Source organism: Bos mutus, chromosome 2 (assembly GCF_027580195.1).
Source record: "Bos mutus isolate GX-2022 chromosome 2, NWIPB_WYAK_1.1, whole genome shotgun sequence".
NCBI lineage: Eukaryota > Metazoa > Chordata > Mammalia > Artiodactyla > Bovidae > Bos > Bos mutus.
Window position 1 is genome coordinate 113102649 of NC_091618.1, and position 144179 is coordinate 113246827.

Genomic DNA, 144179 nt, shown 5'->3' on the forward strand with positions numbered 1-144179 from the left:
GGTTGGTCATAACTTTCCTTTCAAGAAGTAGGCGTCTTTTCATTTCATGGCTGCAATCACCATCTGCAGTGATTTTGGAGCCCAGAAAAATAAAGTCAGCCACTGTTTCCACTGTTTCCCCATCTATTTGCCATAAAGGATGCCATGATCTTCGTTTTCTGAATGTTGAGCTTTAAGCCAACTTTTTCACTCTCCTCTTCCACTTTCATCAAGAGGCTCTTTAGTTCCTTTTCACTTTCTGCCATAAGGGTGGTATCATCTGCATATCTGAGGTTATTGATATTTCTCCTGGCAATCTTGATTCCAGTTGTGCTTCTTCCAGCCCAGCATTTCTCATGAGGTACTCTGCTGCTGCTGCTGCTAAGTCGCTTCAGTCGTGTCCGACTCTGTGCGACCCCATAGATGGCAGCCTACCAGGCTCCCCCATCCCTGGGATTCTCCAGGCAAGAACACTGGAGTGGGTTGCCATTTCCTTCTCCAATGCATGAAAGTGAAAAGTGAAAGTGAAGTCAGTCATATCTGACTCTTAGCGACCCCATGCACTGCAGCCCACCAGGCTCCTCCATTCATGGGACTTGCCAGGCAAGATGTACTCTGCATAGAAGTTAAATAAGCAGGGTGACAGTATACAGCCTTGACGTACTCCTTTTCCTATTTGGAACCAGTCTGTTGTTCCATGTCCAGTTCTAACTGTTGCTTCTTGACCTGCATACAGATTTCTCAAGAGGCAGGTCAGATGGTCTGGTATTCCCATCTCCTTCAGAATTTTCCACAGTTTATTGTGATCCACACAGTCAAAGCAGAAATAGATGTTTTTCTGGAACTCTCTTGCTTTTTCCATGATCCAGCGGATGTTAGCAATTTGATCTCTGGTTCCTCCACCTTTTCTAAAATCAGCTTGAACATCTGGAATTTCACGGTTCACGTATTGGTGAAGCCTGGCTTGGAGAATTTTGAGCATTACTTTACTAGCGTGTGAGATGAATGCAATTGTGTGGTAGTTTGAGCATTCTTTGGCATTGCCTTTCTTTGGGATTGGAATGAAAACTGACCTTTTCCAGTCCTGTGGCTACTGATGAGTTTTCCAAATTTGCTGGCATATTGAGTGCAGCACTTTCACAGCACCATCTTTCAGGATTTGAAATAGCTCAACTGAAATTCCATCACCTCCACTAGCTTTGTCTGTAGTGATGCTTCCTAAGGCCCACTTGACTTCACATTCCAGGATGTCTGGCTCTAGGTGAGTGTGAGTGACCACACCATCGTGATTATCTGGGTTGTAAAAATCTTTTTTGTACAGTTCTTCTGTGTATTCTTGCCACCTCTTCTTAATATCTTCTGCTTCTGTTAGGTCCATACCATTTCTGTCCTTTATCGAGCCCATCTTTGCATGAAATGTTTCCTTGGTATCTCCAATTTTCCTGAAGAGCTCTCTAGTCTTTCCCATTCTATTGTTTTCTTCTATACTGAAAATTATGTTATAGAAGTCAACCTGAGGCATCTTGTAATTAAGGAGGTTAGATATATACCATCCATCCATGTACTTCTATCAAATCCCCTAGGCCTGCATTTGTACCATGTCCAGCTGGAGGTGGGATTGAAATCTTACAATGCCATCACCTAGTCTGTAAGAAAATTACCCATAAATTGGCCTCATTAATAATCTCCATTGGTACCCACTGATTATTCTACTTCTCAGTTAATTCGTTGAAGGAACATATATATATATATATATAGGTACATATATGTCAATAGGAAATTAAATATCTAAATATTGAGATTAAAGAACACAATTCTAGGAAGTAAATAAATATGTATGAATATGCATAAACACACATGCTGTAATCATCTGACCATATAGATCAATATTAGTTTATTTTCCAAATAATTATTGCTTTTCAAAAGCAAGTCTTGATTATCATTTTTGTGACCTTTCTTTTTAATATGTGAATATAATAATGGAACTTAACATTTCTTAATATTTAGAGTTGACCTTAGAATGAAAGTTAATATTCTGTCCTGTAAAACAGTGGTACTGTATTACAGGTTCCTGTCCACGTACATAAACCTTTCTCTTTCTTGGGTTATACTGAAAGGCTTAATCTCAGGGGAGAAGGTGTCTGTTTTATTTACTTCTTTGCTGTTGAGGATTTCTCTTTCCTCAACCGAGAGAACGAGAGATAATCATTACTTCTCTCTGCTGTCACGAATCTGCCTCTGTGCTCTTCTTTCCTCCTCGATCTCACTCCCTACAACACCACTGGATTTTAGACACTAAATGCTTGTTGGAACTCTTCATTCACTCATTTCTTCATCCTGCTAGTTCTGAATGAGCCTCTCCTATGTGCCAGGCACCATCCTGGAGACAGAGTAGATCCCATTCTCATGGAACCCAGAGCCAACGGGTGCAGACAGAGATTAGCCAGAGAACCGCACAAATAAATGCAACAGCCTTTCTGAGGAATGAGAGACTCGGGTGCAGCAGGGAACCCAGAACTAATCAGGGAGACCAGAGGAGGCTTCTTGGAGCAAGTGGTGTTTGAGCTGAAATCTGGAAGCATTAACTGGTGAAGAAGAGCATGGAGAACATTCCCAGCAGCAGGAAACACGTGTGCAAAACCCCTATGGTCTAAGAGGACCAAGAGAGCCCAGGACACAGAAGCCCCGAGGCTGAGACCCAGGCCTTTCAGTCTCTAGTCTAAGAGCAATGGGGCGGCTGAGGTATACGTGTGTGAGAGCCAGGTGACAACAAATTTTGCATTTGGAAACACCGCCTTAGCCACAGAGTGCAGGATGGCTTGGATGCATATGTATGTCTAATAGGAGAGCATGGAAGAACACCCGGTGGCTTAGACTAAGGCCAGAGTTCTCAGTCTGAGCTCCACAGAATCTGTGAACTTAGATGGGAAAATGAGCACTTCTTTATTTTCACCAACTTCTGACTGAACTTTTATCTCCTTCCATGAGGACTGTGTAATAGATAATAATCCACAGTCATATCAGCACCACCTGTGACCTTGTAACCAAGACGAGTCACAGGTGTGTTCAGGTCACATTACAGTTGCTGCGGATACATCAAGATATCATTTACACTCAATATTGCTTGAAAATTACTACAGCTGTCAGGTCTGCCACTATATCATGTTATTATACAATCCATTAATAAAGAAGCACGTATTTTATTATAATTCCATTTTTAATATTTTGATATCTGCATTTTAACATAATTGGCTTCCTTTGTAATCCTATGCGCTTTATTTCATGAATTTAAGTCTTGTTCTGAAAAGAGGCCCATGGGCTTCACCAGGCTGCCAAAGGTCTCTGTTGCACAAAATAAATGAACTCCTATGGGTGACAGGGAGAAGACCATTTGAGAGCTACTTAGAAGGTCAGTGCAACATGGCCTGGATAGGTGTGCTAGGATGAAGGCAAGAGCCTTGGGATAATTATTAGAGGTCTGGATCATGCAAGTGGAGAGACAGAGGTGCACTAGTGTTCTACTCAAGTGAGAACACACTAGAAGAAAATCACAAGCACATCTACAGATGAAGTGCAAGGGCTTTAGTTAATGGACTCAGGGGCATCTAGTTCAATCAATTTTATCTCACTTCTGGGATCATGGCAAAGTCTCAGATAACTGAATATTAGTAAGTAAGGTGTCACCATGAAAAGACACACATATATAATAGGAAACCTCATCAAGAAAAGTACAAGCTTCTATTCACCATGTCCAGTTAGAGTGTTTTTAATTTTCACAGTGAATCAGTTATCACAAACTCTGCCACTTTCTCTCCAAGACTACTTTCCAGGGGATTGGATTTCTTTCCCTGGAGGAATCCAGTTTTCATTGAAGTTAAGGAGTAGATATCATCACTCAACATCTTCTTTCCTGGGAGCGGGGCGGGGGGGAGGAGGGTCTAAATCTCCATTCTGGACGTTAAAGATCAAAAAATCCTACTGCGGCTCCTTCAGCAAAATCAGCAACAGCATCAACCTAAATATCCTCATTACTTCTATTTCCACCCATGAACAACATATTGACCGTGTCAAAACAATTAAACAGACTTAAACCATGAGCCACAAGCCAAATAGTTCCCTTGGTGACTTCACCCAAGCCTCCTGCCAGCTAGCCCATCAGGCATCTGCTGAATTCCAGGCAAGGGAAGGGCTGCAAACAGTTTTTTGCAGTTTAACTTCAGTGTATGTCTCCATTCCCGTCTACCTTCAAATTTGCATAAACCTTCTAAATACTTCTGCATTCAGAATAAAGTTTTAAACGCGAGAGTCAGGGAATGCAAATACTGGTTTGGCCATTAGCTCTGCAGAACTCGAGAGAAATTTCCACATTTTCTGCTGGTTTTTCCTTTTGCATGTGGAAAGAACACTTCGGGCAAGAATAAGTTCAAAAACTGGTAGATGGTATTTGAGAAAAAGTGGTCTCACTTACCCTTACCATGCCCAGGTGTCCATTCACATTGTGCCAGAATAAGAACTCTTGCAATAATTTTTTTTCTGTTGATCTTTTGTCCACTCACCAGGCCCCTACTCTTTCCTGCAGAAAAATCTCAAAGAAACCAAAGCCAGGTAGATTTTCTTTTTCTTTAAGTCTCCTCCCCTAACAAGAACTCTGTGATTGACACTGTGCTGTGCAGAATCCATTTCAGTTGTCCTGCGTCCAAAGTTCCAGAACTTAATACAAAAGGTAACATTTTATTTCATTAGTGTACCTATTCAGTGTTCTCTTATTACTTTTGATCCTGTGCTCAAGATAAAAACACTTTTTTTTCCCCTAGAGGTGTTAACTGTTATGAACAGGCTGCTTTCTGAGACAGCCAGTTCTTCTTTGACCTATAACACATTTCAACAAAAACGTTTGAATCAAACTGATTAGTTTTAAAAGAAAATTTCCAGATTAATGTCTGTCTGGCAGACTCGACTGCTTGGCAGTTGCATGAGCTTAGCCAGGTGGCTAGACACATTTCTCAAGCTTTATTTTTCTGATTTCTTATTACCTAAATGATACAGAAGAAATGTCGAAGTAGGAGAGAACTTAGAGGGGGGGAAAATGTAGTGTGCTTGTACATATCTGCAGACTGTCATCTACATTCGAGGGTAAAGAAGGCATATTTGCTTAACTTGTTTATCTAACAAAGCAAAACAAAATCTGCATGTTGGAATTGTTTGGTTCTAACAAAGCGTTGGTTGGCTGCAAAGCTTCAAAACACAAACTTAAAAGAAAGAAATAGATCCCACTAGCTGATAAAAGACCACAGAAAGAGGGGTGCCTCCTGAGCAAGAGAACCAGACTCCCACACTCTACCCGCTTCTCCTCCTCTCTGTACCTCTCTGCTACCTGCCTTCACTCCTGCTGATCACCCTTACCTGTTGGCTAAGACCAGAGGCACCTACAATTCACCCAGTTTCATCTTCCCAGCATCTAGGCAAGAGAGTAAAGAATCACTTTCTCTCTCCTGCTGCTGCTAAGTCGCTTCAGTCGTGTCCGACTCTGTGCGACCCCATAGACGGCAGCCCACCAGGCTTCCCGTCCCTGGGATTCTCCAGGCAAGAACACTGGAGTGGGTTGCCATTTCCTTCTCCAATGCATGAAAGTGAAAAGTGAAAGTGAAGTCGCTCAGTCGTGTCTGACTCTAGCGACCCCATGGACTGCAGCCTACCAGGCTCCTCCGTCCATGGGATTTTCTAGGCAAAAGTACTGGAGCGGGGCGCCACTGCCTTCTCTGTTCTCTCTCCTACGTGCTTCTGTTTCCGTAGAAGCCAAGGAAAGACGCTGATTGGTCTAGCTGAGGACGCATGCACATTCTCGGGCCAATCATTGTTGCCAGGGAATAAGGTGCTGTGATTGGCCCAACTCGGCACCAATTTCTTGCCTAGTGGCAAACACAGTGCCAGAGAGTTGAGGTCAAATTTTAAAAGTGCAACTCTAGCTTCCTGAAATACAGTCTCAGAAGGAAGGGGGAGTACTAAGCAAACAAAATAACAAATGCTCACCCCATTTTTGTGGCTATCGTGACACTACAGTCTTTGTCAAGTAAGATTTTGCCCTGGTTTGACATTTAAGATGCCAGAGATTAAATTATTATAAACTATTTCGTATCAGAGGCCTTGTTTCCCCAAAATACAATTATAATTGAGTGAATCATTAATAATGATGTAACATGAAAAAAAGAGTAATTCTCTAGGGCAGAGAAATGAGGGGTCAAACTGCACAAAGTTTCAATTACGTAGTTTCAATTATGCATAGGTGCTGGAGATATAATGTGCAGCATGATGACTAATAATACTGTTCTTGAAATGTGCTGAGAGATTAGATCTTAAATGCTCTCATCACACACACACAGATGGTAACTATGTGAGGTGATGGATATGTTCATTAGCTTGATTGTAGTAATCATTTCACAATGTGTATATATGTATAAAAACATCATGTTGTATATCTTAAATATATACAGTTTTTATTTGTAAGTTATACTTAAATCTGAAGAAAGAAATTGATATAGTTCATTTTTAGCATTTCTTCAATTAAAGGAATAATTCTATAATGACATGAGCTGGACTTTTTTTTTTTTTTTCCATTTCCAGCATTCTCTTGAGGATCTTTTACTCAAGTAGGTCTTTCTGGAAATAAAACACTGAGGCATTGTCTCATTTACACTAGGCTACATTAATGTTTTTAGAGTACCATTAATAATCTTTCCACATTAAAATAAATGCTCTAGAATTGTTCTAATTCAGCTATGTCAGCAGTGCCCAAGACACTAAATGAAAACACTATGAACATCTTTTATTAGTGGAAAGGGCTGTGTCCGCCAGCACACAGACATAAGCAGGCAATACTAGGAGCCAATATAAAGGTGTCTTTTCTGCATAGTGTTGGGACACCATAACCGCTGACATGCAGGACTCTGAACCAGAGAGCTGGGGGTCATTACTGCAGGCAGGGGCCCTCTTTGGCTTTTAGAATGACAGCCTCAGGGTAGAGAAACCCTAAGGTGCTTTCCAGTTCTAAAATATAATTCTAACGGAAAATAACGCAGCGTAACTGGAACACATGAAAGAGCCAGTTACTTTAGCATTGAGAGGAAAGCTAGTCATCAGCCTCTCACCGCTGCCCTCTGGGCTGGGCGTCTGGGACACAGAATGAGTACAGGGCAGTGTCTGTCCTCAGGGAGCACACAGGTTGGGGCTGCGGAGGGGAGACAGGTGTGTAAACAGATCATTAACAGGCCACGTGGCAAGGGTGCTGGGAGGAGAGCAGATGGGCAGAGGGGAGGAAGTGAATAACTCACCCTGCGAGACGCCGAACAGAGGAGGTGCTGTCTACAATGAGCCTGAAAAGGCAAGTTCAGTAGGCCATCTATGCAGAAGGCCAAGTTTGAGGGGAAAAAACATCTGGCTGGACAGGGCAGAAAGCACATGCCAAAGGAGCCCAGGATGTTCCAAGAAAGGAAGTCTTGGTAAGAGTGGGGCAGATACGAGGACTTTCTCCTGTTGGCAGGAAGAGCCGCTAAAGGGCTGCACACAGGAGTTAGGCACGCTGGGACCTGCCTTATAGGAAGCTTCCTGGCAGCAGTGTGGAGTGTGGATCGAGGGAGATGGGGCTGAGCACAGGGACACTGACCCTGTGGGAAGCTCCTGCATTAATAGCTGAATGAGCTGGTGAGGGTCTGGGTTAAGACAGAGGCAAAGGAGAGAGAAGACAGGTGCTACTGAAGAAAAAGAAGTTTTTCCCAGGGCCCAGAACTGAATTACATTTATCATGTTGAGGAGGAAAACCTTTTCTTGTACTCTCTTAGGTTCATGAACTAGGGGCCTGTGAATTAAACTGAAACAAGACAGATTAACAAGAGAAAGAGCACAGAACTTTTGTTAATGCCGACATGCATAGGAGTCCACAGAAAAGAAGTGAAACTCAAAAAAAGCAATCAGACTCAAAGGTTTATATACCATTTTAACACGGGAAAGGGGGTTGAACTTCAAGGGAGGATTAATCATGGGGGAGTGACTAGGATATATAGGGAAACTAATGGAAGATAAGTTATTTTATTTTAGTTTAGTTTTATTTCTGCAAGTTTATCTGGGTGTCAGCTCCCCATCTTGCTTTTCCCCTCCTGGTGGTGGGGCAGGTACCTTCACAAAGGAAAATCTATGCCCTCCTTTAAGGCAGATAAAAGAAGGGCAGGAACTCTTCCTGTATCTTTTGATTCCGATTGCCTTCAGCTCAAGAGTGTCCTTATGCCAAACTGGTATACTCAGAGGTGGCATATTCTGTTGCTCTGCATGTGTGGTTTTGAGTTTAAAATCACTGAGCCTCACCTCCAAAATGAAGATAAAACTTTTCAGATTGCACTTAAAATGGTACAATCCACTTAAACCACTCAAGACAATAGTAAGCATTCAACAAATATATCAACATCATTTCTATTATCACGAACTCCTATCCAATCTTCCCTAAGGAGACAGAGCCAAGAGAAGATGACCATTCCGCTTGACGTTGGCATAAGGTCAGTGTAGACCAGGACTCAGTGGGCGAGGGAACCCAGAATGACTAGGAGTCAAAGAGCCAGAAAACCAGGGAATAAGTGTTGTTTGGGTATCCCTGGGTCAAAGCTTGAAAAGCCAAACTGTAACAACAAGGTTACGGGGCTAGCATGGAGGCCAAAGTGTAAAACAAGGGCAAGAAGGTCGGGCAGATGCAGGGACGGAGGAATAAGCCTAGAGCAAGGTTTGTAAAGAAAAAAGATGGTTCAGAACAACTGCTATGTGGACAGGGCTGAAGAGCCCAGGATAAGGATGGCCCTGTGGGTCAACTTGGATTAAAAGACAGGATGGGCTGGCTCAGACACCATGGACCAACACCTACCGGTGACCCTGAGGACACCTCCCAAGAAAAGACCCAAGAGCCTCTCGTTGTAAAGAATCTCACCCGTTTCAAGGTAACAGCGGCAGCATTCAGTCATTCTCATTGTTTTTCCCCTCTAAGACTGGAGACATGTGGGAAGAGATGGTTGCACAAAGTGAGAGCTGATCTGCCAGACCTTGTTCTAGATGGGTTCCTGTATTAACCCTTTCATCTCCACAACTCCATCAAGTAGACACCGTCCTCATCCCCATTTTACAGGTGAGTCAGGTGAGGCTTAGAGCTACTGAGTAACCTGGATGAGGTCATCTAGCCTGTACAATATCCCAGCTGTCTGAGGCCAGGACCACGCCCCCCCCGCCTCCCCGTCTGCTCTACTGCCTCGTGCTGGGGTGAGACTTGGGTAGAGGGCCAGAAGGCAGAGATGGAAGCCCAGCCTGGACAATGGATGCCTCTTCCCTTGAGGTGGAAGAGAAAGTGGGGATGGTTGAATAATTTGGAGTTTGGGGGACAGGAAGGAAGCTGCTGTTGGTGACACTTAACAGCCTATATTTTCTCTGAAATGCCTAGTTTGGTTTGTGTGAAAGAGTTGGCAGAGGGTGATGATAGGGAAACATGTTCTAAGGATTTCCTGAAAGGGGCCCAAGGCCCTGCAAGGCTGGGAGAAGGGCTGCCTCTGGGTTCTAACCCAAGCAAGAGTGGGCTTTCCCAGTTCAAGTGCAGCTTCCAAAGTCAGGAAGCCCTGGGGGTCTTTAAGAAGACCCAGCCCCAGAGCACTGGCCTTTTAAAATGCTGATCCAGAAGTCCAACACAGACAATACTTGTGGGGGCCCATCCTCTGACGTAAGCCCCCATGCCCATGGAGAGAATGGTCTAGACCTCGCTGTTTTGTGTTAAGCTTTTTATTTTGTATTGGGGTATAGCCCAATTAACAGTGTTGTGGGAGTTTCAGGTGAACAGCGAAGGGACTTTGCCATACATATACATGTATCCATTCTCCCCCAGATTCCCCTCCCATCCAGGCTGCCATATAACATTAAGCAGAGTTCCATGTGCTATACAGTAGGTCCTTGTTGGTTATCCATTTTAAATATAGCCGTGTACATGTCCATCCCAAACTTCCTAACTATCCTTTCCCCCCATCCTTCTACCAGGCAACCATAAATCCATTCTCTAAGTCTATGAGTTTCTTTCTGTTTTGTAAGAAGTTCATTTGTATCATTTCTTTTTAGATTCCACAGAAAGGAATGTCATACGATACTTCTGGGCTTCCCCGGAGGCTCAGTGGTAAAGCATTCACCTGCAGTGCAGGAGATGCAAGTTCCATCCCTGGGTTGGGAAGATCCCCTGGAGGAGGGCATGGCAGTCCACTCCAGTATTCTTGCCTGGAGAATCCCCATGGATAGAGGAGCCTCGTGGGCTACAGTTCATGGGGTCTCAGAGAGTCAGACATGACTGAAGCAACTGAGCATGCACGATATTTCTCCTTCTCTGTCTGACTTCACTCAGCATGACGATTTCTAGGTCCGTCCATGTTGCTGCAAATGACATTATTTCACTCTTTTTAATGGCTGAGTAATATTCCATTGCATATATGTACCACATCTTCTTTATCCATTCCTCTATGGATGGACATTTAAAAAACTAGCTGTTTTTGATGCTGCCCCAATTCAGCAGCAGCACTGGAAGTTTGTTAGAAAGGTGGACTCTGGCCTCCATTCAAACATACTGAATCAGAATCTGCATTTTTAACAAGTTGCCCAGCTTGATTCGTGTGTGCATTAGCAGGTGAAAAGCACTGCTTCTCCAGCCCCAAAGCAGCTGTTCAAGCCTCAAAGTCACTTGGGGTCAACAGTCTCATTATCGTGTTTCTCAAGACAAACCTCTAGAGAACCAGCAGTGCACAAGCCTACATCAGTGATGCTATACAAAGTAGAGATGTCAATGTTCAGATGAAAGAGAACACGGATGACTTCATAAATGTTCTTTGCAAGGAGAAAGAAAAAATCTGGTCTGAAGGAGCAGCCTTGGGCAGAAGATCATTCCTGTCTCCTATCCAGTGGCTTTGGGCAGTGTTCCCAGCATCACGCAGTCATAACTGAGCACCTCCAAGTGTCGGGCACTCTCCTAGCTGCTGGGGAAACCACAACAAACAAAACAGGCAAAAATGCCTGCCTCCAAGAAGCTTCCATTCTCATGCGGAAAGAAAATAAAGCAAATAAGTAAAAATACAGTTTGCTACACAGTGTCAGTACAGAAACGTAAAGTGGGAAGGGGTACAGACAATGTCAGTGGGTGGTTGCAGTTTTAGATAGCGTAAGCCAGGTGCACCTCCCTGAGAAGATGACAGTTAAGTCAAGCCCCAAAGAAGGTGAGGGAGCAAGCTAGACAGTTATGGTGGGAACAGCCTTGCCGACACGATAAGCAGCCAGTGCCAGGGCCCTGGGGCAGGCGTGTGGCTGGCTCACTTAGGGAACAAGGAGCCTTATATGGCTGGAGAGGATGAACAAGAGCAGAGGAGAGTTGGCTAGAGACTCAGCACAGAGCTAGTCCTGTTGGGCCTCCTAGAGCACAGTTAGACTTTTCGCTTTTACCAGGAGTGAGATGGCAGGTCAAAGGGCTTGAGCAGAGACGTGATGAGGTCTTTCCTGGCTTGTAACAGGATCACTCTGGCTGCTGTGTGAAGGTGAAACAGAAGCAGGGAGGATGGTTGAGAGATTCCTGAAAGGGTGCAGACAAGAGATGCTGGGGACTTGGAACTGGGTGGTGGTGGTGGTGGTGGTGGTGGTAAGAGGCTAGATTCTGGATATTGAGTGAATGTGGAGCCAGAAGGATTCCCTGGCCAGTTGGATGTGAGATGACTCCAGGGCTTTTGGCCTGAATAACTGGAAGATAAAGTTGGCATCTCTGAAATAGGGATGATTGCAGGCAGAGCAAGCGAGCCAAACTAAAGAATCTGGAGTCGCAGAGCATGGTGTGAGTGCTCAAGGGAAAACATGGCATGCTTTCATTTCAGACGTTCAGGGAGCAAGTGGTTTTTAGTTTTAGTTGGAAAAGGTAGTTAGGTGTTTCCCACTCCCCCACTTAAAAGGATGAACTAAACTATGAGATTACTAAGTCCTCGCCAAACGTCAGCAATTGGCTGGCACCAAATGATGTGAGCTAATACATCGCTCTGAGCACAAACAGTGAAGATCCAGCACATTGAGATAGACATGGAGGGCTGGATTGATCGGGAAACCAGGTTAGCACCAGGGCATACTGCCTGGCACCGCCTGGGGCCCAGCCTCATTCTCTCAGAATGAACCTTTAGTTAATGGTGCTTGGTATTTGACCTTTTCAGTCACAGCTGAAAAGAGCCTTCCTCTGCCTCAAGGGCCACCAGTGGGGCCAGGAGAGGACCTGTGCAGGCGACAATGTGGCCAGGCTTGATGGGCAGCTGGAGACCTCTTTTCTACCCCCACTTGATTGAGAAATAATTGATGTATCATGTTGTGTAAGTTTAAGGTGGGCTTCCCTCATAGCTCAGTTGGTAAAGAATCTGCCTGCAATGTAGGAGAAACTTGTTCGATTCCTGGGTCTGGAAGATCCACTGAAGAAGGGATAGGCTACCCACTCCAGTATTCCTGGGCTTCCCTTATGGCTCAGCCGGTAAAGAATCCACCTGTAATGCAGGAGCCCTGGATTCAATCTTAAATACAATGTGATGATTTGATAGGTGTATATAGTGTGAAGTGCTTACCGCAAGAAGGGTAGTTAATACACCCTTCACCTCATCTAATCACCATCTTGCTTTTGTTGTTATGGTGAGAACCTTAAACCACTACTCTCACAGCAACTTTCAAATGTACAGTATAGTATTAGCGTGGGGCTTCTGCATTGGTATAGAATCCCCCTACCAAAGGAGGAGACACTGAAGTCTCGGGTTCTATCCCAGGGTCAGGAAGATCCCCTGGAGAAGGAAATGGCAACACACTCCAGTATTCTTGCCTGGGAAATCCTATGGACCGAGGAGCCTGGAGGGCTACAGTCCATGGGGTAGTAAAGAGTGGGACACGACTGAGTGACAATCACTTTCAGTTTATATGTATACGTACATTCTGAGAGTTTGCTCATTGACAGACATGAGGAAGGTGTATCGGACAGACACAGTCAGCCTTCAAGGAGTTAGAGTCCACATCTCAGCAGATGGCCCACTCCAGAGTCAGCAGACTCTGGTCTATGGGGAAGTCCACATGGCAAACAGGAAGGGAAGAAGGAATTGTGTGCACATAACACACTCCACCACAATAGTTGGTTCATTTCAAGTAGATCTGTGAAGGTTGTTCTTGCTGAGAACATCTCTTTATAAACCAGAATGTTTTAGCTGCCATCCACAATGACAGCCTCATTGTCAGACCCTCTTATCACTTTCATTAACATAGAATCTCTATTAATGATGCCTCTTTTTAGATAGTAGTCTAATGATTGTCACTTAGATTCTTCAAGATCCCAGTTGCTTCCTGAATTCTTTACAAGAAATTAAACAGTAACCGTAATTAGTTTTTGTTTTGTTTTTTTAATGTGGTATATGTATATATATCGGAGAAGGCAATGGCACCCCACTTCAGTAGTCTTGCCTGGAAAATCCCCTTGATGGAGGAGCCTGGTGGGCTGTGGTCCATGGGGTCGCTAAGAGTTGGACACAACTGAGCGACTTCCCTTTCACTTTTCACTTTCATGCATTGGAGAAGGAAATGGCAACCCACTCCAGTGTTCTTGCCTGGAGAATCCCAGGGACGGGGAAGCCTGGTGGGCTGCATCTATGGGGTCGCACAGAGTCGGACACGACTGAAGCGACTTAGCAGCAGCAGCAGCATGTATATATACATATATATATCACATTTTGTTTATCCTTTCATCTGTCAGTGGAAACTTTTCTTGTCTTCATGTCTTGGGTATTGTAGAAAGTGCTGCAAAGAACACAGGAGTGCAGATATCTCTTCAAGATAGTGATTTCATCTCCTTCAGATAAATACCCAGAAGTAAAACTGCTGGATCATAGGGTAATTCAATTTTTAATTTTTTGAGGAAACTCCCTACTGGTTTTCATAGTGGCTGCACCAGTTTACATTCCAGCCAACAGTCTCTCAGGGTTCTTTTCTCCACATTGTTGCCAAGATTCGTTATTTGTAGACTTTTGATGATAGCCATCATGACAGGTGTGAGGTGATAGTGTGTTTTTGATTTGCATTTCCCCAATGATTAGTGATATTGAGCACATTTTAATGTACTTGTTAGCCATTTGTATGTCTTATTTAGAAAAATATATTTATTTATTTTTTTAAATTTTATTTTATTTTTTAAAACTTTACATAATTGTATTAGTTTTGCCAAATATCAAAATGAATCTGCCACAGGTATACATGTGTTCCCCATCCTGAACCCTTTAAATATATTTAAAATGTCTGTTCAAGTCTTTGCCCATCGGATTGTTTGTGTGTTGTTGGGTTCTGTTTGTTTTGCTATTCAGTTGTATGAGTTTCTTATATATTTTGGATATTAAGCCCTTGTCAGATATATCAGCTCAATTCAGTTGCTCAGTTGTGTCTGACTCTTTGTGACCCCATGGACTGCAGCATGCCTGGCTTCCCTGTCATTCACCAACACCCTGAGCTTGCTCAAACTCATGTCCATCAAGTCGGTGATGCCATTAAGCCATCTCATCCTCTGTGGTCCCCTTCTCCTCCTGCCTTCAATCTTTCCCACCATCAGGGTCTTTTCCAATGAGTCAGTTCTTCGCATCAAGTGGCCAGAGTATTAGAGCTTCAGTTTCAGCATCAGTCCTTTTCTCCCATTCCATAGGTTGCCTTTTCAGCTATTAGATGGTTTCTTTCCCTGTGCAGAAGCTTTTTAGTTTGATGTAGTCCCATTTGTTGATTTGTGCTTTTGTTGCTTGTGTTTTTGGGAATCATATCCAAAAACCTCCTTGCCAAGACTGATGTCAGGGAGCTTTTCCTTTACATTTTCTTCTAGGAGTTTTACAATTTCAGTTCTTACATCTAAATCCTTAGTCCATTTTGGAGTTAATTTTTGTGAGTGGTGTAATCTGGGGTCCAATTTCATTCTTCTCCAAGTGACTGTCCAGTTTTTCCAACACCGTTAGGAAAGCTGATGACACTGTCCCTTCTCTGGTGAGTATTCTTGGCAGTGGGAAACCTCTTGATTGAACCTTTATGAAAATCAACAAGGAACATGCCAAGGCCACTTGACATGTCAAGTCTATTGTCCCCGTTTAAAAATTCACATTTATATACAGCCCTATGGAGAACATTTAGCTAATATCGTGCAGTTTCAGCACTAGGATCCTGTAAAATCATCAACCTGATAATTTCACAGATGATGCAAAACAGTTTATAACCAAAGTTACACAGCTAGTTAGAGGCAGAGCTGAAACAAAGATTCCACCATCCTGACCCCCATCACAGCACAGCCTTCAGAGCCTGTCCACCAGCTCTTAGAACACTTTGAACCTATTTTCTTATTTATACAGTTGAGACTATAACTGAACAGGGTTTCTATACCCCTCCCCCTGGAAACATCCTAAATTCCTAATTATCATTTTTCCCTGTGAGACTTCAGGGTAGTGTCTCCTCCAGAGCATTGTTCAGTACGGCCACATTTCACAGCACCCCCCACCTGCCCCCTGCCATTGTGTGGCTCAAACACCATGGGTTTTGCCATGATGTGAGAAGGGTCGAGAACTTTTCTGTTTTTTTATATTTTATTTTTTAATACTAACCTTAATATATACCAACGTTGGTGGCCCCTCCTTTCCAGACCATCAACTCCTTGACAGTCTTTCTTCTTAGAAAGCTGGGCTGAGAGTCATCTCAGACCAGTCTCTACTCAAGGGCAGAGCAAAGATGCTCAGTATGGCCAACAATGGGAGGAAAGAGGACGTAACTCTCAGACGTCAGTCACAGCGGTGGGACCATGTCAGGAAACACTTGGGTGCCATAAGAAGGGTGGCAACTGAACCTCCTTTAGACTGGAATTGGTTTCCTTGTGGTAAAAGTTGTTCTGAAGCTCTGAAATACTTGCATTTTTCTTGAAGTCTTTCCTTCTTCATTCTAAGTTCATTTTTTAAAGTCTTCTAGATCCTTTTTTTTTAATCTTAGACATAAGCTGTGTGTAAGGCTGGCATGAAGGATCTGCTCAACAAATGTGTGTTGAAAGCAAATTGTAGTTAAAATATAAAGTCATATGAAAAATAAGTGATCATGCTCATTATCAGCTTTAACTGAGTATTCCAGAGGACTTTTCTAAGTTGTAAAAGAAATAAATAGTAAATGGGTTCATTCAGTAAAATAAAATGGCAAATACTTGCTAAAAGGTTAACTTTTTAGAAAAAATTGAGTCTAAATTCAGCAGGTGTTATCAGTGCATTATCACCAGAATGGTGTGATGTGATATATAGAATATTAGCTTTATAACCTGCAAAAAAACAAACAAACAAACAAATAACCAAATGGTAGAATGTCTCAATCACCACTTTATTTTTTATCCGAGGATAACGTAAGCTACATTGAAATTACTGTAATATTTGAAATACTGGCCAAGTCTTCTAGCTAGACATACACAACTGGAAATGAGACGAGCTCACATACTTTGTTCCACTGTGCACACTCACACGATCTCAACTGCACACAGAACACTTGCTTTCTTTGGAGAGTTATTTAGTTGAAGCTTTCATCTCTGTTCTTATATTTAAAGTCCTCCTTTGCTGCTGCTGCTTCTTTTTTTTTTTTTTTTTGGTTGCACTGCACAGCATGTGGGATCTTAGTTGCCCAACCAGGGATTGAACCAGAGCCTCCTACATTGGAAGAGCAGAGTCTTAACCACTGAACTAGCAGGAAAGTCCCCTTTGCTTCTTTTTTGGGGAAGGAGGGAACCAGAAGTCCACAGCATGTCATGTCATATGGATATACAATCAACGTGAGTAGTGAAGTGTCCAGCTCAGTCGTGTCCAAGTCTATCCAATGCCATGGACTGTAGCTTCTGTCCATGGGATTCTCCAGGCAAGAATACTGGAGTGGGCAGCCATTCCCTTCTCCAGGGCATCTTCCCAAACCAGGGATGGAACCCGGGTCTCTGCATTGCAGGCAGATTCTTTACCATCTGAGCCACCAGGGAAGCCTCATATAATTAATATTAACCCCAAATAATTAAAATATGTTCTTCATAAAACTAAGTCTTTGTTACTCTTCGTATTCTGAATAAGCATTCATACATACACACAAAGAAGCACTCTATATTATAAATCAACATATTTCAACAAATATACATATAGTAATATATATGTCAAAAAAGAAAAAAACACTTATCTCCTCAAATTAACTATGTGAGTTTCCAGTATTCACCAAAACAGTACCATAGGAATTATTCCAGCCCAAATTCCTGCCCCTTTACCACACAAACACAACCAATTTATCACACCTGCCAAATGACCAGTGTGACGTCCGTCAGAGAACTTCTGAAATACTGTATTGTATTTGTAAGTACACATTCTAATCCTTACCCATCTTCTATCTCTCTGTAGTGCCAAGAATCATGCTAAACCATCCTTTAATCCATCACCATTCGAAACACCCAGTGATCAGTGTTTCCTCCCTGTGGAGCCTCACCGTTCCTTTACTGGAGCGCACGGATGACTTCCCAAGGCGCACCCCTCACAGCGGGGCATGGCCTTGTGATTATACCTGAGCACTGGGCTGAAGCCTTTCTGAGAGAAAGCACAGAAAACCCCATGAGATCCTCTAGGGTGACAAGGGACGGCTTACTCCAAAAGTGCGGCTCAGTTCAGTTCAGTTCAGTCGCTCAGTCGTGTCCGACTCTTTGCGACCCCATGAATTGCAGCATGCCAGGCCTCCCTGTCCATCACCAACTCCCGGAGTTCACTCAGACTCACGTCCATCGAGTCAGTGATGCCATCCAGCCATCTCATCCTCTGTCGTCCCCTTCTCTTCCTGCCCCCAATCCCTCCCAGCATCAGAGTCTTTTCCAATGAGTCAACTCTTCGCATGAGCTGGCCAAAGTACTGGAGTTTCAGCTTTAGCATCATTCCTTCCAAAGAAATCCCAGGGCTGATCTCCTTCAGAATGGACTGGCTGGATCTCCTTGTAGTCCAAGGGACTCTCAAGAGTCTTCTCCAATACCACAGTTCAAAAGCATCAATTCTTCGGCACTCAGCCTTCTTCACAGTCCAACTCTCACATCCATACATGACCACAGGAAAAACCATAGCCTTGAGTAGATGGACCTTTGTTGGCAAAATAATGTCTCTGCTTTTGAATATGCTATCTAGGTTGGCCATAACTTTCCTTCTAAGGAGTAAGCGTCTTTTCATTTCATGGCTGCAATCACCATCTGCGGTGATTTTGGAGCCCAAAAAAATAAAGTCTGACACTGTTTCCACTGTTTCCCCATCTATTTCCCATGAAGTGATGGGACCGGATGCCATGATCTTCGTTTTCTGAATGTTGAGCTTTAAGCCAACTTTTTCACTCTCCACTTTCACTTTCATCAAGAGGCTTTTACATATTAATTAAATTAATACAAGATGGCGGCAGCTCCATTCCCACGAGCTTCTAAGCAGCTGTGTCCGCAGTGCCTCCTGCCGATGGAGCGGAACATGCAACAGGTTGCAGTGTTAGACTGCTAAGCTTCAGCGTTGTTCGTTTCTACAGCATCCTGATGAATCCAATGACTTTAGCTGGCGCTGATTCTCAGCCACCTGCCCCAGGTATTGCCCCGATAAGCATTCTGCACCTTCTCCAGGAAGCTCTAGTTCCCCACCCTGGGGAAAGACATACATTTAGTTGCACGGACACCTCCAGGAGGTAACTTCTACCTGGAGAAACACCACCTTCCTCCAGTCCGCCTCAGCACACCTCTGCTGCTCTTCACAAATATTTTGTATTAAACACATTTATGGAGAGCCTGGAAAGATAGTTGCTGGGAATCCCTATGCAACTAGAAGTCCCTGGCAGGACCCTCCTCCTGGGTAGCTCATGCCCAGACACCATCTCCCTGGGGGAGACGATCCAGTGCTCAGCTGGCCTCCGAGCTCCTTACTGAATTCAATTCACAGCCCACTTCTCTACAAAGCAGACGAAGACTTGCCTCGTGTACAGAGGAGAGAGGCTAGTTCTCCTTCAGTTCAGAAGCGAGCATCTGTAATTCTGCACTCTGCTGCTACTGCTAAGTCACTTCAGTCGTGTCCAACTCTGTGCGATCCCATAGATGGCAGCCCATCAGGCTCCCCTGTCCCTGGGATTCTCCAGGCAAGAACACTGGAGTGGGTTGCCATTTCCTTCTCCAATGCATGAAAGTGAAAAGTGAAAAGTGAAAGTGAAGTCGCTCAGTCGTGTGCGACTCTTAGCGACCCCATGGACTGTAGCCCACCAGGCTCCTCTGTCCCTGGGATTTTCCAGGCAAGAGTACTGGAGTGGGGTGCCATTGCCTTCTCCGTCTGCATTCCTCTATCCTCTTCCAAAGAAGGAATCAGCTGCTCTTCACTAGAGAGGTCACAGGGATGACCTCACTTACCGTATCATCTGTTCCAACACAGGCAATTCCCGGCACTCGGTACCAGCTCAAACTCCTCCACACGCCACTTCTGATTTTCCAGAGTTTCCTTGTCTGCCAGTTTAAGCCTGCCCCCTCCTGTTATTTTTAGATTTGATTTTTACTCCTTATAAAGGGCCAGGGGTGGGGATGGGGAGAACTTTTTTTTTTTCTTTTTAATTAGAAGCAGATGACAAAGAAAAATCAGTCACAGAAAATAATAGGAGTCACACTGTCTCTGGCTCCCATGCCTGCATTTCCTCCATCAGCCACCACTGAGCAGAAAAGCAGCAATGCCGACCCAGTCTCCTCTGTCTTTTCTAGAAGATACACATTGTCTAAGCTGATGTCTACTGAGATTCCATTAGGAAGCAGCCTGTGCTGTTCTTCCCCCTTCCTGCCCGCTGAATGACTGCACCTCAGAGCTGCTGGCAGCCCACTCCAGTATTCTTGCCTGGAGAATCCCATGGACAGAGAAGCCTGGCAGGTTATAGTCCATGGGGTCACAGAGTCAGACACGACTGAAGTGACTTAGCACAGCACAGCACAGTACAGAGCTATCAGGGAGCATCTGTGACTATCTTCACGTTACCAGGGAGGAGCCCAGAGCCAAGGGTGGTCAAGGGCAGTGACCGAGAACGTCCAGCCTTTTGAGGTTTCTCCAGTCTCACCGTCCAAACATTGAGCCTGTTTGTTGAATGCATGTGTCTCTGCTGCTAAAAATCAAAATAGAGCAAGAGTTCCTTCCAGAGAGGAACCCCTGACTTGCATGCTGTGTTTCTCAGGCTTTAGAACCCTGGCCAGGCAGGCAACGGTTCAGGGCAGAGCACTGGGCTGGCTCCTTCTCCCTTTCGTCCTTGTTATTCCCCTCCTTTCCAATGATGGTATTTTCTTTCTCTGTCAACTAAATGTAGCCTTGTGCATACACTGTGAGCCTGGATATTTGTTTGCTTGCCTGTTTGTTAACTCAAAGGTAGTTTAATTCCAGATTTTCTTACAAGACTTTCTTTAGATTCAGTTTCAAAGTCACGTTATTAAATGTGCTTACAGTTAAGATGTGCTGTTATCGGAAATGGGCTTCCTAGGTGGCTCTAGTGGTAAAGAACCCACCTGCCAATGCAGGAGACCTAAGAGATGTGGGTTTGATCCCTTGGTTGGGAAGATCCCCTGGAGGAGGGCATGGCAACCCACTCCAGTTTTCTTGTCTGGAGAAGCCCCGATGGACAGAGGAGCCTGGTGGGCTATGGTCCATAGGGTCACGAACAGTCTGACATGACTGAAGTAGGCACATACACATTATCAGATACAATAATTCAAAAGTCCTGGTCTGTAATAGAGACACAAACATAGAAAACAAAGGTATGGGTACCAAGGGGGAAAGGAGAGGGTGTGATGGATTGGGAGCTTGGGATTGACATATATACAGTACTATGTATAAAATAGATAACTAATGAGAATCTACCATGTAGCGCAGGGAACTCAATGCTCTGTAGTAACCTGAATGGGAAAGAAATTGAAGGAAGTGGGGATATATGTATACACAAGGCTGATTCACTTTGCAGTACAGCAGAAACTAACACAACATTAGGAAGTAATGATCCTCCCATAAAAAAAAGCAGGGCTTCCCTGGTGGTTCAGTGGTAAAGAATCCTCTTGCCAATGCAGGAGACATGGGTTCAATCCCTGATCCGGGAACTATGCCTTGGAGCAACTAAGCCCCTATAACTACTGAGCCTGTGCTCTAGAATCCAAGAGCCACAAGTACTGAGCCCACGTGTCGCAACTCCTGAAACCCCTGAGCCCTAGAGCTGGTGCTTCTCAACAAGAGAAGTCACTGAAGGAGAAGCCCATGCACCATAACTAGAGTGTATTCTGTACAGCAATGAAGGCAGCACAGCCAAAAATAGCTAAATAATTTTTTTTTTAATTTAAACAAATAAAAGGCCTGATCTGTGCACTCAGGTAACTCACATGGAATAAGCACAGTACTTGCTGTGGTCATAGTATGGAGTGCAGGTTGCTATCATCAGACTTCTACTTTTCTTCCTTGTTTCCCCAAATGTAAAAAGAAGACCTTGAGGTGAGTGTGACCAGATGACGTCACTTACAGGGTATTGGTGAGACTGAGCCAGGGAAGGCCTGGGGAGGACCACCTTCATTCCTCTCCTACAGCCGATGGAAAAGGCATGTGTTCTGGAATCCCTGTGCTGCTCACCAGGAAAATTAGGACACTTGATTGAAAAAGATAGAAACCCAAACTAGCTTGAGCTAAAAAGGCAAACTTATGCTAAAGCTGAAGCCCTAATACTTTGGCCACCTGATGCGAAGAGCCAACTCATTGGAAAAGACCCTGATTCTGGGAAAGACTGAAGGCAGGAGGAGAAGGGGACCACAGAAGATGAGATGGTTGGATGGCATCACGGACTCAATGGACATGAGTTTGAGCAAGCTCCGGGAGATAGTGAAGGACAGGGAAGCCTGTTGTGCTGCAGTCCATGGAGCTGCAAAGAGTTGGACATGAATAAGCAACTGAACAACAGTTGGAAGGCTGGGAGGGGCAGGGAGGCCAATGGGTGTCGGACGGGGCGGGACCCAGGGCCTCAAAGCCCCCAGTGCTCTCCTCTCCCTCCCACGATGAGTCAGCATTATTTCTCCCAGGCTGGCTCTGTTCTTAGAGTGGAACCATGAGCTCTTCCTCATCCCCAGTAGAACCACCGGGGAAGAGATTAGCTCCCTGTCCCCAGTTCCAGCTGCAAAACCCCCCAAGGAATGAATCCTCCACGCCTGGGTATTGAGGGTTTTTCTCAGAGGAGGTAAAACCGTGGAGCACCCTGAAGTCACCCAGACTCACTCCTCCACCACCACGTACCGTATGGGGCAGCGAGCAATTTCCTTAGTTTCCCTGAGGCTTGCTTTCTTCATTGAAAAATAAAAAATGAGTTTGGGGTGGGGGGTCAAAAATAATCTCTTCTTCAAAGAGCTGTTAAACATTTTACATAGATAACCAATGTCAAGGGCTGGTGCAGAGTCTGGTATATATGAAGCATCAATAAATGTTCATTTTCTTCCAAGGTGAGTCTTAAAGTCGAGGAAGAAATCAGTACATGAAGATGGAGAGGAGAATTATTTGGAGCACAGGGAACCAAATGGGAAATGCCAGACAATTCAGAGTAACAGGCACTACAGGAGTTGTTAAAAAGAGGGTAATTGAGCCTTAAATCACTCCTACCCATAAATCACACACCAGATCCGCATTTTAGAAAAAAGCGGGGCCAACATTAGCTTTTGGGAAGCAGGAATGTCAAGTGGATCAATCAATCTGTAGTTTGTGAGACATTCTCTGCTATCCAGGGGAAGATTATTCTAGTAAAGTAACATTTTAGGGCCAACATAAAAGGAATTGTAAAAGATTTGGATTTTGATGAACTCTGAGGAGCAGAAGCTGCCTTTGCTCACATTCCCTTTATAACTTTTTGGAGTCCGGCCAATGAACAGACCCAGCTGTGGGATAACTTGAATTTACTACTAGTTCTACAAAAATATTCCCTGTGTTGTCTTCCCTCATCCATTTCATCCTCTAGTTTTATGAGAGGAAAAATAGCCTTCATATTACACATTTCTTAGGTAAGATTACTATACCAATGAAGTGCTGAAATCAATAGATTGTAAAAACCTCCAGTTTTCCCAAAGCTTAGAGAGTTTATTACACCTAAGAATCGGTGAGTTTTGCATTTGAACCAATTTAACTCACACCAACCCCTGGAGTACGAAATGGCAACCCACTGTAGCATTCTTGCCTGGAAAATCCCCTGGACAAAAGAGCCTGGTGGGCTACAGTCCACGGGGTCACAAAGTGTCAGACATGACTGAGCATGCACACAACTCACACCAACATCTGCTCTGGATAAAATAATTTGAAATTTAATGTCTTCCTGGGGGCACAGATTCAAATTCTACCCCATCTCCCGGCTTTTCATCCCCTTTTCCATAGTCCCCATGTCATCTCCTCCTGCAATCTGTAAATGACCATGATGTCTGACAACTCACTAGAATTTACCAGCCCCAGGACACACTCATGGTGTGTGGCATCCTGCACACTTTAACCTCAACACCTCTCAGGTTCATCCCACCCCCTTGAGCTTTGACTCGGCGCAGAGCCTGGCCCTAAGACCCAGCTCCTCAGCAAAGCATTCCTTACTGTTCCAGCACACAGGCAGGTTCTCCTCCAAACTCTCACCTACAGCATCAGTACTTTGATCTTAATCAAATGCTGCAGGGTTATTGCACTTCCATCTTTGCGTGCTGTGTCTGGGTCCTTGCTGTGTTTTTGTTTCCTGGCACCCAGCACAAGGCCAATACAGGGTAGAGACTCCATAAATGCAAGCGTGCATGAGTGAGTGAGTGAACAGAATGCTGTTCTACACCGCTTGGCATTTAAGCCTTTGGGAATTGGGGTGTATGTCAGATTTAGATCTAAAGACAGCAGGTTTTGGCTCAATGCTGTCAATTTCTCTTAAAACAAATTGTCTCATGGATCTGGAAGAGCCAAGGTCAGCATATGGAGATGGGATGAAACAGCAGGCTATGAGGGATGAGCTATAGCCAGGCACAGATGTGAGGATGGGGATGCAGGGTGCGCAAATGTCCCAGATTCGGGTCCAGGAACCACGTGACCTGTGCTCTGCCCCTGGTCAATCACTGAAAAGCAGGTTCTGTGATCTACGGCAAGACACTGAATCTTCCAAAGCCCAAGAAAATTCATTGTTTTTGTTTTTCTTTAGTAACCAAGTTGTATCTGACTGTTTTGTGACCCCGTGGACTATAGCCCACCAGGCTCCTCTGTTCATGGGATTTTCCAGCCAAGAATACTGGAGTGGGTTGCCAATTCTTTCTCCAGGGAATCTTCCCGACCCAGGGATCAAACTCATGTCTCCTGCATTGCAGGCAGATTCTTTTTCACTGAGCCACTAGGGAAAGCCCAAGAAAATTCATAGACATCTACCAATGTGTATACAAATTCCCCCTCTCCATTAGTGGGAAAAATTCCAGCATCCATTTGAAAGCCTAATCTTGGACCCACTGTCAACCCAGCAAAAGACTTGCTCAGTTCAGTTCAGTTCAGTTTGGTTGCTCAGTCGTGTCTGACTCTTTGTGACCCCATGACCGCAGCATGCCAGGCCTCCCTGTCCATCACCAACTCCTGAAGTTTACTAAAACTCATGTCCGTTGAGTCGGTGATGCCATCCAGCCATCTCATCCCGTGTCATCCTCTTCTCCTCCTGCCCTCAATCTTTCCCAGCATCAGGGTCTTTTCAAATGAGTCAGCTCTTCACATCAGGTGGCCAAAGTATTGGAGTCTCAGCTTCAACATCAGTTCTTTCAATGAACATCCAGGACTGATCTCCTTTAGGATGGACAGGTTGGATCTCCTTGCAGTCCAAGGGACTCTCAAGAGTCTTCTCCAACACCACAGTTCAAAAGCATCAATTCTTCGGCGCTCAGCTTTCTTTATAGTCCAACTCTCACATCCATACATGACCACTGGAAAAGCCATAGCCTTGACTCGACGGACCTTTGTTACCCCAGGAGAAAATCACATGCAGGCCTGAGGGCTGCCAGGATTATCATGACAATGTGGGTGGGACATCAAAACCACCGACAGGTGATCCGCAGAATTAAGGACCAATCATTCCCTCTCTCTCTTGACACACCAGAGCCTGAGCATCCCCCTACAGAAACCAGATTGGCTACAGGAGGAAAAAGGGGGAGAAATGTCCAACTTTTGAGCATTTACCAGTAAGAACCTGAGTTAACTGTTGAAACCAGAAAATAGAGGTATCGAATTTGTTTTTAATTTAAGAACATTCCCCAGCCCCTAAATCATTTGTGGGATGGGGTTCAGAAATAAGACGAGGTAAATTGTGTTCTATAAAGGAAAACCCTATGATGCTGACCCATGTTCCCCTACAGAACTGCTGCTTTAGCTAAGTCATTCCACACCACCCATTAGGAGATCCAGTACTAAGGCCCAAGACTGAGATTGGGATGAAAAGAGGGGGAAGTCCTAAAACACTTTTAGCATTTCTTTATAAATATATTTCAACACTAAATATATAAATATATATATACACACACACACACACACACACACACACATCAGGACTTCCCTGGTGGTCCAACAGTTAGGGCTCTGCAATTCCACTGCAGGGCACACGAATTTGAACCCTGGTCAGAGAACTAGGATCCAGCATGCTATACAGGACAACCCAAAAAAAGTTATCAGACGACCACCAGCAACTCCAAAACTCCAACCTCAAATATTTATTTTTCTAACATAGGATAGTGGGTCTCCTTCTTCAATTCCTGTTGCTTTAAGGTCACATTTCCATATCTCCCCAAAGATAAGAACCATTAGATACGTGTAACAAAACTAAGCCCAGGCCCCTCCCTGGACAGTCAGGCTCGTCAAGTTGGTGTGGACCCAAGAATCTGTTCCTTAACAGGTGCCCAGGGAAGGAGGGGAGGCGCTGCTTTATGGCAGCGCTTCTCAAAGTGTGGTCGCTGGACCGGCAGCATCACTGTTACTTGGGAACTTGTGACAGATGCAAATTCTCCACCACTCTCGCCCACCCAACACCCTCCTCAATCCCCGAACCTGCTGATTCAGAAGCTGTGGGCATGGCGCCAGTGATGTGGATTTGACCAAGCTCTCCAGATGATTCTGATGCACATTAAAGTCTAAGAACAGCTGCCTTCAGGAAGGGACAAACAGGAAATGATGAAAGTTTATCACAACTAGATGTCACCCATGGATGCACACTCCACCTGCACTCAAGAACCTAACAACAACTCACCGTGTATCCCTGTGTCCAACGGGGCATGAGGTTGCTGTGATAACAGTTCCCAGACTTTGCAGTATGTTACAATCTCCTGGGAAGATTTGAGAGCTCCTGAAGAAGGAAATGGCAACCCACTCCAGTATTCTTGCCTGGAGAATCCCAGGGACGGGGGAGCCTGTTGGGCTACCGTCTATGGGGTCGCACAGAGCTGGACATGACTGAAGCGACTTAGTAGCAGCAGCAGCAGCTGCCCATGTGGCTCCCCATTTTGATTAAAACAGAACACTGGAGAGGGAGCCAAGCACCAGATTGGTTTCAGGTACGTGGATGATGCTAGTGTGCAGAGAAGTTTAAGAACCACTGGAGAAGCCTTGAACAAAGCCTCTGGGATCAGACTTTCCAGAAAGATAAAATGCAGACAAGAGGTTGGATAAAATAGGGCTTTTATTTTATCCCAGCAGGGAGACTATCCTTTATGGAATAGAATGACTAGAAGATGCTTCCCAGGAGTTACTGGATAATTGGGAACACACTCTCACCTTCTCGAATGTTCTTCCAGAGTCAGCAAGGAATGGGTAGATCAGAACAAGAAGGATGAAGCTCCCCACCCCTCCCCTTTGACCCTTTCGTGAACACACTTAAGTACTATGAGCATATATACCTATAACTGATTCATATTGATGTTTGACAGTAAACAACAAAATTCTATAAAGCAATTATCCTTCAGTTAAAAAATAAATTAATTTTTTAAAAAAATCTGACTCCTTAGCTGGGCTTGGTAAATAGCTACTGAGCAACTTGGGCCCTGGGTACAGAATAACGGTGATGATGAGGAAGAAGAGGAGGGGGAAGGAAGGAAAAAAGCAGGAGGAGTGCTAACATTCTTGAGAGGTTCCCATGTGTCAAGCCCTGGGCCCCAGTCATCTTCTTACCTCCCTTTTGCAGAGGGCAATGTGAAGCCAGGGCAGGGTAGGCAGTTGTCCCTGGGCACACCTGTGGGTGGCAGAAATACTCACGAGTCAAGTAGCAGAGGTGGTTGAAGGATCAAGGAAACCAAAGGACAGGAAAGAGACTCAGAAAGGGCAGACAAAGGATGCTTGAGGCTCGCTGGGGTCAGATCTGTGACATGGTGACACTTTATGAATTAACCTCACCATCTGGCTGTCTGGATGTCACATTCTGGATCATGGGGGAGTGAAGGGAGGCTTCCAACGGTGTCCGGAGCAGCCAGGGTGAGGGAGGGGGCATGGCACAAGGGCCTGGGACAGGGGCATCTACCAATGGGCACAGATTTCCACATTCGAGCAACCAGTACACACATGAGTGTGGACCAGCAAAGGATGAGTCCTGATTTAAGCCGGTGCAGACACAGAGCATAAGGATTTTTTGTGGTTTAAGAGATTTAAATTTTGTAAAAGCCCTCGGGCATCCTCCTTAACCTGTCTTTAATGAGGTCCCAGATGTCTCAGTTGGGCCACGAGCATGAGCACATCTGACTGCATCAAAGAGGACACAGCTCCCGTCCCTCCATGTGAGAGCCGTCCTGGGGGCTCTGATTGGAACCCGAGGCAACGTCATCACTCAGGATGACTTGGTGCGTCCAGTGTTAGGGAGAGAAGGGGAGAGATTCGTGACCCAAACTGATCTCAACTTTCACATTTGAGCTGGAGAAACACACCCAAAACATAACCAACAGGAGAAGCTCATTGCTTCAGTGTTGCAAGTTTCCTATTCTGTTAGGCAAGGTATCACAGCTTTGGCAACTTCTGTCCTCCAGCTGGGAGGGAGGGGTGGGGATGAGACCCATAGTGAGGATAGAGGATCTCAGGATTACAGTGAAAACAGATCACGAGTTTGCTGCTTCAAAGTTGTTAGCCAAATTATGGCACAGAGGTTCCTAAAGGAAAATGTGGACTGGAATGTATTGTTTCTGTAATGCTCTGGCAATCATTTTACACAGATTTAAGAATATAAGACCCTAGAAAAGGGAGCATCCAATTCCAGTGACCCTGGTTTGAATTTTAAGCCAGGTGTTAAACCATCTGTCAATGGTTACCGGGTGACGGCGAACATTGAACATTCTGGATGTAAAATTCACCTAAAAGTTAATGTCAGTGCTTCAAAGATCCCAATTATTGACACAGCACTTACAATCATAACAAAGAGCAGCCATGGAGAGCTTACCTCATGCAAGCACCTATCCTGACTATAGTCTAGACCAGGGGACCCCAGCCCCTGGGGTTTAATGCCTGACGATCTAAGACGGAGCTGATGTAATAATAATAAAGTGCTCAGTAAGTGTAATGTGCTTGAATCATCCTGAAACCACTGCCTAGAAGGTGTATGTTTATTCCTTTACTTACAAATTATATGCAGGTAGCTGAGCGTCCCTGGCGGCTCAGATGGTAAAGAGTCCACCTGCAATGCAGGAGACCCAAGTTCCGTCCCTGAGTCGGACAGATCCTCTGGAGAAGGAAATGGCGACCGACTCCAGAATTCTTGCCTGGAGAATTCCTTGGGCAGAGGAATTTGGCAGGCTACAGCCCATGGGGTCACAAAGAGTCAGACAGGACTTAGCGACTTTCAATACTTTCATCTGATTATATATTATTTCCTGATACTTTAAATCATAATATACACAGAAGCTAAAATTCATTGTTAATGAAAGAAGATATAAATCCATATTTCAAAGGGACTTCTAATAATTTCAGAATTGTTTTAGCCTCTTCTCTCAGCCCCGACTAGATTATATTTACTTCTAATGAGGCCGACAAAGGGTTTGCCAGGCAGCACAAGTACCTTCTCTGCCTGGAGATAATACTAGCAGGACAAAACCGGCAGTTTTTCTGCAGAAATATTTTTAAGCTACTCTCCTCCTTTTGTGAGGATCTACTTAAACACAGGTAATACAAACCAGAAAGCCACTTAACTGGACACACATGTACTGTAAGATGCCCCAGCCTGCAGCAAGCGTTGGGGGCTCCCTGGCTGTGGGGTGTCAGCCCTCTGCTCCTCGACATCTTCCAGAAGTGTCAGGGGCCCCTGAGGGAAGCGCGTGACAAACACGTGTTAAATGGCGCTAAATCTTCACGCCTCTCATTCTGGATTTAAAAAATGTCTCCAACTAAACATTCTACTGTGTTTTCTTCCCAAATCACAATTGTTCTCACGTAAGAACATGTCTCTGGAACCAACCTGGACCTGTCTGCTTTTACATTTTCCTGGTCCTGACCCCCTACGCATGCTTTTCCTCACCTTCCCTCTATTTTTATTTGCACTACTCGCTACTGTGGCCTGGGTTCTCCTTAAATCCTTTATGGAATGAGAGTGTGTGTACCTTCTGCCATGCTGTGAAGAGAACAGATATGAGAAACTGCATGAGAACACTTTCCCTCGATGTCCTTATTGCTATTTTAGCTGGTCATATATTTGGGGATCTGTAAAGTCTGGGCTTATTCCATACACCCATGTCTCCAAACATGTCAAGGCCAAGTTCAGAGGAATACATGTGATCTGGCGTTGATTATCAACTGAACCGGAAATGTTCAATAGTATCTACCTACTCAGCTTTAGGTTTGGTGACAGAAATCCTGAGAAAACAGTGACTTTAACCCACTAGGTTTTATTCTTCATGTAAAAGAAGTCCAGAGGAGGGTTCTCTAGGGTTAGTCTGGCAACCGCACAGAATCATGGGAGGTGGGGCCCAGCCACTTCCCATCCCCCACACAGCGTGGCCTCCATGCCTGAGATCTAAGCTGGTAGCTGGAGCTCCAGCCGCCTGGCCCGCTTTCCAGGCTGAAGGCACGAGGAGGAGGGGAAGGGCATGTGTCCCTGAGATGACACCGCAGGGGGCTTCACGCCGTGTCCCTCACGTCTTCTCAGCCACAACATAGTGAGATGGCAGGTGGGTGGGAAATGGAGGCACTAAAATCACGGAGAGCGGTTGGGGAGAACAGCAGTCTCGGCCACATCTGCTTGAAAACTTAAGCTTTTCATTAGCAAAGCACAGGATCCAATACTAGAATTGCATCCAGCAGAATTCTAATTCTAGGCCATCAACTTATAACTGATTGCAATCTTCATTTTTTTTTTTCTATTTGAAGACCCATTATCCATTGCCATCAGAGTAATTCAAAACAAGAATCATCCTAGGAGAGTGAAGCAAGTCAGAAAGTGAAAAACAAATACTATATATTCATGTATATATGTGGAATCTAGAAAAATGGTATAGATGAACTTATTTGCAAAGCAGAAATAGAAACACACATGTGGAGAACAAACATATGGACACCAAGGGGGAAAAAGCAGGTAGGACGAACCAAGAGATTGGGATTGCACGTATACACTGCTGTACGTAAAACAGATAACTAATGAGAACCAACCATATTGCACAGGGAGCTCTATTCAATGCTCTGTGGTGACGAAGAGGGGACATGTGTATACATATGGCTGAGTCACTTCACTGGACCACAGACACTAACAACATTGTAAAGCAACTACACTCCAATAAAAAATTAAAAAAAAAAAAAGAATTATCCCAGGAAAACATTGTAGAAGCCCTGAAATATGTCTCTGTGAATGCATGGTTGGTTGATACAAACATATCAAAAGACCAACTTTTTCTGTCTAATAGAAACCACAATGAGCACCTTCCAAAGATACTGTTTTGCATCAAGTTTTGCAAACCTGCTGCTGCTGCTGCTGCTGCTGCTAAGTCGCTTTAGTCGTGTCCGACTCTATGCGACCCCATAGACGGCAGCCCACCAGGCTCCCCCGTCCCTGGGATTCTCCAGGCAAGAACACTGGAGTGCATTGCCGTTTCCTTCTCCAATGCATGAAAGTGAAAAGTGAAAGTGAAGTCGTTCAGTTGTGTCCAACTCCTAGCGACCCCATGGACTGCAGCCTACCAGGCTCCTCCGTCCACGGGATTTTCCAGGCAAGAGTACTGGAGTGGGGTGCCACTGCCTTCTCCTTTGCAAACCTGACCCTCCTTCAAATGCATTAGGAATGTTAGCTACTTTGTGGCATCCACAGTGAATCTGAGGCAGGGATTTGGGGGTGGGAAAGACATCCATCTTATAATATGAATAATCACACTCTAATGCATCTGTATCAAAATTTGAAATGGTCACTTATCAGATTTTCCTAAATTAATGCCATCTCATGATCCTGTCAGCAAACTAAAAAGGAGCCTTTGAAACAAACCTCGAATGTGAATCTCATCAGGGGTCCTCGTTTCCCTTCCTAAGTCTCATCTCAGCCACTGCCAGGTGTTCTCCAGTAGAGACCCCACTGGGGAGATGCTTGGTGGGTTTCACTACTTCCGTGTCGACCTGTCAGCTCAGGAGATGTGGGAAGATGCTGAGTGGTGGTCTTGCTTCTTTTGCTGAACATGAGTTGGGAGAGGAGTCCTCATGAACCTCATACATCTCTCATCTCTCAGATGCCAAATGTTCCAAGTAGAAAAATACATTGACCAGTCACTGAATGGAATAAGATAGGTGGTGTTGCCTTCATGAGCTCACAGGTTATGGGTGACATCACACTCTAACCAGGAGGGCAGTTTCGCCTGGAGAACTCCAAACCTGGAGTGCTTGCCCGCTCAACTTTACAGGGAAAGTCCAGGAGTCTGGAGAATTCCACTGAACTGAAGACTAAATAAAACACGCTGGACAAGGGTTGAATTTAACTGGTTCCTTCTCAAAGTGAAAGTCGCTCAGCTGTGTTCAACTTTTTGTGACTCCATGGACTGTACAGTCCATGGAATTCTCTGGGCCAAAATACTGGAGTGGGTAGTCTATCCCTCCTCCAGGGGATCTTCCCAATCCAGGGATCGAACCAGGGTCTCCTGCATTGCAGGCAGAGTCTTTACCAACAGACTATCAGGGAAGCTTTCAGACCAGCCCATAACTGGTCTCTCACCAGTAATGAAAAGGCTATCACAAGAGGTGTGGCTTCCAAAAACCTGCCACTGTGACCCACCCGCTAACGTTACCTCCTACCCATAAGGGGGAGTGGGAGGAAATCTCCTCCTCTGCTTTGCATTTTTTTCCTCTCTGACTTTTAAGGGAAAGAGAAAAATTGTAAAATCAGAAGGCTGCCTATCCCCCGAGACATTTAAATTTCAGCTGGACCAAGCACTACCCCTGTATCACAGGCAACAATTTCACCCTGGCGGGGAAGTGGACTAAGTGACTTAATGGGTATTTTCCATCTCTAATTTCCATGATTAAAAGAAAGAGGTTGAGAGGGGTACATGTGGAGCCTATTGCGAGTTTGCCAATGAATCCTAATTTAGATCAAAGAGAGACTATGTGACACTGAACCATAAACACCCTAGTGTGCGTTACTTCAAGGAAGTTGTTAGTGTGTCCCCGATGGCTATTATGGGATATAGTTGCGCTCTATAGGCTGCACCCTTTAATTACTAATATAGAAGAAAATCCCATATAAGAGGGAGGAATGTAAATGAGACCTCTGCTCTTTTGAACATTTTATGCACTTGCCAAATTAAAATTTGCTGTGGACTTTGGTTTTTCCCTGATCGCTGTTGGTAGTGATCATTTGGCTCGTGGGATTAAACCCTCCTTTCCAAAAACTATTTCCGATCAGTGTGCAGATTTCCAACCTTTGTGCATGCTCTGCCTGAGACATGGATCATCAGAACCAGATTGGGAACGCTTTCTTTGAAGTTTTCAAAGGTAGGGAAAAAATTCTCTTTCATCCTCAGCTTTCTTTGTGCCGGTGCTGTTCAGGGCAGGTTGAGGGGCTGACAGAGAGAAGGGCCCCAGGGTCCAGAGACACAATGTCACCCGACACTCATGCAGTGCCCCCCAACGCATGCATGTGCTTCTGTGCTTTGGGGACATGGATCTGGCTCTATAAGCGCAGCCATGGTCACTGACGTGGGCCTTGCTCACATTGAGTTCTAATGCACAATTTCAGGGTAGGATGACCACAAATGTAAACTTGAACAACACAATTTTACTGATACTTCCATCTCTAGGATTCTTCTGCCCTCTGCCTTGTGTAGGGCAAAAGGACTGAGAAAAACTTTGCATTGAAATGAAGAGCTGAGGACAGAGCCAGACCCTGTGCAAAAGCTGAGATGCTTATTAGAATGACTGCTGCAGATATTAACCATTCAGGGAGATCTGCCACGCCCAGCACTACATCTTGTGCAGTAAAGCAAACTCCTTCCTTGCCATCTGTCTGATAGTACAAAGAGATAATAATAATAAAACCATTGCTTAATAAGTAAACTAAGTGGAAGATAATTCCCTACTAGATCCGTACTGTGCTCTTCTCCAAAGGATGTCATATTCTCAATGAGCCAGAGAACACGGGGGAGAGTGCATGCTCAGGCACAAACGAGGATGCCTAAAATCAAAAACCAGTGCAGCATATGTCAGTATTTAAAGCCCCATCAAAGAAACATCCAACTTTTCAGCTGTAACCCAAATATAAATTTTCCTTACCCTGTCAATTAGCAGATTACAAAACTTCTGTAGCAGGAAGACCATTCTGCCAACAAAGCTGTAGTGTCTGGAATGGGTCCAGGTCAGCCAGATGGTGTGGAAAAGGGGTGCAATGAGATGTTCCCTATCGGGAGAGGCAACCGTTCTGCTGTGCAACAAACATAACCTTCAAAGGGCGGAGCCCCAAGGTGAAGTGCATCTCCACTCACCTGGAGAAGCCCACCCACGTCTGGAATCACCAAAGTACTCAGTGACAAGAAAGATGGGCTGGCTTAAGTGAAGCGTTTACAGAGGGAAAATATGCAAAATATTAAGTAATTGGAAACCTTGGTTTGGGGGCACCTAAAATATGCCTCCCCCCAACCCTAAGCCAATGGGCATAAAAAGCAGAATCGCATCTCCTCCAAGTAGGAAATGATAGTTAAGTTGGATAATAGTTCTCTCTTTGGAACGCTGACTATACTATAAGCATTTGAATGATGTAACCATGAGGGGAAAACAAAGAATACGTGTTATACTATTATTAAGTGCCACCTGTACCCGTCACAGTCTATTTGCAAAACTGGCTCACTTACAAATAGCACCTACTCAGCTGCACAGAAAAGCTTGATTCAGAAGTTGATGATCAGTGAAGGTACCATGCATAGTGATAACAGCAATAGCTCACTGGATTTTAAAAGTGAATTAAAAATGTAAACATCAATTGATGACTTTTCAAAAAAAAAAAACCTTTTTTTTAAGAATCTAATCCCCATCACTAAGATCAAAGAAGCAAAGTTACTTCATTAACTGAAATACTTTCAGGTCAGTAAAAGTGCCTTTGTTGCTATTTCTTTAAATTATTAGTGACCAAGCCACCGGAGAAGGAAATGGCTACTCACTCCAGTATTCTTGCCTGGAGAATTCCACGGACAGAGGAGCCTGGCAGGCTACAGTCCACAGGGTTGCAAAAGAGTCAGACACAACTGAGAGATTAACACAAGCCACTTGTAAGCACCAACAATACATAACCTTTGACGCTTTACACGTGTCAACTTACTTAATCCACTAAACAATCCTAGAAAGTGAAATGATTCTCATCATTTCAGAGGTATTAAATTAAAGAGCCAAGAAAGGAGCCTGGCCACACCGACAGGAACTCAAAGCACTGCTATTCCAAACCCCAGGGTCCAGTTGAAGGCTGCTCTCTCTCCACACCACTGCCATGCCACCAAGGAGGGAGTGGCGACTTCTTGCAAGTTCTGAGTCCAACTTTTGTGTTCACAGAGAAGTACCACCTGTTGATGTGCAGATGAATTGACCCAATACAAAACAACCAGCTTCTTTATGTCCTTATTCCCATTTTAGCTTGCTCCAGGTCTTGGCTAGTGGGACATGATTTTGCACCACAGAGTGATTTGTACCCAAGCACAGGTTGAGGTCTTACCTTGAAGCAGCTCCTCCTGAAGGTGTTCCTGTAGCACTAGGAATCTGGCTCCACCCTGATGACCATCTTTGGCCAAATGAGAGCTATGCAGCACCCAAGGAGGGCCTGGCACTTCACTTACCATCTCTTCAGTGCTCTTCCTCCGGATTCTTTTCCTTCTGTTATTGGTGTCCACTCTCTCACAGAGGCTGGGGCGGTTGGGTGCTCTTGTTGACATAGGTTAGCGAGGAAGACACCAGGGCCATTACCCTGACTACACTGGCTAAATTCTTCCCAGCTGCTTTAAGGAAAGTGGACTGTGCTTTCACACAGAGGATGGGTTTTCTTCACCGTGATCTTGATCGAACAAAATAGCACCATGGTCTTGATCGAACAAAATAGCACATGTCATGCTCTGTCTACAATAGCCCCCTGATTAAAGAGACTATAGACCTGGCGATGCATTTGATAGCTGTAGAGGTTTCAGAACCAAAGCAAGTTTCACCTGCCAAGCCGAGAGTGAAATTTTATGACTAGTACCACTGTTTTCACTTCGCAATGACCTATAAGAATGATGATCCAGTGATTAAAACAACAATTAACTTGGTCATCAGTTTAAACTTTTCAACCCAGGCCCCTGCCCTATATCCACATCCTGAGAAGAGAAGAAAATAAGAAAGCACAAAAGCCTCATAGAAGTAACAATTGCCTACTTTAATGTTGGCAACATATAAGTGACAATTATGTTGTTAATTGATAGTTATTTCAGCAAATTGTCATCCATGTAGATTGTTCGGATTAGCAATGCTGTTTTTGCATTGTGGTTAAAACACTGAGTAGCTGCAGAAAAACTTGTATTCTGTGGTAGATACACTCCAGCAACTTAGAAAAGGGGACAAGAGATACTAGTAACTTTTAAAAGAGTCTGAGGGATACAAAGTCTTACTAAAATGTGATAGTTAGCAGCACAGTTACCAAGTATCTCAGGAAAAACATTACCCCTGCCTGGATAGGAGGCTAACAGAGACCCACATCTGTCCCCGGAAGTTTCTCTCTCTCAAACTGAGGACAGGGGCTGTTTTTTTTTTTTTAGGACTGAAAACTGGAGCAAGTAAAACCTCAAAAGAAGTCTGGCCTGAAGGAAAGATTTAGAATAAATTCACAGCCTTTGTGACCCCATGGACTATACAGTCCAAGGAATTCTCCAAGCCAGAATACTGGAGTAGATAGCCTTTCCCTTCTCCAGGGGTTCTCCCCAGCCCAGGGATCGAACCCAGGTCTCCCACGTTGTAGGCGGATTCTTTACCAGCTGAGCCACAAGGGAAGCCCCCCAAGACTAAACAGCAATGGTTAACTCTACATCCTGTAAAAGAAACTCCAAAACTCTATATCTTACTTAGTTTTCTGTGGCTTTCCAGTCTTACAAAAACAGATTGAATTTAAAATTTTTTTATTGTATAGAAGTTTAAAGCTATAGACATTTGATTAGTGACATAAAAAAATGATCTCGAAATCTGAGGGCAGCAACTCAAGAAGGCCTAGTGGCCTCTCCAACCCCATGGGGCAGTCCTGGCCACAAGTGGCAGCTGTCCAAATCTTGGGTAACTTGTTGGAAATAAACAGAGTCTAGAGGCCACTTCATAGAGTTTCTCCTCTTGGTGTGAGGCCTGGTAGGTCTCTATTAAAATGTAAATGCAATCTATAAATGTTCATCCAAGTTCTATCTAGAAGAGTGATATATTATTAACCATTAGCGACTTAGCACCAATTTATTTACCAGATTAATATCTGTCCCCTGGGAGGGGTCTTGGAGAAATGGGACAGAATGTAAGTATGGCTAGGAGGAAGGCAGGATTTTAAGTCTAAGGGGAGAGACCTGGATTGTGTACTGACTTCGGGGGTCCAGTTAACAAGTAGAGAGAGGAGCAAGGAACAGAGAGAAAAAGGAATAGAGAAAAAAGAATGCCACAGTGCCGAGAACAAGATTCCTGTGTGCAGCCACCATTTGCATTAATCACATCAGCCTTGTTTAAGAAGCAGATTGATTCAGGCCACCACACACGGCTGTGCAGGACAACACCTGCACAAGTGTGCAAGTAGGGACTGAAATCCAGACAAGTCCCCTGGCCAAGCCCTGAGCCCTGGAGGGACGGCATCTCCCAGGAGTCACAACCTTCGCTGCTGCTGCTGCTAAGTCACTTCAGTCGTGTCCGACTCTGTGCAGTCCCATAGACGGCAGCCCATCAGGCTCCCCTGTCCCTGGGATTCTCCAGGCAAGAACACTGGAGTGGGTTGCCATTTCCTTCTCCAATGCATGAAAGTGAAAGTGAAGTCGCTCAGTCGTGTCCGACTCTTAGCAACCCCATGGACTGTAGCCCACCAGGCTCCTCTGTCCATGGGATTTTCCAGGCAAGAGTACTGGAGTGGGGTGCCATTGCCTTCTCTGACAACCTTCTCTAGTTGGTGCAAATACTTTGCAGGGCCAGGCCTGCATCACTATCAGTATCACAATATCACATCATCATCAATAATTTTCAAGCTTTTCACCCATGGAGGGATGAGAGAGTGTTGATACTTCTGGCAGCACAATCTCCTCCCACCTGGGGAGTGTGACAAGGACCTCATGGCCTTCCATAGCAAGAGTGCACCCTGACCACCGTCCCCCAGTTGCTCTCCTGACACTCAGGCTTATCTGGGAGGTGGCAGAAGGCAGCGGACGGGAGGCTGTGGCCCAGGAAAGAACACCACAGCAGCTATCAATGACTGTCAATGACAGAGTTACTGGAGCCAAGTATGTACTGGAAACATCGTGGACACTGATCTATTGTCAGGGTGGTCAGAGAAGGACAGTGGAGGAAGCTTCCAGTTTTACTAGACGCCTACTCAGTGAAAAGTGAAACTGAAACATTTTTATCTGCTCTCTTTTCTGCTATATTATTTACTGCAACCTCCCCCCTCCCCTCCGCCCTCCAAATCCAGGATCAATGCTAGGGAGATCCCTGTTTCTCCTAGTGCTTTCAGGACATTAATTTGCAGGGTTGTTTCTATCATATTTTGACAAGGAAGAAGTAACCTATTAGCTCATTATTTCTTCAGAGGAGCACTAAGAGGCTCAAGAGAAAATCCTCCTGGCCTTAGAGTATCTTACCCATGAAGATAACCAGGAAATGCTCATTTGTGTTTTGCCCACACACTTTTCTGTAGCTGAGGCTCACTTTGGACCTGTGGTCATCTGGGGTCCCCCAGGATTGCTCTCACCTCCGCAGAGCTGTGGGCATCCTTGGTGAGCCCAGATGGGAGACCAATTCCAGTCATGAAAGAAGCTTAGGCGATTGCCATTGCATTTACTTCCTTGGTTTTTCTTTCAATACTCCAATTAATGACATAATGCAGATGCTGACTATAGAGGAAGCAGCCACCTAGGAGATTTAAATCAGAGGCACCAACGGCCCTTCTTTCCTCCCAACTGTCTGCACTGCCCAAAATGTTTGCACAGGGTTAAGGCGTCGTCTCTTTCATGCATTGGAGGAGGAAATGGCAACCCACTCCAGTGTTCTTGCCTGCAGAATCCCAGGGACGGGGGAGCCTGGTGGGCTGCCGTCTATGGGGTCGAACAGAGTCGGACACGACTGAAGCGACTTAGCAGCAGCAGCAGCAAGGCATCGTCTGTCTCAATGGTCCTGTTAAATGCAAGCTTGCCGCTTTGGAGGGACAGTACATTAACAGACCCTCGTTACAATCGTGTAGCAGGTATTTGCTGATGACCTGTTCTGCCCGATCGGGTCATACGCTAAGCCCTGGGGAGACAGTGCTGACCACATGGACCATGGAGTTGCCCACCTAATCTGCCAGTCTCGCCTATCCAGCTTTTTCATCTTCAGCTTTTGTTACTGCTCCAGGAAGCCTTCTGTGAGCCCCAACTCTGGTTTAAATGAGCCTCTGCTACTCTCCCGTATCAGTCTGCATATCTGCCTATGGCACCAGCATTAAAAGGGAACTCTCAGTTCCAAGGATTTCAAATGGGGGCAAAGGTGATCGTACATCTCAAAATCTCCTTTCATTTTCACTTCGGTTGTAAAGGACCAGATAAAACCACTCTAGAAGCATCATTCTTAAGTGCTACTCAAGGGAGGGAAAAATTGATATTCATTGCACAAAATATGGAAAAAATAAAATCTACATGGCTCAAAAAGGCAAAAGTGGTTGTGGGTCATGAATCTGATTTACATCACTAAAACCCATAAAAATAGTTACAGTGTGTTCATAAAACACCTCTTGTAAGACTTTCTGTAAGAAACTTTAGGAGGTAATGAAACTCCAGACAATGGGAAGTGCTAATCAACTCTGGCAAAGCCATGCAAAGCTCGGCTTTACTATCTTAATCAGATGCATCTGAACACTGCTCCATCAACACTGCCTCCAGCCTGGGTTCCGGTGTGTGTGTGTGTGCTAAGTTGACTCAGTCGTGTCCAACTCTTTCCAACCCTAGGCCTGTAGCCCGCCAGGCTCCTCTGTTCACGGGATTCTCCAGGCAAGAATACTGGAGTGGGTTGCCCCTTCTCCAGGGGATCTTCCCGACCCAGGGATTGAACCCGCATCTCTTAATGTCTCCTGCATTGGCAGGCGGGTTCTTTACAACTAGCGTTACCTGGGAAGCCCCCAGGTTCCAATACTGATGGGCAATGGGACTAGAGCTCTTCCTGCCACCAGGCTTGCAGCCCAGGTTTCATTTGTGAGTTTCACAATGTACCTTGTTTTGTGTTCCTCACATTTCTGGGTCACCAGGTAGAATGCTTTCAGTAAATGGATCCTGTTATGGAGAATTAAGACTGTTAAGGACCCAGATCCCATGTTCAAATATTGAAATTAAAAACCAGACCTATAAATCATAGTGAAAGATGTGAAACTAAAGTAGAAGGGAGAAAAATTATCAAACAAGATAAGAAAAGTTCTTTTATGTCTAGTTTCTCTCATGGAATATGGAGTCTTGGGAAAATCCACCGAGTTCTAGACTCAGGAAGCCCTTTTAACTCTTTCTCCTCTTTTGCATTTTTCTTTTAAATCCATAATAACCTTGGCCTGTGTCCTCAGATTTCCCAGACCCATTAGCCATTCTGTACGACCATGGTGTCTATTATCATCTTGAGCTCTTGATAAAAGAAGAGGCACTTTTCCATCATGGTGACACATTTGCTAAGTTCTGACAAATACTATTTGTACATATCCAAGAGGAGCCAATTTTGACTATTATAAAATAAGACTACAGAGTAATCTTAGTCACAATAATGTGACCCATTTGATTTCACAAAATAATTCAAAGGGAGGAAGGGCAATGCACTAATTAAAACGCACTAATTAATAACTGTCACAATATATTAAGAGGTATCATGGCAAGAGTAACGTTACTAGGCTAATCTACAGAAACTTTGATTTCTCTGGATTCACCCCTCCAACAATCTTCTGTTCAATATTTCTCTGTTGACAATATCTTATAATGCTTAAGAACTGCTTTAAGATTTTTGAAACAGGAAGATCATTAGCATATATTTGTACAAAAGGTGTACAGACAGCGATATTGTAATTACATATCATAATAAAAGATATAATTCAATGTCCTACAAGACAGCTTGCCTGAAAACATGGAGGAGATGATTTGGGCATGTGTTCAGGGACGGAGCAATTTGGTAGTTAGAAAATAATTTAGGTGCAAGCAATGTGGTCTGCTTTTCCAAACCACAGAGCAAATGTAATTAAAAGGGGGAATGGAAAATATTGTGGGTTTGACTTTTTAAAAGTGGGTAGGGACTTTTCCTGACTATAATCTTCTCTTGTTACAAATGTCAGCATAAGGAAGTATGGATGCAAAGAAGATGAAACGATGGCAGACCTGTGCAAACTCTCCCTCTTAACCACCTGGTATGCAGACAAATAGTGAGACAGACAGACATAACTCTAAATGGTAAGGCTGGTAAATTCAGATACTTCATCCCCTTGATAAAAACCCTGTACCAGCCTCCTTTCAGTCTTTTACTGAACTAACATGGAAGAGAAGAAAGAAGTCAAGAGAAGGAAAATAACGAAACTTGAGGTTAACATAAAAAGAAAAGACGTGTTTCGATAAAACATGGCTATCCCCTCCCTCTTCTGCTGTCAACAAGTCACTGTAAAAGAGCCAGAAGAGATATATGACACAGTGCTAGGGAAAGCACCATGATCTCTATTATACGTTATTCTACTTGGAATTTCTTTCTTCATAAAGTTCCAATTTTACTTGAGATTTTCCAATAAGCACAAGGTCTTGAAAAAATATTTAGGGCAGCATATCATGGTTGTATTTTATGGTCTAATGCCACCAGTGCCATCCTCAGAACTAGAGAGACTGGCCATGTTTCTCTTGTTGAGATCAGGTTCCTCAAGGTGCGACAGTGAAATAGGGTGAGAGCATGAGACCCAAGAGGAGCCTAGTACCAGCAGCTGGGGGGCTAGGGGACAGGCGCCAGCTGAGGGAGCCGGACGGTGAGCGATGACACAGATATGCAGAGATGCTCTTCGCTTTGAGCTCAGACTGACCATTGCCATCAACTCATATTTCGCCCTGGGATGGAAGCTGAGAATAAATCCACTCTCTGCCCTACTCAGTGGGCCCCATCTTCTCTACAAGGCATAGGAGATCTCCTCAATGACATTTCACAAGCCGGGGCTGCTCCTCTCCTGGTGCGATAAAGATGCAATAGAAGCATCTCAGACAGAAGGAATAGAATTCAGCATCCACTTCAGGTCAGGCACAGCAGGCGCAGGGCCTAGGCTCACAATATGTTTAGGGGTCCATCAAAATGTTTTCAATTTCTTTTAAAATCAGGAGAATAACAAATCTAGCAATTATGGCATATACCCACCCCCCAAATTGATATGGGCATTCAAATAAATACTTGCACACAAATGTTCATAGGAGCACTATTCGCAATAGTAGAAAGGTTAACAACTCAAATGCCCATCAGTGGATGAAAGGAAAAATAAAATCTGGTAAATTGTGGTGAAGGATCCACATGCCAGTGCAGGAGACATAAGAGACTCAGGGTTCCATCTTGGGGTTGAGAAGATCCCCTGGAGAAGGAAATCACAACCCCTTCCAGTATTCTTGCCTGGGAAATCTCATGGACAGAGTCGTCTAAGCAGGCTACAGTCCATGGGGTTGCAAAAAAGTCAGATACAACTTAGCGACTGAAGAACAACAATAAAAATCCATACAATGGAATATTATTCTGCTCTGAAAAAGAATCAATTACTGATATATGCTACAATACAGTTGAACCTCCCAGACAATATCCACGGAAAAGAAACCAGACACAAAAGGCCACATATGTATGATTCCACTTACATGAAATATCCAGAATAGGTACATCCATGGAGACAGGAAGCTGAAGAGCGGTTCTCAGAGACTAGGAGGAAAGTAACTGCTTAATGGGTACAGGGTCTCTCTTTGTGGCAATGTTTTGGAACTAGACAGAGGGAGTGGCTGCGAAACACGGTGACTATATTACATGCCACTGGATTGGACATTTTTAAATGGTTGTGTTATGTGATTTTCATCTTGATAGAAAGCAGAAAAAGAGAAAAATCCAACCTGGATTATATTCATCTTCGTATCAATGTCATCATCAAATACATGTTTTTGTTTTTTACTATTTATGAAGGAGCCTATAAAGGCAAAAGTGCCTAGAGCCCGCAAATGTCATAATGCATCCTGACAGAAGGCATGAGCCCAGAGGCAAGCTGGAAGGAAGGTAAGGTGTCTGAGGAAGTGAGAGAACGGTTGTGGCTAAAACACCCAGCGAGAGAGGGACAGACACTTCTGAGGAGGCCCAACCAGCCCAATGCAAAGACTCAGGCTGCCACTGAAGTGCCAATAAAGAGTTTTAAGGAGAGAGAAATATATATTTTTAAATCATTCTGGGCTGCTATGTGGAGAGTAGATTAGTAAGGGTTCATTCAGTTCAGTCGCTCAGTCGTGTCCGACTCTTTGCGACCCCCCTAGCACGCTAGGGCACTAGGCCTCCCTGTCTATCACCAACTCCCGGAGTTCACTCAGACTCACGTCCATCGAGTCGGTGATGCCACCCAGCCATCTCATCCTCTGTCATCCCCTTCTCCTCCTGCCCCCAATCCCTCCCAGCATCAGAGTCTTTTCCAGTGAGTCAACTCTTCGCATGAGCTGGCCAAAGTACTGGAGTTTCAGCTTTAGCATCATTCCTTCCAAAGAACACCCAGGACTGATCTCCTTTAGAATGGACTGGTTGGATCTCCTAGCAGTCCGAGGGACTCTCAAGAGTCTTTTCCAACACCACAGTTCAAAAGCATCAATTCTTCGGCACTCAGCTTTCTTCACAGTCCAACTCTCACATCCATACATGACCACTGGAAAAACCATAGCCTTGACTAGACAGACCTTTGTTGGCAAAGTAATGTCTCTGCTTTTCAATATGCTATCTAGGTTGATCATAACTTTCCTTCCAAGGAGTAAGCGTCTTTTAATTTCATGGCTGTAATCACCATCTGCAGTGATTTTGGAGCCCCAAAAATAAAAAGTCTGACACGGTTTCCACTGTTTCCCCATCTATTTCCCATGAAGTGATGGGACCAGATGCCATGATCTTCGTTTTCTGAATGTTGAGCTTTAAGCCAACTTGTTCACTCTCCTCTTTCACTTTCATCAAGAGGCTTTTTAGTTCCTCTTCACTTTCTGCCATAAGGGTGGTGTCATCTGCATATCTGAGGTTATTGATATTTCTCCCGGCAATCTTGATTCCAGCTTGTGCTTCTTCCAGCCCAGTGTTTCTCATGATGTATTCTGCTCTGCACAGCAATGAAGATCCAGCACAGCCAAAAATAAATAAACACATAAAAATTAAAAAAAAAAAAAAAGAACAAAGACTCCAGGGGAGAGTCCCAAAAGCCACCGTCAAGTACTGGTAAAAGTCTAGACCAGCATCAGGAAGTTGACTCCTGTGAAAATTCAGTTTCTGTGTAGATGGGTCGGAGCATGCCCAGCACCAAGGCCGAAGGCCAAGTCCCTTCCTACGATTCTCCTGCTGCTCACTTCCTTTCTTCAAGCCTCTCCTTTGTCCCAATCTTAAATTCTAGGACACAAACAGTATCTCAAAGCTGTCCCTTTATCTTTTGGCAGTTGAAGAAGAAAGCAGACCAGCCAAGAGGAGCCAGACATTACAAGCCCCCTGGCTTTGGGTGGCGTTGACACCTCCTGCCCCTTCCGCCTTGTGACATCCGAGTACTGATTTTACTGAGCAGGATTATTAATTTTTCCTTCTTCATTCACTGTGAAGAGAAAGTTGGTTGTGTGCATTTACTGCTGTCTTGTAGTCTCTAATTTCCACTTCCGGGGTGACTCACTGTCTCCAGTAGTGGAATAAATTTGAAAAGACTCTGGCCAGAAAGACCCCCATAAGCCACTCTTACTTTGCTTTTCCCCTACCCTGAATCTGGCCTATCAAGTAAGCCTTGAGCTTAACAGTAGAGCCTGAGTAAGTCAGCTGCTATGCTCTTTCTTTGAATGTCATAAAAGCTTTCCTAGGTGCCCTCATGTATATAGCCCTGTGCCAAGCAGACAAGAGGGCCCACATCAGGCTCTGGCATGCTTGGTGTGTGATGTTCCAGATGTCACATCTGTGGACAGTTAGCAGGGTTATGCTGTAGCTTTTAGAGAATTATGTGTTTAAAAAAAAAAATTCAATCTTCCCCTAACTTTGAAATAAAGGGACTGTATTGCTATACTGGAAAATGTACATGATAATAGAGAAACCAGATAGAATTTTTTTTAAGTCAGAAAGGTAATTATAGTCAGAATGTCATCAGCCTAACTATATCCTTCAGGACAGGAACTATGAATTGATCATTTTTTATCCCAAGTACCAAGCAGAGAACAGAAGAATCAATAGGGTTACGCGTGGAAAAGAAAAGTATTAGAACAGAAATGTATCTTACCACCAATTCTAGCTAGTATTAAGCTGCTAATGCAATAAGTTACTTAAAAAGAAGAAAGAAAAAAAAGAGGTATCAGAATTGGAATTGAAGAGACAAATCTTTTTTTATTTGAGGTCAATGTGACTGTCTCCATAAAAAACATCTTAGGGCATCTATAGGTAAACTATTAGAACTAGCAAAGGAATTATGTGGAATAATCAGACAAAATCAATTTATAAAGATCAGTAGCATTTGTATAGATCAACACTGATCAATTTAAACAATAACTTTGAAAAAGCCTATTCCCCAGGAAAAAAAAATTACATAGGAATAAATGTAAGAAAAGACGTGTTAAGACCTCTCAAAGAGAAAACAGTCACTTATAAAAAAGGACATTAAAGTAGACTTGAATAACTGGAGATAAAGAATGTCCATGGATAGGAACAGTCAGAACAACTTTGAAGGACACATAAGGGGTGGGCAGAGACAAGCCCTATAAGACATCAAGATGTGAAGGCCATGGTATTGATGGTATGGTCTCAGCACAGAACATGCAGAAAGAAATCAAGGAATAGACCCATACACAAATGAAAACTTGATAAATGAAGAGGTAACATTACAATTGTGCTGGGCAAAGCAAGCACAGCACAGCATTACGATTAGTGGGGAAATGCTGGGTCATTCAATAAACTGTGCTAAGACAACTGGTAACCCACATGGACAGTATGAGGAATTGCACACCAGAAACAAAAATAATTTCAAAGTGGACTAATGAGTCAAGTTGAAAGGCAAAAATATTAAAGTTTTTAGAGAAAAAATATTTTTATGACACCAGACAGAGAATTTATTGGGAAAGACAGAAAAGCTACAACTAGAGCTTCAATAAAACTTTGGTAGAACACTACCACACATAAAAGATACCATAAACAAAGTTAGAAGATAAGATGCAGACTGGGAAAAGGATTATTTTCCCATATATATCTAAAATAATATGTATCTGGAATATTATTAAGAATGCTTAAAAATCAATGCAAAATAAAAATCACCAAAAAAGCAAATGGGGAAAAAGTCAAATAATTTCCTTCAGAGGAAACATGGGTTAATAAAAAAAAATATGCTTGCTCAACCTCACCAGAATACAGAGAAATCAGAATCAAAGTCATGATTTATTTGTCATTCATATAGGGATGGAGATATACATATGGATATATTATACATTTAAGTGGCAACACTAGGGTCTCTGCAAAAAAGGATTACCCCAGTTTGAAGCGGGCTTCCGTAGCTGGTAGGCTGATCTAACTACTTGAATTTGAACAGGAGTGGCAAAGGAGGAGAAAGAATTGGAGAAAACAGGGCAAAGAGGCCGCAGTGCAGCTGACTACACTCCCAGCCTCCTTCTGGGTGAAGCAAACACCCAGCTGGGCCTGAGCCCTCTTTCCAATATTCAACCTGAGGGTTGTATACTGTGTGAAGAGATGCCTACAGTGAGAGGCCGTGGGGAGTGCCATACCAAGGCAGGGGTTGAATGAGAGCTAAAAGCTGGAACCAGTAAGAAAAACATGCATTGTTTCTGCTATAGTTTAATATTATGTTTAGTAATGCCTATCAGTACTGGTATCTTTATAAATACATGACTGTTTTCCTGATACCTTTTTAACTTCTTACACCTGCTTGTTTTACTCCCAGATGGATTTTAAAGCACTCTGTCAGACTGCAAAATAAAATTGCGTTTTTTTTTTCAATTGGAAAGAAATATCTACCGAGGCCAAGGATTTGGGAAGAGTGTGGGGAAATGTGAACTCCTAAGCACTGCCGCTAGGAATGGAATTTGGCACATACAGTGGAGATCAATTTGGCAGTACCTGGCAAATTTGAAGATAAGAATATCTTACTGGCCAGTGACTGAACTCGTAGATACGTATCTAAGAGAAACACTCACACACATGCACAAGGAAACATATCAAGTATTTCATTGCAGCATTGTTTATAATAGACAAATACTGGAAATAACTGAAATGTGCATCAACAAGAAAATGGATAAACTGTGATATACTCAATGAACTATATAGCATTAAAAATGAGTAATTTAGAGAAACATGTAACACAGATACATCTCAAAAACATGAGTGAAAAAAAACAAGTCCCCAAAGATTACGTACAGTAAGATACCATTTCATATAGTTTCAAAAACATAAAAACCACCCTATATATGCACACATACAGTAAGCATTTAAAATCATTCATGGTATCATTCTGGTGAACATCAAATTCAGAGCAGCAGTTACCCCTGTAGGTGAAAAGAGAGAGACGGAATGATATAGGACTATATAGATTTCACCTATAGCTACAATCGTTTCTTTAAAAGAAACAAGAAACTGTGTGTAAAATGATTAAGACTGTAAAAGCTGGATACTGGATACACAGGTTATTTGTTATATGCTTTTCTATATTTTTTTCTATATATTTGAACTGTTTCACCAAAAAGGCACAATACTAGCAATTTTGTTAATGTTTGCTGACAACTAAGTGGATCTAAGTGAATGAACAAATTAATATACAAGATGGGGATAATTATTTCCAAGTGTAGGAAGATTATTGATTTCTCTAAGGCTAACATTTACTAATACTTAACTATGTGCCAGGCACTGTGGGAAGTGGTTTTCATGCATTAACTTATTTAATGTCCTCCATTATCCTTATGAAGATGATGCTACTATTACCCCCACTTTACATTCTAAAAAACTGAGGCCAAGGGTGGAAAGGTAGAGTGCCTGGTCACACAGCTAGTAATCAGCAGAGCCAGGACATAAACCCACGTGTGCCTGAGTCCAAAATCTGCGCACTCTATTATTCTGTGGAAGTTTTCACCTTTACTAAATGATTCAAGATGAAAAAGCTACACAAAGTTATCAACAGTAAAAACGGGAAAGATGCAAATAACGAAGAATTTTTAAAGGATCTGCATGTGACGAAGCTAAGCGACTGAGTAAACACAATTAAAAGCCAATCAAACTTCCCCTGAGTCCAAAGACATGATGAAAATATAAAGACCACGTGGTGAGAGGTGCTAACCAGAGTGCTAACGTTGGCAAGAAGGCAGTGATTCTTAAGACCAAAAACAGACACAAATATACAGCCCTTTGGTAAGAGTCCTCAGACTGCAGATGGACTTCTAGGCCTTTTCATCTGTTCTCCTGGGCACATCTTATTAGCTCTTCAAGACTCACCCTGACTCTTTCAGGCTCTACAGTTCTTGTCTAAATCTGGTCTGGCACTAACCATGACTTTTTGTTGGTATTTTCTACAGCACTAACTCATCAACTATTTCAAGCAATGTATTTAAGTAGAAATTGTATCTCAAGATGTTTTAGTTGGCACTATTTGGAAACCAGCCTCTCAAATTTAAGAAATACCTAAGGTAAAAGTGGGTCTCTGGAAGGTTTTGAGATTACCTCATGAGAACCCAGGAGCAGGAAATGAACAGGCATAAAAAATTGGAATAAAAGCACAAAGTATCAGGAATCAAGGCAGCTGTTCTCTTCATCTTTTTCTTCTGGAATTGTACAGCCTCTCGTCTTATTCCTTCTGCTTCACATGTAGGTTCCAAATGCAACTTCCCAAGACATTCGTTTTCCATTTCAAATTCTTGGGAGAAAACATCTAGTTGGCTCAAATTTGACCAGATATCCACTCCGTGTCCAATCATCTAAACAGCTTGCCCCTGAAGGTGGCAAAGAGTAGTATTCAGAAAATGGGACCTAAGTTGGGCAGATATCCTAAAAGCTATACCCTATTTTTGGAGAAATAATTTGTGCTTCATTCTTACTCCTTTCTTTCTGATGAGGCAGTCACTTCAGACACATTGTACACTATCAATTTAGATTCTATAGCTCTCTTCAGATTTTGGCACTGAAACGTCCCCTCATTCTCAAGATGAGAAATCAGTGCATGAGCCATGTTTAAACGATGGATACTTCTTCACTACAGAAAAGTGAAGTCTTCAGAGTTAAAGAAGAGATGTATGGGGGATACAGGGAGGAGACATTTATTCTCTGCTTCCATTTTAACCCTCCCAACAATCCTATGAAGGATTACTATTGTTATCCCCTTTTTATGGGTGATGAAAATTAGGTGTTAAAGGCAAGAAACCTACCCAATATCACATCTAACATGCAGCTTAATATGGACTTAGGAGAGGCAATGTTGTTAAACAGCTGGGGGGTGGGGACAGGAAAGCCAAAAGAAATGGAGACCTCTTTTTCAGTATATCAACATATCTTAAATTTATAATAAAATGGTATAAATGTTACATATCAGCAAATCATGCAGTTTTTTCTAAATTTCAACTCCAATTTTGATATTTTTCAAAGGAAATAAGTTATCTCTGAGTAGCTCAGAGGCTAAATTCCTTTATAGTCTATTTTCTTAATATTTATCAGTATGTCACTTTATATATCAGGAACTTTTTCAAGTATTTTTTTAATTCTGACTGAGCCATACATCTGCCCATCTTTCTCCTCTTCACCACTAAACTTACGAACAGCCTATGCTTGCTGTCTCCATAGCCTCTTTTCCTGTGTCATCTTTGACCCAGTTACTCTAACACAGATCAGTTGACAACTCATTGCCGGGCCAAAATCTTTTGTCTTTTCTTCTGACTGAACCTCTGGCCTGCCTCTGTTTTCACCATCTTGACACTGAGTTTCTATGTCAGTCTCCTTGACAACTCCTCTTCCTCCACCAATTCCGTAAGTGTGGCCATTTTCTAAGAAGGCCTATGATCCCATAAACACTAGGAATCACTGGTAAAGATTAAACTATGAACTCCTTCTCAATGTGACAGCCCCTCCTCCAATATATTCCCACGCCATCCCTCACAATTCCCCGTCATCCAAAGCAAATCGAATTGAGCCATTTCCTCCGCCTAAATTTTTCAGACTTCTACATGCAGAATTCTCCCTCTAGTTTTGAGAGCACTTTGTATCTGCCACTAGCACATATTCACAAAGTATATGATTATATACAAATCTGCCTGAACAAGACAAGGGGCCAAGTATTATCTGTCTCCCAACACTAAATAAAAAAGATGATTTTACTAAATATCTTCCTTGGTGGCTCAGACGGTAAAGCGTCTGTCTACAATGTGGGAGAGACCTGGGTTCGATCCCTGGGTCAGGAAGATTCCCTGGAGAAGGAAATGGCACCCCACTCCAGTACTCTTGCCTAGAAAATCCCATGAATGGAGGAGCCTGGTGTCCATGGGGTCGCAAAGAGTCGGACATGACTGAGAGACTTCACTAAATATCAAGTTTTGTTTCCAAGGTATCAACCAATTTCGTTTTGTGCTGATTATCAGACTATAAAAGACTTACTTCTTATTCACTCATGGCAAAAAGTTTTAAAAATACTATTTAGTGAAACAAATTGTTCTTACATTGAAAACAATTCTTATCTACTTAACATAATTAAAACTGAAAACCAAATTGCCTACTAGTAGGGTAGCATGACCAACACATATATTTTAAAACAAAATGTTAGTAATAATCTCACATTTCAAACAATACTGAAATTTTTAATAAGACAGAAATTTTCAAGTAATATGATCCTAACTACAATTAAGATACAAGGGGACACTTTTTCTAGTTATGGTTTTAACTCAGGAGTGTTTATGAGAGCTACTTGCTGCTGCTGCTGCTGCGAGCTACTTGAGGAGTTGTTAAAAATACAGTTGACCCTAGAACACCGGGGTTAATCTACATATTACTTATAATTGGCCGTCTGACTGATTTGTAACGTTTGGATTCGACCAACCAGACTGTACTGTAATATTTACAACTGAAAAATAGCCATGTATAAGCAGACCCCTGCAGTTCAAACCACCACCTTTCAATGGTCATGTATATATACGCTCCATCTCCAGATATGTAGATTTAGGTCAGGGATGAAGTTAGGCCTGTGGATTGTTAAATACTCCCAGCATTTTCTAATGAATACTAAGACCTATTTGAAATATGTTTGACATGCCTTCACCTTAAATGTATTTTTACTACTTAGAATGTTTTCACTATTTTGAAATAATTTAAGCATCTTCACTATTTTGCCCAAAGTTACTTACAGGGCACCTTTTTGTAATTGAGGTACTTTTCTAAAGCTTTATGTTCTTTTTTAAGTTAAGTGAATTACTTCTCAAAGTCATTAAGTATCAATCTACAGAAAATAAAATTTTCTCAAGTGATACTTTCTTTAAATTGAGGTATAGTGTACAGACGCCTAGTCCACTAAATGAATATGTTCTGATAAACAGGAATTATTTGTATGTAAATATACTGAGTATGTACTAACTCTAGCCTTGACAAAAACAAAGCAATTGCTGAAAACACCTACTGAAGAGCAAATTTACACTAAAGCATTACACCCATACATAATACTAAGAGATTTTATTTAACTAGAAAAAAATTACTTTAGGGTAATTCTTCAAATATTAAATTTCCAGAATGTATTAAACATTTTTTCTATTAAAAAAACAGAAATATTTAAAGTCACCTTGGCTGAGGTTGAATACTAACTTTCATTTTTTTGTTAGGCAAACACCCAAAATTTACTGGTATATTCCAGGCAGGCTCTCCAAAAAAAATCTAAAAATTTATTTAAACAATTTTTAAGACTACTTACTTTCTTCATTGCATTCATGCTCTAAGAAGTGATAAAATTTGCTTGGAAACTCAGATTGAAAACTCTCTATAAACTTATTATAAATCTTCAGTATTAAACACAGCCCCAGAAACTAACACAACATTGTAAACTACCCTCCAATTAAAAACAACAGCAGCAGCTACGCCGTCACTCTAAAAAGGTTTTTTAATCTCCTGATTTAATGGGTAATTTCTCAAGTGAGCAACCTTCTCATGTAATCCTCTTCACATACTCAACATAATTTTTAAATTCTAAAAATTATTTAAAGGAGTTTAAAGATTCAAATTCTAGCCCTGTAACTTCAAAATAAATGTACATTCATTAATGTTCACTATTCCAAGTAATACTTCTTATTCTGCATCACAAGCTTAAATCTCACATTTAGAAAAACTTTGTTTTTATGTGTATCTAGTGTTGTCCTAAGCACTCAAAAATATTAGTATTACTGACAGTATCAGATTGGGCCCGGAAAACAGACAATGGAAATCTTTAACCCTACTCTATACATGTAGAGTAACTGGATATTTTAAAATATCTAAAATATTCACATTAATATCCTGTTTATTTTTCCTTCCCTCTTACCCTGCCTTTATGATTAAATACACATAAATTAAAAAACCACCTTTTCAAATAACTCTTGTCATGGTTACCAAAGCTGTTTTATGTTATCATTCTTAAGAATCTTCAAGTAAACTCAAATTTTTGATAAATCAAAATATTCTGCATTGCTTTAACAGGGGAAACAAAAAACAAGGTTTTGCAAAATGGACTGATAAAATTCCTACGAATCAACGTAGGCTGAGAGTTAAAAGATTTTTTTCAGAAGTTCTATTTCCTAAGCTCATTCTTAGATGAAAAAAAGTAATCTCCAGGAGCCTCTACTCTTCCCTTTAATATATATGTTTACAATAATTTCAGTGTCTGAAATCAAGAATCTGCAAATAAAATGCTAAGAAAAATAAACCATACCAATTTTCTCACCCCATACCACTGCAATTATTTTAAATGCACAGGAATACAACAAACTCAAAAGAAAAAAAATAGTGTTTTATTAACTACCACACTGTTATAATACACTTTAAACGTACAATAAGGTAGCCTTTAAATTTGAGGTGGTCTTAAGAATAACAAATGAACAGAATTCCAAATTTTTGAAATAGGTGAACTGCTGCAGTTATAGGTATACATTTAAGAAAATTGTATAGCTCTTACAAGACCAGCAATGAAACTTTATTTTGTACATTTTTAATAATTGAAAATATAAACAATAATTAAAAAATAAAAAGAAAATACAGCATAATAAAAAACATACATTTCTCAATTAAATGTACTGGATACATATAAATTTTAAGGGAAAAAGCAAAAAAAGGAAAATGGTTTATATTTAAGTGCAGACTGACTACCTAGACCAAAAAAAAAAAAAAGACTTAAAAAAATATCATAAAACCTCTAGTTCTCTATGACTAATATCCATATGGTTGGAGTATCGTCACTATGGAAGTGATTTTGTTATGTTTGCATATGTTATACTTTACTGGTAATTTACATGATGGCTTTTAAGGCCCTGGCAGACATGTGGTTTTTGGAAACAAGATTGGATTAAAAAAAAAAAAAAATCACTGCTAAGACGCAATAAACCTTATTTTTTTGGTCCTCCAATATTCAAGAAAAGGGATAATTCACTATAACATTTTCTTACCACCCAAATGCCTCAACCTATACATTTTAAACCTTTTTAAACATTGGTTATATTGCCCAACTTCGTTATTGAAAGGATATTAACAAGACATTATTTTGGCAAATTAAATCTTAAACATGGCTTTTCAACAGGATTTAAAAGGTGACTATCCCTAGAGTTCCATGTTAAAATGTATTTTTCAAAATCTTACAAGAGTAATGCTTAAAATATTGTACATAGTTAACCTAATTAAAATAATTAGCTTCAAAATGACAAATTGATAAGCTAAGTAAAGCCTACACTATGTAACATTTGCTTGGAAACTTGATTTGTCAGTTATGCATAATAAAAATTCCAGTCATCAAGAAAATTACAAAAATTTTTTTTATCATAACATGATTTCTTTCACCCACCAACTTTTTTATCTTACAATAGATAAATACCAACATGTTCTCATTTTTACACTAAACCACACAGGATTGGTGCATTTGGTTAGACTACCATTCGCATTGTTAAATTCAATTTTCTCTTTATATAACTTGGTAAAATTTCATTTCTTCTAGATTCCAAAAGTACCTACAAAACCCATGCAATTTTACCATTTTTAATATACTATGGAATATCATACAAAGTAAGGCATTTCAGTGTCATGTATAACCAAGTTACTGTCAATCCAAAAATTTTTGCACATCAATAAAAAGATATCTAAGAACTTAGGAACAATATTCTTCTCACTACTGTATAAAAATAACCACAATGAATAAGTATTTGTGTAATATTTACTCCATTGTCTCATTTCCAGAAACTGTGACAAGCTGTAAAGGTATTTCAGTGTTGGTAAGGATATCTTGATTGCTGGTGGTGGAAGTATTAACAGTTCCTATCCCTGAAACAGAACCTTGTTGAATATTTGCAAGGATAAGTGTTGTTCCTCCTGCAGTAATCAAAGTATCATCTCGTGCAGCTTCCACAGATGCCAGCACTGTACTGCTAGAGTGGATACCTTTTTTATTCTGATGTGTTTTAATATGTTTGGCAAGGTGATCACTTCTCATAAAGCGTTTTGAACATTCTGGACAAACAAATTTCTTCTCACCTGTTAAAGAAATTGAGTTACTTAGTTTTTAAATTCAACATTAATAGACTCGTTCTCTGAGAAAGAAAATAAGCTAAGACTGACAGTTTTAGGGACAGGGAGCAGAATGCAATTAGAATTGTATTTGATTCATGAGCTGTCCCTGCAATATTTTTTCTTCAAAACAAATTTATCATCTTTATTTTTGGGTGAAAAGCAATCTTCAAACTTATTAAACTATACACTGATATCAGATAAGAATCTAATACCTCAACTATGCTAACAGTTAGTTTTGAAACATGTTATAAGATACCAGCTTAAAAATGATGACCTGCAACATACTTCTTTAAAGAAAACTACAGTTTTAAGCTATACTTCAGATATTATTAATATGTCAGATCCTGATATTTAACCTTCCAACTCATAAATGCAAATTCAAGTAACTACACAAAGTACTTCAGAATTAAAGCCAAGACACAAGCTTGAAATCTAATAAAGACTGGGTAGTCCCAAGAACTGGAGATGGTTATCTGATTTCAGTTGGAATAATCAAAAGCAAGCTTAATACATCATGATGTTAAAGTTAACAAGACTCTGATGCCTAAATTTATTTTTCAACATGAACAAAAAAATTTTTTAAAGTACTTTAAAACAACATTTTTTACACACAAAGGATAGACAGAACTTCTATTATGCTGAAGACCCACTATGTGGGAGGATTACTAGAAGGTAAGGCAAAAGGCCAAACTAAAAGGAATACACAGAGAACTTATACAATAAACAAATCCAATACTTTCTTATTGTCTTCAGAATGTCTTATCTATCTCATTTCAGCAACTTTCCTCTCAGCAGGTCCTCATCAGACCTCATGCCTCAACTATTACAGCGACATGCTAGGCTTTCCCTCTCCAATCCAACAAATCAATGCCAGAAAAATCTTCCTTAAATACCAAATTTTATTAGAGTACAGAAATTTACCATTGTACTAAGTGGTACGGGATTTAAGAGTAATTTGTAGATAACTAAATACTTTAAGGTCTCCACTACTTAACTTCCAAGGACTCTCTAACATGGCTCAATCCTACATAAAAGAAATGTATTAACAGAATCTCATCTTCACTCATGACAAATGGAGCTCTCACTTCTTCTATTTGCATACTATTCTTCTGGGAAGGTTATTCCCCAAAGTTTCCCTTGAAACATTAGTTCTGGGAGATGCTCAGTGACAAAATGGCACCATGAGAGGCTGCCACCACCTCCCCTACCTGAAGCCGCACAGTGCTCACTATGAGACTACTGAAGGTGCTCCCTGAAGGCGCTCGCATAGCAAACCTTTAACACAGTGTTTCCTACACTTTGATCACAGACCTTTCTTCCCTTCTACACTGTATCTTTTCATATCCTGCTGATCAAATTCCACTGAGGAAAATTCTAGTATAGGCCCATCTTAAGGTCTTAATGCCCAACAATGCCTTACTAGCCCAGTGATACTGATCTCTGCCTCCGGATATACTTTATCTACTTTCTTATATTGCCAGTTGCAGTTTCAAACAGGTAAAGTTCACCTGTCTACCTACCTGATGAGACAGAAATTAAAACAAGTAGAGCATATAACACACTGCTACATATTTCATGGGTTACTTTATATATTTAGATCTAAGAGATTTCAAGGTTTCACCATAATTCTTCCTTCTAAACTCTCTAGGCTTTGTAAATACATTATATATTTATCAATTCTTCAAATGTTGAGCATAGACTGATGATCAAATTGATCATTATATAGTAGTAAGAGAAAACTATCTGCGTATGTTATATTAAGTTAGAATTCAATTGGGGTCATTCCTAGGTCCATTCCATGTAACAACCATACAAACACTATGTAAACATAATTAAATGAAAATCCTGACATCAAAGATGCTGTGGTTATCACCCCTCAAAGAAAAGAGTTTTCTGCTTATTTCACATATATTAAAACATGAGATTATCAGAGGAAAAGGAATTATTATTACAGTGTTAAGGAGGAAGAAAATAATGATCAAGAGTAAAAGCATACAACTAATTTAGAACATTGACGTAATTAACAATGAGAAGATAAATGTGACTTAAGACACTGAATAAAATGAAAACAAAAAACTGACTGAAAAAAACAACACTAACCATAGTCTGCATAAGATAAAACATTATTTTATAAGATAAGCCATATATATGGCTTGTTTAGAATAAAGTGTTTTTAAATTGATGTTGCTGAAGATAGCAATGTGATGTAAACAATCATATTTTAAAAGATTCAGTTCAGTAAGCTATGCTTAAAAAAAAATTCAAGGTAGTATGTAGCCATATAATTAATTTTTGTCTGTTAAAAGTAAAGATTAGTAACCTGTATGTGTTCTTCTGTGCCTCTGTAATTCATCACTTCGAGTAAATCTTTTACCACAGAACATCCAGTTACAAATAAATGGGCGCTCCCCAGAATGCCAACGAAGATGAGCTCTCAGATGTGAGGTCTTCCCATAGACTTTACCACATCCTGGTATATGACAAATGTGTTGCTTCTTTTTCCCAAGATTGGTACCTCTAAAAAACACACACAGAATAATATATACTTATATGAAAATATTCAAACGGACAATACCACTCATCATATTCAACATGCTGAATTTCAAATAGAAGACATTATCACCATGCGGTCAATCAGAAACCAAAACCATTTAAAATCAATTTAAATAAGAATTTGGAAGTTTTACATGTTCTTTTACTCCACAACTAATGTGAATGCTGTCCAAATGTAAATATGTTCAAGAAATACATAATTTAAGAGGACATTTCATACACAGTGTGTATAATAAAGCTATTTATTATCTTGTCAGAACCATTCACAAATTCTATGCATAGACCCAATTCAATTAAATTAGTTGTACAGGAAAACTAAATGGTCTATTCAAAGTCACGATGTCAGCTAATTTAAAAAGTAAATAAATCAACAACAGATGCATTAACTCATCACAGGTACAATTAATTAGATGCCTTAATCAGGCTTTAAATTAATATGATATATGCATTATTGATTCACATATTTGTATGGCCACATCCTGAATATACACTGACTTACAGAAAACCAGAGGAAAAAAATCTAGACAAACCTGTCATCTTAGATCCCTAGAATTGTATGAAATAAAAATTATCTTACAGTTAAAATTCCCTTACTAATAACCATGCAGATACCCCAAATTATACATCAGAGACATAAATAAAATGCAGTTTCTCCAGACTGCAAAGTTTTACATCTGTTACATTTCAGTACTTGATGGCAAGAACAAGGCTTAGAAGATATGTGCTTAGATGGGTGAACAGGTATCTTAGCCTAAGCAAGAAGGAAACATTTTTGATTCCAGAAATGATATTCAAATTGTATTAAACACTACAGAAAATGTTATTACTCAACCTCAACAACAACAAAAAAGGATAGTTACTGAATAAAGACAAATAAATGAGTTTATATTTTAAAAAATGACATTTTAGACTCAATTGTCGAAATTTTATTATATAAACTTCACAGTTTCTCTGAGATTAAAAAAGATACATTTAAGACCCCCACCCAACTTCCCCTCCTCCCACAATCTGTCTAGGTATATAGCCTGTAAACCGTCCATAAGCCTGCAAATCCTCCTGTATATATATAATATACCTATTGTTTCTCAAATTTTACTGGAAAAATGCATATTTCCCCACATTTATATTTTAATGTACTCACACTCAGTAGCATGTGAAATTGCCATAGGACAAACAGTGCTAAACGGTGCAGTGCTGGCTGTTAGGTGCCATAGGTGTTCTGAACAGGGAGACATCAATGTGGGCTCCAGTAGTTAGAGAAGGCTTCGTGGAGAAGGTGGGTAGGATTTAGATAGAAAGGAGGGAAGGCATTCCAGGCAGAGGAATAGCATAAGTAAAGACAAGGAGGAGTCATGCTGTTGTCTCAAGGGCAAGGATGTCATAATCTAACACAATTCTAGTTTCAGCTCCAGTCCACCCCCAATTTCTACAACTCTCTTCGAAGAGCTGAGCTGAGTGAAATAGGTTTTGCTGGCTCACCTGCAATGCCAAAGTCTTAACCAAAGCCAACAGTATTTCCATTTAGTTTAGCTCTTTTAAATTTGTTTTTGAATGGCCCAAAGAAAAGGAGCAATGTCTGTGGCTATTGGTGTACAAACTGATTTTACATATTGTGTTCACCATAGCAATTTCACAGAGAACCCAATTCAGTTGATTCTACACTCATAACTTCCTGCCTCTCTTCTAAGCCTGCCACTCAGGTGAATCAATGTCTTTTATAAATTCAAAAGTGCTATTATTGTACTAACTTTGCAAATTTTAGCCTGAGAGCAGGAACAAAGCACAAGACTAAAATAAATTATTGCAACAAATGAGTTTTCAAAGAACCAAAATTCCAGGGAAAGATATTTGTTCATCAATTGAATTACAAGGAAACAAGACATATTTATTGTCTGAAAATGAGACAGGCATATAAGAAAGAAAAAAATGAAGACAGGGCACACAAAAATATACAATATAAGAGAAAAGCCCAATACCCATGTTCAAGTTTCTATTCAAAGACAAATTTTACTCCAGACATAGATATGCTAGATATGGACTTGTGGCATGTGATATGAAGAAAAAGAACTTAAGTAAATTTCTTAACAACCTTTAAGTAATAAAAGATTACCATAAGTTTTCTTCTTGATTTATATATTTACACCCCTCTACCTATTACATGACCTAAAAAAACTAACAATTTTAAGTTCATATTCTTGACTTCTTAAACTTGCTCCCAAAATTTTAATAATGCAAAGACAGAACGATACAATGAAGCAAGCTAAATTCTGAGTGGAAGGATTAAAAAAGTAAATTGAGTCTTTTGCCTGGGACAGGAGAAACAAAACACAAACTGAAAGGCTGACAGGGAAAGTAACAGAGTTTACAAAATAACTTATTTTTCAAAAAAATGGGCTGAGGTCTAATTCACACAAAGCCTATGTAACAATAATGTCCTTAGAATTTATTTTACTATCCTCTCTTCAAAGTTTCTGAAGGCTGGTTCTGCTTAATAAATATTCGCTAAATGCCCAAACAAATATAATTTTTAAATATTTAATTATATTTTACACCTTGCTCAAAAAGATAAAAACAAAATTTAGTTCTTTAAAGATGCCACTTTACACACACTATTATATTCTTTTAAAGAATACTGCTGAAAGAAAAAGGCCAATATTCTAAAATGCCATCTATCTCACCTTTGCGGAATGGGATTTACTATATGTTATGCTTCTATTAACTGGATGTAGCAACTGCCAATGTTATGATTGTGCCTATCATGAATATATTAGCTGAATTTTGTGCAAATGAGCGCTAAGAAACAATATAGTTTTTTTCTTAAGAACTTCAATTTTAATTGCTCAGAATAAATTATTTTAAAATGAACTCACAGAAGTTCTAGAAAATGAGTATTTTTATAATCTTCAGTTTGAGGAAGACATAATAATAGCATAATAACGATGCATCTCAAGTAAAAAATTTGTGCTTAAAAGAAAAGTTTGCCAACTGTGAGAATTCTCCTTACTTGTATAAACAATCACATTTTGCAAACCACTGAAAAAATGGAAAGGCAATGTAAAACTGGAAAAAAATATCTGCACATATGACACAGAAACAAATTAACAGATTCACAGAAGACAGAAATAATTTACAAAATTTTTAAATGGTAAAATATCAACAAAAAATGTTCAATCTCACAAAGTAACAAAAATATACTATGTAAAAGAATAGTGAGGCATTACTTTTCATCTCTCAGACTTTAAAGGTTTTAAAAAATGGTAAAATTCATTGTTGGCAAGGGTGTGGGCAAACAGACGTTCTCATACACCACCGATGGAATATAAATTAATGCAACTTTGTAGGAGACATTTCCCTTTGATCCAACAATTCCACCACTGCCAACTTATACTGATGAAATAATCAGACAAATGTGCAAAGACATATGTGTAAGAATTAACTGACAATAAACTCCCAAAAAGTTTTAAATTCTTATACATCCACACACTAGAATACTATAGTCATAAAAAACTGATGCAAGCTTTTTGTAGACTTGGAAGTATGATCACAAAAATTTTCAAAATAAGAAGAACAGACATGTAAAACAGAGAAGGTGATTCTACTTTAAAATATATTTAAAGTCTGGAAAGATAAATACAAATATGTTACAACAGTCATCTTCAAGTGGGGTAGAAATTAGGTATTATTTTAATAGTCTTCTATATTTCTGAATTTTTTGAGCATGTTTTAGTTTAATAAACATAAATTTGAAACTTTCAATTTAAAGAAAAAGAATAAACAAAACACAGGCAAAGCCATGACCCTCAGATTTGACTTTAATGAATAATTTATCTTGAAAATTCTTCTAAAAATGAGGGTAAACTTCAGAAAAGTTGTTGTTTAACCAAATTCCACACTAATTTATTTAAATTGACCAAAACATTTCAAAGAATAAATCAAACAAGTGAATAATTACCATTAGTAAATACAAATGCCTAAGGATCAGATGCAGAAGCAAATTTACTCAGGACGCAGTATAGTGGTTAAGACAGGTCCAAGAGTAAGAAACTGGGTCCAAATCCCAGTTGTACATGCTCTTAAAAACCATTCATCCTCTCCACGCCTCACATATAAGACTATCTAGAACATAGTAAGCTCTCACTTTAACAATTAGTCATTATTATTAATGGGAATGGGCTGGCCAGTGTACAGATCAACTTTTCAAAGGCAGGTAGGCTTTATTAGATCAAGTTCATTAACTCTATTAATAGATCCCCCCACCCCTGGTCTATTTAAATAGCTCATTTCTGACAGAGGTATATTAAGATATTTCACCATGACTGGAGGATTTGGTTGGTATGTCTTTAGAGTGCTATCAGTTTTTTCTCTATACACTTCAAAGTTGTGGGGAAAAGGTACCATGGCTAGTAAACTTCTTGATGAAAACTTCATGTTATTAAGAAATATATCCCTATCTATCCATTTGATTAGGTGAAAATATCAAATAGATATCAAATGATACCATGTCTGCTATGCATATTTCCTTTTTGTTAACATTTGCCTAATAAATCTCCTTCATTCCTTTATTTTCAATATTTCTGTGCCAATTTAAGATGTTCTTTATAATCAATGTAAGGCTGGAGTTTGTTTTTTAAGGATAATTGGAGACTCAATCTCTTAATTATTAAGCTTAATCCATCCACATTTAATACAGTTACTGATAGGTTTTGAGTGTGTCATTTTTTGCTTAATGTTTATTTTTAAAAACACGGAACAGAAATATTACAGTTTCACTTTTTAAAAAATTCCACCATTAATGCTTATTATTCATTTCTGTTGAAAACGGAAAATACACTTTATCACCAATTTCTAAACTTATTTTTATATTATATAAGTTATTCTCAAGTTAAGAAGCAACTTTCTAATCAGTATTTAGGCAAATCTCATTGCTGGTTTGCAAATTATCTGATATGGGCCTGTTAAATGCCATCTTACTACACTTCTTTTTAAAGTAAACTAATTTTAGTTTTTTAAAAAAAGGCATTCAGAACTAAAAATGTGATTTCACATATTTTGTTCACTAACTTTTTCTGCCACACTCATACAGACAAACACACAAGATGATCATGTAATGAATAATTTCCCTTAATTAGGTGACAGGGCATGCAGCATTTCAAAAATTAGGATGATGATATCAGCAGCCTAAAAAAAAAGTATGTTGCATGTGTGCATACCTCCCACCACCTTCTTTACAGTTGGGACAGGTGCAAGCTACCCTTCGAAGTCTTTTTCCTTCTTGGTGTTGTTGGTCCCCTTCTTCATCTACCACCTGTACTCTTAAGTGTGTTAGATCATTGGTATTCAATGTAGAATCACCACTGAGCTGCCACTCTTCAGGATCAGGTTCTTCTTCCTTGATCCTAATATCTAAAGAAAAAACAAATACAGATGAGAAGCAGCCCACTGGCCCAAAAAGATAGCAAGAGATCTGAGCCTCTCTAAGATAAAATGAGTAAATACTATGTATACGTAAAAAAATCATCTGTTGGTGGAGCATAATCATTGCTCCTTGTTGTGGATTATTCTTTTAAAACAATTTGTTTTATTCTAAATATCAGAGATTAAGCCAAAAAGAGAGCATGAGAGCTTGTTTTTTAAAATTCAGTAAGAAAGCCAATTTTTTTTTTTTGAGCAAGCTAAGTCATAAAACAATCTGAAACTTAATTATAACTGTTCAAATAGTCAATATATCTAACGGTCAACTCAGACTGGAACAAATTCTAATGCCTTAAACCTCTCTCGTACAGTCTGTATCAATTATACCCATTTGTAGAAACTATGGGAATGCAATTAGGCCTACCTGTAGGTACTATGAAATTATTACTCATAAACCTAACCTTTAAAGTCAATGCTTGCAAAAACATCCACAATGGCCACAACCACAGTATCACTGTGGAAGGAGGTACCCATGTAAGAGAGATTTTTTATTTTCAAGGAATTTTATTATAAACCAGACTGAGAAACAAAATGAGCATGCAATGGTGACGAAGAGTGGATATGGCAGGAGGCTACATCATTTTCTCAGCATAGCCAAACATCTTTCTTTATATCAATAATGAAATGACATCATTTTCTAAGTGAGCTAAGAGGTTTTTTCAATTCAGAAAAAAACAGTATCTTTTAAAAAACAATACATGATTTAGAATACTGAATAGAATCGTCTTTGGTAAAACATAAATTTCTGCCCATTTTCATTTTGACTTATGTAAACTAAAAATCTCAATAGAAAATTATTTTAGATCTGTATTAGTCATTAATAACTGGAGCCAAAAGTAGCACGAAGAATAAAATATGCTTTATCTAATATCTCCAATTTATACTAATGAAAACTAGAATGTACAACCAAGAAAAATGCCTCAAACAGTTTAAATTTATCAGAATAACTACAACTAAAAATCAAGGAGGGAAATGGGAAGAGAGAGCACTCTGGCCTGGGCAACCAGGTAGATGGCGGTGCCATTCACTGCAATAGTAAACACTAGCAAAGGTTCAAGTGGAGGTAAAGAAGGACAGTTAATGAGTTCAGTGTTGCTGGTCATGGAGTCTGAACTGTTGTCAGACAAACCAGTAAAAAAAAAAGTTGGACCTGCACAGATGGAGTCCATCCAAAGAAGTAGGTTAGAAAATTCAAAGGCTATGAGTAGAATGAGAACAGAATTAGCCTGTGAAGAATGCAGGTATTTAAACAGACAGAAGAGGAGGAATCTGCCCAGGAAAATGTGCTGTATTAAAAGAAAGCAAAGAGGAAGTGGTCAACATTAGATACTGTAGAAAAATCAAGACATCAAGACAGAAACTAAGAACACGGGCAAGAAGCGAAAAAGTGTTTAATAACACGTATAGGTAAGTTTTTCAAAACACCTGGGTTGAGAGGAAGACAGAAACATGACAGTATAGGCTGAAGGGACCAGAGAAGAGAGTCTGGGGAGGGAAGTGTTTTGTTCAGTTTGTGAAGACAGGAAAGACTTGAACATGTGTAAATGTTTATGAGAAAGATCCACTACAGAGGGAGAGACTGAAAACACAGAAATGAAGTCTCTAAGAAATAAGAAGGGGATGATGATCCATAGCACTTACAGGTTTAACTGAGGGAGCACAGCCACCTCTTTTTCTATTACATGAGAGAAGAAAAGACATAAGCACATTCTTTCATTCAGTAAATAATTAGCTACTATGTGCCATGAACTGTGTTAGACCTCAGAGGCAGAGAGAATTTGATGGTTGGAAGTTAAGGGGAAACTGGTTTCTATTTCCCTAGTGAAAAGATAAAAGAATTAGATACGTATAAAATTCATCCAAACACACAACATAAATGAGTAGTGATCACTCTATAATCAGGTGTCCACCTGCACCATTATGACAAACACTTAAATACTTGCACAAACACTTCATAGTATTAGCTTTTTTACAAGTTAATTAAAAGTCTCAGCATACAAATAGCACGTATCCTATGTTGGATAAATTTTAAGTCCATAAAATGAGGAATTTTTAATATTTTTCATTGGATGATAATTGCTTTACAATATTGTGTGGGTTTCTGCCATGCATCAACATGAATCAGCTCAAGGTATACACGTTCTGTCGCACCCATAGAGTAGCACGCGTCTCCGTGCTGGCTCTCTCACTTCGCCCCACCCCTCCTTCTCCCACTGTGCCCACAAGTCTGTTCTCTATGCCTGTGCCTCCACGCCCTGCAAAGAGGTTCATCAGGACCATCTTTCTAGATTTCACATGTGTGTGTTAATATACAGCATTTGCTTTTCTCTCTCAGATGGTTTTAAAGCTACTCATTTTACATTATTTGTAACAAGATAGCAAGGAAAAAGGAGGACAGAATGCTAAATATAGATAAAGGACTCTAGAGAGACAGAAGAAAGATTTAAAGAAAATACACAGAACAAATACAGCAACTGATGAGATAGGGCAAGAATGAAATACAACCCGACTGAGAGGATAACAATATTAAGAGGGCATTCCTACTCCTATTGCTAATTCTCTTAATGGAACCTATAAAAAAAAAAACGACTGAGCAACTAACACTAACCGTTACTTATCCTTCAAGATTAGTTCAAATGCCATCTCCTTTACACATGCTTATGTTAGAATTAATTCTATTTACTGGTTCACACATCCCTTTAGATAATGCTTCACTCAAAAGTGCTCAGAAAATGCAATCTGACTAAATAAACAAACCCTTCCTTAAGGAGGAATTTCCAATATAGCTAATAATCTACCTGGAAAGACTGTCCTTGGCTTCACTATGCTCCTTCTACCAATAAATAACACATATAGATAAGATTTTAAATTGTTCATTTTATCCCAAATGGATACTTAATTTTCTAGCATCACTTAGTGAAAAAAAGAAAAGTCACTTCATATGGACAGGACCACTTAGTGCTCACTAAAGACAATAAGTTAAACTGCCCAACAGGTGTTATACCCAATTTTTTCATTTTACTTGATCATACACACACTGGGATATTTTAGAATATTAATCATAAATTTAACTAATTCTAAATAACCCCTTTGCCAACCTGCATTATTAATTTAAGACAGACAAACCTTCAAACTAAATCTTTAGTACTTGGCAGTCAAGTTTGTATTTTCCTCAGTATCCTAGTATAGATAATAGGAAAATATTTTTTACCATGCTGTTATTAGAGCCCCACATGGTATCCAGTTACTCTTAGAAATCTACTGTTTATAAAGCTCAAGAGAAGGGTAAGTAATACCCATCAAAATGGGCCACAGAAGTATGAAAAGGTATTCAACATTATTAGACACCAGAAAAATTTAAATCACAGTGAAACACACATCCACCAAGATGGCTAAAATTTTTTAAAACAGACCAGGCCAACTGTTAGCAAAGTAGTACAGCAAGAGCAACTCCCACACTGCAGGTGGATGTGTAAATCCGTAAGACGACTTTGGAAATCTTCTGACCATATCTCTTGAAGTTGAACCTATGTATACCCTACAACCCGCGCAATTTTACTCCAACAGAAATGTATATACACATGACACTAAAAGTACAGAAATTCACCCTTAACTGGAAGTAACTCATACATGTTAGTGTTGGAATAGGGAAAAAAAAAATCATGATATATTCATTCATACAGTGAATATGTTAAAACAATGAAAATGAACTTACATGCAACAGGAACATCACCAACATGTAATTTTAAATAGAAGAAGACAAACACACACACTCTTACATACAATGCCTGTATCTATAGACAGATATGCCATTTAAATAAAGCTCACAAAGCTCAAAGCAACAGGAAATACTACTGCACTGTGACTGCCTACCTTTACAACGAGTAATGACTGGGCACTGGGAGACTGCTGAATTGCTGGCAATATCTTATTTCTTGATCCAGGTGGTAATTTCTCCTATGTATTCGTTTTATAAAAATTCATCAAGTTATACACATATGATTTGTACATTTTTCTGAATGTATACTATACTTTGAAAGATTCTAAATACAAAAACTTAAAGTAACCTACAGGAGATTACTTAGGGAGTCTTAAAGACAGTCAATCAATGTTTGTTGTGGTTTCAACTCTAGTTCCTAAATAACCAATGATCCCTTCTCCTACCACTGGGATTTATAAACAAAAAAACCTTAAGACGACTGTGCTCCAAAAATTAAGTCCTTAATTTGAAGTTTAGAATATAAAGTTATTCACTCTACAAATATGTGAGTGATTACAATATGCCAGTCACTGTTCTAGGTTTCAAGGATAAAAGTTAACAAGAGTTAAGCTCATGCCTCTATCAAGTTTACTTTTTAGTGGGAGACAACAGGACAAATAAACAAGTTAGTATGGCTACTCCTGAACAATGCATGGGTGTAACTCACTGTCCTGCTACACACATCCGAGGAGTCTACAATGCAGATCGTGTAGTATTGTTGTATTTACTACTGAAAAAAACTGTGTATAAATGGACTTGAGCAGTTCAAACCCATGTCCAAGGATCAAATATACATAGTGCTTTGTGTGGTAGTGAATTGTTATGGTAAAAAAGTAGAGTAGGGACAGACAAAAAGCCAAAGGAATGAAGTACATGTTTCAAATAGACTGGCCAGAAAAGGCTTTGCTAATACAGTAACACCAGACCCTGAAGGAAGACAAAGAGCAAGAAGGTGGGGGCAAGAATTCCAGGTAAAAGGAAGAGCAAGATGGATGTATGTTTGTCGTGTTCAGAGAAATACAAGGAGGCCTGTGTGTCTAGATATGAAATGAATACGAAGGAAGAGTAGTAAGTGATAAGACAGCTGAGATAAGTGTGGGATACCATTATATATGATGTTCTACATTGTGTATTACCTTGTAGGGCACTAAAAGCTTACATTTTATTCAGTGAGTAAAGCCACTGAGAGTAAGAGGGGTGATAGAGTGGCCTAAGACTAGTTAACGAGGAAGTAGTAAGGATTGGTCAGAGTCAGGAAATAATTCGGAGGCAGAGTCAAAGATATTTGTGAACAGATTTGGTAACAATTTTATGTGAGGTGTGAGAAGAAGGAGTTAAGTACAACTCCAAGGTTTTAGCCCTGTGCAACTAGAAAGATGGAGTTGCCATTAACTGAAACAGAAAAGAGGTAGAAAAAGGGTTTCCCACGTGGCACCAGTGGTAAAGAGCCTGCCTGCCAATGCAGGAGACGCACAAGATGTGGGTTCGACCCCTGGATTGGGAAGCTCCCCTGGAGGAGGGCATGGAAACTCACTCACTCCAGTATTCTTGTCTAAAGAATCCCCATGAACAGAGGAGCCTGGCGGGCTACAGTCCACAGGGCCCCAGAGAGTCAGACAGACTGAAGCAACTAAACAGCAGCAGCAGAGATAGAGAAACTACGGCAAAGAGGTGCCCCTCGGGGGTCCGTTTTCGGATATGAAAGTTTTGAGGTACCTATGAAATACTCAAATGATGTTGATTAGGCAGCTCACAGATCTGGAGTTCAAACAGAACTATGGTCCATAAAAATTTGGGTATCATCAACATAAATAGCTGGTTACTTAGAGTCACCTAGAATGGAGTGTATACAGTTAAGAAACCCTGGGGCACTAAAGTGTACAGAGGAGATTAAAAAAAAAAAAAAACAGTGAGACAGGAGGAAACTGATGACCAAAAGCCATGTGAAGAAATCTTTTCAAGAACAACATAATCGTAAGTTCTCAAGGACATTTGCGTATACATTTAAGAACTTTATAAACTTAACAGCACTGGTTTTTTTATTGTGCCTATTAATATTTTCTACCTCAAAATGCTTAAATTTCCTCTTCATCTGGCCTGATATATGACAGACTACTGTCAGTTTATAGTTTCAACTATAGCTCTGTCCCATAGATACAGCTGTTTTCAAAGTCTACCCAAATAAAACAAGTTTGTACAAGAAATATATAAATGAAAAAAAATTTCCAGGGTGTCCCCAGTGGTCCAGGGGTTAAGAATCCATCTTGCAATGCAAAGGACACTGGTTCAATCTCTAGTTTGGGAAGATCCCACACAAGGGACAAGTAACCCCTTGCGCCACCAACTACTGAGCCTGCGCCCTGAGCCCACAAGCCGCGACTACTGAAGCCCACACTCTCTAGGGCCCGTGCTCCGCAAGAAGAGCTGCTGCGGACAGCAACACTGCAAACAAAGTAGCCCCCACTCTACAAAGAACTAGAGAAAGCCCATGAGCAGCAACAAAGACCAACTGCAGCCAGAAATAAAAAACATTGACAAAAATATTTTTTCCAATTTCCTGCACTCCTCAGTAAGAGCTGAAGGAAAAGAAAAAGAAACAGGGACATCAAATGATGAAACACACACACACACACACACACACACACACACACACACACAGAGTATGGTTACAAAGAAAGGACCAATTTTCTTGTATAGTCAATGGACAAACACAAAATTATAGGAAGACATATTTTAACATGTCATTAGTACACTTTTAAATAAAGAAAAAATACAGGCTGTATAATCAATATTAGTTAAGTATTAATAACTCAGGGCATGTCTAGATTTCTAATAAAAATACTACCAGAAGAAATACTAAATGCTTCTTCTGAAGACTATTTGCTAATTATTTGTCAATAGAGCTAACAGAATATTTACAGTAAGTTCTTTGCTGGTTTATCAAGTCTGAAACATGCATACTTAATTTAAATAACTAACACTAGATAAATATGAATTACAGTACTGTTGATAAAATGAGACATTCTCCTTTATCAATAGGCTATCATTAGGACTTTGTTGTTCTTATCAAAGGCTTTCATGTTCTCTGCCTTCAATTTTTAAAGTACTGATGAAATTACTTCATTTGATTCTAAAAATTTATGTTTTCTCTTTAATCAGTTTCACCTGCTATAAAAATCACCTAAACAGAATTACAGGATAATCCTATAAGATCTCATATATTATTTAATTAGATTTTCACATTCATAATTATTTAAATTTCTATGAACATTTCAGGGCTACCATGTCTTTTTCTAGTTTTTCTTTCAAGGGGATAGTTCTAAACTATAGACATGGATTCCTGAAAATATAACTGATCTAATCTGATCAAAAGAATTAACACTTTAGTGGGAAGTTTTAAAACCAAATTTTATTTCTTTACTAAACATAAACTATATATATATATATATATATATATATATATATGTATGTATATGAAATCTCTGCTTTAACATGAAACAATCTCTTTCCCATAAACCCTATATTCTTAGCTTTGGATAATTACTCTTCTATGACTGCTCCCTTCCTCTCAAATTTAATCTTTAATCTCTATTAATCTTTTTCAAATCCAACCCTCTATTATTTACAGTCTTTTCCCAAATTATTTTCAAAGCTTTTCTACCCAACTAAAGATTATTCACTAATAAATTATTCTTCTTAGTAAATCTAAACAAAAGCTTTTATAAGATACACACACATAGACATAACTAGAAATGACCGATTTTCAAATATGCCTTATAGAAGACCTCATGTTACAGACATGCCACAAATACATGAGAAGAAAACCTATGACCTGCAATTAATACACTGTAAACAGTGAAATATTTATTTAATCTGCAGTACTATCCAACCAGTCCATCCTGAAAGAGATAAGCCCTGGGATTTCTTTGGAAGGAATGATGCTAAAGCTGAAACTCCAGTACTCTGGCCACCTCATGAGAAGAGTTGACTCATTGGAAAAGACTCTGATGCTGGGAGAATTGGGGGCAGGAGAAGAAGGGGACGACAGAGGATAAGATGGCTGGATGCCATCACTGACTCCATGGACGTGAGTCTGCGTGAACGGGAGTTGGTGATGGACAGGGAGGCCTGGCGTGCTGCGATTCACGGGGCTGCAAAGAGTCGGACACAACTGAGCGACTGAACTGAACTAAATATATGTTACTGTTAAAGAAACAGTGTTCTACTCTACCAAGTGATAAAATGTAAGGTTTACTATTTGTTGAACACTATTACAAATACTTAATATACATTAACTTACTTCATACTCCCAACTACCCTAAGGTTTTAGCTGTACTTTTTCCCTCCTATCTATGAGAAAACAAAGAGTTTACTAGTTTCCCTTAAGTCACACAGCTGAAGCCGGGATAAAAGACAAAGAATTATGCAAAACCACATCTCAGGGACTTCCCTAGTGGTTGTGTTTAAGAATCCACCCGCCAATGCAGGGGACACGAGTTTGATCCCTGGTCCAGGAAGATTCTACTCACTGAGGGGCAACTAAACCCTTGCACAACTACTGAAGCTGGTGATATACAAGAAAAGCCACTGCAATGAAAAGGCTGTGCACCACTAGAGGAAACCCCACTCGCCTCAACTAGAGAAAACCTGCACACAGCAATGGAGATACAGCACGGCCAAAAATAAATTTAAGGAAAACATACTGCAAGTATCGCTAAAAATCCGTTCCCTCCCAGGGCTAATGTCCAGGAACAGTAGTCTAGCCTCTTTACATTTGAATATGTAGTTTTAATTTAGCTTGTTCAAATTAAACTAGTGACTTTTAAAAGTCTACTGATAAAGACAATGTTGTATATACATACAAAGAAATATTGTGCAGCCTTAAAAAAGGAAATCTTGTCATGTGCTACAACATGGATGAATCTTGAGAACATTATACTAAGTGAAACAAGCTAGTCACCAAAGGATCGAATGCTGTATGAGTCTACTAATATGAAGTATCAGAAATATACAAAATCTCAGAAATAGAATACAGAACGGTGGTTGCCAAAGGCTAGAATCACAGACCATGGCAGGTTACAGTCCATGTGGTTGCAAAAGAGTCAGATACGACTGGGCAACTAAACAGCAAAGGCGAGAGAAAGACGGGGAATGGGTACTCCTTCAGTTTCACAAGGTGGAAAGGTCTACAGACTGCTGTACACTAGTGTGAATATAGTTAACACTACTGAACTGTAAACCTAAAACAGTGAAAATAAGAAATTTAATGTTATGTGGTTTTTACTAACAATTTTTAAAATCTGGGGAAATTTCCCTTGTTGAGTCCCAGTCCCACAGATTACCTATTTTAGGAATCTTACAGATAAAATTTTCAATGTCACAAATAAGTTCAAGTTAACTATGAAGGACACACATCAATGTTACTGCAGGCAGTATTCTTTGCTAAGGCTCATCCCTTCCTCCATTAAGCTGAAGAGACTAGTTTTCCTCTCTAATTTCAGATTGAAAAAGACTACTTTAAAGCTGTTCCAAAGTTTCTTGAAAAAGAAAAAGGTGTTTTCCTCCACCACTCCCCTAGGTTAAAATAATACCCAAAAGAGAGCTCCCAATAAAGCCCTGACTGCCATCTAAAAAACGGTAAGTGATCTGTTACAAGAGGTCTTACAACTGTCACTATTCAAATCCTTATAGTACCAAACATTCATCTTAAAAGGAGATTCAATTTTTAGAGACAAGATGATGATCAGAAGTTACATGTTATGAGTACTAATATTAGTACCTAAACTGTAAGATGTAATTTTTGTTCTTCATTCAAAACTAACCATGATCATAATATAAACTGGATCTCTATAGTAGTTTACCTCCCAATCACCTAACAGTCACTGGAATAAGCAAAACATCTTCTTAGTCTAAGCAATTCAGGACGAAATACACTGGGGTTTTTTTGTCTTTTTTTTAGGTCTTCTTTAGTAAGACTAAGAAGGAAAATATACAAAAACAGCAGTAAGTTACATATGATTTTTTGTTACCTCACCTCTCATAATCTTAAGACTCTTCAGTTTTCGTATCATCCTTCCAGTAAATATTAAACATATCTTCTCCCATGATCACATATATATTCTTTATGTTACTCACCAAGGGTGTAAAAGATAGCACTACATTAATTCTACCACTAATCCATTCTAATTTCACACAGCAAGTAAATTCTCTTCCAAATTGGTTTGCACTCAGAATTCCCTGGTGGTCCAGTGGTTAGGACTTGGCCGTTTCACTGCCGGAGCGGGAGTGGGGCTGGGTTCACTCCCTGACTAGGGAACTTAAGAGCCTGCAAGCCATGCAACATGGCCACCTCACACACACACACACACACACACACACACACACAAGTGTTTGCAGTCATCTCTTAAAATATTCTTTCAAAAAATAACTGACAAGATAGATACTATATATTTTTATCATAATTTGTTGAAATAACAAAGGCAATGGCATATAGCATATTACTATATGCTCATTTTCTTAAATTTAAACAACTGGGGGGGGGTCTCTCCTAAGTTTTAATTATCAAAAAGTCCTTAAAAAAGTAAACATTGGAAGAGTGTGATCTACTTCAATGTTTTAATTATTTATCACAAAAAACACATAGAAAACTTCTAAAATTCAAAATCTGCAGAGCATGAGTTGTTTAGGATGGTAATTTACCAGATAAACTACAGGTCACCGTATTTTGAATGGAAATCTCTCCAGACTTAATTATACATTTACCTACTTTCTTTAGCAGGAAGTTGATGACTCAAATTCATTATTAAAAATAATTTATGGTATTAACTTTGTATTAAAGACATACAGAATTCTGTTTTTACTATTATTATTTATTCTATCTACTTGTGGGTTTTGTTTTGGTTTTTTGCCTTCTTCCTAACTCTTCCAATCCTCTATGTCCGAGGCCACACATTCATTGCCCATTCTAATGTGTATCTTCCAAGCCAGTTTTAAACTGGGAAATTTGTCAGAATTGTTAAAACTATATATAAAATATATTATGCCTAAAGAAAGAACTTAAGGCTTTTCCTAAGAAACCCAAATCCCCCAAAATGAAGATGGCCACAGCAGTGATACATGCTCCAGAAGAGGGATTTTCTAATTATAGTTCCTTAAAGGATACTATAAATGTCAGCAGAAAGATGACCATGTGTAAGCCTCAGGCCCTTATATAAATCAGAGCAACCCCATAAGGTCAGTTTTATACACTGGAGTTCTACCTAAGGCTTCATGAGGAAAGGTTCTACTCTAGCACTGAACTAAAACTGATGTTGCTGCCACTGACATTAGCGTTAGAAAAAACAGTTGTTTGGGGTTTTTTCCCTACCACCTCATTTAAAAAAAATATTGCCTTTAAACAAAAAGATGCCCTCAATTGATTTCCTCAATCCTGTGTTTAAAATGCATATTACTTTCTTCCTAAGGTTTATTCACTATACTTTCTACAGATTCAACAATCTTAACTTTAGTTGCTGCCACCAGAAACAGGAAACAGTGCTTTAGACCGGGTCACGGACCAGCAACTAGTCTGTGGCCTGCTCGCAAGCAACCGGGCCGCACAGCAGGAGCAAAGCCTCATTTGCATGTGTAGCCACTCCCCACTGCTGGCATTACCAAATTACCACAATGTAATAATAGAAATACAGTGCACAATAAATGTGATGCATTTGAATAATCTTGAAACCAACACCTCATTCCAAGTCCATGCAAAAATTGTCTTCCACAAAACTGGTCCCTGGTGCCAAAAAGGTTGGGGACCGTAGACCCAGTAAACCATATATAGTTCAACAATTATTTCTAGTTTTAACAATTATTTCTAATTAAAATGTTACAAGTTTCACTGTTCTCTTAATTTTTCCTGTGTCTTCTACAATACACAATATAATCTCTTTGCCATGTTACACATGAAAGAGTCCATGGGTGGGCTTGGCTTTATAAGAAATACAAGCCAAAAAGTTGTATCTTGGCAGTTTTAAAATTGGTTCATTTTCTTATGCCCTCAAAGTTTAGTGTATTCACCATTTACTGAGCACCTACTATGACTAAAATTATAACATAATACATCAATAAGAATTAGTGAGATGGTGCTACAGTTAACAAACAATCCAAAAATCTCAGTGGCTTGACACAACAAAAGTTTGTGTGTTCCCATTAATTTTACATGTCCAACTCTGGCTGGCAGGGGAAAAAAATCTGCTTATCACAGTCCCTCAGGACTCTACTTGACACATGCTTCTAAGACTGTCTTGCCAAGAAGGTAGAAGGTAATGTGGTAAATCATCCTGCTCATATTTTACAGCCACAGTTAAGTCGCATGGCTATGCTGATTTTAAAAATGACATGAAACGGCAATCCTATCATGTGCTTAGAAAGAAGTGATGGATTTACTGAAGAATCATGACTCCCGAGTCCCCATGCTGGTCAAATATTCAATTTACTTTCCCTCCCACATTTGGATACATTTGTCCCTTTAGTTAAATCCCACGTAGTTAACAGTATCAAACTCAAAGCTCCTGGGTCCAAGTATGGCCCTTCTTTACAGAGACCTATTTTCTAAAACAAGTTATCTACCTGCTTCCACAGACACAATATACAATGACAGAGAAAGGCAAGCATAACCATAAAAAAAAATATATATATATATATATTCTTGTCCAGAAGATAAAATAGTCAATAGTTCAGAGCAATTCATAAACCCTGCTGAACAGGTAGTGTAAGTGTCCTCTGCTCTGGGGCAGAGGATTCTCTGATCACTGGAAGGAGCTTCTCTGTCCAGTGTTCTCTCAGCTTTCAGCTCTACCTTCCAGGAGATTTTTTTCCTTGCCTGCTATCCTCCTCCACAAGTGCAGCAGACAAAGGGAGTGAGCATCTTTAGCTAAGTCTGCTGGCAGAAGATTAGTGGACGGCAATCAGCTTGTGCAATTACACTTTCTTTCATACTTTCCACTCTTGTTTCTTGGGCTGTACAACTCTCCAAAAAAACTTAGAGGCTTCCTTACCTGTTTGATTCTAGCCATTTTCAAGTGCTGATGTCTAGAACCACAACTTTTTCTCTAGACATGTCTTTTAGACATTCTACATTTTTCTTTCGTGTCCCATAAGACACGAATGTGGAGTCTATTTCTATTTAATTCTGGGTGCCTTGGAACTACTTGGCTTTAGTAGGGAAAAAACATACTTTTTAAAAAAGTCTCTTTTCCCTAGCCCAACTGAAAGGCATCACTCCCTTAAGCAGATAGACCTCTACTCTGAAACACCTTAATTCATTCAGACTTTTTAACAGTAAGTAATGGTCATAACCTTGATTGCCATAAAAGTTTTAATTATCTGCTCAAAAGATGTCTCAGTTTCATCTCTTACTGACAGTGAAAAACAATTGCTTTTTCCAATACTACAATTCCCTGAATTTCTGGAGTCTCTTTACCGCTCTTCCTTCCTACTTACAAAGTAGCTAATTGTATGTTGCAGCTCATTTCTTTCTTATATCTTTTCAGATGGAGCTAACAGCAGCAAAAATACAGTTTGTTTTCCAACCTCATCTCCTAACGCTATAAATGCATTGGATACTTTACTAGCCTTCCAAGTTATTGCAGGCAAGTTTTCCAAATGCTTCTTCCCTACGCTGCATATTCCCAGCCTCTAGTATCCGCTTCCTTGCTGCCCTGGTCCTTGACCAATGCCACATTTGAGGGGCTTTGTTAGAGCGCCCTACTGCTTATATCAACTCTGCTTTTAAGTCAAGATAGGTTACATGAATTTTGTTCAATAGAAATAGCTCTCAAGTCACATATAAAATTTTAAAGTTTTCAGTAGCCACATTTAAAAGGCAAAATGAAACAGTGAAATTAATTTTTATGTATTTCATTTAACACAATATATACAAAATAATTACATTTTAATCTGCAAACAATATAGAAATTATTGAGATATTTTACATGCTTTTCATACCAAATCTTTAAAATCCAGTTTTATTTTCACATTTAATCACATCTCAAACCAGTCTAGCCACATTTCAAGTGCTTAACAGTATCATGGAGCTGGTGGCTACCAATATTAGACCATGCAGGGCAAAATAAAACTGCAGTAGCAAGCAGCCCCTGAAACAGTGGCTTAACACAAAGGCTTATTTTTTATTCATGTCCACCATAGTTTAGCCAAGAGTGTAGTGCATGCTTTCCTCACTTACGGATCAAGACTGGGAGAAGAGTCAGTGTGGCATATTTCATTGACCAAAGCAAGCTACATAGCTGCACCCAACTTGGTTGTGCCCAGAAAGAAAACCAGAAATATCAGGTAGATATAGCTCTAATGACTATCGTATCCAATTTTTAAGTCACAATTTAAAACTTTCAAATTATATCATCAAGGAATTATATCTTTAAAATTTTCCTTTTTTCCCAATAGACACCTACTTCAAAAAGCAAATAAAGTAGTAAACTACTACTACTAGCTAGCTAGCTAGCTAGTTAAAATAGAGCTCTAGGACAAATGCAGTTTCTTTGCCATTAAACATAACTTTCTCAATAGAGTTTCTGGAGATTCGGTTAAAGCAATCAAAAAGATATGACTAGAGCTCAAATACTATTTCTTTTACTTCATTTTGGTTAAAAAGTACTTCAAATCCTCTTTAACTTCTCTTATCAATTATTTTCAAGTGACTACTGCCACTGAAACAAGGCCGAAGAAAAATTAAATGGAAGAGAAAATGCCACATTTATTCCTCTAAAGTGGATAAAAGAGAGGAATATAACATTAATCAAGACTAAAGATAGTTTTACTACTTTTTTCAAAAAGACTTATCACCTTTAGAAGTTAACCTTCTGTCATTTAACACTATAACAGAACAATCAATTGCCTATTTATTCATCCAAAACAAAGGCATTATTTCAAAGCTTAAAGCTTTACTTTCACAGGTCTAAGGCTAAAACCCCTTTCTTCTAAAAATAAATGCTTACACTCTATTTTATCTTCACTTAAGCATCCAAAGAAGAATTTTAGCCTATCAGAGGGCCCAATGTACTGGCTGGATTACATGAAGTTTTAGGAATTAAAGGGTATCCCAATGAGATAAAAATGGTAAGCAAGAGAATATCACAAGGAGGGACTACTGTAAATAACATAGGAAATTTTGGTTAGGGAATAAATGTGTGCTGGTATGTATGTGGATTGGCTTCATATAACCATTAAAATCTTTGAAGTTGGGTGTTCTTATTGTGATTCAGGAGAAAATAAGCATTTAAATAAAGCATAAGTGATAATATCTCAAACTGGTAATCAATGTAGACGATTTTTTGAGAGAAAATAATAAGACAAAGCCAAGTCGCAACCAACCAAACCAACCCAAAACTACACTGATTCCAAATTAAACTTTCTGATGCCAGCCATCAGAAGACAAAAATATCTGTTTTCATGTTACTCAAAGAAATCTACTTCTGCACTAAAACTATTACCCTACGAGAATATCTTAGAATGGTACAAATTATACACATTTTTCTGCATTTTTTATTGATGCTAACAGAGTACTTTATTAATTTGTAGTCCCCATCCCCAAAAGTCTCCCCTAAATCTTCTTTTGTAACTTTCTCCTTCGTTTACCTACTCATGACTTCATGTCTTCACCTCTGATCTACAGAATTCCAATCCTCTGTCCCGAGCTCAGTCCTCTCTCTCTACTACCAACAGTCTTCTCAACCTAGCACCACAAATTCTATTAAAACTGGTATCCTTTTCTTCCCCCAGATCAGTTTCCCTTCCCAACTCTGCCAATGACATATTTTTAAAATAAAAGACTCAGCTTTTATTCCCACTAGCTTATCATTAGATCCTATAGATATGTCTTTTGAAATGTCTAGCATTTTTTACCTCATTATTCTCATATAACTGAAATAGCTTCCTACTATTCCTATCCTCTTCAGCGCCAGTTTCTTCCCATTACAATCTATTCCTGAAATATATTTTCCAAGGGTTGCACTTATTCATGTTATTTGTTTTAAAACCTTCAAGGGCTGAAGTTAAAAATATTAAAATCCTCACCAACAGTACTCAGAGCTTCTACTCTTACCCGAATGAGCCCTATCAGTTTCCAGTCCCCAGCACCATTGAAGCCTTCTATCGACACCGTCACAGCGTTTCCCAAAGCGCTTCTCACAATGCACCCAATGAAATACTCAACTCCAGATATGTATAATCAAAAAAGGATGCTGCTTCCTTCCCTTGAAAGTGAAAGTGAAGTCGCTCAGTTGTGTCTGACTCTTTGCGACCCCATGGACTGTAACCTATCAGGCTCCTCCATCCATGGGATTTTCCAGGCAAGAGTGCTGGAGTGGATTGCCATTTCTTTCTCCAGGGGATCTTCCCGATCCAAGAATCGAACCCAGGTCTCCTGCACAGTAGGCAGACACTTTACCATCTGAGCCACCAGGGAAGCTCTGCTTCCTTTCCTTAGACAAGTTTATTTTCCACTACGCTAATGAGAATTTTCATAACCTATTTAATAATACCCATTTGGTATCTTTTGTTGTTTAGTCACTAAGTTCATGTCTGACTCTTTTGTGACCCCATAGACTGAAGCCCTGGCAGGCTACTCTGTCTGTGGGATTTTCCAGGCAAGAATACAGGAGTGGGTTGCCATTTTCCTCTCCAGGGGATCTTTCTGACCCAGGGATTGAACCCACATCTCCTGCATTGGCAGGCAGATTCTTTACCATTCAGCCACCAGGGAAGCCCCCATTAATATCTTTACCAGTCATTTTTTGGGGGAAAATGCTGGATTATTAAATTGTCTTCTGGATAAGCTGCCTCTATTCTCACTTACATGACTTTTTGCCCTGGAAAACACATCTTCCCCTCATTTTTATACCTATACAAATCTATATTCATCTACTGAAGTTCTCCCTTTTCCATAAAATCTTCCCTGTCAAAACCCTCTTTGATATTAGACTCCTCTGAACTTTAATTCTTCTAAATTTCCTCGTATGCAGACAAGACTAAATCAAAATTCCTTTTGCTTCTTTTTTCCCCCAGAGATTTATAGATTCATTTCTGAAACATAATTCTCAATGTCATGAGTCTTTAAAAAGCTACACATTTAACACAATTACACAACTGGAAGTAACATACAATAAACAAGTACCAAATATTTGACACAACTGAACAAAGTTAATTATTTCAGAAACAGGTAAAATTCACATCATGTTACCACACAAACCTATGTTTATTCTATACCTATTACTCATATTTCATTTATTCTCCAAAAAAAAGCAAGAGATTGAAAGATGAAGAAGAAATAATTGCTGAAGTCCAAAAGAAGACAAATGTTAACTACAAAACACAACAAAAGAAATACAGGCTATTAAAAAAAGTAGTAATTTAAAGGAGTCAGGAAAGGCTATGGGATGAGGCAGTATCGGAGCTAAGCCTCAGAAGATGTCAACTCAAAGGTTACTCCTCTATTCTGTTCCTAAATGTGGTTCAACATTAGTATACCATTTACCACATTACATTAGAATCTTCTACCTGACTGCCTAACCCAATGGTTCTCAAAGAAAAGAGGGAATTTTGTCCTTTGGAAGACATTTGGCAATGTCTGAAGTCATTTTTATCATCACAAATGAAGGGTTAGGGGTGCAACTGGCATCCAGTGAGATACTGCCAAACAATGGAGAGGACAACCCCCACAACAAAGAATTATTAGGTCTAAAATATCAATAATGTGGAGATTTGAGAATACCCAGGCTAATCTTTAGAGTGTGAACAATTCTGGTGTAAGAAGTATCTTATTCATCCTTGTATGCCCACCAATGGACAGAGCAGGAAGTCTGTACATGGTGGTAGACTCAATATGGGCTTCCCTGACAGAATAATCAACCTGCAATGCAGGGGACCTTGGTCGATTCCTGGGTCAGGAAGACCCACTGAAGAAGGGACAGGTTACCCATTCAGTATTCGTGGGCTTCCCTGGTGGCTCAGCTGGTAAAGAATCCACCTGCAATGCGAGAGACCTGGGTTCAACCCAGGTTCGACCCCTGGAGAAGGGAAAGGCTACCCACTCCAGTTATTTCTGGCCTGGAGAATTCCATGGACTGTATATAGTTCATGGTGTTGCAGAGTCAGACACAACTGAGCAACTTTCACTCACTCACAGGCTCAATAAGCCTCATTTTAAAGGCAATGGAATACAATTTACATATCAATTATACCTAAATACAGATGAAATAAAAAATAAACAAAGGCAAGGGAAGAGTCGGTGAAGATTTTAGAGAAGGCAACAACATGACCCATGTTTAGGGAAGATAACTGATGTAAAGGATATGCTGAAATGATTTCCAGTATCTTCCAAAATTAAAAATGCATATAATCACCAGATATGTATCTATTCTGCAGATACACATACTTTCCCTAATGGGGAAAAATATGTGTATAAGGATAATCACTGCAGTATAATCTGAAGTAAGATAGAAAATGAATACACATCAGTAAGGATATTATTAAATGACAAGATACCTGTTCAGCAGAATACTGTTACTGCAATTGCCAAGAATGAGATAGCTCTATTCTTGTAAAATTAAGAGAGGCAACATAAAAATTTTTAATGCAGAAATATGAGTACAACTTTAGGGAACGGCAGAGAATATATAGGAATGGTAGTGTTTGTAAATGTATCCTTCCACTAGAGATATTCCATACAGTTAAACAAACAAACAAACCTGGTAACAATGGTTATCTCTAGGGAGAAGACTGGAGGGTTAAGATAAGGAGGGAAAGATCTTGAAATCACCCTTTAATATATTTTCTGAATGTATGTCTTGTGCAGGTATTATTTATTATCCAAGAAATAAATTTTCCAAAAAGAATTTTGAATGCACTAGAGAGAGGAAAGATTAGAGGAATGAAAAACAAATGAACTATTTTAACAGCCCAGGAGAACAGTAAAAGCCAGATAGTAAAATGAAAACGGACAGAAGAAAAAAAAAAAAAATCACAAAAACATGGCAGAGATAAAACCAAAAGGACTTGGAACTTTCTACCAGGAAACAGATAAAAGAGTTAACCCTGCACCTGCATGCAAGCAGCTAAAGGTAACAGGAGAAAGAAAACAATGGTACTAACTACTCAAGAGAGCACCCAGGAACCCCTCGCTTCCCAGTTCTCGCAGATGACCATTTCATGCCTTTCTCCTTCTTAAATTTCTAACACCTGTCCTCATCCATCTCATCTCATTTCAAAAGGAAATTAGAAGCAATCCAACAAGAATTATCTTATCTTCCAAACAACTGTCCCATATGATTATTCCCAATCTTACATATGGCCAATCTCTGTACCTGTGTCCTGTATTTTATCTTGCTTGCCTTCTTAAATAACTTTCCTCTATTATACCTTCTTCCTGAGTCATCAATTTCTTACTCTTTACTGAGACATTACCAAAAAAACCCACCCTGACCTCAAACCTACCTCCAACTATTGTGTCCTATTTCTACATTTATCTTTACAGGAAAAAAAAAACTTTTAAAATATTTGTTGTAATTACTGTTTGTAATTACCCTCTTCCCTTCACTTTCTTTTAATTAAATCACTCTATCTAGGCCTTTCTTCCTAACGCTCCACTGAAATCACCTGCTACCAACAACCAGGCTCCAATTCTTTTATCTTATCTCCACAATATCTGAAAAGTTAAGAACTGCTCCTTTAAGTGGTTCATTCACTTGGCGTCCAGGATACCGCACTCTGCTCGAAGTGCCTTCTGCCTTCTGTTTGCCTTACTGGTTCCTCCTCTACTTCTAATCCTCTACATGTTGAAAATGTCCTTGGATTCAGCCAAGGACTTCCCTCAATTTTGGTCAAGTTTCAGTTCCTAAATTTATGTTTGGTTCTTTCACAAATCTGCCATGTCATTTCCATTACAATTTCCAGATCTGTGCTAAAACTTTTTAAGCTTGGCTTTTACACCTTCTCAGTTCAGTTCAGTTCGGTTGCTCAGTCGTCTCCGACTCTTTGTGACCCCATGAATCGCAGCACGCCAGGCCTCCCTGTCCATCACCAACTCCCAGAGTTCACCCAAACTCATGTCCATCGAGTTCGTGACGCCATCCAGCCATCTCATCTTCTGTCGTCCCCTTCTCCTCCTGCCCTCAATCCCTCCCAGCTTCAGAGTATTTTCCAGTGAGTCAACTCTTCGCATGAGGTGGCCAAAGTATTGGAGTTTCAGCTTTAGCATCATTCCTTCCAAAGAAATCCCAGGAATGATCTCCTTTAGAATGGACTAATTGGATCTCCTTGCAGTCCAAGGGACTCTCAAGAGTCTTCTCCAACACCACAGTTCAAAAGCATCAATTCTTTGGCACTCAGCTTTCTTCCACAGTCCAGTTCTCACATCCATACATGACTACTGGAAAAACCATAGCCTTGACTAGACGGACCTTTGTTGGCAAAGTAATGTCTCTGCTTTTCAATATGCTATCTAGGTTGGTCATAACTTTCCTTCCAAGGAGTAAGCGTCTTTTAATTTCATGGCTGCAGTCACCATCTGCAGTGATTTTGGAGCCCAAAAAAATAAAGTCTGACACTGTTCCCACTGTTTCCCCATCTATTTCCCATGAAGTGATGGGACCAGATGCCATGATCTTCGTTTTCTGAATGTTGAGTTTTAAGCCAACTTTTTCACTCTCCTCTTTCACTTTCATCAAGAGGCTTTTTAGTTCCTCTTCACTTTCTGCCATAAGAGTGGTGTCATTTGCATACCTGAGGTTACTGATATTTCTCCCGGGAATTTTGATTTACCTTCTAGACCACAGTAAAAACAACTGTTTTAGTCTGTTATCTGAAGGTCCAGGAAGTCTCATTTCTGTTGGGTGATGTTTCTGCTGATTCTCACTCATGGCATGTCATCTCACATGCCTGATTACCTATGATTCTATGCTAGACACTGCATTTGAAAAGTTAAGAAAATCATCTGAGGCTCAAAATGACACCATTTTCCAATCTCTTCTTTACCTGTATTCTTTCCCTAGTCCCACTTCAAAATCTCTTGGAGGCTCTTAATATATCTTTCCTAACCCTACCGCAAAGTAATTAAATTAAGAATTGGGAGGAGGGTGAACACAAGTCGACTGCATTTTTAATTCCCTGTGAGAGTCTACTATGCAGCCAAATGTTAAAAATCTATGACCCAAATTTTTTCATCCAGTCACTTCTATCTACATTAATGGCTCCCCAAACTTATCTCCAGCCCAATCTGAGCTCCAGATTCTGATAAACAACTGCTTACTTGAACCAATCACTTGGAAATCTAATAGGTATTTCAAATTTAACAAAGCCACAATAGAACTCTTCATTCTCCCTTCACCCCACCCTTCTCCAGACTTTTCTTATTACTAGCCTAGCCAAATTCATTATCTCCTTTTGCCTATATTACTGCACTAACCTTGTCCTTCGGAGAAGGCAATGGCAACCCACTCCAATACCCTTGCCTGGAAAATCCCATGGGCAGAGGAGCCTGGTAGGCTCCAGTCCATGGGGTCACTAAGAGTCGGACACGACTGAGCGACTTCACTTTCACTTTTCACTTTCATGCATTGGAGAAGGAAATGGCAACCCACTCCAGTGTTCTTGTGCCTGGAGAATCCCAGAGACGGGAGAGCCTGGTGGGCTGCCATCTATGGGGTCGCACAGAGTAGGACATGACTGAAGCGACTTAGCAGCAGCAACATCAGCAGCAGCAGCAGTCTTGTCCTTAGGAGAAGGCAATGGCACCCCACTCCAGTACTCTTGCCTGGAAAATCCCATGGATGGAGGGGCCTGGTAGGCTGCAGTCCATGGGGTCGCTAAGAGTAGGACACGACTGAGCGACTTCACTTTCTCTTTTCACTTTCATGCATTGGAGAAGGAAATGGCAACCCACTCCAGTGTTCTTGCTTGGAGAATCCCAGGGATGGGGAGCGTGATGGGCTGCTGTCTACGGGGTCGCACAGAGTCGGACATGACTGAAGTGACTTAGCAGCAGCAGCAGCAGTAGCAGCCTTGTCCTTACTGTAGCCATTCCAACCTCAAACCACCATCCTCATTGGCCACAGGATCTGCCAGTGATCGTTTTAAAACATAAAACCAACCAATGTTTTCATATTTTAAAAAAGAATCTAAGTTCCTTACCATGGTCTTTATTATCTTGCCCCTGCCTACTTCCAATCTCATCTTTTGACTCTTATTCACTAAACTCCAGTATATTTACTCATTGCTTTTCTTCCAGATGTCATTAAGACAGGTTTTTCAACGTTCAAACCTGAACTTCTATTTAAAAAAAAAAAAAACCAAAAACTTGAACTTCTATTTTGCCTACACATACGGAGATATTTCCTAATCATCCTAGCTAAAATAACAACCATTCTCCATGGTTTTTCCATACTCCCTACTATTCCATAATCCTACCTTTATTTTCTTCCAACACTAATTATGTAAAATTACTGTGCATGCTCATTTGTCTTCGCCCACTAAAACACAAAATTTATGAGAGTAGGGACTTTGTCTCTTACACTATTGCAAAGTACTGACTTCTCAAGTTGCTGGCAAGATGATGGTACTACTCTTCAAAGGAGAATTTATGAATTTATTAAGTGTTACACATTATGTAGTTTCACATAAAATAAAGTTAGATACAAAATTTGTCCCCCAAAACCACTAAAGTGACCAAGGAGTTTAAAGACAAGCTTTAATAAAGTTATTCTCTTAATTAAAAATAATACTGAACTACAGAACAATGCATCAAAGAAACTATACAATGAAAATCATACATTAATTAGTGATTTCCATTCTGTTGTGCCCATTAAGAACTCTAACTTACATTATCATTATATTATGTGGTAAATTTGGTTAATCATAAACAAATATACTATTTCAGAAAGTAAAGAGAAAAGTATTTACAGACATGAGCAGCCATTTGTTAAGACGCATCTAATGAGTTAAACTAGCTGCTCTCTCTAAGATGCCATGGTTTATATCATACAGATACATAATACTGTTATATATACCATATAATGACACTGCTATTATGCTTACCAATGTTAAATAGATGTGAGACTTTTTTAAGTATCACTGTCAAGGGATTACTCATGGATCTGTAAACATTAATTTTTCATAGAATACTAAGAAAATAATAAGGGTAACCAAAAACTTACATTAAAATGACTTACTTTAAAAGTCACATAGTATAGTCTAGATATTTTTCTTGGCATAGGAATTATAATTTGAAATTTCCAATTTCTTGCACAGATTGTTGAATTGCATCAGATGACTTGTAAACAATACAAACTAAACTAAAAAATTATGATCAGAGTTTCTCAATTATTTTACTTAAAAAAAAGTCTAGTTAAGAACTTACATTTAAAAGATAAGTAAATTTTTAAAAAAAGAAAAGAAAAACTTACATGTACTAAAACTCACCACTGACCAAACAGTGGCAAAAAAATGGGAGAAAATATCTCTGGTATGTGACAAGACTAAAGTCCTTAACATATAAAGATGTCTTTTTAAAAGTGTCTTACAAATCAGTAGTGGGGAAAAAGCAGCAAAAAAAACATAAAAGAAAGGGAACTGACCAAACACAAATAGCCAATAAACTTTCAAAACTGATCAGATTCCCCAATAATAAATGAATGTATTAAACTCTCTTTATACCACCTCAAAACTCCACCTCTGCCATTTGATAAAATGATATCCCAATACAAAAAAACAAAAACCCTATACTTGCATACAATGCTGGTGAAAAAGCACTTCTGTGGTATATATAAAAGCTTTAAATACTTCTACATAAGGAAATAATCAGAAGTGTGAGCAAATTATTTCTATGTAACAGGAAAAAAATGAAAACCTCAACACCTAATAAAAGGATCCCTTAAATCATAAACATTTGCACAAAAATACTTAGTAATGAAATCAACTAATCATGTAGAAAACTCATGATATGGGGACATGTATACAATGTATTATTTGAAAAAAAAAAAATTAAAAAGTTGCTGTGCACATGACCCCAATTTTATAAAGACATTTAAAGTACACAATATGCACAGAGAAAAGATTCAAAGATTATATGGCAGAATACTAGCAGGTAATTTACCAACTTTACTAGCTGTAGGATTAATTTTTTTTCCTGTTTTCTTTTCAGAACTGTCCTGAATTTCTGTATCTGCTATTACTCTTTGTCTTTGATACACTTCTCCTTTTCTATTTTCTGTTGGATTGATCATTTACTCACTCCTGCTCCAGTACAGAAGTTACAAATTGCATCTTGGAACAGAGCACAGAGGATTTTCAAGGCAGTGAAAATACTCTTACAGTACCATAATGATGGATATTATTACACATTTGTCCAAACTCCAAGGCTGTACGACAACAAGCGTGAACCACTATGTAAACTGTCACCTTTGTGTGATTATGATGAATCAATGTAGGATCATCAGTTTTAACGAACGTACCGCTACGGTGAAAGATGTCCGTGATGGAGGAGGCTATGCACGTGTAGGAACAGAAGGTACATGGAAAGTCTCTGTACCTTCTCTTCAGTGTTGCTATGAATCTGAAACTACTCTAAAAAAACAAAGTCTTAATTTAGAAATATACGTAACTGCATTTCTGTTCTCTTGATACTTATATCCAAATTATAATAGATGTAAAGAGACTAAAATTATTCTCTATAAAGATGATCCTCCTAAAAATGACAAGAATCTTTAACCAGGAACCAACCCCTACCAGTCCCACACCCCTATTTTGCTTTAGGATTAGCACTCCATTTCTTAACAATATAAACAAGCATGAACTACCAAGAATAATGAATACAATGTATTAAAATACAACTGATTAAAAAAATGAGTTCATAATGATATACTAAAAAAAAAAAAAAAAAAGAACCTCTGATGGCTGCTAAGACACCAACTCATTCTGAAAACAGACAAATAAAAGGAATGGATTTAACAGCTTATCCTGCCTTTCTTGTACAAACTGTGCTTTGGGGGTAACCAAACAGCTAACAAGAGAAGACTGTGTTCAGAAAAAAGAATCATAGCTTAACACAAATGTACTGAGAAAATTAGAAAAATCACTGTTTTGCAACTCTTAATGAAATAATGAATCCAAATGACAAAGAGAAAAAGCTGAGACTGGGAGGCACATAAAACAATTAAAGACACAGTCCTTATTTGAATCCTAATTTGATCAATTCTAGAAAGATATTTTTAATCATTTGGGGAAAACTAAACATTGCAAAGATATTGCCCAAATATTATTTTTTATTTACTTAAATATTTAAAGGGTTACTATCAATTAGGGTACTGTATTTAATGGTACTATGGTTATGTTTCTTAAAATTCTTATTCATTAGCACAGCAGTTTCCAAACTTTAAGTCTTAAAAATTACTGAAAACTTTAAGGAGTTTTTGTTTATGTAAGTTACACCTATTTACCAGAGGGTGAAAGAGAATGACTGACTATTAAGTGGCATATTGGAACGGGGAGGAGAGACAAAACGATACTATACCTTGATTATGGTGGTATTTATACAACCGTGTACAGTTACTGCAGAGAAGGCAATGGCACCCCACTCCAGTACTCTTGCCTGGAAAATCCCATGGACGGAGGAGCCTGGTAGGCTGCAGTCCATGGGGTCGCTAAGAGTCAGACACGACTGAGCGACTTCACTTTCACTTTCCTGCATTGGAGAAGGAAATGGCAACCCACTCCAGTGTTCTTGCCTGGAGAATCCCAGGGACAGGGGAGCCTGGTGGACTGCCATCTATGCGGTCGCACAGAGTGGGACACGACTGAAGTGACTTAGCAGCAGCAGAAGCAGAAGCAGCAGTACAGTTACTGACACTGCGTAACTGTGCACTAAAATTTTACAGTGAATTTTACTGTATGTAAATTATATCTTTATAAAATTGGGAAAGATTCATTTATTAAAAATTTGAAGATTTCAAAGGGTCTTTGTTTATATATCAATATTTACCATATTAGAAATCAGATCTAGAAACATTTAAAAGGTTTATTAGTTTTATTTTTTTATTAATTAATTTTAAAGTTAACAAACTCATTGGTGTTAGCATAAGTAACATCTTCTTATGGGAAATATATTTTAAAAAAAAAATCAGAATAGGGTTTCCCTGGTGGCTCAGTGGTAAAGAATCCGACTGCCAATGCAAGAGACACAGGTTCGATCCCTTGTCCAGGAAGATCCTAAATGCCCCAGAGCAACTAAATTTGCGTGCTACAACTTCTGAGCCTCTGCTGTAGAGGCTGGGAGCCACAACCACTGAAGCCTGTGGTTCACTCTAGCCTGAAGTGCTACAGCACATGCTTCGCCACAAGACAAGCCACCGCAATGAGAAGCCCATGCACCGCAATGAAGAGTAGCCCTCGCTCACCACTCGGGCAGCAATGAAGACCCAGAACAGCCAAAAATAAATCAACCAATAATTTTAAAAATTAGGCTAGTTTGCCTTTCTTGCAAATATCTTTAATATCTGGCTTTTAGAAAATAGCTAGATAATACTAAGTATAGTAAGTCACAGAAAGACAAATATATATCACTGATACAAATTAATGTATTTACAAAACAGAAATAGACTCACATAGAAAACAAATTTATGCTTACTACTTAATGGGAAATGAGAGGGAAGGGATAAATTAGGAATTTGGGATTAATAGATACACACTACTATATACAAAATAAACAAGGACCTACTGCATAGCATAGCACAGGAAACTGTATTTAATATCCTGTAATAACCTATAAGGGAAAAGAATCTGAAAAAAGATATATTCACATGTGTGTCGGAGAAGGCAATGGCACCCCACTCCAGTACTCTTGCCTGGAAAATCCCATGGACAGAGGAGCCTGGTGGGCAGCATGTGTGTGTATGCACTGTTATATACATGAAACTGAATTGCTTTGCTGTACACCTGAAACTAATATAGTAAATCAACTACACTGCAATTAAGAAAAACAAACAGCTAGATCTTTATATCTGCTTCTGTGCTGAATCTGCTGTGTTATCACATATCATACAGCCTTTGAAATACTCCACTGTACATCACTTATGAGATGAAAGTGAAATAAGCAAACAGCATACTGCTATTATTAATAAAATAACTTTGACCTCACAGATACCTGTGGAAAGGGTCGTGGGGACTCCGAGACCACACATTGTGAATCATTTTATTAGTACTTTTGGGTAAAGTTATACACTGGAGTTTACTTTAAAATACTCGAGCAAGAGTAAAAGTTTACACAGTGGGAACAGAGGAAAGAATGGCAGAATGTTGATAAGTGTTGAAGCTGGGAGGTAGTTACATTAAGGTTCAAAATACATTTCTCTGCTTTTATGCATCTTTGAAGTTTTCTGTAACTTTTAAAGTTACTAGTATTTTAGTCATTATTAATTTTTTACCCACTTTAATCACTATTATGTCCTCATTTTCTCTGGATCCATTTTTCTACTTAATCCTTCAACAGTTAGTTTTATGAGGGTCTTTGAATAATAAACTCTCAGTCCTTGATTATTTTAAACATCATTATATTCTAACTCTTAAGCAGGATTTTAACTGCATGTAGAATACTTGGCTGCCAGTTCTTTTTTCTCATACCATATTACTACACGATCTCCTGGTATGTGTGTGGCTAATGAGAAGATTGTACGTCTGTAACTTCTTTGATAGCAATCTGACTTCTGTTAAAATTTAAGATTATCTCTCCCCATAATTTCAAGACATGGGTGGACTTATTTTTACCTTCCTTAATATTTGAAAACTTTTCATCTGTAAACTATCTCCAACACAAGAAGATTCTCATTGTCTTATCAAATATGGCTTCTCTTGTCATTCACTTTATTCCATTTTTCTGAAATTCTTAAGTGATGACTTTCAATCCTTCAATTCTCTTAACTACCTGTTCATTATCTCTAAGCTATATTCTGGGTAAATGTCTTAGTACACTACTATTCACTCATTTTTTCCTATGTCCAGCCTCATGTTTCTCCTGTTTGTCTCCCCAAATTTTTCTATTTCATTAAGACAACACTAATAAGCGTTGACTATGTTAAAACCTTAACTGTGGATCACAACAATCTGCAGAAAATTCAAGAGATGATAATACCAGACCACCTGACCTGCCTCCTAAGAAACCTGTATGTAGGCCAAGAAGCAACAGTTAGAAATGGACATGGAACGGACTGGTTCCAAATTGGGAAAGGAGTACATCAAGGCTGTATATTATCACCCTGCTTATTTAACTTATGTGCAGAGTACATCATGAGAAATGCTGTTCTGGATGGAGAACAAGCTGGAATCAAGACTGCTGGGAGAACTATCAATAACCTCAGATACACAGATAACACCACCCTTACAGCAGGAAACGAAGAACTAAGGAGCCTCTTGATGGAAGTGAAAGAGGAGAGTGAAAAAGCTGGCTTAAAACTCAACATTCAGAAAACTAAGATCATGGCATGCGGTCCCATCATTTCATGGCAAATAGATGAGGGAAACAGTGACAGACTTTATTTTTGGGGCTCCAAAATCACTGCAGATGGTGACTACAGCCATGAAATTAAAAGACGCTTGCTCCTCTGAAAAAAGTTATGACCAACTTAGACAGCATATTAAATAGCAGAGACATTACTTTGCAAACAAAGGTCCATCTAGTCAAAGCTATCGTTTTTCCAATAATCATGTATGAGCTGAACCATAAAAAGAAGGCTGAGTGCTGAAGAATTGATGCTTTGAACTGTGGTGTTGGAAAAGACTCTTTGAGAGTCTCTTGGACTGCAAGGAAATCAAACCAGTCAATCCTAAAGGAAATCAAGCCTCAATACTCATTGGAAGGACTGATGCTGAAGCTCCAATACTTTGGCCACCTAATGTGAAGAGCCGATTCATTAGAAAAGACCCTGATGTGGGAAAGATTGAAGGCAGGAGAACGGGATGACAAAGGACAAGATGGTTGGATGGCATTACCTACTCAATGGACATGAATTTGAGCAAGCTCTGGGAGATAGTGAAGGACAGGGAAGCCTAGTGTGCTGCAGTCCACGGGGTTGCAGAGTCAGACATGACTGAGCAACTGAACAACAAAGAACACATTCTACTACCAGTAAAAAATAAAAAGTACTATAAATTAAAACACTGACGTGTCATGGTCTGCAAAATAAACTCAAGATCTCAGAAATGTTAAAATGTTACACATCATGTGTCTTAGAATCAATGAAATGTTTCTCCTTTCTAGGATTACTGGCTTTTTCTTTTCCATATCTACCTTCTCCGTTTCATAACTTTTTTCCTAAGATGCTACAGCTTCCTTTTTCTCACTGACATCTTAGCTTTTCAGATTTTTAAATTACCTTTCTTCAGTTGGACATGAATTCATCTCTTAATTGTTGATTTTACAGGCTGTCATAGATTCTGCCTTCATCACTTATTTTGGAATTTTGGTTTCAGATTTACATTGAGTAAAATTTTTCTCTATGCATTACAACTCCATTCTTCCAAGTGTCTCCATCAAGTCCTTCTAGCTCTAGTGTAGATTTAGGTCTTTTATTGGCCTCAGAGATAGTACAGGATATCATAAACCTAGACACCCAGTTTATAGCTGAATGGTTCAGATTGGTTCACAAACTGATCACAAGACTATGCTAGGGTCCTCCTATTTCTCATGTGCTCTTCTCATCTCTAATTTGTACAGCCTCATTTAAGCTGAACCTTAGACTAACAGACCTTCCTTGATGGCTCAGCGGGTAAAGAATCCACCTGCAATCCAGGAGCCATGAGGAATGCAGGTTCAGTCCCTGAGTTGGGAAGATTCCTGGAGGAGGGCATGGCAACCAACTCCAGTATTCTTGCCTGGAAAACCCCATGGACAGAGAAGCCTGGCAGGCTATAGTCCACAGGGTCCGACCCAACTGAGCTGCTTTGACTTTTAGAGTAACAGCCTGCAACTTTGTTTTTAGCTCACCGCTACAAAAAAAAAAGCCTACTCCAGCCACTGGTTTTAAGTAATGAATTTGACTCTCAGCTTTTTCTCATGTGGGGTCTTTTTAACTGTACTAAATAGTATGAAAAGGCGGCAAAATGATGTATGACACCAGAAGATGAGCCCCCCAGGTTGGCAGGTATCCAATATGCTACTGGGCAAGAGTGGAGAAATGGCTCCAGAAAGAATGAAGATGCTGGGCCAAAATGGAAATGACACTTAGTTGTGGATGTGTGTCTAGTGGTGAAAGTAAAGTCTAAAGTTGTAAAGAACAATATTGCATAGGAACCTGCAATATTACATCCATGAATCAAAGTAAACTGGATATGGTCAAGCAGGAGATGGCAAGAATAAACATCAATATTTTAGGAATCAGTGAACTGAAATGGATGGGAATAGGTGAATTTAATTCAGATGACCATTGTATCAACTACTGCAGGCAAGAATTCCACAGAAGAAACGAAGTAGCCCTCACAGTGAAGAGTCCAAAATCCATGGTTGGGTGCAATCTCAAAAACAATAGAATGACCTCAGTTCCTCTCCAAGTCAACATCACAGTAATCCAAGTCTATGCCCCAACCATTAATGCCAAAGAAAGCTGAAACTGAACGTTTCTGTGATGACCTACAAGACCTTCTAAAACTAACACCAAAAAAAAAAGATGTCCTTTTCATCATAGGTGACTGTAATGCAAAAGTACAAGTCAAGACATACCTGGAAAAACAGGCAAGTCTGTCCTTGGAGTACAAAATGAAGCAGGGCAAAGGCTAACAGAGTTTTGTCAAGAGGTCACACTGCTCATGGCAAATATCCCTCCTGCAACAACACAAGACACAACTCTACACATGGACACCCCACTGACACAGATGGTCAATACCGAAATCAGACTGATTCCATTTTCTGCAGCCGAAGATGAAGAAGCTTTATATAGTCAGTAAAAACAAGACCTAGAGCTGTGGTTCATATCATGAGCTCTTTATTGCAAAATTCAGGCTTAAACTGAAGAAAGTTGGGAAAACCACTAGGCCATTCAGGTATGACCTAAACCAAATCCCTTATGATTATACAGTAGAGGTGATGAATAGATTCAAGGAATTAGATCTGGTAGACAGAATGCCTGAAGAACTATGGATGGAGGATGGTAGCTGTACAGGAGATGATAATCAAAACCATCCCCAAGAAAAACAAATGAAAGAAAGCAAAATGATCTTCTGAGGTGGCCTCACAAGTAGTTAAGAAAAGAAGTGAAACGCAAAGGAGAAAGGGAAAGATATATCCAATTGAATACAGAATTCCAGAGAATAGCAAGAAGAAAGCCTTCCTCAGTGATCAATGCAAAGAAACAGAGGAAAATAATAGAATGGGAAAGACTAGAAATCTCAAGAAAATTGGGGTATGAAGGGGAAATTTCACACAAGGATGGGCACAATAAAGGACAGAAACGGCAAGGACCTAAAAGAAGAGATTAAAAAGAGGTGGCAAGAATACACAGAAGAATTGTACAAGAAAGGTCTTAATGATCCATATAACCACGATGGTGTGGTCACTCACCTAGAGTCAGACATCCTGGAGTGTCAAGTGCCTTAGGAAGCATCACCACAAACAAAGCTGGTGCAGGTGATGGGATTCCAGCTGAGCTATTTCAAATCCTAAAAGATGATGCTGTGAAAGTGCTGCACTCAATATGCTAGCAAATTTGGAAAACTCAGTAGCAGCCACAGGACTGGAAAAGGTCAGTTTTCATTCCAAGTCCAAAGAAGGTCAACATCAAAGAATGTTCAAACTATCATACAATTGCATTCATTTCATATGCTAGTAAGGTTATGCTCAAAATCCTTCAAGTTAGGCTTCAGGAGTATGTGAATCGAAACTTCCAGATGTACAAGTGGGTTTAAAAAAGGTGGAGGAACCAGAGATCAAATTGACAACATTCACTGGACCATAGAGAAAGCAAGAGAATTCCAGAAAAACATCTACATCTGCTTCACTGACTATGCCAAAGCCTCTGATGGTGTGGATCACAACAAATTGTGGAAAATTCTTAGAGGAGTACCAGACCACCTTACCTGTCTCCTGAGAAATCTGTATGCAAGCCAAGAAGCAAGTTAGAACCAGACATGGAACAATGGACTGGTTCAAAATTGGCAAAGCAGTACATCAAGGCTGTATACTGACACCCTGCTTATTTAACTTATATGGAGAATACATCAAGGCTGTATACTGACACCCTGCTTATTTAACTTATATGGAGAATACATCATGTGAAAAGTCCAGCTGGATGAATCAAAAGCTAGAATCAAGATTGCTGGGGAAAATACCAACAACTTCAGATATGCAGATACCACTCTAAAGGCAGAAAGTGAAGAGGAACAAAAGAGCCTCTTGATGAGGGTGAAAGAGGAGAGTGAAAAAACTGGCTTGAAACTCAACATTCAAAAAACTAAGATCATGGCATCCAGTCCCATCACTTAATGGCAAACAGATGGGGAAAAAGTAGAAACAGTGACAGATTTTATTTTCTTGGGCTCCTAAATCACTGTAGATGGTGACTGCAGCCATGAAATTCAGAGACACTTGATCCTTGGAATAAAAGCTATGACAAACCTAGACAACGTATTAGCAAGCAGAAATACCACTTTGCCAAAAAATGTCCAGATAGTCAATCCATGGTTTTCTCAGTAGTCATGTACAGATGTGAGACGTGGACCATAAAGAAGGCTGAGCACCCAAAAATCAATGCCTTTGAACTGTGGTGCTGGAGAAGACTCTTGAGAGTTCCATGGACAGCAAGGAGACCACACCAGTTAATCCTAAAGGAAATCAACTCTGAGGATTCATCGGACGGACTGATGCCGAAGCACCAATACTTTGGCCACCTGACGTGAAGAGTCGACTCATTAGAAAAGACCCTGATGCTGGGAAAGATGGAGAGTCAGAGAAGGGGGCAGGGAGGACAAAATGGTTGGATGGCATCACCAACCCAATGGACATGAGTTTGAGCAAACTCTAGGAGATGGTAAAGGACAGGGAAGTCTGGTGTGCTGCAGTCCATGGGGTCACAAAGAGTCAGACATGACTGAGCAACTAAACAACAAAAAATAATTAAATAGGACATAATTCCTGACATAAATACTGAATGGACATGTTCACTCTACCAAAAAAAAAAATAACAAAAATTAAAGATAAAGAAACTGTACAAGCAGTGTAATTATGACAATATTTTAAAATGTACATAATACTCAGTCTTAAAGGTAAGTCAAAATCTGACAGGACTCAAATCTGAGAAACTGGATTAAGCCTTGGCTTAATTTGGGAGACATTTTCTGACTAGAAAAGATGTTGGAAAGGTAATTTCCAAAAGTAAATTCATAGTCTCTTCTCATTCAGTTTCATATACATAGCAAATATGGAATAAAAATTAAATTTCAAAAACATCATGCACTTCTCAGTGGGCAAGGAATAGAAATAAAGGAATGACTGGGGTTGCAGCTTGGGGCCCAGTGAGTTCTATGTTGCAAGGAAAATGGGTTTGGTTTCTAAGGGGTAAAGAGCACTAAACATACCCCTCATGAGGAGGGGCCCTGAATCAGATTCACATCTTAAAACAAATCAGAATAGAGGTCATTTCTGTTAAAGGGGATCTTTAAAAAAAAAGATGATGATTAAATTCCAGAACCCTGGTTTTTTAAAAAAAAACAAACTGTGTGGTTTCCTTCATTTGGGAAATGTGTTTCATGGTTTCCATACTAAACAAAAATAAAATGCAAACCAACGGTATCAAAGATTTAAGCAGTTCACCTGGCCATACTATGTTCTAACACAGTTTTTTTTTTAACCGATTATTCACATAAGAAAACACGTCTTACAAGTTTTCTGTCAATTAAAAAGACAGTATACCAAGGAACAGTTTTATTACTAGATTATCCCCAAATTCCAATTTTTTGGTTTTTATTTTTAAATATGCTACAATGTACTATGCAGCACTTTCATTATCATTCTCTTTAACTTTTGTTTTCTCATTCCTTTAAAATTGGGAGAAAATTCTAATTTAATGGCCTTCTGGAGTGCTTATTTTACTCTTCCTTGCCCAACATTCAATAAACTAAATCATCATCTTAAAAATTCAATTTTGCATTTAATTCAAACAGTGTTGCTATTTTGATACTATTTTGGAAATAAATTACTGAGCACTTATTGCTTTATATCAATCTAATTTCATGACCAATATAAATTCACAAAATCACAAATAAATTCTCTAGAGATGTTTTTCTAATATGTACAGATCTCCATAATTTTAACTTTGTGGAAGCTTTAAAAACTGGTTTTAAAAACTATGTCTTCAGAAGTCTGTCATTCTCCAGTATTTTCAAACTTTTTGGTCTCAGGACTCCTTCTAAACTCTTAAATATTACTGAGGTCCCTAAAAAGCTTTTATTCATGTATGATACATTTTTTGATACTTACTGTAGTAGAAATTAAAAGAGAAAAATTTAATGTTTCAATTCATTTGAAAACAATAAATCCATTACATATTAACACAAATTACTATTTTGTGAAAAACTATTTTCTCAAAATATATATAGAAGATGAAAGGCCATGTTTTATATTTTTGCAAATCTCCTTAATATCTAGGCTAAAAGACAACTGGAGTTTCATATTTTCTTCTGCAGTCTGCAGCAGTATGTGGTTTGGGCTGAAGCATATGAAGAATATTAAGATACATGACTGGAAAAGGAAGAAGTAATCTGACAGTCTTTCAGCCAAATGTGCGTATTCTTCTTTGATACTATACCAAATCTGACTAATGATAGTTCCTTAAACGTCAGTTGCAGTGTAGAATCTGAAAACATATTGATAAACTTTCCATATGCTTATTGTTAGTCTATCTTTTACCCATGCACGATTTGTAACATAAGTTGGTCATTTGAAAACCACTGGTTCACTGAACTATCATAAAGATCTTGCGAATGCTGGCATATTTCATTATAATACAGTATTCAAAAAAATCCTATTTATTAATATAACACTGTCCATCTCATCAGAAAAGAATCCAATTATTAATACATTATCAAGTTCATAGTAGTAGATTCAAGTTCTCCTAAATTCTTATTTTCACTGGAAAGTCCAAATTTTATCATTGGAAGCAAATAGGTTTTTTTTTCCTTTGAAGGACAGGCTCACTTATTTTTTAGAAAATATCTGTCACTTAAATACATGAGTCATTCAATAATCAGTTTGTCAGTCTTTCAAGTATTGTGTTTCCTGAAAACAGCATCTAGTTCAGCTTGCAACTCACATGACTGCTCAAGTAAAAACAATATATGTATTTTAAAATATAATCATCTTATTTTGGTATGCACTTTATTAAAGTACAGTTCCCATTTTATCACAAAGAATATTACAAAAACATGCAGCAGGAACTACAAACCAGAAATACAATGAGATACCACTTCACACCCATTGTCTAAAATAAAAGAGGAGGACAATGATATGTTGGTGGGGATGTAGAAAAACTGGAACCCTTTTGTTGGTGAGAATGTAAAATGATACAGTCACTTTGGAAAAGCATTTTGGCAGTTCTTCAAAATGTTAAACATATAATCTAGCAATTCCACTCCCAAGTATATACCCAAAAGAAACAAACATATGTCCACATCAAACAACTGTACACAAATGTTCATAGCAGCATTCTCTCGATAGCTAAAATATGGAAATGCTGTCAATCAATGGATAAGTGAACAAAATGTGGTATATCCCTACAACGGAATATTATTCAACCACAAAAAGGAACAAAGTATTGGTAAAGACTACAACACAGATGAAGCCTAAAAATATGCAGAAAGTCAGAAACAGAAAGCTATGTATTGTATGATTCGACTGGTAAGATATAACAGGCAAATCCAAAGAGACAGAAAAGTAGATTAGTGGTTGCTGGGGGATAAGGGAATGGGGGAATGTGGAGGGACTACTAATGGGAATGGGGTTTGGGGGTGGTGGTGAAAATGCTCTAAAATTATATACTGGTGATGGTTGGGCAAGTCTGTCCCTATATTAGAAACCACTAAATTGCATACTTTAAACAGTGACTTTTACAATATGTGAATTATGTTTCAATAAAGCTATTATTTTAAAAAGGACATGCAGCATTCAAGGGTCAAGATTTAGTGAAAATATCTCTTTTGATGTGTTCATCAAGGTTATTGTTCAGTGAAACTAGCATTTTTCATTAACTTCAAGTGGACGGTCATAAAGAATACTGCTATTACAGTTTATCATCACAGCTTTGATTTGTGCTAAGACACAACAGTTTTAGCAACTACCAGTGAAAATGTCAACACAACAAAAAAGGCAAGTAATTTTACTATTATTATGAAAAGCAGTTTGACATCAAGGACGTCTGAGAGGGTCTCAGGAATCCTCAGTGGTCCACAGACCACACTTTGAGAATGCAGCTTTAAACCACAGCTTCAGAAGGCTCAAATGCAATTAAAAACTTCCTAAGAACACAGCAAGACTTCAGGACAAGGCCAATTTTTTGTGTGCATGTGTGTGCTCAGTTGCTCAGTTGTGTCCAACTCTTTGTGACCCTATGCCTGTCAGGATCCTCTGTCGGTGGGATTCTCCAGGCAAGAATACTGGAGTGGGGTGCCATTTCCTCCTCCAGGGGATCTTCCCAACCCACGGATCAAACCCAGGTCTCCTGCATTGGCAGGTGGATTCTTTACCACTGAGTCACCTGGGAAACCCAATTTTCTGTGTACATATCACAAATTTCCCTAAACAAAGAGGTTAATACCATTAATTCAGTAAATTAAATCCAAGTTCCCAGCTTGAGTTTGAAAGGCTCAAAACAACAAAATAAGAGTGAAAGAAAGAACTTAGTGTACAACAAAACATTCAATAAAATACTAAGTAAATAACATTACTAAAGTAATGATTATACTATCTTTTCAAACTGTATTATTTCATTCTTACAAAACAAAGAGGACACTTCTGAAATTTCTACCCCTACTATCAATTATAACATATCTAGCACACCTACGTTTAGGAACTACTTCACACCTGTAAGAATAAATTATCACAGAATCGAAGAATTTTAGGTCTACAAGGTACCCTAGACATAGTTACATAGTCCAACAAGCACATTTTACATGCTGAGAAAACTGAGTTTGTACGAGCAAAAGTAACCTAGCCACAACCACCCAGCTAGCTAGTGAGTGAGACAGCATGAACACTACCTACTCCCAATACCATAGTTTCACTATGCCAGTCTGATTGCCCAACCAAATAAAATGCATAAAACATATAATTTACATCACACCAAAGACAACCAAGACACCTTACCTGCCAAATAAAAATTCTGTGATGCTTGAGAGTACCAATCAGATGTTAAGAAAATACATAAAACGGAGTGACAAGAAACACATGTAACTGGCATAACAGAGAAATAAATCCTTGACTTACAGAAACTATCATCGTTCAATGAAGAACAATTCAGAACACATTCTGATGTTGATTTTTTATACAGACACAGGGAAATGTATCATCATCTTTAAAGATAGCCAGATTCTGATAAACACTTAGAGGAAAAAATTTCCCTACATATTAACACATTGGTGAACTTATCTATGACATGACATGACTTAGAAAACTCACCTGCAGGACTGTCAGCATTCTCTCCTGGGTGTAGCTGTATACCAGTAGAATCTATAGAGTTTACTGTAACTGTCTGTAGATTTGGCAACTGACCAGTGCTTAGACTAACTGGAGTTGAAGACAAGGCTCCACCTGCTGCAACTTGACCAAGCGTGAGTGTCTGAACAGGCGTCAAAGTTATCTGTTGGGCAGCAGTATTCTGTATTTGCAAATTCTGCAAGTTCTGAACCCCTTGTACTTGAAATGTTTGCCAAGTTATCTGTCCAGAAGGGGTCACTGTCTGTGCCTGAATTAAAAAGGTTCCAGGATTCAGCTGCAACTGAAGATTTTGCAAAGCCTGTTGTGTTATATTCTGACCACTGGCTTGCACACCATGGATTGTCTGTGGTGTAATACCTTGCACAATTTGGGCTTGACTGGTTGGCTGCTGAGACTCTTGAAGTTGTAGATGTTGTACAACAGGCTGTGCTGTAGAAACCTGAATATTCTGAGCCTGTGTCTCTTCAGAAACAGGCGACTGGATATAATTTCCCTGAAGATCTGAAGAATGGACTTGCCCACTAGTAGTAGTCAAGCTATTGGTATTTTGTTGTAATATACCTGTACTATCTATAGTAACAGGCAACTGTGATGAAGAGGATGTTGGCACAAATAAATCTGTATCAGTATTAGTCTCATTAATATCAGGAGAAACCCGCTCACCAGTCCTTTCTGAATTGTCTGAACTATCCATAGCTTGTCCTGTGTTTATCAAATGTCCATCAGCATTAATGCCTGCAGTCATTGTCTGAGAACTGCCCGAGAGTCCCAAAGAATCTAGATCGACACTATTGATTGGTACAAAGGTAATATTTCCTGGAAGACCAAGAGGCACATTAGCAACTACTTGGGTTTGGCCAGGAAAAGATGAACCACCAATTGCAACTCCCTGAACCTGGACTTGACCAGTCTGTGGTATGAGATTCTGGATATTAGCAGGAGGTGTTCCAGAGGCAAGCAAGGTTTGATTAGAGCCAGGAATGATCTGAATTTGACCACTTTCTTGATTTATACCCCCATTATCTGAAGAGCCTGTGAAACCAATCTGAACCTGCTGACCATCTGATGACTGAATCTGTGGTATTACTTGATATTGAACATTGGACACTGTACCATTTGATGAATCTGATCCTGGTGCAACTGAAAATATTTGCTGATTCTGCAAATTCTGAAGGGGAAGGACATACTGCCCACTGGAAGTAGCAGCACTTGGAATCTGTACTAGATTGCCAGCTTCATCTTTTATAGTTGTAGGTGTGGCTGACAAAACCTCCCATCGGTTTGGTGCTCCTCCTAACTGTGCAGAAGCCAAATCACCTGTCTGGATGAAGAAAACAGAAAATGTTATGTGATATGTATTTGTGGTATATTTAATCCAATTCTCAAAAAACTTTAAAAACTGATAAAAGACACTTATCACCTGAAATGTTCTCTTAGGAACACAACAGAGCTCAAATACAGAAGTACTATATAAACTACGATAATTATCATTTTCAATTTTGCTAGTTATTGCTAAGATAACCCAGGCTATTTGAGCAGGAAAAAAGTTCAATTAGAATATGTTTTATTTTATGACCACAAACTGATTTTCCAATCCCTCATCTATGATCTCTCTGATGCTACACAGTTAAAAATAAAAGTAGAAATAGGTAGAAAAGACTATGAACGGCTCAAACCAAATATACCTCAAACATGGAAGAGAGTTCAAAAAGTATAAAACCCACTAAAAATGTATCACTAAACCAGGTGCATCATATTTGTGTACAAAAAAGAAACATTATTAGAGCAGTGTCATCAGTATCTAGAATCAGAAATAAGATTTGTATATTACTGCTATCAACTTTAAATCAAACAATTAAAGCTACTCTTTCATGGCATGTAGTAAGGTACTCCAGAGTAAACACAGGATGTGGGTGATTCCTTTAGTAGCCATCAAATTCTTTACTTTTGCATGAACTACTAAAAAAAATATATGAGACCTTAACAATTTTTAATGAGGAAAGGTCATTGCCTTGTGGCCACATTGGAAAGTCAGTCCATCTAAAAGGTTTTTTAAGAATCTAAAAGCTGGAGGATTGATACTTTGCCTACTATTTCTCTTTAAGTTTGCCACAGAACACTAGCCATTATATTCTGCAATTCTGTTATCTGCTAGAATTTGAAGTATCATTTCTATTGTGGATTAGACAAGACTAGAAAAATATCAATGTAGGAAAGTACAAAGCAATAAAACCCAACATATGAATGTCAAAGGGTAAATTTTTTAAGGGAATAGTAACAGTAACATCTAACATTTGAGCTGTTCTTTTATACGCCAAGTACCATGATAGGGATTTGTAAGATTATATAATCTATTGCTTACAACTATCCTATGAGGTAGTATGATTATCCCCATATCACAGATGACAAAATTGAGACAAAATCAGACAGCTATCCAATGTCCAAAACAGGATTTAAAACTAAGTCAATCTAACTGCAGAATCCATGCCCTTAAATTCTATACCATACTTATCTCTCACTAAGACCAAAGGTAAACACACAGGGAATGAGACCTATATGAATTAATCACCATCAAAATAATGCCATCCCTACCCCATTTCCTTCTAGATCTGTAAGTGATTTCCTGTAACTTCACACATCACTAGACAATGAGAACATGAACATACCTAAACCAGAATTCTCAATGTACAATCCATGCCTGGGGTTCAAAGGATCTCTGAATCCTCTAAAACAGCATATCAACTTTTTGAGAAAGTTCAATTGGAAGGCCGGGGCTGGGAGTGGAGAAAGAGTATCTAGAGTGTCTTCATATTCTCAAAGGGGCTGGTGGGGGTGAGGGGGTCTGTGACCATTAAAAACAGGTGAAGACAAATAGTATTCTCTCAAAATAAACCATTCCACAAAATTCAATACAAATATTATAGAACCAGAAGAACTTTTCATTTTTTATAGAGACTCACTACCTAATTTTCATGTGTACACACAGCTGAAATGTATATTTCAATGGAGGAACCACAGTTTAATGACTCAATTCAAAATATTTGAGCATATCTGCCAAGATGAAATAACCATGAGTAAGCCCATGAGATACAATCTTTATCTTCAAGTGATTCACTATCTGTCCAACCAGACATACACATACATGATACTACTATGTGAACAGTGGTGTACACTATGCATAGGATCAAAACACTTTGGGGAAACAGAAAAATGAAAAAAGACAAGACTTCACAGAAGAGATTTTTTAGGTTATCGTGAATAAAATTTAAGATTTCACTGTAGGCAGTTAGGAAGCAGAGATATAGGCATTAAGGTATAGAAATAATTAACTCACAGACAAAAAGAAACTTCAAAAAAAAATGTATAGTTTGGAGTTGAAGAGAGAATTCAGAAAAGACTCATATTCATAGAACAAAATAATGGGGAACAGGACTAGACATTTTTATCAGGTCCTGTAGTAAATGGCTCCATAGATCCATACTTAGGAGTTTGGACTTTATCCTACAGATAGTGAATGAAAGCTATAAAAGGTTTTGAGGAGAGTGAGTGGTGCAATCAGATCTGTGTTTTATAAAGGTAAACTAAGACCTAGTGAAGGCGACTGAAAGGCTGAAGACAAAAAAGTCACAGAAACTGTGGGACCAAGTACAAATGTCCAGGCTTGAACTAGAATAATTATCTATCTTTTAAACACAAACATTTAAACTTCTCCAACTTAAATTGTTGAAATCAAACAGTGGACATTAAAGTCACATAGTTAAAAAGAAGCAGTGGACATTAAAGTCATGTATGATTCATCAAATTTTACCTGGTATAGAAATTAAAAGCTTTGAGTCATCTTTCCCAGGATTAGAGTAACAATTTACATTTCATTTCAGTCTCTTGGCATTTTAAACTAAAGACATTCATACCAAAATCTAAAGTATGGTGTTTCAAATCCAACTGTTATTTTCTTAAGGTTATTCTTTGGGGAATTGAACTTGAATTTTTTCTGACCCGCATTATATATACCATTTTTCAACTTACATCAAAGAAGATACCTTACATACAAGTTAATTTTACAATACTGCTAACCCTAGATATTCACAGGGGATTGGTTCCAGGACCCTGTGGATACCAAAATCCCCCATGCTCAATTCCCTTACATACAGTGAGATACAACAGGCAGACCTCCAAGGATTCAAAACCCACAAATAAGAGGGACAACTGTACTGGCATGTTGTCCCTTTTCATCTTTAAAATTTATGGCATCCCAGTATTTCTTTTAACAAAATCTTTACAAGAACAGGTATTAAACCATCAGTGAACAGCTTTCTAGTTCAAGAAATTCCTTGAAAATAAATACAACTATTCAGATAACATACTACGCAATCACCCCCTTCTCCAGAAGCTAAGTAAACTAAACTACAGTACTTTTCCCAACAACACAGGCCATTAATTAAAGGTAAGTCCCCAAACCTAGGCTAAAATGATGTATTTGAACTTTTGAGTAAATCTAACGTGAGTCTGAGTGAACTCCGGGAGTTGGTGATGGACACGGAGGCCTGGCATGCTGCGATTCATGGGGTGGCAAAGAGTCGGACACGACTGAGCGACTGAACTGAAGGTTAAAACATATGTAAAAAATATTTATGAACACAGAAATAGAAAAATACTAGACTTTCATGATTTAAGCTAAGACATCATATACTTAGAGGAAAGGAGTATATTGCACTAGGAAAGAAAAAATTCAAAACTGGGTTCTAGCCCTAGCTATTCTATAATCACTCAGAATTATAGGTGATTTAGATCAGGACTCAATTTCCTTATGGGAAAAATACTACCTTGCAGGGTCATAAGAGCCTAAAGACAGTGTTAAGCTTTAAACTGTAAAGCACTATATAATCCTAAAGTATCCTTACGATTACAGGACAGATTTGAAAAACATCCAACTGTGCCTAGCAGAAAGATCAATAAGTAAATTTTTTAAGTAAATAAAAATATTTTACTTTAAAATAATTGCAAAGAAAATGATAGGAAAAAATGGATCAATAAAACTAATCTTGAGATATTAGTGTCTTCAATGAAAAACTCTGTATCAGTTTTAAATCAACTCCACAAAGAATATGCCCCAAATGTTTCAAAACCACAAAGCCTACAAAGATGATTCATCTTTAACAGAAATTTCATCAGTAGTATACCAGCAAAATAAACAAACTAGAACATCTGAGACCAAAAAAAAAAAAGTTGTAAGAATGTCTGATGTTAGGCTACTAGAAACAGTATAGACAGAGAGACATAAAATACACATAACCCAAGCAAGAATTTTGGGGTCAAGATAACCCTCCATATTAAGCTTACATACTAAGAGAAAACTCATGTTTCTCTCAGTAATTCTAATATTCTTACTGACAAAACACCAATTAACATGGACACTGGCATTATTTAAAACATTGTAATTGAAGGTAGTCCAAGTTTCCCTCTGTATACAAACACATAATCACATGGTTAAAAAAAAAAAGACCACAACCAAGAGCAGCCCTGGGACATTACTACAGCAAATTCATTACAAGGGCATTCTCCACTGCAATCAGGCATAAAATGGGGGGACGGTGGAGAAGGGGGAAATCCAAGAATTTATCTTTTCAGGTAATAACTGTGTAAAGGAAAAAGAAAAAAATTCATACTAACTTATTACATCTCATTTGGAAAGGATTAATAACCCCTCAGTTCCCACAAATGGCTTTACAAAAGCCAGAAATAGGCAAGAAAAGAGTAACTGGAAACAAGTGTGAAGCTGAGGTGGAAACAAACAAGAACCATTCCAGGGCAAGTACTGAAGTTTCTTAAAATCTTCAAAGGGAACAGTAAAGAACATAGACTACAAATATAAAATCGATTACCCAGTGAATTCCTTACAATGATAGTGTAACTCTTATCTGAAGTAACAGTCAAAATAACCTTTTTTATATAAGTTATTATTCACTTTGTAATTCACGAACATTTATGTAATAAATGAAACATTACAAGTTAAACTAAAATTTAGGCAATGTCTTTCATAACACTTACTTACACAGCTTATTAATACTAAAGTGCAAATGAGTAATTCACAGGTTCACACAAATGTAAACTGGATGAGTTAATACCTCATAAAGTTCATCCTTTTCTATTTCTTGATTAACTACTAAAACTCACTACACAACTTTAATAAAACATAAAAATCCTGCCATCAAATCAATTTTGAGAGTCTATGCTGTGGGACATTACAGGTGAGACTGCTTTGTGATTAGACCTATTCAGCACTATACTGAGGGTGCCAAAAATTCTTGGCCAGGATCCAGGATGAACACAAATCATAACAAATTCTAAACTGAAAATATATAAAGCAAGTCTGTAGTTAAGTTATTGGCTTTTCAATGCCCCTTTAATCCTAAAATACCAAACTAGTATAAAGTTGCATTTAAAAGTTTTAAGTAGAAAGTTGTGTATTTCAACTTGACCTTAAACACAATAATACTATATGCAATGTGGTATCCTGAATTGGATCCTAGAACAGAAAATGGAGTGATATCAGAAAAAAGTCTATAATTAATAACACTACCAATGTTAATTTTCTAGTTTTGACAAATGAACCATGGTTGCTGCTAAGTCGCTTCAGTCGTGTCCGACTCTGTGCGACCCCATAGACCGCAGCCCACCAGGCTCCCCCGTCCCTGGGATTCTCCAGGCAAGAACACTGGAGTGGGTTGCCATTTCCTTCTCCATGGTTAGTTATATCAGTTATTAGAGGAAGCTGGGTGAAGAATAAAAGGTAACTTTCAGTTCTCTTTGCAACTTTTCTATAAATACAAAATAAACCCAAAATAAAATTTTTAGAGAGCACACCTACAAAAGCTCTCTCATAATAAAACCTCTCATAATTCCTAGTAATTTGAGGGAAGTCACAACATCCAAGCACATTTTTAACGTGCAGAAAACTTCCATGAAATCACTTAAAATTTCTCTTATCTACTGAGATGTCCATATCTAAAATTCATTTTTGAACTGGAAAAATAATTTTCCAGTTTGTTAAGGCAAACACACTCAAGACAGTCATACTAATTTTTACTCAGTGAAAAATTTTATGCACAGATACCAAACATACAAAGAAAAAGTGCTTAGAGTGATTGTGGTTCATGTTCATCTGGCGGGAAATGTGATGTCAGTAGAGATTTGGTAGTTAGAGGAGGAGCTGAAGAGGCAGGGAAACAACTTCCCTACAAGTCTATGGCCACAGCAGGCTAAGGCTGGAGACAGTATCCTATTCCTCCGGTTAGACTTACATATACATATATATATACATACATTCTACTCCTAACTTCCTCCTTCACTTCTCTCCTCCCCCAATCACTGAGCTGATACCTAAACTTGGTTAAGGTGCAGTTACAAAAAGTTTTTTGTTCTATTTGAAATACTTAAAAAGATAAGTAGAAGCAAACTGCCTTGCAATTTTACTCATGTAGTGTTTTTTAACTTTTTTTTTTGGCACTGTGGGCCTAAAGGGACATAGTTCATAAAAGAGGTTTACCACTCCATAAATTTGTTTAAAAGTAACAATGCATCTCATTTACACAATTTTATGCCTTTACATTTCAACCTGGTTACAAAAGAACAAAACCTAAAATCATACTTTTAAGTCAGTAAATCTATTCACATCCCTCTACAGTATAATTTCAAGCACTAAAATTACAAATACAATATTTAACAATAATTATTCAGCTGAACAACAGCTTCACGTTTAATGTCTTGGAATACTAAGAATTTCCTGCAGACTAAAACTTTTTCGTCTACAGTGACAATTCAAAATATTACAACACAGACCAATTCCTATAATCCACATTAAAAAAAACACACAAACAATAATGTAAGCAGTTTCAATTATTTTAATAAGTGAACACATCTACATGTTAAACTAATGCAACAAAAATTCAAACGAATGTAAACTTCACAATAATCTTAAAAAACTGTTTCTAGCTAATTTGTATTAAGCCCTCCTCCAACTCTGACCAGCTCCTCCCCCTGCCCCAGACGAACTAAAAACCCAAAAAGAAGAACCCCACCACCCAACCACAATAAATGAAAATATAGCTTTGCCAACCAAATTCAACTGTAAGCGTGGTTGCATTAGCATTCATGTAAATATAATTCCTTATACGTACTTCTGTTTCTTCTTATTCAACTTAAAAAGCCAAAATATTATCTAAATAACTTCACCGATTCCAACGATCACTTAAACTCCATTTAAGAACAATTACTGCAAATTTAAGTAGCCTGCAAAAACTAAAATTCGATCATTTGGAATGGCCATTTAAAAAGCACTCAAAAGGTGTTCATTCCCGTATACAAAAGAGTACACCATCATTCCTTTAATAAAAAAAAATTTAACATTTAAGTCAGTAAGATCTAGTAACTCCCAGCAGAAAAAGCTCTGAGTCCAAAAAACACTAAAAGCTAAAGACACTGGCTCTGCAGTTGATACTATCTATGGCCGATAGGCTGTGCTTGAAATTTTTGTAGCGTTCGGCGAAGGAGTTTTCAGCACTGATATGAATTGCTCAAACATCCATTTTGGAGGCCTCTACCCCCACCCTCTCAGACTTCATTTTGTAGTGAATGTGGATGGAGGTGCTGCAGTGACAATTTAGAGAAAGCCTGGGCTGGCTTCTGATCCAAACCAAGCACGCCAAAGAGCAGGAAAGGTGCCCGGCCGCGCGGCCGCCCGTCTCGCGGCAGGCGCGGGCGCCGGGGAGGCCTGGAGGGCGGGCGGGCCGCCGCGGGCCCGGGATGGCGGGCGCTGGGCCTCGGCGGGGGCGGGCCGCGCGCGCGAGACTTACCGCTCCGGCGGCGGCGGCGGCGGGGGCCCCGGCTGCGGCGGCCGCCTCCTCCTCGTCGTCGCCCGGCGATGGCGGCCCTATCTTGCTGCAGGTAGCGGCCAGCAGAGCGAGCGGTGACGGCTGAGTGTCCTACCCCCGATGGGCGGGTTCAGAGAGGGAGACAGGGGGAGGGGGTGGCGGTTAGGGCCGGGCCGCCGCTCGCACAGGAAGTGCGACTCTGGCCTCGCAGGCAGCGCCCGGGCGAGCGCCAGCCCGCGCTCTCCTCCTCCTCCTCCTCCTCGACTCCGGCTCGCGCCCGCCCGCTCGCACGCACACCGGCCCCACCGTCCGCGGGAAGGCGGGCGGCGGACTGCGCGCCGGGCCTCCACCTTCCGCCCGGAACCCACCCCCGGGAGGGCGCACACTCTCTCACAAGCGCACACACACACACACACACACTCACTCTCTCACACAAAAAGGCGGCGGGCGGGGGAGCGCGGGCGGGGTCGGAGCGTTGGCGCCTCGGGCGGGCAGCTCCCGGGGCGGGGGGAGGGGAGGAGAGAGGCGCGGAGGGAGGGGAGAGGCGAGGGGAGGAGAAAGCGGCGCGAGGGGGGAGCCGGGCCGGGGCTAAGCCGCTCCTCACCTGGGCCGCCGCCGCCGCCGCCGCCACCGCGCCGTTTCCGTGCTGCTGCTGCTGCTGCAGATACTCGCCGTGGCCGCCGCCGCCGCCGCCGCCGCTGTCCACGTCCAAGGCAGCCATTTCCTCTTGTTTCACGGGCTTTTCGGGAGCTGCAGGCACAGCGCGGGGGGGTGGGGGTGGGGAGGAAGGCGGGTGGAGGAGAGGGAGGGGGCCCGCGGGCCGAGGCGAAATTACTCCGAAAGCCCGGACCGAGTCCCCTTCCCCCCCCCCACCCCCCCCCCGGCGGCGGCGGCGGCGGCGGCTCCCTCCTCCCCTCCTGCTGCTGCCCCCGCCCGCCGCTGCCTGTAACCCTCCTCCTCCTCCTCTTTCCCTCCTCCTCCTCCTCCCCGCGCTGCCCCTGCCCCCTCTCCTCTCCTCTCCTCCCCTTTCCCTTCGCGCTGCTCGCTCTCACTCGCGCTCGCTCCTCTCGCACCGTCAGTCACTCACACGCCCGCCCGACCGCCGCCCGCGCCCGCACACAGGGGGATGCGCTCCCGGCGGACCGGGCCGCCCGCCCCGGGCCCGGCGGGGACACTGCGTTGCTGGGGCTTGAAGGGTGGACGGTAGCTGGCGGGGAGGGGAGGGAGGCGGAGGGGATTGCGGCTTTCTGCCTCTCACAGACACTCGGTCGCACACAGGGAGCCGGGAGCCGGCGGCGGCAGCCCGCGGCTGGCTGTTGTCGGCGGCAGCGGCGGCGACGGCAGCAGCAAGGGTTGCTCTCTCTCGGTTTTACGTACCGGTCATAGTGTGTTATAGGGCACCTCAGGCGGGGCTCCCCGCCGCCTTACACATGGTGAGGAGCGAAGGCGGCGGCGGCGGGAGAGGATGCGGGAAGCGGCGGCGGACACGGCCGGAGCGGTCCGGGGATTTTTTTTTTCCTATTTTGATTGACTGTGCGGGAAACACAAAAGGTGGAGCCTCCAGCCCAAAAGGGGGGAAGAGGGTGACAGCCCGCCCGGAAGTTCCGCCCCTCTTCTCCGCGCTCATTTGCCATCACGCTCTTCGTCGCCAGCTCTCATTGGCCCAGACGCCCGTCCGTCACTCTGCCTGGCGGCACGCTTCCTGTTTGCCCCTCGGGTGGAAGGGGAGAGACAATGAGCGGCCGTGGCGGCGTAGGTTCCCGAGAGCGGCCAAAGCTAGCCTGTTACCCCGCTGTGCCCGCCTCGTTCGTCGGCTGCCGCTGCCAGGGCAAAACGCAGGCCTCTTCCATCTTGTAGGCGCTCGGAGCACGCCCCGGCAAGCCGTGGGGAGCTGAGCTGGGGAGGAGATCCCGTCCCCGAAGGCTCGGGCTCCACTCGGTGCTTCCTCCATCCTGGCAGTAGCCGGATCTCCCCAGGGCCTCAGGCTCTCCGAGCCGCCGCTTCCCTTCGCTGCCTGGAGGCCGCTGCCGCTCAGCCCCCGGGCTGCTGCTGCGGCCGCTGCTGCTACTGAGCAAACCAGGCCCGCCCCGCAAGCCCGGGGGGAGGGAGCTGGTATTGGGGGAGACACCCCCTCCGAGGCTGGAGGAGGATTTTCTCTCACACACATTCAGCTCTTAGATTCAGTCTGAGCCACCTCGTTCTCATCGCCCTTTGCCCCTGGTTTCCAAACTGTCTTCCACTTTTACGTACCCTGGAAGCAGGCATTTTAAACAGGAATCTTGGAAATTCACCTCACAGATAGGAGAGCTTTCATTCTGGCCAGTGGCACTGAAACAGACAAGTATATTTCATTTAACATATAGTGTATATATTCAAAAGGACAGAATCCTTAAAAAAATTCAGTCACATAATCATTTTGTTGCACAAACATTATTTAATCGTCTTGGTAGCAAGTGAAATATCTGAAAAAGCCCAGCAATAATTGCCAACATTTTAAAAATAGTGAATCTCAATGAAGTATCTTTTTTTTCTTGGACCATTCATTTGAAATCTCATTTCACTTACTGGCTAGGTTAACACACCTTTGCTCTTTGGCATCCATGATACCTTGATGTCATCCTGGGTAGGAGAAATCCTGAATTTTATCTGTGTATGTTTTGCCAAGAGACAGGTCTGCCTATTACACACTGGATCTAATTGCCAAGAAAGAGGTTAAACTCAAAGAGGTGGATATGCTGCCCACAATACACTTTTTATTAGAACTCTGGCTCCAAAAATTAGTGTTCCAATTGTGATTGTTTAGTAAATAAAGTTGTACTGGGGGCTGAAGTCCAAAGACTTCAATAAGGTTTTGTGTGCACTGACAAGAATTTAAGAATCCTTATATGAAAGACGGAGTTTGCATCTCATTTCTTCTATTTCCGTCTTCTGCTCACTGAATCAGAAACATTGTATGATTAATGGGCACTTAATTGTGCAAAAGATAGAATTCCCAAGGAAATGACTTAAAAACCACAAACAGGCAAAAACAAAAAAAAGTTCTGAATCCATGAATGAAGTTGATCTAACACAATTTTGGGTCTCATATATAAGTAGAAGAATCACTTTTTAAAAGCAAATTGTATAAACCCTGTACCATTTTACACTTAAATTCTGAAGGAAAAGTGTTATAGAATAAGCTGATAATTGAAAAAGAAAAAGGGATGGAAAGCTTGAGGGAGGACAAATGAAAACTAGTGGAGTGGGAGAGAGGGAGGGAAGTTAGCATTGTCACTTTTTCTACTTACATGGATGTACTGGATAGAGAATAGTTCTTTGCCTAGTAGAGATATTTCAGACATTTTCAGGTGCTTTTCTAGGAATGGGGATGTGGTTTATGAGTCTAAGCAGAAGACTTCCATGCCCCTTTCACAAAGCCTTAGTCTAGCCACCCATAGGAAGCAAAGTACTTGGCCACAGAAACTCAGTTTGTTTCCTCAGTGATACAAATTGACAAATGGAAATTTAAAAAAAAATCATTTTCAAACATTTTTGGTCCATAGACCATTCTGACAAGATGCAGAAACACTTCATGTAATCTAATTGAAAAAAACAGTAATAACCTACCAGAGCTATCTATTCTACTTTTATAACTGCAGTGCTCTTAAGAGACACAACTACCAAAAGTATCACTACTGCTTAATCAGATTCAGAGGACCTGCTCAGACACTGAAAAGAGTCACTCATGGAGTATCTTAAAGCTGGAAACAAAGGTAGTCTCTGAAAAGATCATGTTCTCTGAGCTATTTCAGTACTGTAGCCAAATCTTGAAATGCAGTTTGTGTTAATTAAAAGGTATTTTCTCTGTGGAAGATAGCCTCTCAATGGCACCCACTGTTACATTACATAGGAACTCAGAAATTGCACTTGCTTATGCTAGGTATTATTTATACTGTCTTCTTTCCAAAGATGATTTGAGGAACCCCTTGCTGGCCACTGTTTATATCACAGCAACAGATCTGAATGTCACTTTTTCTCAATTTCCTCACTTATTTTTTTTTCATCTTACATGTGTTTTTATAAGTTAAATCTTTTGGAAACTGTGGTGAATGTCAGAGGGCCTCAAAGACCCACTGGCATGAACCCTTTCACCCATTTTCAGTACCCTCTTTCTTTCCAAAGAGAAGCCACTAAATAATACTTGATTCACATCTGCAAGAGCCTACCCATTCTATATTAAAAGCAGCGACAGCCCTGGTCAACTGCACCACACCCCTTTCCTTCACAGTCCCTACTACCTTTCTTCCCTTCTTAACATCTATTAAGTGAACAATATGCAATTACCAGTATTCACCCACTGTTGTCTAAAAAGGTGGCAATTTTGTATGCTGCTGCTTCTGCTGCTAAGTCGTGTCAGTTGTGTCTGACTCTCTGCGACCCCATAGATGGCAGCCCAACAGGCTCCTCTGTCCCTGGGATTCTGCAGGCAAAGATACTGGAGTGGGTTGCCATTTCCTTCTCCAATGCATGAAAGTGAAAAGTGAAAGTGGAGTCACTCAGTCATGTCCAACTCTTAGCAACCCCATGGACTGTAGCCTACCAGGCTCCTCCGTCCATGGGATGCTCCAGGCAAGAGTACTAGAGTGGGTTGGCATTGCCTTCTCCAGCAATTTTGTATAGTTGCACCTAAATCCATGTCTACTTAACATAACCTTTGTTCCTATGATCCTGATCCACCTTTTCAGTTCAGTTCAGTCGCTCAGTCGTGTCAGACTCTGCGACCCCATGAATCCCAGCATGCCAGGCCTCCCTGTCCATCACCAACTCCCGGAGTTCACTCAGACTTACGTCCATCGAGTCAGTGATGCCATCTAGCCATCTCATTCTCTGTCATCCCCTTCTCCTCCTGCCCCCAATCCCTCCCAGCATCAGAGTCTTTTCCAATGAGTCAACTCTTCGCATGAGGTGGCCAAAGTACTGGAGTTTCAGCTTCAGCATCATTCCTTCCAAAGAAATCCCAGGGCTGATCTCCTTCAGAATGGACTGGCTGGATCTCCTTGCAGTCCAAGGGACTCTCAAGAGTCTTCTCCAATACCACAGTTCAAAAGCATCAATTCTTCGGCGCTCAGCCTTCTTCACAGTCCAACTCTCACATCCATACATGACCACAGGAAAAACCATAGCCTTGACTAGACAGACCTTTGTTGGCAAAGTAATGTCTCTGCTTTTCAATATGCTATCTAGGTTGGTCATAACTTTCCTTCCAAGAAGTAAGCATCTTTTAATTTCATGGCTGCAGTCACCATCTGCAGTGATTTTGGAGCCCAGAAAAATAAAGTCTGACACTGTTTCCACTGTTTCCCCATCTATTTCCCATGAAGTGATGGGACTGGATGCCATGATCTTAGTTTTCTGAATGTTGAGCTTTAAGTCAATTTTTTCACTCTCCTCTTTCACTTTCATCAAGAGGCTTTTTAGTTCCTCTTCACTTTCTGCCATAAGCGTGGTGTCATCTGCATATCTGAGGTTATTGATATTTTTCTTGGCAATCTTGATTCCGGCTTGTGTTTCTTCCAGTCCAGCATTTCTCATGATGTACTCTGCGTATAAGTTAAATAAATAGGGTGACAGTATACAGCTTTGACAAACTCCTTTTCCTATTTGGAATAAGTCTGTTGTTTCATGTCCAGTTCTAACTGTTGCTTCCTGACCTGCATACAAATTTCTCAAGAGGCAGATCAGGTGGTCTGGAATTCCCATCTCTTTCAGAATTTTCCACCGTTTATTGTGATCCACACAGTCAAAGGCTTTGGCATAGTCAATAAAGCAGAAATAGATATTTTTCTGGAACTCTCTTGCTTTTTCGATGATCCAGCAGATGTTGGCAATTTGATCTCTGGTTCCTCTGCCTTTTCTAAAACCAGCTTGAACATCAGGAAGTTCAAGTTCATTCTCCATTGCTGAAGCCTGGCTTGGAGAATTTTGAGCATTACTTTACTAGCGTGTGAGATGAGTGCAATTGAGCAGTAGTTTGAGCACTCTTTGGCATTGCCCTTCTTTGGGATTGGAATGAAAACTGACCTTTTCCAGTCCTGTGGCCACTGCTGAGTTTTCCAAATTTGCTGGCATATTGAGTGTAGCACTTTCACAGCATCATCTTTCAGGATTTGGAATAGCTCAACTGGAATTCTATCACCTCCACTAGCTTTGTTCGTAGGGATGCTTTCTAAGGCCCACTTGACTTCACATTCCAGGATGTCTGGCTCTAGGTCAGTGATCACACCATCGTGATTATCTGGGTCGTGAAGATCTTTTTTGTACAGTTCTTCTGTGTATTCTTGCCACCTCTTCTTAATATCTTCTGCTTCTGTTAGGTCCATAACATTTCTGTCCTTTATCGAGCCCATCTTTGCATGAAATGTTCCCTTGGTATCTCTAATTTTCTTGAAGAGATCTCTAGTCTTTCCCATTCTGTTGTTTTCCTCTATTTCTTTTCATTGATCGCTGAAGAAGGCTTTCTTATCTCTTCTTGCTATTCTTTGGAACTCTGCATTCACATGGGTATATCCTTCCTTTTCTCCTTTGCTTTTCACTTCTCTTCTTTTCACAGCTATTTGTAAGGCCTTCCCAGATAGCCATTTTGCTTTTTTGCATTTCTTTTCCATGGGGATGGTCTTGATTCATGTCTCCTGTACAATGTCACGAACCTCATTCCATAGTTCATCAGGCACTCTGTCTATCAGATCTAGGCCCTTAAATCTATTTCTCACTTCCACTATATAATCATAAGGGATTTGATTTAGGTCATACCTGAATGGTCCTGTGGTTTTCCCTACTTTCTTCAATTAGGTCTGAATTTGGCAATAAGGAGTTCATGATCTGAGCCTCAGTCAGCTCCTGGTCTTGTTTTTGCTGACTGTATAGAGCTTCTCCATCTTTGGCTGCAAAGAATATAATCAATCTGATTTCGGTGTTGACCATCTGGTGATGTCCATGTATAGAGTCTTCTCTTGTGTTGTTGGAAGAGGGTGTTTGTTATGACCAGTGCATTTTCTTGGCAAAACTCTATTAGTCTTTGCCCTGCTTCATTCTGTATTCCAAGGCCAAATTTGCCTGTTACTCCAGGTGTTTCTTGACTTCCTACTTTTGCATTCCAGTCCCCTATAATGAAAAGGACATCTTTTTGGGGTGTTAGTTCTAAAAGGTCTTGTAGGTCTTCATAGAACCGTTCAACTTCAGCTTCTTCAGCGTTACTGGTTGGGGCATAGACTTGGATTACTGTGATATTGAATGGTTTGCCTTGGAAACGAACAGAGATAGTTCTGTCGTTTTTGAGATTGCATCCAAGTACTGCATTTCGGACTCTTTTGTTGACCATGATGGCTACTCCATTTCTTCTGAGGGATTCCTGCCCGCAGTAGTAGACATAATGGTAATCTGAGTTAAAGTCACCCATTCCAGTCCATTTCAGTTCACTGATTCCTAGAATGTTGACGTTCACTTTTGCCATCTCCCGTTTGACCACTTCCAATTTGCCTTGATTCATGGACCTGACATTCCAGGTTCCTATGCAATATTGCTCTTTACAGCAAAGGACCTTGCTTCTATCACCAGTCAGAATGTGGTCCACTGGAGAAGGGAATGGCAATCCACTTCAGTATTCTTGCCTTGAGAACCCCATGAACAGTATGAAAAGGCAAAATGGTAGGATACTGAAAGAGAAACTCCCCAGGTCAGTAGATGCCCAATTTGCTACTGGAAATCAGTGGAGAAATAACTCCAGAAAGAATGAAGGGAAAAAGAATACCCAGCTGTGGATGTGACTGGTGATCCACCTTTTACCTACCTCTGAATCTCTTTAACCTGTGCACACTGGATTTCAAGAATCTTCAACTTGTTCACCTTAGGTAATCAATAACATATTTCAGGAGTATTCTAGTTGAGATTGACTAGGTGTACTTAACCTCTTTCATATTTCACATCCCTGCTTTCTCAAAAATACACCTCAAAAGCCATATCCCTTGGAACTAACACTTTTGAGCTTTTGCTATATGCCAACTCCTTTGCATCTTTAACCATCACAACCCTAAGAATCATGAGTATCATAAGTATCATGGGGCATCATTTTATAGATGAGGAAACAGAGGCTAGCAAGGTTTTGAGACTCTGTCATTTTTAAATAAATAGCAGAGTCATGCTTTAAATCCACGTGTCAGTCTCACAAATCAACATATCAAGTCTTAAATGATAAGCTTAAGAGACTTGCCCATTATATAAAAAATAAAGAGATGAGAAAAAATAAAGAAAACAATAAAGTAGATAAAAACAATACATATTTATAATGGAGATCATTTTTAAACCAAATCTTAGAATGTGAACTACTTGTGTTCAGATCAGATCAGATCAGTCGCTCAGTCGTGTCCGACTCTTTGCGACCCCATGAATCGAAGCACGCCAGGCCTCCCTGTCCATCACCAACTCCTGGAGTTCACTCAGACTCACGTCCATCGAGTCAGTGATGCCATCTAGCCATCTCATCCTCTGTCGTCCCCTTCTCCTCCTGCCCCCAATCCCTCCCAGCATCAGAGTCTTTTCCAATGAGTCAACTCTTCGCATGAGGTGGCCAAAGTACTGGAGTTTCAGCTTCAGCATCATTCCTTCCAAAGAAATCCCAGGGCTGATCTCCTTCAGAATGGACTGGCTGGATCTCCTTGCAGTCCAAGGGACTCTCAAGAGTCTTCTCCAATACCACAGTTCAAAAGCATCAATTCTTCGGCGCTCAGCCTTCTTCACAGTCCAACTCTCACATCCCTACATGACCACAGGAAAAACCATAGCCTTGACTAGACAGACCTTTGTTGGCAAAGTAATGTCTCTGCTTTTGAATATGCTATCTAGATTGGTCATAACTTTCCTTCCAAGGAGTAAGCGTCTTTTAATTTCATGGCTGCAGTCACCATCTGCAGTGATTTTGGAGCCCAGAAAAATAAAGTCTGACACTGTTTCCACTGTTTCCCCATCTATTTCCCATGAAGTGGTGGGACTGGATGCCATGATCTTCATTTTCTGAATGTTGAGCTTTAAGCCAACTTTTTCACTCTCCACTTTCACTTTCATTAAGAGGCTTTTTAGTTCCTCTTCACTTTCTGCCATAAGGGTGGTGTCATTTGCATATCTGAGGTTATTGATATTTCTCCCGGCAATCTTGATTCCAGCTTGTGTTTCTTCCAGTCCAGCGTTTCTCATGATGTACTCTCAGATCAGATCAGATCAGTCGCTCAGTCGTGTCCGACTCTTTGCGACCCCATGAATCGCAGCACGCCAGGCCTCCCTGTCCATCACCAACTCCCGGAGTTCACTGAGACGCACGTCCATCGAGTCAGCGATGCCATCCAGCCATCTCATCCTCTGTTGTCCCCTTCTCCTCCTGCCCCCAATCCCTCCCAGCATCAGAGTCTTTTCCAATGAGTCAACTCTTTGCATGAGGTGGCCAAAGTACTGGAGTTTCAGCTTTAGCATCATTGATGTACTCTGCATATAAGTTAAATAAATAGGGTGACAATATACATACAGCCTTGACGAACTCCTTTTCCTATTTGGAACCAGTCTGTTGTTCCATGCCCAGTTCTAACTGTTGCTTCCTGACCTGCATACAAATTTCTCAAGAGGCAGATCAGGTGGTCTGGTATTCCCATCAGGGGTCATATATTTTTAATGCTCTAACCAATACTGAACATGCTGTGGATGTTTAATTAATACTAAACCAAAAAACTGTCAAGACTATTATCTTGTGGAAAAATGAATGATGAAGTAAAAAATTACAATTAACCAATAAATATTATATGGTAAAATTTCTTTGACCTAATGATAGCTCACCTCTTTCAAGATCACATTTTCCAACTGAGTTAGACCCTCATTTTCATTCAAGCTCCATACCAATGATATCAGTGTGGTGCAAAAGGACAGATATTTTTATAATTCATGAAATCCCATTCTCTTTATCCAGGCTATTGACATCCCTGGGTATTCTAAATTTTCTAAATTATTTGCAATAATTCTAAAGTTGTCTTCATGTCAGTCCAGGAAGCTTAGTCCACTGACATATTTCTAAGTTGTTGCAGTTTTCTAAGAAAAGATGGATTATGTATTTCAACATTTTTAATAATCTGTGTTAGAAGAATATAAAGTACAGGGAAGTACTTGTCAGTTATCTTTCTTAGAGTAATATAAAATGCTAGAAATTCTCTTGGTTGTACTTAGGAAACTTATGGGTTAGCTTTACTTAAATATTAAATATTTACTTAAATTAATAATACCTTACTTAAAACTAAATAAACCTGATGCCATTAAGGTGAGTTGTCCCTCAATGATGAACAGTCACTTTCAACATGAAGTGTAACATACTTTATTTCATGATTAAATCTCTATCTTATAATGGGTTTTTTTTTTTTCCCCACACTTCATGGCTTGTGAAATCTTCTGGGCCATGACAGTGAAAGCACTGAGTCCTAACCACTAGACTGCCAAGGAATTCCCTTTTTCTATCCTTTAATCCTATAAACCAGACATACCTACTAACTATTCTCAAAATAGGCAACCATACCTAAGGCCTAGTTAGAGGAGAAAAAAGAAAGGGGAAAAAATAAAGAATGAAATGGCAGAGAGCAAGTTGGATAGAATTTTAGAAAATATTGAAAAGTTTTTATTTTATAATACCTGCCACAAGGAATAGAATTTTTCCAATTAACCAAAAATGCCTGAAATGCTGCACCATGTCATTACTCCATTTCAACTCTAGAGGTCAAGTAAGAAAATGAAAGCAACTATTCACACACACACACACACACACACACACATATTTATTATATATACAAATGTGTGTGTGTATATGTATGCATATATATACATTATAATTCATAGTGGTCAATAAATTATGGTATATTCATTAAATAACAAATTTAATAAAAAGAGATGATTCATCAAAGATAAATCTCAAAAATAATAATAAGTGAAAAGAGTTATAATAGGATAAACAGAATACCACAACTACCCAAAGTTTAAAAACACAACTTATATATCTATGCCATATGTGGATACATGTGGAGAAGAACTATAAATCTTGCATGGGAATGATGAATACTAAATTTTAAATAGTGATCCCCCTTGGCATGGAGAGGAGGATGGGATCTGAATGGATTTGCCAAGGGCTTTGTTTGCATTTGCAAGTTTTACTTAAGCTAAGCTGAGTATACTATTTTATGATAGTGTTATTTATTACCATCCTGTTTACCTAAATATTTCATAATCATTATTTTAAACAAAAAATAATAAATTAATACACAAGTGTATGGCAGAGGTAGTAAATCAGCATGGCCAGGCAGCTGATTGACTGAAGGGGTAGAGGGGAGGGAGAGAATGATTCACATATGACTAAGTTTTCCAGCTTTAGTTACTGGAAAGATGAGCTGGAATAAAGAACATGAAAAACTGAATGAGTATGGGATGAACAATCATGAGTTTGATTTTAGATGTGTTGAGTTGGAGGTGCTAGCAGGATATCCATGAGATATCCAACAGCCTATTACGGACTTGAACTCATAGCCAAAAAGAGACGCAAATGCAGGTCAAGGAGTTGGGAGCCTATAAAATAACAGAAAATAGACATATTGCTCTCTGTTCCCCCATCAACCCCTCCTTCCTGGCACAGCGCTCCTAACATCTTGTGATTCCCTGAGTGATAAGGCACTAGGAGCATCTTTTGTTCAAATATTTGGTCTTTTACCCTGTATCTTGACACAGAGCTCCTAAATCCCTTGGAATTTCCTGGATGATAGGAGTATCTTTTGTTCTAATGAGTGGACTTTGAGTGGGGCTCCTGGATGGGGCTGAGCATCATAGATTATTTTATTGGACAGCATTACAAAGATATAGAGAAATACTCATTTGAGAGAAAGTCAAAGGGCAGGTGACTTTTCAAGGGAGGAGAAAATTTAAGGAGGAAATGTTAACAGTGTCAAATGCTGAAAAAGAATGAGAATCAGGGTAGGGGCAATCCATGGATTTGGCAATAAGGAAGTCATTGGAATCTTTAAGATAGTATTTTGTTGACACCATCCATTACAGTAACCACTAATCACACGTGACTAGCGAGCACTTGAAATGTGGCCATGGTGACCCAAGAAATGAGTTTTTTATTGTTTTTAATTAATTTAAATTTATGGGCTTCTCAGGTGGCGTTAGTAGTAAAGCACCCACCTGCCAATGCAAGAGACAAAAGAGGTGAGGGTTCGATCCCTGGATTAGGAAGATCCCCTGGAGTAAGAAATGGCAATCCACTCCAGTATTCTTCCCTGGAAAATTCCATGAACAGAGGAGTCTGGAGGTCTGCAGTCCATGAGGCTCCAAAGCGTCAGACACAAGTGAGCAGGAGCACACATGATTTAAGTTTAGATGGCCACATGTGACTACTAACTACCGTACTGGTCAATGTACGGTTAGGGTTTCTTTTCCTCCTTCCAGCCCCTAAGGGATGAACGTTACTCCAGACTTGGGTTTGGATTCCCTGAGCTTTTCTTTACAAACTCATCCCCAGGAAGCACCACCATTCCTGCAACTTCAGCCATATCTAAATTCAATCCCAAGCTCTGTATCGTCTCCTGTCCCCTGAGTTCCAGTTCCATTACATCAAGCACTGTCACTTCCTCTGGAACGTCTCCCTTTAACCTCAAACTCAGAACGTTCAAAGCTAAACCCATAACTTTCTACAGAACCAGATCCCTTCTCCCTGTGACGTTCCTGTCTCTGACAGAAATTTCCTCATCCTTTTCTCAGATGCTCATACATGAAATTGCCTTGGACACATTTCTCTCTTTTCTTTTTCACTGGCAGCCAGTTCCAAGGTGCTAACAAATTTTCTTGCAGAATCTCCTTCAGCTACCCACTGAAACCACACAATTTATTGAGCTCTATTCCATAAAGAAGGCTGAGTGCCAAAGAATTGATGCTTTCGAACTGTGGTGCTGGAGAAGACTCTTGAGAGTCCCTTGGACAGCAAGGAGATCAAACCAACCAATCCTATGGGAAATCAATCCTGACTATTTACTGGGAAGGACTGATGCTGAAGCTGAAGCTCCAATACTTTGGCTACCTGATGCAAGGAGCTGACTCATTGGAAAAGACCCTGATGCTGGGAAAGATTGAAGGCAAAAGGAGAAGAGGGTGGCAGAGGATGAGATGATTGGATAGCATCAATCCAACCGATTCAATGGACATGAACTTGGTCAAACTCCAGGAGATGACGAGGGAGGCCTGGCGTGCTGCAGTCCATGGGGTCGCGAAGAGTCAGATACAACATAGCGACTGAACGGCAACAAATTCCGTAAGATAGTGCATAGCCCCTACCTCCAAGCCACAGATTATCCATTTATGAGGAGAAAGATAAACATACACACATTCAGATAAAACAGAAGAGAAATAACAAAGTCTAAAGTTGCATTGATAGGGGAGTATCTTCCAAATTCAGAAATCACTGAGTGTTAGTTGGCTCCTTCTGAAAGAAATCAGAGAGTGCTTTTTTTCCCTGTCTGGACTTCTGTAGCTCAAATAGTATTCCAGACTTTCCTGCTCCCGCCCTCAAATTAACCTTACATTGATTGCCTCAAAAATGTTAGTGATTCCCATTATCTAACATATACAAGGGTCTTCTCAAAACCCTTCACTGCCGTATATGTAATCACTCTGTGCTGTGTGTTAAGTTGCTCAGTCTTGTCCAATTCTGTGTGACCCCATGAACTGTAGCCCACCAGGCTTCTCTGTCCATGGGATTCTCCAGGCCAGAAACTGGAGTGATTGCAATGCCCTCCTCTAGGAGATCTTCCCAATGCGGGGATTGAACCCACATCTCGTATGTCTTCTGCATTGGCAGGCAGGTTCTTTACCACTAGCACCACCTGGGAAGCCCAAAAATACTGTATGGAGTCGTTTGCATGGTATATTTCATGCATTGTAGCACTGCAAGCCAAGTCTGAGACAGAAGAGACCAAGAGAGAGAGAATATGGAGAATACCAGCCTTCTGTTTCCTTTCCTATATTAGTCACGCTGTCATGTCCAACTCTTTGTTGACTCCATGGACTGTAGCCCACCAGGCTTCTCTGTCCATGGAATTCTCCAGGCAAGAATACTGGAGTGGTTAGCCATTCCACTCTCCAGGGGATCTTCCTGACGCAGGGATCAAACCTGGGTCTCCTGCGTTGCAGGCAGATTCTTTACCATCTGAGCCATCAGGGAAGCCTGAACCTTTATCACCAAGCTTGTCGTGCCCTCTGCCCTGTGTTCTTGAAAATTCTAAAAAGCCTTTAAGCCTCAGTTCAAGCCTTAACCTTGTTTCCATAAAGCCACTGCTTCCAGCAATTAGTAATTCCCTCACTTTTAACTGTGTGCCCTTAATATTACACTTAATTCACAAACATGTTGTCATCACTGTTTAAATCCTACATATTTTGTGCCCAAGTATGATATCTCACCCTTTTTCTGTGACTTGTAAACAGTGATTCTCAAGAAGGAGAGGAGTATGGTTTGAAAAGAAAACAGCTCTTCATTTGTCCCACTGGAACTTTTTTTTTCTTAAGGTATGACATCAACTTATTTGAATCTCAGATATTAAAAGAAAATGCTAGGGCTTCCCTGGTGGCTCAGTGGTAAAGAATCTGCCTGCTAATGCAGGAGATGAGTTTGATCCCTGGTGGGGGAAGATTCCACATGCCTTGGAGCAACTAAGCCAGTGCTCCACAACTATTGAGCCTGTGCTCTAGAGCCCAGGAACCACAACACCTGAGCCAATATGCTCTAGAGCCTGCCCAGACGGTAAAGCATCTGTCTGCAATGCAGGAAATATGGGTTCGATCCCTGGGTTCGGAAGGTGCTCTGGAGAAGGGAATGGCAACCCACTCCAGTACTCTTGCCTGGAAAATCCCATGGACGAAGGAGCCTGGTAGGCTGTGGTCCATGGGGGTCGCAAAAGAGTCGGACACAACTGAGTGACTTCACTGTGCTCTGCAGCAGGAGAGGCCACTGCAATGACAAGTCCACACATCACAACCAGAGAGTTATGCAACTAGAGAAAAGCTCACGCAGCAACCAAGACCCAGCACAGGCAAAAACAAACAAATAAATAAAGGTGTAACCAAAAAAGAAGGAGAGAGAACATGCTAGATTTTTAAAAACTTTTTATTTGTATCGGAGTAAGCTGATTAACAATGTGATAGTTTCAATGAACAGCAGAGCGACTCAGCCATCCATATACATGTGTCCAATCTCTTAGAAAAGGTTAGATTTTTACACTTTATCAAAAGAGACATATTTAAGTACAAGACACAATTATATTTGTTGTGCAAATAAAAGACAATCAACAAACATCTATTGAATGGCTCACTGATTTCAATACACCACAAATTTGGATTCTGTTAAGGTGAAAGTTTCAGACATCTTATTTTGATGGAGAAACTGCTAATAATATGACCTGCTGATTGTAAAGAGGTCACAAAACTAGTATTGATCAGCTGAATAAATCACCAAAAATGTGTAAGGAAATCTTTAAATATTTTTATTATATACCACTTGATATATATAAAATGTGTCCAATGTATATGTAAGTTATAAAGCATAGTAAGTAAATTAAGTGGCTCTACAACCTAATTTAATATATCTCTGATACTGATGCACTACCCAGAATGCAAGTGATCTATCATCCTTGACAGCAAGTGTCATTATTATTATTTTTTTGGCCCACCTCACATCTTGTGGCACCTTAGTTCCTGGGCCAGGGATTGAACCCAGGCCCTTGGAAGTGAGAGCTCAGAGTCCTAACCACTGGACTGCCAGGGAATTCCCAAAGCATCATTATTTTTCCTCTAATTATACCTATTTCCGTGAGTTATTTTCTTAGTCTGCTACACTAAAGAAACAGTGTTTTTACTTAAAATATTAATATTTAAATTCAATAGTCAATATTCCTTTCTTACTCATAGCATTTGAATTACTTTATTTATAGCATGTTTATTTACTCACCTAATGAGTTTTCACTCTTTTGCTCTACTTGAACATTGTGATTTCATATTACTGTGAGATAATCTTTCTACTTCATATTTCCTCCACCCTGAACTGAATAAGCCACTTATCTGCTTATGTTCCTAGGCTACTCAAGTCATTTCATTCCTGTTTTGTATGGACTGTCCCTCCCTCTGGTTTTGTATAACAAGCTTACTGCATGTTCCTTCTAAGTAACTGACAAATAAAATGAATAAAATTGGTCTTAATATTGATCCCTAGAGCTTTGTAATCCATCCATCCCAAACTATTCCACATAAAGCTTATTTAATGCATGCTAAAAGTGAATGCACAAAAAGGCCAAATAAATAACCACACAGAATACCCTGCAAACAAATATCTCTGAAAACATAAACAGCAAGATAATAAAAAGACAAGCAGTGTATATCTCATATATGAAAAGTCCCTCTCCAAGACAAACCAGGGTGGTTAGTCACCCTACAATGTTAACATCTTATATGACCATGGCATATCTGTCAAAACTAAGAAACCAACATTGGTGAGTTATTTCCAATTAAACTCCAGACTTTACTTGGATTCCACCTGTATGTCCACTAACGTTCTTCTGTTCCAGGATATAGCTCAAGATACCACACAGTGTTTCTGTCCTGTCTTCATGTCCTCTGGCCCATGATGGTTTTTCAGGCTTCCCTTGCTTCTCACAACCTTGACTCTTTTGAGGAGTAATTGTATTCCATAGAAGGTTGCCCTCAATTTGGGTTTGTCTGATGTTTCTCTCATGTGTAGGCTGGTATAATGGGCTTTGGGGCCCTACTTTATTTTTAAACTCTGCAAATGTCAGTGCTCATTTTCATGGTTGCATTAGTCATTGTGGACTTTAATTTCCTCAGAACATCATTTTAATTTTTAAAAAGGGATTAAATCACTTGTTTTAGTTCTAGAGAGAGTTCTCACATTACAATTTCACAAAGAGAAAAATCAAATTGCTTCAAATTCAAAAAATTCTTATTTAAAATTTGAAAATGACAGAGCTCATTGCTCAAGTTACCTTTGAAGCCATAAGACTTCTTCCACTGGCACCATACTCAGGGGGTAAAAATATATCAACATTTGACTAAATAAATAATGCCATGAAGGTTTATTTTTCTATTTGTGGAAAGAAAATATATTCTCTGTAGAAAACTTGTAAAACAGAAATGATGACAAGAAAGAAAAATTAATTACAATTCTACTATCTTAGAAAAACAACTGGCTGTAACTGTTAACCTTCTTTTATATTCTTTTAGTGGGAATAGATCTGATAGACAGAGTGCCTGATGAACTATGGATGGAGGTTCATGACATTATACAGGAGACAGGAATCAAGACCATCTCCAAGAAAAAGAAATCCAAAACAGCAAAATGGCTGTCTGAGGAGGCCTTACAAATAGCTGTGAAAAGAAGAGAAGTGAAAAGCAAAGGAGAAAAGGAAGGATATACCCATGTGAATGCAGAGTTCCAAAGAATAGCAAGAAGAGATAAGAAAGCCTTCCTCATCAATCAATGCAAAGAAATAGAGGAAAACAATAGAATGGGAAAGACTAGAGATCTCTTCAAGAAAATTAGAGATACCAAGGGAACATTTCATGCAAAGATGGGCTCAATAAAGGACAGAAATGTTATGGACCTAACAGAAGCAGAAGATATTAAGAAGAGGTGGCAAGAATACACAGAAGAACTGTACAAAAAAGATCTTCACGACCCAGATGATCATGATGGTGTGATCACTGACCTAGAGCCAGACATCCTGGAATGTGAAGTCAAGTGGGCCTTAGAAAGCATCACTACGAACAAAGCTAGTGGAGGTGATAGAATTCCAGTTGAGCTATTTCAAATCCTAAAACATGATACTGTGAAAGCGCTGAACTCAATATGCCAGCAAATTTGGAAAACTCAGCAGTGGCCACAGGACTGGAAAAGGTCAGTTTTCATTCCAATCCCAAAGAAAGGCAATGCCAAAGAGTGCTCAAACTACTGCACAATTGCACTCATTTCACATGCTAGCAAAATAATGCTCAAAATTCTGCAAGTCAAGCTTCAAAAATACATGAACCATGAATTTCCAGATGTTCAAGCTGGTTTTAGAAAAGGCAGAGGAACCAGAGATCAAATTGCCAACATCCACTGGATCATGGAAAAAGCAAGAGAGTTCCAGAAAAACATCTATTTCTGCTTTATTGACTCTGCCAAAGCCTTTGACTGTATGGATCACAATAAACTGTGGAAAATTCTGAAAGAGATGGGACTACCAGACCACTTGATCTGCCTCTTGAGAAACCTGTATGCAGGTCAGGAAGCAACAGTTAGAACTGGACATGGAACAACAGACTGGTTCCAAATAGGAAAAGGAGTACATCAAGGCTGTATATTGTCATCCTGCTTATTTAACTTACATGCAGAGTACACCATGAGAAACACTGGGCTGGAGGAAGCACAAGCTGGAATCAAGATTGCCGGGAGAAATATCAATAACCTCAGATATGCAGATGACACCACCCTTATGGCAGAAAGTGAAAAAGAACTGAAGAGCCTCATGATGAAAGTGAAAGTGGAGAGTGAAAAAGTTGGCTTAAAGCTCAACATTCAGAAAACGAAGATCATGGCATCTGGTCCCATCACTTCATGGGAAATAGATGGGGAAACAGTAGAAACAGTGGCTGACTATTTTGGGGGAGCTCCAAAATCACTGCAGATGGTGACTGCAGCCATGAAATTAAAAGACGCTTACTCCTTGGAAGGAAAGTTATGACCAACCTAGATAGCATATTCAAAAGCAGAGACATTACTTTGCCAACAAAGGTTTGTCTAGTCAAGGCTATGGTTTTTCCTGTGGTCATGTATGGATGTGAGATTTGGTCTGTGAAGAAAGCTGAGTGCCGAAGAATTGATGCTTTTGAACTGTGGTGTTGGAGAAGACTCTTGAGAGTCCCTTGGACTGCAAGGAGATCCAACCAGTCCATCCTAAAGGAGATCAGTCCTGGATGTTCATTGGAAGGACTGATGTTGAAGCTGAAACTCCAATACTTTGGCCACCTGATGTGAAGAGCTGACTCATTTGAAAAGACCCTGATGCTGGGAAAGATTGAGGGCAGGAGGAGAAGGGGACGACAGAGGATGAGATGGCTGGATGGCATCACCGACTCGATGGACATGAGTTTGGGTGAACTCCGGAAGTTGGTGATAGACAGGGAGGCCTGGCGTGCTGCTATTCATGGGGTCACAAGAGTCAGACACGACTGAGTGATTGAACTGAACTGAAGTCTTTCTTTCTATTGATCAGATTTTCTTTTGTAAAACTGGATTACAGTTATATGCTAATTTTAGTTAACTTAAAATTTGATATATTATGAATATCCTTTTATACAATTAAATACCTATGACATCATTTTTAATACATGCATATTTCATAGTATGGGTATATTATTTAACATCCTTGTAGCTAACTAGTTACACAGATCTCTGATAATTTCCTAAAGATTAATTCCTTTTTCATTTTTGGCTGTACCGTGTGGCCTGTGGAATTTTAGTTCGGTGACCAGGGATAGAATTCACGTCCTTGGAAGTGCAGAATCCTAATCACAGGACTATCAGGGAATTCCCTAAAGTTAAATGCCTTTAAGTGGATCTACTGTACTAAAGGGTATACACAATTTTAAGTTTTCTGATATACACTGTCACATTGTCCTCCAATTTATATGCTCACTGCTGCTGCTGCTGCTAAGTCGCTTCAGTCGTGTCCGACCCTGTGCAACCCCATAGACAGCAGCCCACCAGGCCCCACCGTCCCTGGGATTCTCCAGGCAAGAACACTGGAGTGGGTTGCCATTTCCTCCTCCAATGCATGAAAGTGAAAAGTGAAAGTGAAGTCACCCAGTCGTGTCCGACTCTTAGCGACCCCATGGACTGCAGCCCACCAGGCTCCTCCATCCATGGGATTTTCCAGGCAAGAGTACTGGACTGGGTTGCCATTGCTACTCATAAAAGTACCCATTTATCCACATACTCAACCAACCCAGTTTTTATTTTTAATCCTTGCCAATCTGATAATCAAAAATATGGCCTTTTCGTTTAAGTTGCATTTCTTTGACTACTAGGCAGGGTGAGCATTTTTATATAGTTAGTATCATTTGTATTTCTTATTCTGTGCATTATTATGCTATTATACCTTTGATCAAGATATTCACCGTTTTCTTCTTGATTTGAAAGTGCATTTTTCAGAGGAGGGAGAAACACCTTGATGCACAGCTTGCAGAATCTTGGTTCCCTGACCAGGAACAGAACCTGTGCTCCTTGCAGTGAAAGCAGGGAGTCCTAACCACTGGACCACCAGGGAATTCCTGAAGGGGCACTTTCAAATGACCTTAAATTTCTCTTATATATGTTTCAAACATACTTTTCCCCGTTTTTAATTTGTCTTTTAATTTTGATATTCAGAGGTGTGAAATGTTCTCATTTGTCTGCCTTTGATAGATGGTTTTGGTTGGTTTGGTTTTGATTTGTTTTTATATTGAGCTCAGTCCTAAATCCTGCTTGTCCCTGCTCAGGACACCCCAGGTGAGTCTAGGCATCCTGTCGTGTAGCAATTTCAGCACAGGTTGACACGTTCTCCTTCCTAATAAGGCAATGCCCTGAGTCCTCAGAACCCCAAGTTTTAGGAGAGAAAAAAGAAAGAAAGAAATGGAAGCAAATTCAAAAGCACACTGCCCTGAAAACTGCCAAATTCAGGCTGCCACCAACCTCCAAGGAAATAAATTCCAAGGATGGTAATAACTCTCAGAAAAAAAAAAAAAAAAAAAAAAAAAGACTAGCTCTTAAGACAATTCAGCTCCCAAGCCTCAAATTTATCTGTTTCAGTAGCTTTCGTGCTGTGCGGAGTAGGGCTTCCCAGCCCACTGTTTGTGAGCACACCTGCCTTCAAGCCCTTCCCTGGGGCTCCTGGCTCCTACAGAGAGAGGAGAGCTTGGGCTCTGAAGTCAGGTTCAGGGAGGCCAGGAGTTCTCTTCCTGTTTCCCCTTCCGCTTGCCAAAGTCATGACAATTTCAAGGCAGATGTCAGGACTGAAAGTTATTAGAAAGAACCAGAAAGATTCAAAAGGCTTCTTCTCCCCCTCCCTTTTTTAGAAAAATGTAAACATTTAACACAGCAAAGTTTTACATAAATTTAAGCTAAGAAAAAATAATAGGAAAGAATAACAGGGGAGGAAGGTGGGTGTGAGGTACAGGAGGGAGGGGACACGTGTATACCTATGGCCAATTCATATACATGTACGGCAAAAACCATCACAATGTTGTTAAGTAACTATCCTCCAATTAAAATAAATAAATTTTTTTAAAGAAAAGAAAAACACAAGGCAAGAAGAATCCTTGGTTCACAGACAGTAGACGTTGTCGCTTTTGTGTTGTGAATCAAGGAACCTGGTCAAGGCCTCCTCCTCACACGTTTCTCAGAACATCTCCCTACCAAAAACTCACTATAAACGGTTCCTTTCTGAAGTGCCTGACCTGATACCCAGATACAGTGGGTGTTTATGAGTAACTGTTAGAAATTCTTGGGAAGTACTGGAGTATATGACGGAGAAGGAAATGGCAACCCACTCCAGTATTCTTGCTGGGAGAATCACATGGACTGAGGAACCTGGTGGGCTGCAGTCCATGGGGTCACAAAGAGCTGGACACAACTGAAGTAACTTGGCACCAGCAGCACTGGAGTATATAAACTAGGTGTTTATATTCAGAAATACAGATTGCCCTTCCGAATATAAAAGAGTACCACTATACCCCCAGGACACAGTTCTCCCTGATTTGCCATTTCCAGTTGAGAAGGGGATCTGATGGGGTGAGAGCCCATACAGCTTTGATTAATGTGGGAGTAGCAACTGGGAGCGGAGAAGGCAATGGCAACCCACTCCAGTACTCTTGCCTGGAGAATCCCATGGACAGAGGAGCCTGGTAGGCTGCAGTCCGTGGGGTCGCTAAGAGTCGGACACGACTGAGCAACTTCACTTTCACTTTTCACTTTCATGCAGTGGAGAAGGAAATGGCAACCCACTCCAATGTTCTTGCCTGGAGAATTCCAGGGACGGGGGAGCCTGGTGGGCTGCCGTCTCTGGGGTTGCACAGAGTCGGACACGACTGAAGCGACTTAACAGCAGCAGCAACTAGGAGAGGGGATCGCCTTCTCCCAGAGTAAGAAACACATGCTTACTCTGCACATCCGGAATCTACACTTGGTCCTGAGGGAGATACCACACTGACGTTCAATGGCCTTCAAAATAGGAAAAGGGAGGCGGTTTTCACCCCAACCTACTCATGACTCCCAGAAGCCCAGTCTAATTCCAGAGCTGCAGATCAGAACAACTCAACATCCTAGGTCACATCCCTGATTCTAAAAGGCTCCAGCCCAGCTCCTGCTCAAGGAAGTTGTGATAGAGAATTATTTTAACACTTGCAAACTGCCTGCTTTCTAGAGTTTCCTTGTTGGTGACCTTACTTTGCCATCTGGCTTCAATATTAACTCAGCATGCAAGGTGAGTGGAGGGATGTCCCAGCTCGAGCCTAAGCTGGGCTCACAGCCAGGGCTCAGATTCGTCTGGGCATGTCAGATGGGTTTGCCAGGCAGGAGTCTCTCAGCACCAGGGACGCAGGAGGCTCATACATAATAACATCCTAAGGCAGTGGGTGTGGAGGGACACATCAGGGGTATCAGAGTCACCAGAGAAATGTTAAAAAAACATATGTGCACCCTGCACAAATGCATTCCCCATTCTGATTGTGTGTGTGCACACATGTGTGTGTAGACATATAGGTGTACATTAGCAAGGAGCACTGCTTTGGTGTCAAGATTGCCCCCCAAGATTGGTTCTCTGGAGGACTCCAGAGAACACACTGTGGCTTTTGTACGTGAGAGCTGCTCCCAGCGTGCTAACAGTCAGACCCTGCTCTGTAGCTCTGAACTCTGATGGCTTCCACACTTCAGGGACTCTCTACATCAGGAATCCTTAAACTGGAGACCATGGATTCCTGTGAGTCCAAGAAGGCTGCAAGGGTCCCTGAACTCTTGAAAACTGTGTGCAACTATCTGGGTATATACGTTTATTTCTCTGGAAATAGGTTCCATAACTTTCTCAGATGCTGAAAAGAGGATATGATTCTCAAATAGTTCAGAACTGGCAAGGCCCAAAAAAAAATCGGGGCAAGAAGACTGGGTAAGGTTTAGAAACCCACTATAATAGATGTGGACTAAAGCCAGAAAAATACTGTTTTTTCAGTTGCCAGTTGCGATGACTTATTTTCACCTTGAGGCATCAGTGACCTGGTGAAACCTTGAAAACATGAAATCCCACCTGTGCTTCCAGCCTGCCTCAAATGTCTCCACCTCCTCTTTAGCCAAAAAGTATTGCTTCCTTGGAGAAGGCAATGGCACCCCACTCCAGTACTCTTGCCTGGAAAATCCCATGGATGAAGGAGCCTGGTAGGCTGCAGTCCATGGGGTCACTAAGAGTCGGACACGACTGAGCAACTTCACTTTCACTTTTCACTTTTCACTTTCATGCACTGGAGAAGGAAATGGCAACCCACTCCAGTGTTTTTGCCTGGAGAATCCCAGGGACGGGGGAGCCTGGTGGGCTGCCATCTCTGGGGTCGCACAGAGTCGGACACGACTGAAGCGACTTAGCAGCAGTACCAGATTGCTTCCTTGCCTAAGCCTTGTTAGTGTACCTCTCCAAACACTGAACGCTTTCCCCCTTGTATTTTAGATAGGCATGTGTACACATCATGTCTCCTCTACAAGCTACAAGCTTTGAGAGTATGAATCGTGTCATACCCATCTTCTTTCTGTTACTGTGTCCAACGTAGCATATTTACTTAGTTATTACTGGAGGACAGAATGAACAGATCACAAGTCTGTCCTATATGCCAGACTTTTTTCCTCTCTCTACTAAAAGCAACAAACCCTATTTTCTTATAAATTATGCATTTTGAATGTATTCAAGCATTCCATGTATTGTCATAGTTAATTGATTTGCTTTTTTACACCTTATCCAATATTTACCTGCTTTATCTGTTTACTTGGTAGTAAATCACTTAAAGGGTAAGGATCATGTGTAACTCAAACTAGGCAAACCCACATGCCTCTTAGGAAGAATGCATGGGGCTAATGAATGAGTTCAGTGCCCTGGCCAGCACACCCAAGAGGAAATCTTTCATCAGAAGACATACACTCAGAGGGAACAGAGGTTGATAGAAAAGAAAAAAAGCAACTATTAACAGAAACGAAGAAGAAGAGCAAAATCATCAAGTTGTGGAGCCGAATCCTAAAGAGGAGATAAACCAAAGAGAACAGCCGGAACCTGCATAAGGAAGCGGAGTGTGAACCAGAAACAGCCCTGGAGTGTGAACCAGAAACAGCCCTGCCTCCGCGGAGGCGTGGCTGGAGCGCAGCTCAGCCTTTGGCCCTGGCTCCAGGCAGGTTTTTCAAGAGCTGCCAGGTTTTTCCGAGCACTGTTACCCTGTTTGGATTATTCCCTATTCGTGTCAGGCTTTTCTTGTGTTCAAAAAATCCTGACTTTTTAATATCTTATTATATGTGCAATGATGTTAATGAAATTGTTTTACAAAGTTAAGACTGTTTGCAGAGTGGAACACAAGCCAAGCAGAGAATTTCTCAACTTCTCTGAGCCCATCCCCGATTATCAGCGCGAGGCACATGCAGAGACAAAGGAGCTCTCTCCTCTTTTCTCTCTTCGAACTCAGTTTAATATTTACTTACAAACATATCCACCCACATGTTACCACACCCTTAGTTCTCCTCAGTCAAGTCCGGAGGGTTGTGTAGTCTTGTTGACCATATCAGTTTAATGACTGAATTGTACAGTATGATTACTCTGGGGAAGTTTATTAATTGATGATGGGCAGAGCCAAAAATGAGACCAACCATTGTACAGACAAGGGTCACACCAAAGAAAGTGAGAGTGGAAGGAGAAAAGGCCAAGCCACTTAGTGTCTCTGTGGGACAGTAGCTTAGCTAGTGAGTCATAATTATCCAGAGACCAACCAGCCTTAGGGCACAGGGGGCATTTTGGGGGTGAATGCAGTTAGGTCAGTTAGATCTTCTCACGTTGTTTATTTAACTTCTCACAAGTTTGAAGTATCCACTCGTCATTCAACAGCATGTATTGAGTGCCTAGGTGTGAGATTCATCACTAAGCAGAACAAAAGTCCCTGCTGCCCTGGTGAAGTTCATGTTCCAGCAGCAAAGAGTGCCATACGGGCGTCATCTGTCAATCCTTGTGCTCAGTTTGCATCCTCTAGGTCTGAACTCTCAGGGGTCCTCACCTTGCTTGTCTCCATTATTTGCATCTCTAGGCCCCAAATGAGTTTGTATTCAGCTCCCTAAGTCTTTAGAAAGGCAGGGTCTCAACAGTTCTGGGTCCCAGGTACAAGTCAACCCTCTCTTGTATGCATATTTAAATATGACATTTTCCTCACCACCTCAGCCTGGCCATTGGAAATCTGTGACTACTGAGAGAGACTTCCAGGACAAAGGCTGAGGAAAATATGGCAGATATGGGTATTTGAACCCATGTACTTCTCAGATGAGGAAGCTGAGATGGAGGAAGGCAAAGTGACTTGCCAGCATCACCCATGGGACCTGGTCTTACCTCCTGGCTCCTTCCTCCCTGCCTAGTGCTTTTCTATCATATGATAAATAACACAATCCTTGGAATCAAACATCATCCCAAACAGGATGAAAACAAGGCCTAGGAAGTGGAGCTGGGTGTCTGTCCTGAAATCTATCAGCCAGGCTATTGTTAAGTTAGACTTTTAAAATCTGTGTTGTGTAAACTAATCCATGTATGTGTTTTCACAACTGCGTTCTCAGTTTGCTAGGATGAGCCAATTTTGAAAGGGTCCAATGTTGTCACAGCTGGGCTGGACTCCGCTAAGAGGAAAGAGAATTTTTCTAGATCTCATTCAATATTAGGATAAGGAAACACAGTTGCTTGAGCCAGCAAACCTGACAAATATGGGAGAGAGGGAGCTGAAGCCATAGGAAGCTTGAGCTTCCTAACTCACCGAGATTTTCTTTTAAAGAATTCTCACAAAATTTAAAACTTTAATAAGAAACCGTATGATGCAAGACACATATACATAATTCATTAGCTTTTGGCAATCACTACCAAACTCATCAGTTAGGGGTTAAGGAAGAACAAGGGGTTGGAATAAGAAGTCTTACATTCTTCATGTGCCAGTTTTATGAGCTGGGACAAAAATCCTTAACTTTCCTAAGCCTTGGCCTCTCTGCTCATAAACTAGAGACAGTAAAACCTACCTGGTGGCTCAGTGGTAAAGAATCCACTTGCCAGTTCGGGAGACAGGGTTCAATCCTGGTGTGGGGAAGATCCCCTGGAGAAGGAAATGGCAACCCACTCCAGGATGCTTGCCTGGAAAATCCCATGGACAGAGGAGCCTGGTGGGTTATAGTCCAGGGGTCGCAAAGAGTGGGACACAGTTTAGTGACTAAACAACAACAGAAAACAACATCTTCCTTCCTCTCTACATTGTGAAAATTAAATAAGCAAGCATGTGAATATGCTTTATAAACTGTAAAGAACTATAAGATTTTATTATCGATGAACATTCAACTTGAAAACTTTCCTAATTAAACTCAATCTTAACTTTAGCAACAATATGAACTTAAAAACTGCTTGGGGGAGGCGATGGTTGCATATTACCAACATTAATATTTTAAAATTCAAAGAAACAAAAAAAAATTCCTACAGGTATAATCATATAAATAAAAATAAATTTTCTTTCTTTTTTTAATAAAAAATACAATATCTTTCCCTTGTCAAGGAAAAGTTTTGTTTTTTTTTTTTCTTTTAAAAAAAAGAGCCACTAGAGGCTTCCCTGGTGGCTCAGTGGTAAAGAATCCTCCCGCCGCTGCAGGAAACACAGCTTCCATCCCTGGTCCGGAAAGATCCCACATGCCGCAGGGCAACTAAGCCCATGTGCCATAACTGCCAAGCCTGTGCTCTAGAGCCTGGGATTCGCAACCACTGAGCCCATATGCCGAAACTACTGAAGCTCGTGCACGCCAGAGGCCACGCTCCGAGACAAGAGAAGCCACGCAACAAGAAGCCAGCACACTGCAGCTAGAGAGCAGCCCCTGCTCACCACAACTAGAGAAAAACCCTAGCAGCAACGAAGACCCAGCACAGCCAGAAATAAATAATTTTAGAAATACGTTTTTTTCAAAAGAGCCACTGGGGTGAATTTTTTTTTAATATACACTTTATGGAGCAGATAAGATAATATTTACTCAATTGCTGTAGCTGCCTAGCCTTCAAAAGGGCTCACACTTTTGACTGCTGGGAAAATCTTGTGTTGTCACATCCTCTACTTTCATTTTACATCATAGAAACTTTTGTGACTTAGTCCCAGACTGCATGATCTCAGCAAACTTTGCTGAGATAAGCAAAGCTTTGCCATTTGAGTACTTCCGATCCCAGACTGATTCTACAGCTCCGCCCAGACAAGCCGAGTGCTGCGCAGGTACTTATGAGTATGCACGTAACTGAGGGATGCCCTTACAATGCAGTAATTCTTAAGCCTGCATCTGCTGACCTCCAGGGCATAATTAGCATTATTTTATTTTTAAAATTGCACCCTGTGCAACACAGCCCTTGGGTACTTGTAGAGAAAATGAGCACATTATAACAAAATATTACAAAACAACAACTAATAGCTTAAACTCACTAAAAATAAGAACCCACAAAATAGCCTTATTCCTGGGTCACTGGGAGGAGCAGAGTCCCTTAACCACCGAGACTGGGGTGCACTAGAAAGAAGAGACTTTGCTTAAGCAGTGCAGGAGAAGCCAGAGGTGGTCAAGGGAAGAGGGTTGGAGGAAGAAGACAACAAGCTCTATCTGGAGCACACGACTTCTCAGCAGGCCCACCAGAGGTCCCTGTGTGCGGCAGAGGGCCAGTACTGCCCTGGCAACCACAGGTGGGTAGGATCATGTTCCGTATCTTGAGATGTGTAGTCCAAGTTGACATCACTGACTGAAGACTTCCCTGTTTCACTGCCAGACTCAGACCCTGATAGCGTCTCTTTTATTTTTTCAAATAGGAGAAGCTCTATATTATTTTAAAACAGAACTTTTCTATTTCATATACACAAATCATAAGAGTAAAAATGTATAAATAAGTGTACACAGGCATATGCACACACACGTATACATATGCACTCCCACATGTGTATCTGTGAACTTGTCCTTCTACAGACAATAACACAGGGTAACCTAATTAATCTACTAACCAACATGCAAAGCCAGTAGGCGTTCTTGAAATAAGAGTGTACTCTAACTTTTCTTTAAGCCTCCTACAAAGTTTTGCATTGCTATCAAAATATTTTTGGAAATTCTGTAATGTTTCTCCTTTTCCCTTAGCTTCTTATTTCTGGCAAGGACTAAACCCCAAAATATCTTCCCTCTGGGACACTGAAATAACTGTCCCAAAGCAGCTGCCAGAGCTATAGCTATTCAGAATTTTAGGACTGATTTCCAAGGAAGGCCACTTGCAATTTTAATTGTTAGAGTCAAAAGCCCCACCCTCTCAGAGTCTCAAAGAACAGGTGTGAGGGGTGGTGGGTGTGAAGGGTGGGGGTGGTAATGAAAGAATCTCCTGGATTCTTTCATTTTCGTTCATGACTATCTGTTGTTTCAGTTCTGCTTCTTCCCTCGTTGTCTTTGCCCTATCTCTCCTCTGGGTTTTATTTTAAATGTCAAGAAAAAACCAACGAACCACTCCCTCTCCTTCCAGTGCTCTGCCGACTTTCCAAAAGCTCTCTTACTATAATGGTGCCACAGAACTGGGTTCTTTGTAGCCAGAACCACCTCCCTCAAGCTTGGAACAAGTTAGAAGAGGCATCCTGTAGATAAAGAGAGAAAGAAAGAGGTCTTCACCACCAAGTAGAGCTTCCTGACTGGCCAAACTGAGGGCCTCCGGCAGATGAAGCAGGTTTGGGCCCGTTACGCAGCACACAGGGACCTTGACTGTGTTCGTGTCTAGGCCACCCAGCTTTTCCATCAGTGGTTCTCAGCCCTGGTTGCATCTCTGAATCACCCAGGAATGGTGACCAAAAGTACCTTTGTCATACAAAACAGAAAAACAAACCAAAAAACAAACAAAGGAAATTCTGTGCAAGTCTGATGCACTGAATCTGGACCTGGACCTGAGGGTCTCAGTTTTTTTAACAGCTCCCAGATAATTCCATTGTGCAGCAGGGTTAAGATTCTGCTCGTGGAAGTTATCCAACCCTGAGCTTACTCCCTTCCTTCCAACTATACCCCAGGAGATTCCTCTGCCTGTTCTCACACCAAGGATTTCTGGGAGCCAGGAAATAGAGTCCCACAGCCTAGAGAATGCCGTTTAGTTTTCGAAGGGAAAGAAGTTGAAAAGAGAGGTGGTGGTGCCAAGGCGTGGAGAAGGCTGGTCTTGGTGGTCCTCCCGGTCTCCCTGGATGTGACGGCACACAGCTGGTTCCTCTCCCCAGGGCCTGGTCCTCTTAAGACTCAGAGGACGAGATGTTTCAGGCATCACAACGCTCAGTTTCTTTCTTGCCTGTGTAGGAGTGGGGAGAACTAAGTTGTGGGGGATGCTGGAGACTCGGGAACTGTAATGCTGAGACTTGGGAAAAGATTACAACCCCCAGGCAGCAAAAGGACGATTTGAAAATAAAGTCACATCTATGCTGAAAAGGTTAGGATACAATAACAAGTATGATTTCACATGCAGATTGTAGCTGGAGAGACACACAGCTGCTGCCATGACTCAGCCCACTCTGATCACGGGACTCAGCTGGCCCGGGGAGGCAGCTCTAGAAGCCCCCAAACACCAAGAAGGCCACTCAGACCCTCCCGCTGCTCACCATGCAGTTTGAAAAGAACCAGGAGGCCCCGCCTTGGAGCCCAGAGTTCTAACAAACCCCTGGGGGTTCCAACACCCCCTGGTTGCTGAGGCAACTGGAGGGTACCATCCAATTCTTCTAGGCCTGCTGGTGCTGGGAGAGGAGCCTGTCCCGCTGCTCAGCTCTCACTCACAGACTCTTGGCTCCCTGCCTGCCTCCCTCTGGCACGTTTATGCTGCTGCTGCACTCTTGGCTTCTTCTACACAGAGAAGGTCTCCCTGCCTCCACCCTCTTTCTTCCAGTCTCTCTCTCTCTCTCCTCAGATAGATCAGGAGCCATGTGGGAAAGCATGTTCTTACAGCTTACAAGAGAGAGTTTCAGAGTCATGCTTGCCCTGCAGCCTCCGGAGTCCACGGTATCTAGGTGGTGTGTGAAGGAGTATTTGCAACGACTATTTGCATTCTCTGGGTAGAGTTGCTAAATTCTCTGGGTAGAGTTTCTGGGTTTCCCCTGGCATGGGTCTGATTAGTGAGCATCCAAAACTGAGCTCCTGGTCCTCAGAGACAATTGTGCAAAGCACGAGCAGTTGGGTCGATGCAGATGTACAACCTGAGTGAGCGAGGGAGGAGCAGGGGTGTAAGTTTTCTTGTTCAGTTAAAACCCTCCCCATTCACACAACCTTGGTGCTTCCAACTTAAGTTTCATTACTTTGAATGTGGGGAGATGTTTGTTTTTTTTTTCCCCAAAAGAAATTCAAGCAATGACCAAATGAGAATGAAAGATCTCTCTTTAAGATAATGACCCTCCAGAGACCAGACTAAGCAGTGTCCCACCAAACCAGCATGTGTCAGCCCATGCTGGTCACCATCGCTCCTTCCAGAGTCATACCATGTAGCCTGACTCCTCTGGGGCTTCGGGATGGTCCCTTCTTAGAGTTTCAGCATGATATTAGTAAACATATGTACCTCCCAACTTCACGAATAGTCTTCATTTTAATCAAATGAAACCGTATAACCTACTGTATTTGCATCTGACCCAACAGTCAGACCTGGACACCGAGTGTGATACATCTTTAAAACTTATCAGAGTGATCACATACTGAGGTAGGGGAATAGGAATGCCCAAAGGCAGGCCCTCCTACAGGAGACTGGCAGGAATGCCCTGCCTGGAACAAACACTCCTGCTGCAGGGATGTCTTGCCCTGTTTCGTTTTTAGAAACCAGAAAAACATGAAATGTAAAAAGGGTTCCAGTTCTAACCATCCACTCAGGCCTGGCCCCAGGCAAAATGAGGACATGAGCCAGCAGGGCCAGGCCAGGCTTCCGGCCCCTTCTGCCCCTGTGAAAGCCAAGAACACAGCCAGGGACACCCTACACCCCAGCCCAGAGGAGACAGAGCAGCTCAGGGGTACATGCACTTCAGAGATCTCTGTGTACAGGACAGAGAGCCAAAAAGAGAAGTATATCAGGGAGTCAACATTATAACCATATGATAATAATAACAAAATAATAATGGCTCCGAGGATTCTTATCCTACTTCTGTTACTTAGAGGCTTTATAACCTCAGACAATCATTTAATCTCTCTTTCTTCACCTGTAAAATGGTTATAATTATCTACCCTGTCCTTGTTGCAAAGTTGTCATAAGAACCAGTTGAGATCATACGAAAGTTATTTTGAAAAGTGTAAAGTTGATTTGTAACCTGTTTAGAATATTTATTCTTTTTGAGACTACTTAACCAGATATCATACCTAATAGATAATACCTTAGTTAGCTATTGTTGTTGTTTAGTCGTGTCTGACTCTTTTGTGACCCCATGGACTGTAGCCCCCCAGGCTCCTCCGTCCATGGAATTTTCCAGGCAAGAATACTGGAGTGGGTTGCCATTTCCTTCTCCGGGGGATATTCTTGACTCAGGGATTGAACCCAAGTCTTCTGCGCTGGCAGGTAGATTCTCTACCACTGAGCCACCAGGGAAGCCCCTAGGTAGCTATTGATAAGGGCTAAATATGCATAATTCAGTGGGCATATCTGCTACACTGTATTTTCCTTATACTAGTCCACACTGTTACTGAAGACACGAAAATAGCCTCATTGCACAAAACCAGTTATAATGCCATTTGCAAAAGTGGGCTTCTGCCAGTGATGTGGCCTGGTTTCAAGGGTCCTTACCAAGTGCTCTGCACAGCTCTGAATGGGTGGTGCACATCTTTAACTAGACCACTTAAAAATGATCTCTATTCTCATTGAGCACAGCTATCTCTGTGATTTGTGAGTAGGCTGTTCAATGAGTTCAAAAAAACATTTCCCTCTAGCTCCAGCTGGCAAGATGTCAAGACTGAAAAACACATTTCCTGGTTCTCTTTCTTGCCCCACTTGGGATGAATGACCCTAATTCTCACCACCCCATTTCCTTAAGGCATTAGTGGTGATTGAATCTCTGCCCACTGCAATGAGCCTCACACAGATAATTTTAATGCACAGCAGCACCCGTAATAGAGAGAACTATGTTGTGAAACTTCAAATTTACTTTTAATTCCATCTTTGACAGACCAAATTGCAGCCATGGGTTATACTTTGCCATGGCCACTTAACGCTAGCTGGAAATTCAGGCACCCTTCAGTTTGTAGAAGTTTCCCTCTCTCATTAGCCCCAGAGCACTGGTGGCTTTCAGTCCGTGGAAAGGATTCATCTTGACAGGGAAGTGATATAGGAAGGACAGCCAGAAGCCAGCGTCCCTGAGGAATCGGGACCCAATAGGAGGAACACAATGAGTTAGCCAAGTGTCCTTTTAAATGTATATACATTCACTGTCCACTTGTTAAGTACTGCTGAGTGAGGACAGAGTTTCATGAAACATACAAAAGCACTGCAAGTAATAGTCACTCATTCTTAAGTGACCAAGTATCATTTATCTGCTGGAAAGTTTCAGAGAAAAGAAAGATTAATAGCAATGTCACCATTGACTATTATCTCCCTTCATTCTTTCAACTAACCTATGAGGTACTAGGATCCCCATTTTACAGGTAAGGTAATAGGAGGCTTAGAAAGGCTCCCTAATAGTCAATAGATACTGAGCGACAGACCAAAAATTCGAATCCAGATTCATCTGATTCCCAAGCCTTTTATCTTATCCACTACACTCAGCTGCCTACTAAGTTGGCCAGAGAGGTCAATCAGGAAACCTTTAGGAAAGTGAGGCTTGAATTGAGTCTTGAAGGCAGTGTATGGTTTGGATTGCCTTGGATTAAGGAAGAAGGGAAGGGGGCATGGTCCAAATTGCAGAGTTTGTATCCCCAAGACACGAAACACTGCTTCATATACAGCTTATGCTCAATATCTATTTAATGAAGGAATGAATAAGAAACTGTACAAATAAAGACAAAGAGATGGGTTCAAGGTTGGACAGCAAGAGCTGGGAAAGGGAAAATGAGAAAGTGGAAGGGGAAAGAGGAGCAAAGAGACTGGAGCACAGTGTTCCCTGTGAGGGTAAGGAGTTTGGATCTAATTCGACAGATGTTTTAAAATTAATTCCTAAAGAGGGACCTGATAAAGTGAAAGTCATGATTTAGAAGAATTCATCTGGCTCTTGTGAGCAGGAGGGGCTAGTGGTGAAGGGACCAGAGACAAGTGGGACCAGCAGATGATGAACACTGGGGGACCCACTAAGAAGGACCTGGGGACTCTGACTGGTAAGCTAGGGTAAGAGTCAAGTCCAGACCTGTGTCGTAGTTAGACTAGAGACTGAAGTGTTTACAGCAGGAAAACATAGAATCTCTCTTCATAACCAGCGTGTTCCAATATGGAGGTACTCTGAAGATATTCAGCTAAGCCTCACTGTACAATTACTTTTAAAATTCTTTCGGGCTTCCTTGGTGGCTCAGTGGTAAATAACCCACCTCCTAATTCAGGAGACATGGGTTTGATCCCTGGTCCAGGAAGACCCCACATGCCGCGGAGCAACTAAGTCCGTGTGCCACAGATACCGAGCCTGTGTGCTAGAGCCTGGGAGCTGCAACTGCTGAGCCCATGTGCCTCAATTACCGAAGCCCTCAGGTGCTAGAGCCTGTGCTCCACAAGAAGCACCACCGCAGGAAGAAGCCTGTGCACTGCAACGAGAGAGTAGCCCTGCCTGCCGAAACTAGAGAAGAGCGCACACGGCAACAGACTCAGCACAGCCATAAATAAAGACATGAAATCATTTTAATGGGGAACACATGTGTACCCGTGGTGGATTCATTTTGATGTTTGGTAGAACTGATACAGTTATGTAAAGTTTGAGAATAGAATAAAATTAATTTAAAAAAAAAAAAAAAAAACCTACCTTGGATACCAGGTCAAAGGAATTGGCTCTACTGGTCTATGCAAGAGGTTACATGTGCTTTTAATGATCTTCATTGACTTGAGTTTTTAAGTCCTCAAATTGGATCAGTTCTTTGGTTTAACTTAGGTGGATCTTCTTACTAATATGAGTCATGAACCATAGGGAGCCATTTCTACAAAAACTTCCCCAGCCAGATGGCCATCTTATTGAGAACAAGGCTAGGGCTTTCTTGTTTCCAGGGACCCTCAGTGGGTTCAGCCTAGGTATATAAGAAATTAATGCTTCACAAATACATACTGTCTTGATCTTCCAGTCACTAAGAAAGCTTTGTCCTTACGTTCTATACAGACTGGCACTCAGCTGCTTCCAGTAAATGCTCAAAGAGCAGATGGAGCATTAAACGCTCGTGTCTAACATCAGTTCTCTGACTACACCTTGATCACATGCACCACAGGGGTTTTGCTTTAAAAAATGCAGCTTAGGTTAGACTTTAGTAGTATTCTGTGAATAGAAGATGTTTTGAAAGTGCAGATATACAATGTCCATCAATCATTCAACAAACATTTGCTGTGTCCTTCTATATATATATATATCTATATCTATCAGGCACTGTTATATATATATGGTGAACAACATGGGCAATCTTGCCTTCCTGAAGGCTACTTTCTAGAAGGAGGAAAATGATAAACAATAAATATAATAAGTAAGCAAATTAGATTGGAAAGTGATACATGCTGTGGTGAAAAGAAAGAGTGTGATGGTTGTGGGTGGTAGCACAA

At 40.5% G+C, this 144179-nt stretch overlaps 1 protein-coding gene across 2 annotated transcripts; it reads right to left on the minus strand.

Annotated features, from left to right (window-relative positions):
• Nucleotides 1-52905: 52905 nt before the first annotated feature.
• Nucleotides 52906-111139, minus strand: SP3 (Sp3 transcription factor). 2 transcript variants are annotated; one of them, XM_070358549.1, is made up of 7 exons: nucleotides 110458-110669; nucleotides 109685-109830; nucleotides 109063-109191; nucleotides 100172-101531; nucleotides 62453-62645; nucleotides 57010-57206; nucleotides 52906-54653 (listed from the first exon to the last, which is right to left on the minus strand). In XM_070358549.1, the coding sequence occupies exons 1-7, from the start codon at nucleotides 110462-110464 to the stop codon at nucleotides 54337-54339; spliced, it is 2349 nt and encodes a 782-aa protein (XP_070214650.1). In that variant the 5' UTR covers nucleotides 110465-110669; the 3' UTR covers nucleotides 52906-54336. The 2 variants fall into 2 exon arrangements, 1 of the variants encoding a protein (XP_070214650.1); XR_011461683.1 differs by lacking the exons at nucleotides 52906-54653; nucleotides 100172-101531 and having other exon boundaries at nucleotides 57068-57206; nucleotides 110458-111139.
• Between the last annotated feature and the right edge of the window lie 33040 nt (nucleotides 111140-144179).

Excerpts from the sequence above, each read along its gene's own strand:
- SP3 (XM_070358549.1), bottom strand. Across the intron at positions 109,192-109,684 it reads CGGCGGCGGCGGCGGCCCAG|GACACTCAGCCGTCACCGCT; the intron begins GTGAGGAGCGGC and ends CATCGGGGGTAG. Across the intron at positions 57,207-62,452 it reads TGTAAAGAAGGTGGTGGGAG|AGGTACCAATCTTGGGAAAA; the intron begins GTATGCACACAT and ends TGTGTTTTTTAG.